The sequence below is a fragment of the Xenopus laevis genome, chromosome 3S (assembly GCF_017654675.1).
Source record: "Xenopus laevis strain J_2021 chromosome 3S, Xenopus_laevis_v10.1, whole genome shotgun sequence".
Classification (NCBI taxonomy): domain Eukaryota; kingdom Metazoa; phylum Chordata; class Amphibia; order Anura; family Pipidae; genus Xenopus; species Xenopus laevis.
The window spans coordinates 103,322,310-103,466,488 of NC_054376.1; the positions used below are offsets into that span (position 1 = coordinate 103,322,310).

Sequence of the window (144,179 nt, forward strand, 5' to 3'; positions counted from 1 at the left end):
CAGATGCTGGGTTTTTTTTTTCTTCAAAAAATTCTAAACAACTTTCCACTTTAGATTCCTTAAACAATGTTAATTATATAAAGCATTTTTCTAAAATATTTTTGCTATTGGAATCAGTATGTGCCTGGTCCTTTCAGCCAAGACTCCAGTTTTCACCATGCCTTGAATATATTTCACAAATCAGAGAACTTGAAAGGGATTGTGAAAAGACAAGTCTTGTCTGGAGCTGCGGAACTAGATGTTACTGGGCCCCACAGCAAATTCATTTTATCCAGAGGCTGTCCTCTTCTACCATATGTTGAAATTGCTTATTAACTTGGCCCTCATGGGGTCCCCTATACCTCCTGGGACCCTCTGCAGCCGCAGGGTCTGTTTGTCTGTAATTACGCCCCTGATCTGGATTCTTGTGTTTCATTTCAAGAGCCAGAATCAGCAGTGCAGCAAATAGAGAGGGACAGATAAAACTTTGGCATAGCAATGACATTTAAAAATTGTTTTAATACTGAACATTTTGAATTAAAGCATATTGGAAAGTTGCTTAGAATTACATTTTCTTTCATCATGATCCAACATTCCATTTTTTTTTTCATTATTTGGGTGGAGCTTCCCTTCAATAAATGGGTCATTGTTTGATTAATTCTAACTTTCTAAACAAAACAAAACGAGGAAACCCTAAAAGCTTTTATTTTTGTTATCCATTTCTCCAAACGCAGCCCAGGATTTTCTCCTATTTCAGAGGCCAGTACTGAATTAGTGGCACATCCATTCTGCACTCTGCCCTGGGAAACATACAGGTGTAACAGGTAGAATCTAGGCCAATGTCTACTTTCTGTCACAGCCGTGTGCACCTCCTCACCCATTGTGCCTAATTCTGAATGGAGCTCTGACTAAGTGCTAGGAACTGGTACAGGAAAAGAGAACTTGGCTCCAGTCCAGAATGGGACAGAAAAGCACCGATAAAGGCTGAAAAGTGGCTGATATGAAATAATAGCAGCTTTCAGAAAGTCGTTTTGACTTGAATTCTATATAAAAGTGGAACTCAATGAAATGACTAGGATACCGGGAGATTAAATGGCATGTTCCAAGGAACAAATGACTTAATCCGAAGCCAAACCGACCTCATATTTAACTTAACAAAAGCAAAAGGGGACTTCAGATGTAGTTCCAATACAACACCCACCACCCCATCACCAGTTTCTGAGAACACAACATTGTTTGATACCCTAACCATACTTTATAATAATAATAAGGAGCAATGCATGCTCCCCTAATACTGTGCGCTCATGTGGGAGCTCATGTACACATATAAACTACATTAATCATAGGATAAAAGTCATATGTGCAGGGAATGTGATCTCATTAATGCACAAAAGAAAAATAGTTTGCTAAAAGAGTGCAGTAATTGGGTAGAGAGGGGCAAACATTTGCAACATTTATCTTACTCTAAACCACTTCTTTTCACCTGACTCCCTGACCCAATCTCAACCCACTCCTGACTTCCTGTCCCAATTTCAACCCACTCCTGACTTCCTGTCCTAATCTCAACCCACTCCTGACTTCCTGTCCCAATCTCAACCCACTCCTGACTTCCTGTCCCAATTTCAACCCACTCCTGACTTCCTGTCCTAATCTCAACCCACTCCTGACTTCCTGTCCCAATCTCAACCCACTCCTGACTTCCTGTCCTAATCTCAACCCAATCCTGACTTCCTGTACCTATCTCAACCGAATCCTGACTTCACCTGCGGGTAGGTGGTTGGTGCCAATCCCTCACCATCATGGAGGGGACCTGAATTAAAGGGGTTGTTCACCATAAAATGAACTTTTAGTATGATGTAGAGAGTAACAGCCTGAGACAAGTTGGGTTTCATTTTTTATTATTTAATAAATAATTAAAATAATTAAAAAACTATAAAAAGAACAAATGAAGCCCAATTGAAAGTTGCTTAGAACTAGCCATTCTGTAACATCCTTAAAGTTAACTTAAAGGTGAACCACCCCTAGAAGTTTGACCCACTTCCTGCCCAACTCACTTTAAAGTGTCTATGACTCTCAGCTTGAAAATTATGATCATTGCGCTAAACCCACCAAACCTTTAGAAGGAACATTACTAAGGATTGACAGGATAATCTCTGGAAACCAATGAACGTGACTTCTAGGCAAAGTATATACGGTGATCAGCATGACACAAATAAGTGCTGATTGGTGATAAACCTGCAGTGCTATATGTCTCCACCCTGACAACTGTACTCTGCTGCCTAAATCTAAAAAGTCTGCATCAAATAAGCACAAACCCTGCCCCATAGCACAATCACATTAGGCTCTGAGGTTTTCTGCATAAGGCACTACAGATGCTAAACTGCCGTAGAATACAAACCCATGCCCAGTGAGTATTTAGTCATGGGCCATGACTTAGCACCCTGAGGGGTGCGAAACACGTAGGGTGGATGGAGATACAGCTATATTTTTAATTTTTCTACCAATAAAATAACTTTTTAACTGAATACCTCTGGTCCGTGGATCCGTTTGAGTGCCGGTCAGCTCCACTTTCCAATGTTCTGCTGTACCACTCCCTAAAGCTGGGGGTCTGGGGCTGGTGCACCCGGACCACTTTTACTATTTGGTGAGTGATTATATATCTAATTCTGGAGCACCTTGTCCTCTTTCTAACCTGTAGGTAACTAAACCTATAGAAAAACCCTATCAGCAGAAAAATGCACCGACCCAGGGTTATACCAGTGAGCACCATGGAGCGATCCTCTTCCAGTTTCTTCTTTCTTCAAATTTCCCGGGGCAGACGCATGCACAGTAGAAGGAAATAGCCGACTTTTTAGTTAAAGTTCGGCTTTTCACTCTAATGTGCATGCACAGCCGCAAGAAGAAAAAAGAAGCTGGAAGAGAAGCGATTTGTGGTGCTCGCTGGTATAACTCCGGGCTGGCCGGGGTTTCAGGTAAGTAAATACATCCATATAAAGTAAAAACAAAGGGTCAAAAAAAGCTTAACCCCATTTGCAAAGTTTTACTCCATTTTGGGTTATATTGCCCCTACATTACTGCTGTTTTTACTACACACACACATCTGTCTACAACATACAATGTTCTGAATAAACTTTATTTTAAAGGAAGAGGAAAGTCAGATCCATTTTTTCTGCTTGTGTTTTTTTCTCAATTTTTTGCATTTCTACAAAAATATCTGATCAGAAAAACAATTTTTAAGAAAAACTTCACCCAGTGAATCTGGCTATGCATTGATTTGAATAAGTGCTTGGAATATGAATAGGAGAGGCCTGAATAGAAAGATGAGTAATAAACAGTAGCAAATTTGTAGCCTTACAGAGAATTTGTTTTTTTTGGATGGGTTCAGGAGTCCCCATTTCAAAGCTTTAAAGAGTCAGAAGAAGAAGGAAAATAATATAAAAAGTATAAAAAGGGGGGAAAAAATGCTCCGACCAAATTCGCACAGGTTTTTTGGGCTTATTTATTAATACACTTTCCTGAAAATGTTGTTTGCGGGAAAAAATTTGTAAAAAATCCGATTGTCAAGATTTTTTTTTATGATTTTTCACCTGAAAACTTCGGGGTATTGCAAAAAACTTAGCGCATGTGAAAAAATCATTGTGACTTCTCCCGTTACGTTATATGTAACCTCGACAGGTCTGAGATGCCGGATTTTCAGATTCGGACTTTTCCATCCTCGGGGTTTAATAAATTCCGAAAAATATGTGAAGTTTTTTTAAAAGTCCGATTATATAAAAAGAAATCACACATTTTTTGTGAATTTTTGCATTCGGAGTTTAGTAAATAACCCCCTAAATGTTAACGTAAAGGTGAACCACCCCTTTAATAAACGTTTGGTGGTTTTTTTTGCCTAATTTCAGAACGCCAACACGCAGATAGATCAAACTTGATCTGGGCATTTGCCTCAAATGGCTCCCCATATTACTTTAGTTAAACAGACCAAGGAGCAGATTTATCAAGGGTCGAAATTCGAATTCAAAGAGCAACCGAAATTAGATCAAAGGTTTTTTTGGCTGAATAGGTCAGTTTTCAATCAAATAGGTCCGTTTTCGGTCAAATTCGAATCGTACGAATCGAAGTCATAGTGCATTCCATAAAAAACTTTGATTTTACAAAGTCCACCAATTGACCCCCTAGGAGGTCCCCCATAGGCTAAAACAGGTTTTAGATGGCGAATGGTTGAAGTTGAATTTTCAGTACATGATAAATTTCGAAAGGCGAATTTTCGCATTTATTTCAAATTCAAATCAAATTTGGACTATTCCGTAGTCAAAGTAAACAAAAATTAGCTTGAAATTCGAATTTTTTAAATTTGAATTTGAATTTTGACCTTTGATAAAAGGTCCGCAAGAGTTTTCTCCTTCTACTAATTTATTTAGGAAACTGCAATTCATTTTACTCTACCCAAAATACAGTATTTAAAAAATATGTTTCTGAAGATTCTCATTCGTATAGGTCATGGTATATCTGTAGATACGAGTCAAATCAATTCTGAATTGAGAAAGCCAGTTGGATGACTGGTGTAACGTCTTCAAGGAAAAAACACAGCAAGTCCAGTTGATTGGACTTATTTCTACAGATATTCAAAAATAATATTCAGTGCAACAAAGATAAGTTATTGCAAAGCTACAGAGGATAACTGAGGCTTATTGTTTTGCGACCCCCGAATTCAATGGCTTAGAGTAGAAATACAGATGAAATATAGAGATCAGGTTATTCTTAACTCTCTTTGATTTTCACCTAAAAGAGCAAAGGGAAAGTTAATGATAATAATTTAACTGCCACAATCACATTGAGACTGTCTCTGTTCCTGAGTTAAAACAAACACCATCCCTGTATTAAGTAAACCAGACGGTAAGAATTCAAGATTTTATTGTAAATAACCTCTGCACGGCTGTGGATCTGTCTCCGGCTTTGTCCATTGAATTTTTTTTTTTGTTCTTTTTAATTTCAATGTTTTCATTGGATGTATAAAGTCTTTCACTATAAGTTTCCCCCCTGCACAGCAGGGAATAGATTGTTTCTCTGTAACTTTGGTTCTTTGCCCAAGAAGTATATTCCTCACCTGTTCAGAAGGTCATGAATTCTGTTGCCTCCTTTAGAATCAGTGCTTGTGACGTCACTGAATGCAGCATATACTGGAGATTTGCACAGGACCAACAAGGAGCTATCAAGTAGAAGATCAGGAGCAATGGCTTCAAATAAAAGGCCGAGCAGTCAGGGCTTTGTCAGTCAGCACATTCAGCACAAACAAGGTCCCTCTCTACAACTATGGAAGCATTGGTCTACTTGCAAGGGATTCATCCATGTTGTCTAGCACTCTGCAACAGACAAGGCAACTGTGTTATCATCTGCTCCCTGGTTGACTTCTTTTTTTATTAAAGCCCATTTTTAGGGTTGATACCTGTCCAGACAGCCTGTTTTTTTGAAAGGCTGCCCGGGTCAAAACTGCCTGCCCCTTTTTCCAAATTAGGAAAACCGGGCAGGATTCCCTATGATTGACGCAACAATCGGCCAATCACCAATAGCCACGTCATAGCCCGTCCATGACATCATGGCCTGCCCCCGCAGCATTACAACCCCGCCTCCATTGCGCCACAGCCCATCCCCCTGCCCGGATTCAACCGGACCAAAAGGTGGCAATCCTACCCATTAGACATCGTCTGAGCACATTTCATAGTATCAGCCTAATTTTCTTGTAGCAAGAGTTGCTTTCTCTTATTTGGATGATATATTGATCTTCAAGGGGATATAAAACCAACATCGCAGTATACAATACATATACATACATTCTCACTGGTTGTAAAGATATTTGTAAATGCAATTGTAAATGAAACCAGTCTATGTCCCTCTCTGCACTGCTGGTTGTGTCTCTTGAAGCAATGTAGTTGAAGTCAGCTTTGCCTGCTTTTTTACAGGTTTGTTAGTTGGCTGGATTCTGCTACATTGTTTCAAGAGTCAGAACCAGCAAGGTAGAGAATAGAGATGGAAGGGGTCATTCATCACACACCACAATCGGCCATTTTGATTGCTCTTTGCATACTGTGCGGAGCCTTACCAGTAATGCAGTGAACTCCAACCAGTAGCCCTTGAGCAGTTGCTGTCCAACCCCTTGGATGTTGCTCTCAGTGGCCTCAAAGCTGGAGCTTATTTTTGAATTTCTGGCTTGGAGGCAAGTTTTGGTTGTATAAAAACTAAGTATAGTGCCAAATAGAGTCTCCTATAGGCTGCCAGTCCACATAGGGCTACAAAATGGCCAATCACAGCCATTATTTGGCACCACAAGGGATTTTGCATACTTGTGTTGCTCCCCAAAAAAGGTTGGAGACCCCTGCAGTAATGCCTCAGTGCTCATTTTTACTTTCGCCCCTTAATGCTCTAACATTTGTGTCCTGGAATATATAATCCAAAAATTGAGTATACAAGATTGAAGCACTGAAAGCAGAGATTAACTGCTCAAATAAGTGTTTATTTAACATGTTTCGAGTCTTTGGGGGCTTGACAGTTGACAAAGGGCCTCCAAAGGCTCGAAATATGTTGTGCGTTAAATAAACACTTTTTTGGAGCAGTTAATCTCTGCTTTCAGTCCCTCAATCTGTATACTTAACTATTGGATTATATATGCACCCTTAGGCGGAGATGTAATACAACAAAGTATCAACAATTTGCAAAGATATTGAGGATTTCCAGCTACTTTTTTTTGTGTCTTGGAATATATTACTTGACCCCTAGATAGATGCTCTCAATAGCAATTCCTTTTACAAATAACTTTATTAACTATTGCAAATGTCTAATTGATATTGAATAGTTGTTTAGAAATGTTCAGCCAGAATTATATTTATGCGTTTACATCCCCTTTAAATCTTATAACTATCTATGTGTGCTTCACAAATATCAAACACAAAGGTTTTTTTTTTGAGGTGGCCAAAGCCATTCCAACTCCCAGCTGAAAAGAAAATGAAAACATTTTCTCTTGATAATTTCTTACAATGGAACCCTAGAGGGAAATTCGTGCTCAATGAGAAATATTTTTAGGAAAACATTGGCAGCAATAATATTTTATACCTTTTAACCTGGCCATAAAGCAATTTTTTCATTTGGCAACTGAAGCAAAGTTGAAAATGTTCCTAGGGCTCATCAGAGAACCTGACATTCAGGGCCTAATCCCAATTAGATAAATACAGTGTCAAATTGCATGAAGGCCTTATAGGCGTATGATGGAAATAAATGGGAATTATCCTAGGCTGGAACATTGGGCCCAAGAGGAGATCCTCTGAGACTATGTCAAGCCAGTCCAAGCTGCCCCATGATATATAGTTTAATGTTTGTTGTAGATCAGACTGTTTGGTAGCCAGATATTGAGATTTAACAAACCATAAGATAAGAAATAGTTAGTACAGTTGCTTTTTAGGCTCTATGGGTACAGTCTAATGGAAGGCTTTGTTTTTGTGATGGAGCTACTCGTATTGGTGTGTATGAGAACCCAGGCATTTCACCAATAGGCACAGGGTAAATGGGGAGACAGAAGCAAATAACAGCACTTACCTGATCAAATGGGAACATCAAGGCCAAAGAATAAAGGCGAGAGAGAAGAACAAGAATAGAAAAAGGAACTGCAGAGGGAAGAGAATAGGACAGATAAGCACTGTGTGCCAGCTAAGAGTAAGGCTTAATATTCAGTTACATTACATACATATATTGTCTCACTCTATGCCAATAACATAATCTCATAATCTCTTATAAAATACTGTAAAACGAATATCCATGAAAGTTAGAATTGTTTCCTGGAGTATTTATATGCAGAAAATAAATGTATTTTACCAGCAGTTCCCCCCTTTCCCCCCCTTACATATATGCTGTGAAAATATTTCAAAATAACTTGTCATACTGCTGAACCAGAAATAGTTTTTTATTTTTTTTCAAAAAAAAATATTGTAAAACTTTTCAAAGTATCGGATAATTATCATTTCCAGCTCCAGGTCTGGGAGTCCGTTAATGGAATTGTAGCCCATTTCAATATTAAACATATAGCTATATTCCAAGGACCCAATATCCAGAAGAGTGCACTTTTTTAAAGCACATTATTTTTGGTTTACGGCAGCTCATAAATACAGGCTGGGCTAACTAAAGGGTGGTGCAGGCAGTCAGGTTGCTGTGTACACACATAGAGAAGAGTAAGGAGCAACACTTCTAAATTATTAGGACCTGGGGATAGCATTGCTTGAAAATGTAAATGGGCTACTGTTCTTTTAATTCAACTCAAAACTAAATATGAAAGAGAAAGGTGCGGGTAGAAACAGAAGAACAGAGAAGAAATGGCAAAGCAGAATAAAACTAAAGGAGGGAGAGGCAATTAAGAAAATTAAGACAAGTATATGGGGGCAAATACATGGTAGGAATTCTTTTGCAAAAAAAAGAGGAAATATGAGAGAATAAATATTGAAGTAGGAAGAAGAGTGGGAAGAGAAAGGAATAAAAAGGCAAGAAAATAAAAAAGGAGAAAATGCAGAAGGAGCAGAAAAGAACAGACTGTGATGGGACTATTGGATGGTGGAAAAGGAGATGAAACCCAGAGGAAGTGAACATCATGCATTGCATATTATAACCCCAAACCCTATTCCTGTCCTCCCCCTTCTCCAGGTGTTGTTTTTTTTTTCCAATCTCCCAATATCCCCCAGCAATGGAAGGTGGAAAAGTATTATTACATGATCCCATGCAGAGGTCCTGGACCTGTACAGTACATGCATCTGGTGAAAGGTTTGTAAGAAAAATGATATTCTGCTGCTGGACCTCATGGTCCCTCATCTCCATGTGTCTGTCCTGCCTACTGCCACCAATAATATCTGCCTCCCCATCTATGTGTCAATGACAACTAAATTGTATTTCATATATTGTGTCCCTATATGAAAGAAACCCCCACACAAGGTATATGTAGTGAGAGCAGCCAGTGAGTTGCAGCTTATGTTTCATCTTCTGAAAAGAAATGTCAAGTTCGGCCATGAAATCTCTATAACAAGCTTTTAACTCCACTTTAAATATGATAGATATCTTGCAGGAATAAAATGCATTAACTTTTTACAACAAACCTTTTCCTCTAGATCTTTAATCTGTCTCTTCTGAATATCAGTTTTATCCTCCAGATCCCGTATCCTCTGGAAATGAAAGGAAAATATACTTGTTGGACATGCAGGCTGCACTTTACATCTTCCTCAACATAAATCTCTCAGTCAGGCCAAATGAGAAGGGGAAGAAAATGGAAAAATGACAGAAGAGCAAGAACTGTTTAGCTCCAGAACATGAGGCACTGAAACAGGTAAATCCGTTGTATAGTTGCCAGTTTGGAACAGCTCTTGACAATCATACATTAAAGAAGTGAGTCTAAGTACTGCATCATATATAGGTAATGAGTGGCTACAGGGCCACCTTTAGGGAGGGACAGGGACTACTGACCAGGGCCCGGATGATTTGGGGAGTTAAGGGGGGCCCAGCCGTGCTGCACTTACTTGCATAGCTGGGCCCCTGCCATCGACTTCGGAAGGGAGGGCTGGGTGGAGTGTAGATGGCTGCTTCTTGATTTGTGCGCTCTGATTCAATATGAAGTGTAAATCCCAGTAAAGCCGCAAGGGGATTGAATGGGTGAAGTTTGAACCTCCCCTCTACTTTATCCAATCGCCATGCAGCTTTACCGGGACTTACACTTCATGACGAATCAGAATACAGGAAACTGAAGATACCGGCACCTGAACTCCCTGGCTAAGGTAAGTGCAGTTTTCTTCTTTTTTTTTAAGTTGTAGGGGCCCTGGCCACTAATGCTTTTTTTAATAACTTGTAGGGACCCTGCCCTGGCCAAATATTTTTTTTAATAACTTGTAGGGGCCCTGGCCACTAATGCTTTTTTTTTTTAATAACTTGAAGGGACCCTGGACAAATGTGTTTTCAAATGTGTTTTTTTAATAACCTGTAGGGGCCCTGGCCACCAACATTTTTTCTTAAACTTGTAGGCTGGCCACCAATTATTTTTTTTAATTTGAAGGAGGCCCTGACCATCAAAACATGTAGGGTGGCCCGGGGGAACCAAAGTTCTTTGTTTCAACTTGTAGTGGGGCACTTAATGTTTTAATGCTTGTGTGGCCTTCAAACTGATGGGTAAGGGAGGGGTGGCGAGGGGGGCCCAGAAAATTTTGCTGTGCGGGGCCCCGTGATTTTTGATGGCAGCCCTGAGTGGCTATGGTGAGGCCACCAATCATCTCCATTGTAAGGACCTCTGTGTGCTGAAAATTGTAGGTGTCTAGAAATACAGCACACTCTAAATTAAATATAAATTCCAATTTTGTGGCATTGATTTGTGTTTGGGCTTATACAAATATATTCTTTAGTAACATGCCAGTGATTCTTTGGGAATCACCCCCCACCCTTCTCATCAGCACAAAAACATTTCTTGGCAGTGAAAATATTATATTATAACACACAAGAGCCATGAATATCCTGTAAATGATATCCTTATAAAGAGTGCTTTGTGATTTAATCAGTTCCATAACCTGTAAAAAAATCGCTCCACCCATTAGCAAGAAAAATCCAAAATTATCATCTCCCATAGAGTGATGTTTAATCAAATAATTTAAATTTTAATAACATACAGAGAGAAGCACAAACAATAAGCAAAAAGCCTCCAGAGTTTTTAATCACTCTTAATTGTTGTGCAGGGTTCATTTTTCCTATATTAAAAACATGAGGCTATTATATAATAATAAGGTGGTCCTGGACATGAGGGGGCACATTTACTTTTGGTCGAATATCGAGGGTTAATTAACTCTCGATATTCAACTATCGAAGTTATATCCTTCGACTTCGAATATCGAAGTTGAAGGATTTAGCGCTATTCATTTGATCGAACGATCGAAGGAATAATCGTTTGATCGAATGATTTTCCTTCGATCAGAAATTGGCTAGAAAGCCTATAGGGACCTTCCCCATAGGCTAACATTGATGCTCGGTAGGTTTTAGGTGGCGAAGTAGGAGGTCGAAGTTTTTTTTAAAGAGACAGTACTTCGACTATCGAATGGTCGAATAGTCGAACGATTTTTAGTTTGAATCGTAGTTGAAGGTCGAAGTAGCCAATTAGATGGTGGAAGTAGCCAAATACAGTAAATACTTTGAAATTCTAAGTATTTTTTATTCTATTCCTTCACACGAGCTAATTAAATGTGCCCCGAGGTGTTTGACTGACCCTTCCCCCCATTTTATTTTTTTTCTCCTTTCATACCTAGAAACCTTCCTTCTGTATGCCTGTTTTTGTTCTCTGTTATTTTAATACATGTAGAGGCCCATTTACTAAGGGTCGAATATCGAGGGTTAATTAACCCTCGATATTCGACCATCAAAGTAAATTCCTTCGACTTCAAATATTGAAGTCGAAGGATTTACCGCAAATACTTCGATCGAACGATCGAAGGAAAAAGATCAAACGATAAAATCCTTCGAATCGAACGATTCGAAGGATTTTAATCAAACGATCGAACGATTTTCCTTCGATCAGAAAAAGCTTAGAAAGCTTATGGGGAAGGTCCCCATAGGCTAACATTGGTGCTCGGTAGGTTTTAAGTGGCGAAGTAGGTAGTCGAAGTTTTTTTTAAAGAGACAGTACTTCGACTATCGAATGGTCGAATAGTCAAGCGATTTTTAGTTGGAATCGAAGTCGTAGTCGAAGTAGCCTATTCGATGGTCAAAGTACCCAAATAAAAACTTCGAAATTCAACGTTTTTTTACTTCGAATCCTTCACTCGAGCTTAGTAAATGTGCCCCGTTGTGTCTCGGAAATGTGTTTTTGCACATTTATTTTTCCGACATTATTGATTGACAGAATGTTAAATTTAACCACTATGGTGACCTTGCTTTCTACATTCTGTGTTTTCTTATGCATATTTGACGTTCATCAATAAAAGAGGTTTAAAAAATAAATAATTCAAATTTTAAAAAATGATTTCCCTTTTTCTCTATAATAATAAAACAGTACCTTGTACTTGATCCCAACTAAGATTTAATTAATCCTTATTGGAGGCAAAACAATCCTATTGGGTTTAATTAACATTTCAACGTTTGTTTTAGTAAACCTCAGGTATTAGCCATTTTGGCTATTTTGGATAAAAGGTCCCATACCTGAAATACCCAAGTTTCAGTGAGTCATGTGAACAATGGTATCACTGTGTAATATTCCTTACATGTAAGCAAATCAAAGCTCAGAAACCTTGCTAAAACAGACTAGTAAAACAAGAGTAGCTTATTGTTGCCACATAGTAACAGTCAGGACTCGGGCATTTGGAAACCTTGAAATCCTGTTTTAAGAACTTCTCCACAAGCAGACATCTTTACTTCAGGGTTAGAGTAACATCTTTACTATTCAGAGAAGTTTTAATGTAGATTCATTAGCGAGTTAGCCTTACCTGGTGGGCTTGGTGGAGTAGCTCCATTCTCTCCTGGAGGATTTGACCGTCAAACTCCCGGCTCTTCCTCAGCATCTGCCTCCGCAGTTTCTCTACTGCCATTCTGAGCTCATCTTGTTGCTTTTCATTTAACAGCTCCCCGAAATTGATCACTGTATCTTGCTGCAATGCATTGTACAAGGTGGCCTCCAGCTCTTGGATTCTCTGAGAGCAGCCCAAACAAGATAAGCTTGACTTCGTACATATAGTTCATTATATGATATATCTATATTATGACTAGTAGGCCAGTGTGGAAGAAAATCAACTATAGATCAGCTGACATCATTAATATTTTATTTATGTATACTCAAACACATACCATGTAGGCCTGGTCCAGGGCTTGCTTTCTGTAATCTAGCTCTTCCTCTAAGTAGCCTTTCAGCTTACAGAACTGCTCCTGGGATAATAAACAGAGTAGACAATTAGGCAACAGTAGGGTCTTTTACCATAAATAACAACCTTTCAACTTACTCTGGAAAAAGAGTTTTCCCAGTTTTCATCCAGCCCAGGACCTTCTACAATTTAATAATGTGGCTTCTTTGCAACATGTATGTGTGAGCCAAGGGCAGGACTACATGAGACACAACAAGAGCCTGCGCACAGAATTAAGGCTGGATGTTTGTTCTTGTTATCGAGTTTATAAATACTAAAAGAGCGCCCATCTGGGACTGTAATTACCATGTCACTCTCTAATTCCAGCATCTTCCGATGCAGAGCAGCTTCAGCTCCTTCTATCTGTTGGATCCACTGGGGGGGAAAAAAAACAATGAAGCATATGATTGATGTTCAGCCTCAGTAACAGTTATGATATTTTCAAAATGAAGCAAATATGATTGTCCCATTGGGTTGCTATCTTTGCTAAGAAGCACATGTATTCTTATTTTAAGGCCACTAGAGGCATTGAGAAATGCACAGTATTAGCAGGTTTAAAATCAACGTTGACCTGTGCAACATTGTTTGTCTAGGCAGCTATGCCTGATGAATAGAAAAAGAAAAGATAAATAGAAAATTAGAAATAGAAATAGAAAAGATAGGAAGTAAGTAAAAAAGTCAAGAGCAAGGCAGAGCACTTTATGAGCACTAAGCACAAAGGGGCAGATGTATCAAGGGTCAAATACAAATCAAGTACATTTGAATTCACACATTCACCAACTAAAACCTGCCGAGTTCATTTACAAGTCAATGGCAGAGGTCCGTTGAGTCATTTGTAGTGATGGGTGAAAAATTTGCGAAACGTCGGAAAATTAGCGAAACGGCGAAAAAAAAATGTCGCCAGCGAATTTTCCCAGTCGTTTCGTGAATTTATTTGCCGGCGGCAAATCGCGCAAATTCGCCCATCACTAGTCATATAGAGAGGTTAATAGCCTTCCTGACATTCTAGTTTTTTTTTAATTCGAATCTAATTTTCGGAACCATTCAATCGAATATTAGACATTCAAATTTTTTCTAAAATAGTATATTCGAATTAAAAACAAAAATCCCATGAATTCGAACTTTGATAAATGGGCCTCTAGGTGTTGCTGGTGGCTAATTGGAGTCCAAGGCCTGTGACATATTCAGGACAGTCCCCTTTTGACTTAACGTCAATATAGTAAGAGAAGTGATAAAGAAATGCTCTGTGTTTACAGAAGCAGATGTGGGACCAGATCCTCCACCCCAGAGCAACAGCCACTGGAGTCAATTAACTGGAATTAACAATAATCTGCTGTCACAATGTAGGCATTATTTTGGACATGGAAAAGTGGCCTGACGTGTTCATGTCTAAAAGGCAATTACTATTTTTTCTTCTTCATAAAAACACATTTGTAATGATAGTGCTAGAGAGGGATGTATATAATACACAGCAAGGAATAAGGAATAACCTGACTAATTTGTCTTATAGAATTTTATATATATATATATTTGTGTGTGTGTGTGTTTATTTATTTACCTTATAGTCATACATACAGGGCTTTGTATGTGTTTTCTATAGCCAAGAATGAATGGCCCAGTCCTTTTTAAAGGACATGTAAAGCCTACATTTACCTACCATGTATATAATTTAGGCATATCTTCCCCACCCAAGCCCCATCATTTGTACTGCATATACCCCCTTCATTTGCCAGCGCCATCACGTTTTCCTAAAACAAAGAGCAGCTTTCAACCAGCAGCCATTTTCCCTCTGACACATCATCAGTAACATTGAGACGTTCATGCTGCAAAGTTCATGAAATGCAGAATGGAGGTTTACACAGGCACAACATACTTTGATAAAAAATTCTGCTGGGGTTGAGCACTGTAATGGTTAAGCGGTGGAGAGGTTAGGAGAAAAAATAGGATCAGGCTGTTAGACTGGAGGTGTGTTTAGTAATCTGAGATGAGAAGAACTGAGCATGCTCATAAGTCAACAGCCAAAGTAAATTCTTGAGGGAGGAGGCTGAGTGGGTTAGAGGAGGAGAAGGAATTCTAAGTGATTAAAGGGATGCTGCAGCCTTACTGTTAACCTTTTAACGACCAGGGTAGCAGGTATCTAAAGATTTCAGAGAGGCTGTTCACTGATTACATTTTTGTGTGTGTGTGGGGGGTTACATGTCCTTTAAAGTCTTTGTTAAGCAGTGAGGGTTGGTCTGTGAGAGTACCAGATGATCTCCTGGTGGACTCCATGCCAAAGGCTGAGGGCCGGGTATGGATCACTGTGTACTGGCCCCTGAGCCTGAAGCACACTAATTATGCCACTGGCCACACCATAAAGCAATGATTTATGTGGGATATTAGCACGGAATTTATGATATATGATAACGAGATGCTAGAGTAGCTGCGATATATTTATAATGGTATTTTGCCAGCCTGGTGCTCTTCATAAAGTATTATTGAGGTTTCTTAGTAGTGTAATACAAGAATGTTAGTCAATGCAAAGTGGCAAAATTGGTTGTACACACATCTAACTAAATTGTTTCTGTTGTGAAATGTTTTTTTTTTTTGGATAAAAGTTTGTCAAATTTTACATTTTGCACTTCATTGTACCCAAAATATCAAATAATCCTTGACATTTTATCAAGGGTCAGCAAATTTAGCAACATATATATACAGAAGAGTATACCATTTTTTCATTTATTTACATTTCACATATTAACCTATAGTGATTTAAATAATAAAGCTATCCTATCTACTTTTATTTCACACTTACATAAAGGTTGTTATTCCCTATATGTCCACCAGATGGCACTATAGATGCAGATTAAATCTTTTCAATAAGCAACAAGGGAAGGCACTTACATACATTAGGGTCATTTGTTGCAGAATGCAGTGTGCAAAGTGCAAAAAAGGCCACAATGCTTTATTTTTAAAGGACAACTAAAGCCTAACTAAAGAAGTAGCTAGAAATGTTGTATATTAAGTTTTGGGCTTCTTTACCAGCCCAAGGCAACCACAACCCTTCAGCAGTAAAGATCTGTGTTTCCAAAGATGCCCTAGTAGCTCCCCATCTTCTTTTCTGCTGATTCACTGCACATGCTCTGTGCTGCTGTCACTTACTAAACTTAGGGACCGATGCACAAGATACTGCAAATATCATATAACTGCCACAATGTACGTCTGATTGGTAATTAATAAAGCTAATTACTACATGGCAGCACAGAAACCAGTGCAACTAGCATCAGCTTATATTTCAGACCAACCTAATTTTCTGCTTGATTATTTACGACGACCCCTAAGCTTAGCTTCTCAACAGCTGCTCAGAGCCCACTGAGCATGTGAGTGTCACAGACATTTTCCAAGATGGTGACCCCCTGTGACAAGTTTGAAGTCCTGGATCATTGCTGCTATTGACAGGCTGAAACTTTGTGTATAAAGTAGGTGTAAAGTAAAGTATATAAAATATGGCATTTTTACCCATATTTATTTTTAGGGTTTAATTCTTCTTTAAGCTTAAATTATGGCTCTCCTATATAATATCTTGTAGCTCACGACGAAAAGAGGATATATGTTGAATAATTTAGGCACGTGTCTATTGTTACTATTCACTGCTTCTGGATATCCTTTGCAATTCTTTCCTTTTGTCTCATGCTTGCATGTATGGAAACTGTATACAGTATAGTACAGTGCATTTTACAGTAAAGGAGAAGTAACCTCAACTGAACTGAAGTTCTCAGCCGTGAGTACTGCATGGATAGTTTCTGTCCAGTCTATCCTAGACGCATAAGTGAGTTGGAGCAGGTGTCATGTCTTTAGATCAATAGATAGCAGCGAAAGAAGGGGTTGGCAGAAGAAGTATGTGTCTAGGTAGGGGGGCCCTAGGCACGTACCTCTTCCACTTACCCCTATTCCTGACCCTTGTCCTCTCACTGCTGGCTCTTCTAGTAGCTCTCGCTGTCAATGAGGTCTCGCTGTCATTCATGCATGTGGGGGGCGAGGTGGCCAGCCAGGTTTGCGAGGATGCCTGGCTGGCTTGGCCCGGCCCTGATAAATAGCAAAGTGTTACCTTTTCAGCCAGGGACAGCACTGTGCTAGCTTGTATAATGGCAACTTGTTCTTCATTTCTTAGATTCTGCAGGAAAAAAAGAAAAGCAGACCAAGAATATAATTGATTATGGCTCTTTTATATTTTGCTTACACACATTAGGCCTTGTTTACTAACACAACATCACCTCTGAGTGCACAAATTAATTTTTTTACCCACAACGCAGAATTTCCCAATAAATCCAGCTCAGTAGCATGCGCCCACATAATAGCGTGTATGGCAATTTATTGCAGGTGCAAATGAATACCTGCATTCATGGATTGTTGTAGGTGTCATAGTCATTGTCTATGTGAGAATGGTGTCATGTCTGGCACATACATGCCTGTCATGTTAGAAATATTAGTGTGCCGTTCACTAGGTGCAAGTCAGTTGTGAGTAGGCACAACATGCCAAGAGAATATGTGAAGTAGCACCTTCTCTATTAATTTCAGGGTTCCGTTGCCTTGTAGTTTATACCTTGTACAGTTGCACACAATACATCAAAGCAGGCTGAACAACTGCATTGCTGCTAGGAACAACAAGCATAGATAGGCTAAACTGCCTGTTTTCAAAGGAATTTTTCTTTAGGCTAAACTGCCTGTTTTCAAAGGAATTTTTCTTTAGTTCTATGTAATAAGCAGAAATATTTTAATAACGAAACTTATTATAGGCCAAAAAAATGTCAAAATCCAGATCTGCTCACCCCGTTGTCACCCAGTATGTCCAGCTGTTTGATGAGGTCCGGAATGCTGATATCCTAGAAACACAGAAACACAGCCAGATTCAGCTTTACCTTTAATAGCTTGGTGTGGAGCCCATACACATAACCAAAGTGGACATTATTTATACTAGTGTGTTTGGCTTTTCTTGCTTATTCTTATCACATATTTATAGGTAGTGTTGCCACCCGGCCGGTATTTTACAGGCCTAGCCAGTAAAACACCAGCTAAGGCCGGGGCTGGTATTACAAATTTACCGGCAATGTAGCTGCCGGTAAATTTGTAATACACCTAAAAAAAGCCCGAGGCCTGCCCCCAGCCTGCTCCAAACTTACCTTTTTTCCTGGGCTTCTTCCCAAATTTGTGTGTTTGGCTCCTCCCCCTTTGATGTCACGACCCGGCCAGCCAATAGCGCATCACGGTCCCGCCCCCTTTATTGTCACAGCTCCGCCCTTTTAACCCCGCCCCTCCACCTGCCGGTAAAGATTATTTTAAAAGGTGGCAACCCTACTTATAGAGGGTTATTTATCAAAATCCGATTTTTTTATAATTAAAAAAGTCAGACCAAAGAAGAATCCATAATGTGACCTTATTTGTTATTAAAAAAGCATGATTTAATCTGATCGGGGCAAACCTGATAAAATCGAGTGAAAACCCGAATTGTATGGGTTTTTTTTTCCTGAATCGTATGACTTTTCCTGAAAAGCCAGAATTTTTAAGACTTATGTCCAAAAATTCCTAAATAGTCGGGCTAATTCCAGTGCAGATCACAGAAACTTCCAAATAGGATAGAGACCTCTCCCATTGACTTATATACAACCAAGGCAGGTCTGAGATGCCGGATTTTCGGATTCAGACTTTTTGCAGCATCGGACTTTAATAAATCCTGAAAAATTTTAGCTTTTTTTCCACATTTGGATTTTATAGTAAAATTTAAAAAAAACTTGAATTTTTCGAGTTTTTTACAATCGGACATAATAAATAACACCCATAAAGTAGGGTTTTTTAATTGTGCAGTTCTTTAGATCAGAGGTGGAGATGGTTACAGCTGAGGAATTGTGGGAGATGTTAAGGATGTGAGATGATTGTATTACAGAGTAGCACTCAGACATCAGAGGAGGAAGTGAATCAGACGGTAGGTAAGTGCGCTTTTTTTGTGCATTTTTATTGTGCAGAACTTAGGTAAATATTGATTAGCTTCCATCTAATATCCCTTTCACGGATCAATAGTAAGCAGTGATGGAGCCACAGCATGGCAATGGGTTTTTTTTCTTGTCCTTTATTAAACCCAGAGGTCGGCTTGCTTGTTAAATTAAAAAAAAAGAGTAAAGATCTCAATGGCTCATGCCTAGGAATTTTTTTGGTGGAAAAATTATAATAATAATAAGACTGCTAGTCTTTATCCAAAGTGCTCAGCAGCAGCTGCACAGAACAGCTATGCAAAATTCTCACATACACTGCATGTTCTATTGGGTAGCAGTGGTGTGACTAGTGTAACTAGTAACTGGGGCCAGGGGGTACCAAGACGTAAATCAATATTATCATTATCAGGGACCTGGTGCACTGTGCCTGTCTCAGTCATGGTGACTAACACATCTGTGCTACCCGCTCCAGCATTCCCAGTTATTTTGTTGGGCAGGTCCAGTCTATTTGGAATGATGGGAAAAGTAACATTTGTTATATTATTATATTTTAGAAGCTCAGTATATCGACCTGTTACTCCAAATGTGCTAATAAGGAACGCAGAAGAAAATGAATTCTTCAAATACCAAAGGTCTGAAAAGAAATTAAATAAGTTGTTCATACTGGGTTCCCTTATCCCCATCCCCATAAGCAGCAGTGATATTTACGCAATGGTCCATATAAAAACTCAATAAGCAAGAATTAACCAGCAGAATACCATAGATTACGCAGATAATAAAGTATCCCTTACCGTTCAAAGAAATGATACTGCAAGCCTATAAGGAGATTTGTAGCCACAGAAGATCAGGAGCCTTGTAATATGCTTATTAAGAACAGTAGGGGGTACATAATCTGTTCTATCTCTTACAAAATATTTGGTATAAATAGAAGTGTATTCTTAGCCAGTTATCTTAATAGAATTTGGAAAATGACGTTGTTTAGAACAGTTTTTTTGCATAAAAATACTATGGGGCAGATTTATCATGGGTCAAAGTGAAAATTCAAATTTTTCCAGGCCAAAACTGTCAAATTCAACTAGGGAATTGAGTTTTTTTAAAACTTCTAATTCAATTTTCCAGATTTATCATACACTGGCCCTTTAAGAATTCAAATTTGACTATTCGCCAACCTAAAACCTGCCGAATTGCTGTTTTAGTCAATGGAAGATGTCCTGGGATCAATTTGGAGTTTGCAGCCTTCTTGACATTCAAGGTTTTTTTCGGAGAAAAAACTCGAATCGAGTTTTTAAAACTCAAATTGAATTCGTTTCGAATTCGATTCGAGTTTTTGGGTTGATCCTATTCACTCGAGTTTTGAAAGTTCAGTTTTTTTTCATAAATTTCAATTGGTTGAATTGCGAGTTTATGGGAGTTTTTCATTAAAGGGATACTGTCATGGGAAAACAGTTTTTTTTCAAAAAAAAGGGGCAGCTGGAAAACTGACAATATGTCTAGCCCCATCAGATTTCAGATTTCAAAATTGCTCTTTTGAGAATTGGATTTCAGTGCAGAATTCTGCTGGAGCAGCACTATTAACTGATGTGTTTTGAAAAAAACATGTTTTCCCATGACAGTATCCCTTTAAATTTTTGAGATTTATCATACACTGGCCTTTTAAGAACTCGAATTCGACTATTCGTCACCTAAAACCTGCTGAATTGCTGTTTTAGTCAATGGAAGATGTCCTGGGATCAATTTGGAGTTTGCAGCCTTCCTGACATTCGAGGGGTTTTTTTCTGAGAAAAAAACTCAAATCGTGTTTGTAAGACTCGAATCAAATTCAATTCAAATTAATTTCGAGTTTTCGGGTTTATCCTATTCACCCGAGTTTTGAAAATGTATTTTTTTAAATACATTTCGATTGGTTGAATTTTGAATTCATGGGAGTTTATGGGAGTTTTTAAAAACTCACGTGAACTCTAAATTCGACCTTTGATAAATGTGCCTCTAATACAGAGTTTGGATAGAACGAGAAAACAAGCTTGACCATAGAAGGCTATGGCAGACATAATGCTGAAACAAACCAGTAGAGAGACAACCAATACCTCACCTGTGCCCCCTGTGACTGGTATAAATGGAGGATATTTATTATGTGAAAATGCACATTTGAGGCCAAAAACTGTTTGTAACAAGCATTAACAGGCAGTTTCCATTCATGTGAATAACAGATGACATGGAGGAGGCTGCAATACACCACAGGAGACATACTATGGGGCAGATTTACATAATTAACCCTCGATATTCGACTGCCGAATGTAAATCCTTCGACTTCGAATAATACATTTATCGCAATCAGTTTGATCGAACGATCGAAGGATTTTAATTCATCTATCGAATGATTTTTCTTCACCCAAAAAAAGCTTGCAAAGCCTATGGGGACCTTCCCCATAGGCTAACATTGAGGTTCGGTAGGTTTTAGGTGGCGAAGTAGGGGGGTCGAAGTTTTTTTTAAAGAGACAGTACTTCGACTATCGAATGGTCGAATATTCGAACGATTTTTACTTCGAATCGTTCGATTCGAAGTCTAAGTCGTAGTCGAAGGTCGAAGTAGCCAATTCGATGGTCGAAGTAGCCAAAAAAAATTCGAAGTATTTTTATTCTATTCCTTCACTCGAGCAAAGTAAATGTGCCCCTTTGTGTTGCTTTATGCAGGCAACCAGTAAATGCTACCTGATGATTGGTTGCTATGGGTGACAAGACCTTCAGCAAACTCTGCTAAAGCACAAATATGGCAGCCCCCTCATAGAGGAACATACGGGTAAGAAAGGTAATGTAAAAGCATCAGGCAAATACTTTTATGGCAAAATTATAAATAGTATTCAAAGACAATGTTGTGATAGATAATAAAAAAGGTTATTTTCTGATGTCAGTGGGGCTCATTTATCAACACTGGGCAAATTTGCCCATGGGCAGTAACCTATAGCAACCAATCAGTGAGTGGCTTTCTTCAGCCAGCTGCAGGTAGAACAAAATTAAACAATTTGCCATGTTACTGCCCACGGGCAAATTTGCCAGTATCTCAGACTTTTATTGAACAAAGTCTATCAATAGTACAGTGTAACTTCGTTTTCAAGTATTCCGTTTCAAATGTTCAGATATGAATTTATATCTCAGTACTGACTTCTCTACAATATCCCCAATACCACTGTATTCTTGTTCCATATTACTGAAACTCCACTCTTCGTTGAAGCCTCTCATCCTAGGCTCTGGAATTACTTCTTCCCTCTTTCCTATAGGCCACAGGTACCATATATATTTACTCTCTGTTGGTTACCTGATCTTGTCTGTCGCTTGGTGCAAAATAATATATATATATATATATCATTTATGTGCCCCTGAATTTTCAAGTGATCTGGTAACCCTTATAGAAGCCCGCCCACTATCACTACCCAGGGAAACATCCATCCTGAACGTAGGATCCATTGTCCTCCTACTCTCTAGGGTTCTAAACATTTGGGGTGTACATTTTATACAGGTATGTCATTTAAATGCACCCCTATACCTATACAAAGGTTGAGCCCTACACACCATTGAGCTTTAATGTCTGTTATCCAGGTACTGTGTAACATTCCATGTTCAGACACGTACCTTTACTCCTTCTTTCATACAATAGATCTGCAATGCACTGACTCCATCGGCGAATGGGTGGATCTGGAGATTAAATGGTGGGGATCTTCTTTCTCTTTCCTTGAAGGAGGATACAAGAATATAGTAGAAGAAATCATTCCTGTTGTTAATGTATATTTGGTACATGCCATAATCTATGAAAACAAATAAATCAGCACAGTGATAAATGATTGAATACAGGGCTCACTGTGGGTCGGCTGTTGAAAGACTTAAATGCATTGCTCTTATCTGTTACACTCCATAGTGAGCTTCGCCATAGAAAGTCCTGGTTCCAACTAGACACTTAGCAGGTCAGATGCATTTTGGAAGAATTGTTCATTAATTCCTGCTTATTTATTCATACAATGCTGCGATCCAATGCAACAATCTGGTAGATTTATGACCCTAACTGGTTTTATTCAGTAAACCCCAGAACAGGATCTGCAGAAAGGTCTACTGTACAGGAATAATGGAACAATGGGATACAACATTTCTGCTGAGTTGTTTATAATAAATAAATGATGTGTTCAAGCTAAGCTTCCAGTACTTTCAATCAGTCATACTGCATCCTTATAGATTAGAAGAATGGCATTTCTATAACTAAAAGTCACATGGCTGAAAGGGCAATAGGTGTGCATGTACTGGACTGTGATATAATGTATTTATATTGTATATCCTCCTGAATCTGAAAACTGATTTACAGGAGCAATGTCCGTTGTGGCATTTCAGTTGTGGCATTTCCTTGGGGAAAATAAGGTCTTTATGGCAGAAGACCAAAAATGCATGAAGCCATGTGTGATAAACCTGCCAATGATTCTGCAGCAAGTATGAACAAACTACATACTAAAATACACGTTTTACATTGTACTTCCTTGTATAACTAAATAGATAAATTGCCATGTAATTTCTGTCATATCCATCAGCTACATTGTATTTAATTGTATTCTTTCTTCTGTGAACTTCTCGTCAAAGTCTCAAACCTGAAGCAAAAGCTGCTTCCCATATAACACCCAGTCGGCATCCTCATAACCTTCCTCTCATGCCAACGGGACTATTTGATCCTCCTTTTAATTCTCACATCAATTGCCCTTTTGGCAGAGTTATTCCCTCCTCCTGATAAACTCAGATGTCAGTCAGCTGTTTCCAGTGTTGGACTGGCCCACCAGGATACCAGGAAAACTCCCGGTGGGCCCAGGTGTCAGCGGGCCTCTTGCTTCTAAACATTTGGCCTATTTCATGGTCATTCTCTATTTCTTTATGGGGCAAAAATGCTTAATAATTGAAGAACATAGTAAGTAGATAAAAAAAGAATAGGAGAATAAAGAGGCTGAGTAATGAGAGGAGGAATAATAGTTTGGAAGGTGGGCCCGTTGTATAAGATTTTCTGATGGACCCCTGACATCCCAGTCTAACACTGGCTATTTGTACCAGCCAGATGATATTCTTATCTGACTTCTATTTTACAGCTGATTCCCCTATGGCAGCCTTATTGGCATCTAGGTTCCCTTTCCACTCCGACTCACGGATGTTTCTCAGCTTTCTTCTTTTTTCACACTGAATCAAACTAATCTCCTTTGTTCTATTTATGTCCAATGAAACCCTATGGGGCAAATTCACTAAGATCCAAAGTTGCGCCAACTACAGCTTCGCCGCACTTCACCAGGCGTACTTTCGCCAGCACTACGCAAATTCACTAAAATGCGAAGTTGCGCTCAGGGAGGCCAACGGTAGCGAAGTTGCGCTACCGTTACTTCATCAGGCAAAGTGAAGTTACGCTAGCGATGCCTAATTTGCATACGGAGCGAAGTTAAAATATAATGGACAGATATGCTGCAGCAACTACATTACACTACACAAGCCCAGGAAACCTTTAAGAAAATAAAATAAAGGTGTTCTATTGCCCTACACATGTGCCCACTGTATCGTTGAGTTGCCATATGTTAGGAAATGTAGGGGAGAAAGGAGGGTACCCCCAAAAAATTTTACGCTATTTTTCATACTATCACCCTTAAAAAAGTAAAAGACGCCAGCGTTTTTTGGGACTTAGAAAAAATTTCAACTATTTTTATCTATTGTACTGAACTTCGCCTGGTCTGACCTGGCAAAGTAAAGTCTGGCGCAAGAGGTAACGTACCGTAAAATGCACAAGTTAGTAGGGATGCACCGAATCCAGGATCCGGTTCGGGATTCTGGCAGGATTCTGCCTTTTTGAGCAGGATTCGTATTCGGCCAAATCCTTCTTCCTGGCCGAACGGAATCCGAATCCTAAATTGCATATGCAAATTAGGGACGGGGAGGGAAACCACGTGACTTTTTGTCACAAAACAAGGAACTAAAAAATGTTTTCCCCTTCCCACCCCTAATTAGCATATGCAAATTCGGATTCGGTTCGGTATTCGGCCGAATCTTTCGTGAAGGATTCGGGGGTTCGGCCAAATCCAAAATAGTGGATTCAGTGCATCCCTACAAGTTAGTGAATTAGTGTAGTTACATCCCTTCGCCATAGCGCAACTTCCCTGGCGTAAGGGTGCGAAGTAGAGCTAGTGTAGGTCCACTTCGCTAGCACCCGTTAGTAAATTGGCGAAGTAATGAAATGACGTCACGCTGACGAATTTGCGCTAGCGTTAGCCGATTCACGCTTTAATAAGTTTGCCCCTATGCAGGGTAATATTCATATATGTAATTTATAACAACATTGCTGCAGACAGGCATATAAACAGGTTAATACCCATAGGTTAGAGACTCTCTAGATAATGTAAACATTAAACAAAGCCAATAGGCTAGTTCTGCTTCCAATAAGGATTAATTATAACTTAGTTTGGATCATGGACAAGGTACTGTTTATTATTACAGAGAAAAGGGAAATTTTTATTATTTAAATAAATGGAGTCTATGGGAAATGGCCTTCCAATAATTCTGAGATAATTGATCCCATATCTGTTTGGTACGGAGATTCGTACGATCAAATCTTTGCATCTATGGACAGCATCAGACTATGCACCAATGGGCATCTGGATGCTTCAGAGTCAGGTACTACATTCTTTCTGCAACTGCAGGTACGGGAGCCGTTATCCGGAAAATCATTGTCCAGGAAGTTTCGGATTACAGAAAGGCCGTCTCCCATAGACTCCATTATAATAAATTAATCCAAAATTTTGAAAATGATTTCCTTTATCTGTATAGTAATAAAACAGCCCCTTGTACTTGATCCAAATTAAGATATAATTAATCCTTATTGGAGGCAAAACCAGCCTATTCAGTGTATTTAATGTTACATGATTTTCTAGTAGATTTAGGGCAGGACAACGCAACTGGAGCCGACACGTCGCAATGCGACTAAACGCATGCGACGTGTCGGATGTTTTAAAGAAAACGGAAGTGAAGGAGAAATTGCAGGTAACAACTAACTACTTGTCGAATGCGTTTAGTCGCACTGCAACGTTTCGGCTCCAATCGCGTCGGCAAGTCCTGCCCATAAGGTATGAAGATCCAAATTATGGAAAGATCCATTATCTGGAAAACCCCAGGTCCCAAGCATTCTGGATAACAGGTCCCATACCTGTACCATCCACCCAAAGTCTGTTCAGATTCTGTGAATAAATGTCTATGTATTATGTGCTCAAGTCGTGACTGCTGCATAAAGGACTGCCCTACAACAGAACATGGGTTAAAATGGGTAAGATATAAGAAATCCTGATACAAATACAAATGCTGTTGCCACACCAACAGTTAGATCTCAGGATTTAAAATATAGTATATTGATGGCTTGATAAATAGTTATGAATCTTTCATCTGTCGTTCCATATGGGAACATTGTGTATTTACCTCACGGCAAAATAATTCTTATTGAATACAAAGTACTCACATTTTATATTTATATTATAAAAGAAAAATGAGGAATTATTTGCTACACTATCAAAATTGAATAACTGGCCAGGTCACAGTTATGTTATGGTGGGACATTTCCTGTAATGCTAGTCCAATGCAGCAGCCAGCATGAGTCAGATGCTGACATCAGAACCTTCTCTAAATGGAAATGTCAATGGTTTCTACAAGTCAATCGGGTCTAGTCCATTTCCGACATATTTATATTATACATGGCAGTTCCACATAGAGGTCCTGTTTCCTGGAGTCTAATTATAGCTGAATGCAGTATTTCTCTCATGAAGCATTTCATCGAATCCTTCTTCTAAAGTAGGCCACACAAGCCGATTTTTCAGGTTATCTAAACAAATAGCCTGCAGGCTGAACACTTGGATATAGGCCATACGCATGGATAGCCATATTGCAAATGTTAATAATAAGCAACCACTGGAAAATATTGGCATTTTAAAGTGATCACAATCCATTCTGTCAAAACTGTCTCCCTAGTAGTCCATATATATATATATATATATATATATATATATATATATATATATATATATATATATTTATATACAGCTGTTGTCCAGCAAATAATACAGGCGGCAGTAGACTTCTGCAACAAAATGAATGAGCTGGAAGTGAAATGCTTGTTTAGTGATATCATTATAGGAAAATGGTCACACACTTATTCCAACAATTTAACTGACCATAAAAGCTAGAGGTCCATAAACCTTTATCCATAGGGTCAATGGGGCACTGATTTTGGGGAGCCCACTGAATTTATTGCAGGTCATTGCCACCACGAAAACTTCACTACTGTTTTTCTGCTTGTGCAAGTGTAAGGTGGCCATACACGGGCCGATAAAAGCTGCCGATAGACGGCAGCTTATTGGCCCGTGTATGGGGCCCCCCGACGGGCTTCACCGATCGAGATCTGGCCGAAAGTCGGGCAGATCTCGATCGGATGGGACAAAATATCCCTTAGGATCGCGGCCGCATCTATTCGTTGATGTGGTCCCGCAATCCGACCGCCCGTTAGGCATCGTTAGTATCCGATCGTTGGGCCCTAGGGCCCACGATCGGATCAGCCCAATATTGCCCACCTCAAGGTGGGCATATTGGAGGGAGATCCGCTCATTTGGCGACATTGCCAAACGAGCGGATCTCTCAGTGTATGGGCACCTTAAGGCTATGCTTTCAATCTATCCACTGATATAACTGGCATTTATGGAGTTACTGGAGTGCTTATTGGACTTTTGTAGTGAGTTTATGGGCATGTGTAAAGTTAATGGAGTGCTTATTGCACTTTTTTCAGTGATCTTACTGGCTTGTCTGGGATTGATGTATTGTGTATTCCTCATTATTACAGTGAATATACTGGCAAAGCTGGGGTTAATATACTGAATATTTATTTTCTGTAGCAATTGTGCTAACACTTCTGAGGTAATTATGCTGATTATTTATTTTCCGTAGTAGTTATACTGTCACGCCTGGTGTTAATATGCACATTATCCACTTTACTTAGGGATTAAATTGGCACATCTGAGGTTAATATTCTCATTATTCATTTTGTATAGTAATTAAACTGCTTTATTTGGGTTGTATTGGTAGTAAAATGGGTGTTGTATTTATGGGTGTGCCCAAAAGTTGGGGGCCTTAAAAAAATGTTGCAGCGCTGTGCGAGGTTGATTGGTGGGGCGTACCAAGTGCCTCTTTGCCCAGGGCTCATGAAGGCCTAAAAACGACCCTGTCCATGAATAAGTAAGTCTTCTGCCAGGTCACAGTAGCCTGACTCTAGTCCTAACGACCCCCCCCCTTCCCCCCATAAAATCAGATTCTACCTTATCCTAAAAATAGAGGTCACCCACTGTGGGAACCATAGATCTAGTGCCACCTTCAAGGTGCAAGGAGTAGCTCTAGATGCAAGTACCTTTAATGTATAGTGATGAATTACCCAATGACTGTGACAAAAGTTGCACAACCACAACAGCACTAAATAATGATAATTAATAATCATAAAGGTTTTAATAATCAATCATGATAAATATTTCATTACGAAATCTTACTTCTAGCTCGAGGTTTCGAAACTCCAGTAACTCATTTTGATCTCTTGAATCCTGCAGTTCCTGCTGCAGCCGGTTGTTTTCTGACTCCAGTCTATCGATCTAAAAATGAATTATTGCAGATAATATAGAAAAAATGGATGCAATCAAGTAAGTTAAGTCACTGCCTTTTTTAATAACTTCAATGGCCTCTCCCCTGATGAAGGAAAGGCTTGTTGAATTCACTGCACAAGTCTGTGGCTTAATAAATAAACTGCCATTCCTATTTTTTTGTACTTTGCCCATTGAACCATCCAGTTACCCAACTCCATGCACTACAGTGTCTTAAAAAAAAAAAGGGAGAACTCTGCATGATTTTTGTAAACTTTTTAAGATGTTAAAACTAAATTTGTAGAAATAAGTCCAATCAACTGGACTTGCTGGGGCACATTTATCTACACTGGGCAAATTTGCCCATGGGCAGTTACCTATAGCAACCAATCAGGGATTAGCTTTTTGAAGCCAGCTGCCAGTAGAACATTGAATGCAGCAATTTGATTGGTTGCCATAGGTTACTGCCCATGGGCAAATTTTTTTCCTTGCAGACGTTTCACCAGTCATCCAAATCAGAATTGAGAAAGCCAGTTGGATGACTGGTGAAAACGTCTTCAAGCAAGAAACACAGCAAGTCCAGTTGATTTAACTTATTCCTACAGATATACCATGACCTGGATGAATGAGAATCTTCATAAACATGTTACCCCTTTGGGTAAAGGGAATTTCTTCATTAAATCAGTCTATACAATGTAATAGAACGTGTCTGGTCATGTCATGTAACTGCCAACAAACTGATGCTGCAGCTTTTTACAGTGGTCTACATAAAGAATCTTCTGCTGATCTCTGTGGTAGCAAAACTGCATAGGTATATCAGGTAAAGTCACAGTATACAGTATATATGTACAGGAGAATGCTGCTCACCTCTGTCTGTAATATACATTCAAGATAAAAACATATTTTATGTTGAGTGAACGTACCCTGTCCAAAAGCTCCTGGTTGCGTTTAATGAAGAGCTGCTTCTCGTCTACCCAGTGTGAGTCCTGTTGGACCAAAGAATTATGTTCTGTAATATGTCATATACCATATCTGTATATAGTATATACTGTATATATACTGCTTTTCTTATTTCAGTGTTGCCATGTGAATCGCTGACATGCATGTTAAAGCTTAAATAAAAAAAGTAGGCTAGAAATGTTGTATATTAAAATTTAGGCTTCTGTACCAGTCCAAGGCAACCACAACGCTTTAGCAGTAAAGATCTGTGTCTCCAAAGATGCCCCAGTAGCTCCCCATCTTCTTTTCTGCTGATTAACTGCACATGCTCTGTGCTGCTGTCACTTACTGAGCTTAGGGACCCACTTACAATATACTGTACACATAGAATAGAAATGTCACAATATAAGGCTGATTAGTAATTAATACAGATAATTACTACATGGCAGCACAGAAACCAGTGCAATTAGCATCATAATTTAATAATCAGCCCTGTAGCATCAGCTTATATTACAGGCCAACCTCATTTTCTGCTGGATAATTAGTGACGACCCCTAAGCTTAGCTTCTCAACAGCTGATCAGAGCCCACTGAGCACCAAGATGGTGACCCCCTGTGACAAGTTTGAAGTCCTGGATCATTTCTGCTGTTGAGAAGCTGAAGCTTTAGGCTGGTGCAATAAATTCAGTATATAAAATATGACACTGAAAGCCATATTCATTTCTAGGCTTTAGTTCTCCTGTAAAGGTAAGTTGCATGCCTTCAAGGGCTAAGAAACCTTGGTTAAAGAAAACAAGAAAATATAAGAAAAACATGTTTTATAGTAGGAACTGGTACTCTTAAGTAGATATCTATAAGAAGATCCATGCATTGCCAAGGCTAAAGCTTGGAGAGTGTTTGTGGTAACCATGACATGAAAATACAGCTAAAAAATAATAATAAAAAACTGTTTTTTAAGAAGGAATGTGTCAAATTCTCCAGATGTGAACTTTCCAAAGACAAGCCCATATGAATAATAATAATAATGAATAATAATATGTTCTATTTATTTTACAGCTTCTGCTTTTTTTCACTTCTTGAAGATCTGAAGCTTGCATGGAGATGCATCATTAATCATTAGTTAATTAAACGTTGCGTTTGAGCCTTTTTAGGCCATATCATACAAAAGTAGTGATTCCCAACTTGTGGCTTATGATTAACATGTTACTCACTAACCCCTTGGATGTTGCTCCCAGTGGACTCAAAGCAGATACTTATTTTTGAATTCCAGATTTAGAGGCAACCTTTCATTGCATTAAAACCAGGTATACAGCCAAACAGAGCCTCCTGTATGCTGCCGGCCCACAGGGGCTACCAAATAGCCAAGCACAACACTTGTTTTTCATCCCCAGGCTTGTGTTGCTCCCCAACTCTTTTTACATTTGAATGTGGCTCACGGTTAAAAAAAAGTTTGGGAACCCCTGTACAAAAACTTTTTCTTAATAAATGTATCCACTTAGAAGACCCAGCTGTAAAGCTCAGTTGAATAAACTATTTCAGCAGATGAAATTTACCAACCTGTCCCTTCTGTGCCAGTGTTTTTTCCAGGTCTTCAACTTTTGCTTTGTAGCGCAGAACTTCTGTTTGCATCTGCTCCTGTGCCTATGAAATACATAGAACCCATTTATTACCTCTTCAGTTCCATACAGCAAGTGACACTTGTTATAAAGAATATGTCCAAATCTGTAACTTAAGTTGCTTGGCCTAAAATTTTAACAAAATTGTTCTCTTCTGAGGAGCACAAAGTTTCTATCGTTTTGTAATTGAGAAGTGTAGTTGAAAGTGGACAACAAGCAAAAGTATCTCTCGCCGAATTCATCTGCTCGGGCGAACCGATTCCTAATTTGCATATGCAAATTAGGGACGGGGAGGGGAGTGAAGAAAATGTTTTCCCCTTCCCATCCTATGCATATGGAATGGATTTGGTTCGGTATTCGGCTAAATCTTTCGTGAAGGATTCAGGGTTCGGTCGAATTCAAAATAGTGGATTCGGTGCATCCCTAGATATTAGTTCTTATTTCTATTAGCTGCCTTCCAACTGATATGTGAAGTTTTTTGCAGTGTGTAAAAATGTGGCTAGTTAGCAATCAGCCAACAAGCCACGTTCTTTTTAGCTCAGATCTAGTTATCTATAAACTGAATTATAGCTCAAAAATTCTAAATATTGTCATTTGTGACCCAAAAGAAGCTGTATAATATTTGGGTTTCAGCAGTGGTAAGCATCTTCCATTTTTATTTTGAGTAATTAAATAGAGAAATTGATGAATTTTGAAATCATTTCCCTGCAATGGGTTATTACCCCAGAAAATAATTCCTCCCTCAGTTCCTCCATGGAGTTTGTGTCTCAAAGAAATGTGAATGGGAAATTCAACATGGTTGAATATTTAACTTGTAGTTGGGGTTGTACTGGACAGTATAGAGCTAAATCTGAATATCATGATATTTACCTTGGCTTCTCTCTCAACGTCTGTAAAGCTTCCCGTGTGTTCTTGCAGTAATGCATATGCCCTCTGCAGTGCCTGGTACTCCTTTGTTAACTGGCGAAATCGCAGCTCTGATTCTTCAGCTGCAAGGTTCTTTAAATTGATAGATTAAAACAATCACTTCTACATATGATTTCACTGTACCTTTCAATGAAAATCCAACACAGGAAAATATCAGTTGCAAAAACAACATTTTCTATTTGGGCCAAAGAAAAATTCTGAAGGCACTCGCATGCTCAGTGAGCTCTGAGCAGCTGTTGAGAAGCTTAGGGGTCATCTCAAATTTACAAATGATGTTGGCCTGTAATATAAGATGATCTACAAGGCTGATTATTCAATTCTGATGCTATTTGCACTGGTTTCTGAGCTGAGTAATTAACTGTATTAAGTACTAATCAGCCTTATATTGTGACATTTCTATTCTGTATATACAGAATATCGAGTCGGTCCCTAAGCTCGGTAAATGACAGCATCACAGAACTTAAAAGAAGATGGGGAGCTACTGGGGCATCTTTGGAGACACAGATCTTCCCTGCTAAAGGGCTGTGGTTGTGTTGGGCTGGAACAAAAAACATAATGTACAACAATTCTAGCCGACTTCTTTAGTTAAGCTATAGTTCTCCTTTAAGGAGCCAAAATATATAAAGTTATATGGATGGCTCATGGAGAAGTCTATAGTATAGATTTTTTCCCAAAGACAGGAGAACTTGGATACAATTAAGAAATATGCACAACATGAAGAAGGTGTGATGGAAATGATCATGTTTGCTATATACTTGTGTCTACACTTTTATGGTGTGTTTATAGGCCAATTTTTATAGAAAAACCTCAGAGGCCTCAGTGGTGGAGGTGGACCTTTCATCATTTAAAATATTCTTTCTGTATGGGGGGTAATATTTTTGGATGCCCTGGTGAGCTCCAATAATGTATTAGCTGTATGTGTGATCTCGGTACTTGCCAAAATTCTGCTTCTTGACTATTATGCGTAATATAGATATTTGTCAATGCACATAACAATGGCTGAAGCTAATCTATAACTGCCTTTTTATTATCTGTGTGAAAAGTATTAATTTCCTGGCATAATAGTAGCTAAATAAGTCCAGAATGCAGTGCAGAAAATCCATCAAAACCCTTAGGTTACATGCAAGGATATCGTTCTTACTTCATCTAAGTCATCATCTGGTGTTGCAGGTGTTCGATCTGTTCGATATGAAGCAACAGAGGAGGTTTCTGAATCCATAGAATCATCATCATAGCCAAACACTGTATCAACTAGGTGCCTCTGTAAAAGCAGTAAAACCTATTTGGTGTATAGGTAGAGAGAACTCATTCTGCTACTGTTCAGCAATGAGCAATACCCTCCATACCAAAGATACTTGATTGCACCTGTATTTCAGCCATTTATTTAACCCAAGGAAGCAAGGAGCCCCATTATTGCTGATGTAAAACAAGAGCACTGAAGAGCTGGGATCAACCTTTCTTGGATCCAACATTATTATGGATTTATTCAGAATTCTGAGTTTTGCTGGCACAACATATTAACTTCCTGCTCCACAACACTAAATCTTCCTGAATAGTGCCAATCTTATTTTAATAACCTGGCTTGCTTTAGCAGCTGAGTTCACTATTCCTACAAAGCCTTTCAACATCCACCACAGTCAATAATCACTGAGATGCCTCTTCATCCCAATATTTCCATCAGCCAGCATTCCTCCTTTTAAAGTGAATCAGTTAATAGTGCTACTCCAGCAGAATTCTGCACTGAAATCCATTTCTCAAAAGAGCAAACAGATTTTTTTATATTCAATTTTGAAATCTGACATGGGGCTAGACATATTGTCAATTTCCCAGCTGCCCCTGGTCATGTGACTTGTGTCTGCACTTTAGGAGAGAAACACTTTCTGGCAGGCTGCTGTTTTTCCTTCTCAATGTAACTGAATGTGTCTCAGTGAGACATGGGTTTTTACTATTGAGTGTTGTTCTTAGATCTACCAGGCAGCTGTTATCTTGTGTTAGGGAGCTGCTATCTGGTTACCTTCCCATTGTTCTTTTGTTTGGCTGCTGGGGGGGAAAGGGAGGGGGTGATATCACTCCAACTTGCAGTACAGCAGTAAAGAGTGATTGAAGTTTATCAGAGCACAAGTCACATGACTTGGGGCAGCTGGGAAATTGAAAAAATGTCTAGCCCCATGTCAGATTTTAAAATTGAATATAAAAAAATTTGTTTGCTCTTTTGAGAAATGGATTTCAGTGCAGAATTCTGCTGGAGCAGCACTATTAACTGATTCATTTTGAAAAAAATTTTTTTTCCCATGACAGTATCCCTTTAATTTCTTTCTTCTTTTGCTAACATTCATCAAGGATCTCTTAGACATGGACACATAATACACTACAGACTAACATAGTTGTGAAAACAGAATGGAAAACAGAACGGAAAAGGGCTCAATAACTTCTTACTGTAACCCTGCAAACACCATTGTTTTTAGGTTCTCAAACACTTACCTTTATAGGTTTGGAACTTCTTTTATGTCTCTTCCGTCGGATAAGCTTTTCCCTGTCCTATGACATAGAAATGTGTGGATTAATTTAGAATAAAAGAACACAATGACAATCACAGTTGCAACCAATTACCATTCATTATTTGGCTGGAAGTTAGAAAATAAAAAGTATGATCTGATTGGTAGATTTGTAGACAGATGGTTCAACCTACAGTATGTGAATAAATTAGCCTTCTGATTGAAATTATATATAAAATATCAGAAAAACTGAAAGTATACCTTCAGCAATTGGCAACCCAAAATAACCAAAAATATCTATAAGAAACCCAATAATATACTGTTAGACGTCACCCAAGATTTAGTGCATTTTTTAGGTAATGATCATTAATTCAATAAATTGTTGTCACAGTGAGATGATGTAAAATTATCTGCAGAGGTATAACCATGGAGAGAGTACAACTAAAGAACCAGAAGTGTTGGGGTCGGGGGGGGGTCTGGAGGGAGTTGGGGGGGTCAGCAGCAACTGCGCGTCCAATTTGGGGGCGCCGGAGTCCAATTCGGTGTGCCTGTGTTAATTGCGGGCTAGGCTCGGTGACCCAGTTCGAGACTGTCCGTGGCCTGGTTCTGGGCCCCGGCCCGGTGGTTGGGGACCCCTGCTTTAAATTATATAACAAAATTTTACTCTTGGGCCCACTGACTCCTGTTCATACAAGTTTGCTGCTTTTTTTACTTACATTTGAAAATTGCTGACCTTTTATCAAGGTGGAGGGAATGAACAAACATGTTAAAGCTCAAAATGGTGCCAAACTTACTCGTGTCAAATCATCAATTATATTCTGCTGCTCGATCACTTGTAACTTCAAAAACTCAATTTCTTGCTCCTCCTCTGCCTGGTCGAGATCATTCAAAGACCTCAGCTTCTTCAGTGGTGGATGAGATGTGATCTTCTCTCGCTAGACATAAAATATAAATATATTAGAAAAAAAATTCATGTCTGTTAACTGAAGTCATTTAGACAGCAAATGTAAGGCTATTAATATTGTATGCCGTTTGAGGTGTAAATAAGGGACATGGGTAAAGAAATATATAGAATTGCTGTAAATTGCCATGTGTTTTGGAGCTCGGCTGGACCTATGACGACTGTCATAAGAAAATGCACCAGTGACCGTTTCTGAGCAATAATCAGCAGTACAATTCAAAGTGAATGTCTCCTGCACCCAGAGCTATAAAATGTCTGTGAGACTTGAAAATATCTTGTTGTGATTGTGGATCAACACCAAAAACATACAGGCAGGTTAATACCTAATGAAACTGAACATATAGGGGCAAATTCGCTAAAGTGCGAAGCGCCCAACGCCAGCGTGACGTCATTTCGTTACTTCGCCGATTTACTAACGGGTGCTGGCGTAAATTCGCTAGCAAAGTGGACCTACTCTAGCGCTACTTCACACCCTTACACCAGGCGAAGTTGCGCTATGGCGATGGGACGTAACTACGCTAATTCACTTGCGCATTTTACTGAACGTTACCTCTTGCGCCAGACTTGCCTTCGCCACCTCAGATCAGGTGAAGTGCAATAGAGTAGATCAGGATTGCTTCAAAAAAAGTTGACATATTTTCTATGTCGCAAAAAACGCTGGCGTCTTTTCCTTTTTTAAGGGTGATGGGCTGAAAAAGATCATAAATTTTTTTGGGGTTACCCTCCTTCCCCCCCTACATTTGCAAACATATGGCACATAAACTATACAGTGGGCACATGTATAGGGCAATATAACAACTCTATTTTATATTATGAACCTTTCCCAGGCTTGTGTAGTGTAATGTATTTGTTGCTACATATATGTCCATTGTACTTTAACTTGGCGCCGTATGCAAATTAGGCATCGCTAGCGTAACTTCGCTTTCCTTGACGAATTAACGATAGGGCAACTTCACTACCGATCACCTCCCTGATCGCAACTTTGGATTTTAGTGAATTAGCGGTGCCCTGGCGAAACTTCGCCTGGCGAAGTGCGGTGAAGCCTGCGCTAGCGCAACTCCGCTGGTTAGTGAATTTGCCTAATAGTGGGTGCATTTTGGGATATGTGAAGCTTCATTTGCTTTGTTGTATCCATACAAATGCACTTCAACAAGACAAATCTTAGGTACTTGCCATCTCTGCATTTTCCCTTGTGATAGTTTTCAGCTTCTCCTCCATACGCTGTAAAGACTGCATTAACTCATCGTTTCGTTTAGTGAGGCACTTGTTCTTCTCCAGAAGAGGTTTGCATTGCTTTTCTGCTTCCCTGACTCTTCTTAGCTGTAAAGTTAAAAACATGATTGCTTACAGAGCTGCTGAGCAAATAGGGAAGGTTGGGTTCACCACGTAAAACATTATTAAAAAGTAAGGGTACAATAATATGAAAGTCAGTGATAGATTGGCCAGATTAGGGCCAATTTTTTAAATTACTTACAGTTTGTGTATAATACAAGTATGGGATCTGGATCAGAATGCTCATGACCTGGGGTTTTCCGGATAACAGATCTTTCCTAGATTCTAGTCTACTAGAAAATCATTAAATAAACTCATTAGGCTGGGTTTGCCTCAAATAAGGATTGATTATACAGTATCTTCATTTGGATCAAGTACAAGGTACTGTTTTATTATTACATAGAAAAAGGAAATCATTTTGAAAAATTTGGATTATTTGGATAAAAAGAAGTCTATGGGAGACGACTTTCCTGTAATAAGGATTTTCTGGATAACAGGTTTCTAGATAATGGATTCCATACCTGTATTCATTTGGAAACAATTTAAGTTTGCAGTGTTGGTATGTATGATATATATGTGCGTGAACTTGCACAGTTGGTCTTATAGATCAGGGGTCCCCAACCGCCAGGCTGTGGCCCAGTACCGGGCCGCGGACAGTCTTCAACTGGGCTATTGAGCCTAGGGGACTATTAATGCGGTGCGTCCGATTTGGATGCTTGCGCGCTGAATTGGATGCCGGCACTCCAGAATTGGATGCTGACCCCTCCCGACCACCTCCTGACTCCCCTGGCCCCCTCCCCCAGTCCACCGATCCCCGAGCCAAAAAAGGTTGGGGACCCCTGTTGATGGAAAATGAAAGGTATATGGGGGGTTGAATGGGGAAATGGTAATCTTCATACAGCTGCTGGTAGGGCACAAGAGAATTGCAGTCCATAAAAAAAGAAAGGGACTATGGCTGTATATTATTGTCATATCAATTTATTAATGCAAAGTTTTGGTTTATAGCAATATGCTTGAGAAATGATACCCCCATATATGTCATTGTGGGATGTTATAGAGAGTTGTGTAATCATGTGGAGCAGCAAGACTTTCACTTGTCTGCAATTGCACTAGAGGCTTATGTCATGATAATAATTAGACAAGCCTATATTTACTTGGTATATCTGTCCATCGAGGGAGTATACAGTAAAGAAAAAAAAAACGACAATTTTTTTAATGCAGCTTTAATACAGCGTAGAAAAGATCAAGGCATGGACATATCACATTCATCATCTATCAAGTCGAATCCAATTTCCGAAGATCTAGTTCTGTTAATAGGTTCTGCATTTCTGAATTTCTAATGGTATGAGGAATATTACCAGCTCATTTCTCTCATCCACCAGTAAAGTATTCCTGTCTTCCAGTTTTCTTATGGTAGCGTTCAGCTCCGCCATCCTTTTCTGGTTTCTTCTTAAGTCCTAGAGGCAAACATTTCTGTATTATTATTTAGCACAACAGTCTAATGACACATCTGAAAACTCTACTGAAATTGAAGGGCAGATTTTCTAAAGGGCACTAAAATGCACTCTGTAGGTCCCATGCATTTACTGCTGCGTCTAGGGCAATGGCTCCTGCGATTTGTACTCTGCACCTTGTGCCAAATATCAGCACAAGGCAGCCATAAAATTTAGGGTTAGGGTCCCTACCATCTAATAACACACAAGCTAGGAGACATCCAAGGGACATCTATGTACAGGCCTATATTTCTGCCAGCCACAGCTCAACTTTTGCGCAAGCGACTCATCTTCATACTCTCCTGTGCTCCCTGTGTTCTGCTGGGTAAGAGATAACACATACCGGCATTATTTTATTTCCCCGTCTCCTTTCTCCCTCTGTAAGATGAGCAATACAAGGTACAAAATGACAGATGCTGCAGGTGAAGGTTTCCCTACTTAGGGGGTTATTTATCAAAGTCCAAATTTATCTCAATATTTTCTGCTACAAACTCCGATCAAATCCGCTCTGGTTTTTTACGCTTATTTATTATTAAATTTTCCCGAAAATTTGATTTGAGGGAAAAAAATCAGATTTTCACAATTTTTTCGGATTTTTTTTATCAGATTTTCACGATTTTTAAGTAAATTTTACCCGAAAACTTTGGGGTATTGCACGAAACCCAGCGCACATAAAAAAATCATTGGGACTTCTCCCATTGACTTATATGCAATGTCGACAGGTCTGAGATGCCGGATTTTCAGATTCGGACTTTTCTATCCTCGGGGTTCAATAAATTCCGTAAAAGGGGGTTATTTACTAAACTCTGAATGCAAAAATCTTGAAAAATTTGTGTTTTTTCCCCATAAAATTGGACTTTTAAAAAATCAAGAATTTTTCATGATTTTTGCATTCGGAGTTTAGTAAATAACCCCCTTAGTGTGTAAATGAAATTATTGCGCAGGATTCAGTCGGACTCTTGTACCCTAAGTTTGCCAGATCAACTGAATATTTAGGGACATTTCTAACACATGGACTGATTATGTAGTGATTGTATTTAAATTAAAGGCAATCGTTGCCTCCCTGCTAGGTGCAAATTATTATTTTAAGATGAGTTGGTGACATTATAGTTCATTAGGGGAAGTAAGGACCCATTTATTAATAAGATGAAGTGTGCTGCTGTTATGAAAATGTATGTTTTACTATTGAAAAATCCCTGGTTCATTTAAAGGGCAACTAATGCCAAACCAACTAATGGCGAGTACAGTTTTCTTAAATAATTCTGCTGAGGGAAGCAGCTGAAGAACCCTGGGATTTAAAGGGTAAGAAAAGCTGTTAAATCCAAGTTGAACTCGCCAGTCTTTTAATGGTAAATATTTATTGCCGATTTGGCATAACCATTTTATATTCCTTACTTCTGTGCAAACAATACTGACTTGTACAGCAAGAAAAATAGATGAAATTCAGTTACCGGGCTGCCACAGTGCTCAGAGCCATCCCCTGCTCTCCCTGGGATCTCCCTTTTAGGGCTCCCTACGTTGCACTCTGCCTCCTTTACTAGAAATAGCTGCTCATCCAAAGCATCTTTCTGTAGCTGGAGCTTCTGCACAAAGCCGGTCTGGGTTTCTAGTTCTTTTTCTAAAGCGAAGATTATCCTGTCTTTTGCTTTTATTTCATCCATCTGAAGCACAATATTAAAGAAAAAAAGGTTATATTAGTGTTATTTTATAAAGACCTTTATAATATTTACTTTATTATTAATAATACTTTACAAAGCAATAATTCACTCATCAAATCCACATACTGGTGCCAGACTTGTGCTGCTTTGCAGCAATGCAAAAACCTTGACATATTTATTATATTGTTAATAATGGCACTGAACAGTGCAATTCTGGAACTATAACCTGGAGTTATGTGATAGATATATATATATATATATATATATATATATATATATATATATATATATATATATATATATATATATAAATAATCCTTCTAAAATGCCCCATTGGTGCAAAACATTGCTTTTGTCAATCTATTGCGACTTTTGACAAGTGACTTTATAGGATATTGTTTGAGCGGCATTTAAATTCTACTACATTACAGCCTGCTCCAGCCACTTGCATGGGGTTTATATACACGCAGACAGAAAGTTTATTAATTTTACATATTTAACAATTCCCTTTCCATAAGAATAAAATTGTATTTTACCAGTCTTCTGATGTCCTTTTCACTATCCCATTTAATCTTGGCAATGGCCTCTTGATGGGACTGATGTTCGCTCCGCAGATCCCCAGCTTTAATTTTGTCTGCCTGTATCATGTTATTAAGGGCCTCGTCCACTTGCTTCTTGGCTGACTTCAGCTCAATGATTTCCTGTAAGAGCTTGAGGCGCTCAGAGTCAAAAACCTTCCTGGCCTCCTCCCGCGCCTCAGTGCTCAGTGCTGTCCTTATTTTGTCACTGCTGCCATCCCTCAAGGCATTGACAGTTGACTTGAGACGCAAAATCTCTGCCTCTTTTAGTTTGGCCATTCTTGACAGTTCCTGCTCGTGTTGTTTGATTAGGTTTTCCCTCACTGCCTGAAGCTCCTTCATCTTCTCCTCGTGAAGCTTTGACTTCAGTTCGGTAACCGTAACAGTGTGTCTGTGCTGCTCCTGCTCCTTGATGCGTTTGCTTTCCTGGTTCTTCTCCCGCTCCAGTTTACTCACCTGTTCATTGGAGAATGCACAAGGGTTAAGATAAAAGTGAATTATGTATTTAACTAGCATTATTATCATGCATATTATTAAGTTTGTTTTTAATACATTTTGCATAAAAGAAAACAATACTAAAATACTAAATTGTGCAGAACTATAGGTTCCATGCAGGATGTTGCCAGAGTGATTTGTCTGAGTTGGGAAACTGGGCAGCAAACTGGAAAATGAGGTTCAATGTTGATAAATGCAAGGTTATGCACTTTGGCAGAAATAATATAAATGCAAGTTATACACTAAATGGCAGTGTGTTGGGAGTTTCCTTAAATGAAAAGGATCTAGGGGTCTTTATAGATAACAACTTGTCTAATTCTGGGCAGTGTCATTCTGTGGCCACTAAAGCAAATAAAGTTCTGCCTTGTATAAAAAAGGGATGAAAACATAATTATGCCTCTTTATAGGTCCCTGGTGAGGCCTCATCTGGAGTATGCAGTGCAGTTTTGGACTCCAGTCCTTAAGAGGGATATAAATGTGCTGGAGAGAGTGCAGAGACTAAGTGCAACTAAATTGGTTAGAGGGATGGAAGACTTAAATTATGAGGGTAGACTGTCAAGGTTGGGGTTGTTTTCTCCGGAAAAAAGGCCCTTGGGAGGGGACAAGATTACACTTTACAAGTACATTAGACGACATTATAGACAAATAGCAGGGGACCTTTTTACCCATAAAGTGGATCAGCGTACCAGAGGCCACCCCTTTAGACTAGAAGAAAAGAACTTTCATTTGAAGCAACGTAGGGGGTTCTTCACAGTCAGGACAGTGAGGTTGTGGAATGCACTGCCAGGTGATGTTGTGATGCTGATTCAGTTAATGCCTTTAAGAGCGGCTTGGATGATTTTTTGGACAAACAGAATATCAAAGGCTATTGTGATACTAAACTCTATAGTTAGTATAGATATGAGTATATAGAATTTATGTGAAAGTAGGGAGGGGTGTGTGTATGGATGCTGGGTTTTCATTTGGAGGGGTTGAACTTGATGGACTTTGTCTTTTTACAACCCGATTTAACTATGTAACTGTAAAAAGATAGACAGTTAAATAAAAAGTGTCAGTGGCACTTCATCCCTAGTCATTTTGTCTACAATCTGTTGGTGCTGATGTACTTTAGTCCTCCTTCTTGTCTGGCAGCCTCCCTAAGTATACAGCCTTCATTCTGGTCTGGGAATAGGCCACGGATACTGTTTACATTGTCACTCCTATACCCATTGCAATACAAAAACTGAACACACCACCAGCAAGCAGATCATCATTGTTACTATGGTATTACTATATTACTATGCTACTGATCCTCCCCTACAAAATACCATTAACTGGGGTGCTCTAAAATATATAATGTATGGGAGGAAATCTCAGTGGCGCGCAACACTTTTTGTTTAAAGAGTTGTCAAGTATCAGCTTTCCATTATAAAATGTCAGTAACATGGCGAGATTCATAATAACGGCTCTGGCATTTAATCACACTAACCCATGTTGAGGTCTAGGTACACAATTCCTATGAATGGCAACACCAGTTATAGAGAGCTCTGTGGCATTTGCTTGTGTTGTCAGAATCTAGCCTGAGCCTCTGAAAAGTTCATTATATTTGCCTTCTGTTATAGGTGACACAATGACAGGTGACAGGACATCAGTTTACATAATGTAACATGAAGCTTTCAATTCCATAGCCGCGAGAGACATAACCTGGCTGCACCATGGTTCTAAACTCTAAAACTTTTTGCTGCCCTATATTAGTGGTCATGCATAAATACTTTAGAGCATTTGATTGCCAATGCCATTGCCTACAATAAACAGCAAGAGAAAATGAGCTATTGGACAGGCATATCATGTTTCTCTGAAAACTGCAGTTTTAAAGGAGAAGGAAAGGTTAAAACTAAGTAAGCCTTATCAGAAAGGTCCACCAGTAAACCCTGGTGCTGCTTTGAGTCCTCTGTCAAAACAAACACAGCATTTCTTTCCTTCTATTGTGTACTCATGGGCTTCTGTATCAGACTTCCTGTTTTCAGCTTAATCCTCCTTGCCCCGGGCGTGAGCATGCTCAGTTTGCTCCTCTTCCCCCCCCCCTTCTCGTAATCTGAGCCCAGAGCTATAAGTGAGCAGGGAGAGACTCAGGCAGGAAGTGATGTCACACCAAGCTAATATGGCAGCTGCTTACCTAAACAAAGAGAGCTTCTACAGCTTTTTACTCAGGTATGGTAAAACATTTTACAGAATAAATATAAGCTGGAAGCTGCAGGGACACACCTAGGGACTGCTGGGGACCCCACAGGTATAGGGGGGCCAGTGAAGCACTGACTGATAAGCAGTTTCAATATATGTTTATATAAATGTTTTATACTCAAAGTTTAGGGGATACTAAAATGATTTTGCTGTGGAGTTTAATAATGTCAAGTTATATCAATGGTGAATTGTTCCAATCAATTATAGAGAGACTCCAACATATCAATATATCTGTGCCTCTACTACTGTTGTTTTGGACTCAAGACCCCTTATCATTCCAGCCTTTTGTTCCTAAAAAAAAAGCATAGACTCTCCATATTAGCAGATGTATAACTGACATTACCCTTCATATTGTCCCAGCCATTTACCTGCCCCACAAGGGTTCAGTGATTTAGGATTTTCTACCTTCTCCATCATGTCTCTTAACAGCTCCCATTCCCTTCAGGAGTGAATATGAAATCTTATTTCTATTTGGAAAAGGAAAGTTGCAGGATGGACATTGTGCTTTGTTCTTGTGCTGTCTGGGATATTTTTGGATGCCGACTGGAAATTGCTGATCTGACCCTGAAATTCTTTTCTTACCTTAGACTTTTCCTGGTGCAGCTCAATTTGAATGTCTGTCAGTTTCGCCCTGAGGTCTTCATTAGCAGCTTGAAGGGCAAGTATAAGAGCTTCTGGCTTTTCAGCCTTGCTTCGGCCTTTTTTAGACATGATTGCTGCCTACTTTGTGTTGGTCCACCCCTACGTTTTCAGTTAGGAGCAGCCATGCCCAGTGGATGTTGGGGCACCACTCAGATTATGATGCAGGGAAGCAGCACCCTGTGCACTCCTGGAAGCCCTGAAACAATAACAAAAAACAGTTTTAATATGTTATTATGTCACTGTACAGATAGCTTTGGTGTGATAAAAATAATCATTAAGCTGCTCCTGGATTAAATATATCAGATTTACCTTTTATATAAAAATGTTGCCATTATACCCATTGATTGTGTCAAAAGGCCAGCATGCAGATTCTTAGAACTATATATCCTATTCTATAGATCCGTGAATTTCAAACTGTGGCGAGAACTGGCTTCCTATGGACGCTCCAAATGTTGTGCTTTGTTTGCTTGTGTTTATGCGATAGGGTATTGTAACACGAGTGGTGTGTAAGTAACATTAACATTATATGTTGTACCTTTGTTGCACATATGCTAAGATCTCTAAGATGGGAGCTGTAGTTCATCTTCAGTGTTGTTCCAGAGTTGTGATTGGGACTGGTAACATAGTAAGTTAGGTTGAAAAAAGACACACGTCCATCAATTCAACCTTTTAACTCTATTTTAACCTGCCTAACTGCCAGTTGATCCAGAGGAAGGCAAAAAGCCTCTCCAATTTGACTCAAAAATTCCTTCCTGACTCCAAAATGGCAATCGGACTAGTCCCTGGATCAACTTGTACTATGAGCTATCTTCCCTCACTTGCTAAAAAGCCATCCAACCCCTTCTTAAAGCTATCTAATGTATCAATCTGTACAACGGATTCAGGGAGAGAATTCCACATCTTCACAGCTCCCACTGTAAAAAACCCCTTCCGAATATTTAGGCGGAAGCTCTTTTCTTCTAATCGGAATGGGTGACCTTGTGTCAGCTGGAAAGACCTACTGGTAAATAAAACATCAGAGAGATTATTATATGATCCCCTTATATATTTATACCTAATTATCACCCCTTAAGCGCCACTTCTCCAGCGTGAACATCCCCAATTTGGCCAGTCTTTCCTGATAGCTTTCCATACCTTTTACCAGCTTAGTTGCCCTTCTCTGTCCCCTCTCTAATTCAGTCATGTTCTGTATTCTCTAAATGAACTGCAGCTCTCCTCAAAGATGGGGGTTGTGGTTCATTTTTGTGTTGTTACATATTTTATACAGGAGAAGGAGACAGGGCTAGTAATAATAAAGCACTAATTGACAGAGGTGTATTTTCAACTGGCAGTTAGGCAGGTTATACATAGACTTAAAAGGTTAAACTTGATGGACGTGTGTCTTTTTTTTCAACCTAATTTACTATGTTACAATGTATCTCTTTTCTTTACTAATGCTGCTGCCACTCTAAATTGTGTAAATAGTTTTATCACATTGGTTTCCCATAACAAATACTTCACTGGCATTTTGAATACTTGAAAGAGTGGCTATACTGAAGCAGCCGAATGTGTGAGTGTCTCAGAACTAACATGACACAGAGCTTGAGTGTATTTAGGAATATACCCCAGGTCCATGCAGAGAGTACTTTCGTTTAAGTGACAGTTTAACAGGGCTATTAAAAAGGAGTACCTTTTATTAAGGGTTGTCAATATGATCTTTCTCCTCATTATTTGAACATTTTGAAGATTTACAAATATCTAGTGAAAGCTGAATGCCCTTCTACCTGATAAAGAGACTTTGTTGACTTACCTGTGAGTTCAACCGTCCACATCCATTGTCTTCAATTTTCCTGTCCATATCTGTTGTAAGAGTAAATATACCATTCATTAATATCGCAATGATTTCACAGCAGTAACAATTTCTGAGTTGACCCATTAATCCTCTTTTTGTTGTGAGCCTGTTGGCCCTTAATTCTGTACCTGGCAACTAATTAAATGCCATTGTTGCATAATAATGATCAAGTTGATTAAATGTATCCAGGTTAGAATACTGGAGAACAATTACTGTATTGATTGTGTGTTAATCAGTAACGAAACAAGCACATAAGGAGCCCCTTGAGGAAAACTCGGTCTGATATTGGGGTCAGAGACACTGAGATGCTGGTCATTAGTTGCTTACCCATTAGTTCCTATGTAGGAATAACAGACACTATATTCATAAGAGTAGGCTTGTCAAAGCAACTATGGCTTTTTACTTGCAAATTATGTTTGTAAGCAGTGGTGTGTAGCAATAGAAATACCAAACCAGTGGCTGCTAGATGGCCAAGGAGTGCAGAAGCCCTGCAGAGGGCCAGATAAAGTCCAATATCAATATTCCATATATTATGTTATTTTAATGTCCAGTACTGTTTATTATATTTGAAATAGGTTTGAAATAGATACTAGGCACTAGAGGATAAATTAACTAAGCGGTGAAAATTCGCCAATGACGGCTTCGCAGCCATCACAACACTTCGGCAGGCAAAAATTCACTCAGACAACGCTAATTTACTAAAATGCAAAGTTGCGTCCAGGGTGTCGAACGCTGGCAAATTTACTTCTGCAATCAAAGCGAAGATGCGCTAGCATTCAATTATGCCTAGCGCAACTTCGTTAGAGGTCTAATTTGCATATGGCGGGAAATTATAAAGTTGAATGGACGTATATGTTGCAGCAAATACATTACATTACACAGGGAACCTTAATAAATTATATAGAGTTGTTATAATGCCCTACACATAAGCCCACTGTATAGTTAATGTTCCATATGTTAGAAAATGTATGGGGGAACCCAGTTACCCAAAAAAATTTTAAGGACTTTTGCAGGCTATCACTCTCAAAAAAGGAAAAGACACCAGCGTTTTTTGGATCAATAATGCAGTTGGTTGTGGAACAAACCCAAGGCAGCAAGTTGACTGCAATACTCTTTATTGGGAGGTAGAGTAACACAACATGTTTCGGCAGAGCCCTTTGTCAGTGTTTTTTGGGACTTAGAAACTTTTTCCACTAAAAATATGATGTAAGTAACAGAAGAATGAGGAAGATCTATGCATTCCAATGCACTTTGCCTGGTCTGAGCTGGTGAAGGCAAGTCTGACGAAACAGGTAACGTTCAGTAAAATCCACATCTTAGTGAATTTGCAGAGTAACGTCCATTCACCAGAGTGAAAATTTGCCTGGTGATAGCGTGCAAATGACGGCTAGCGCCTGTCTCTTTCGCTAGCGAAGTTAAGTCTGCGCCAGTTAGTAAATCGGCAAAGTGCCTGAAAGTGGTAACGCTGGTGAATCGTCGCCAGCGTTACTCACTTCGCCCTTTAGTAAATCTGCCCCTAGGACTTCATAAAAAGTCTTGCCATGCTAACTGGTCATTGGCCCATTAAGAATATGATCCAAAACCAGAAAGAAGATGGGCGAGCATCCTATACCTAATCCTATACTATAATAGAATCTTGACAGCGCTATATAAATAAATGATGATGATGATGACGATAATAGAAAGGTGGACCGTTTCCCATGAAACCCCTTGTACTATCACCCAGAATCGCTCTGACACAGCCCCTATACAGGATTAAAGAGTTAATAAAATGCTTCTTTGTGGTGCACTCCAGCTCAACCAGCACCAGGCAGAGTCAAACTGCATTCATGATTGAAGAAGAAATGTTAACAATGCTTATTCATTTCGACTGAGAGGAATCTTTTTGTTTCCAGAGAGGCTGTCACTGAACTGTCAAGAAGCCCCTCCAGTAAATTATGAAATACAGGGAGATTATAAAGAAGCCTCCTTATCTGTATAAAGAGGCAAATTATATACTAGACCCACAAAAAATGCTTTTGTGCTGCTGAGTTAAAGGAAGAATCCCAGTTTATTATTAGTAATAATTACAAATTTCACTTGCTTAAAGGTGTTGTTTACCTTTAAATTAACTTTTCGGATGATGTAGCGAGCAATATTCTGAGACAATTTGCAATTGGTTTTCATTTTTTATTATTTGTGGTTTTTGAGTCATTCAGCTATTAATTTAGCTTCTCTCCAGTTTGTCATTTAAACATTGTGGTTGCACTGATTTGATTAAGAGACTGGAATATGAATAGGAGAGGGACTGAATAGAAAGATGAGTAATAAAAAGTAGCAATAATAATAAATGTGTAGCCTTACAGAGCATTTGTTTTTAGATGGGGTCAGTGACCCCCATTTAAAAGCTGGAAAGGGTCAGAAGAAAAGGCAAATAACTAAAAAAGTAAAACATATAAATAATGAAGACCAATTGCAAAATTGCTAATAATTGGACATTCTATAACTTACTAAAATTTACCTCAAAGGTGAACCACCCCTTTAAGCAATTTGGTAACTAGGGTCCAAATTACCCTAGCAACCATGCATTAATTTGAATAAGAGACTGGAATATGATTAGGAGAGGCCTGAATAGAAAGATCAGTAATAATAAGTAGCCTTACAGAGCATTTGTTTTTTTAGAGGGGAGTCAGCGACACCCATTTGAAAGCTGCAAAGAGTCAGAAGAAAAAGGCAAATAACTATAAAATTATAAATAATAAATAATGAAAACCAATTGAAAAGTTGCTTAGAATTGGCCGTTCTATAACATAAAAATTACCTTATTTACCCTTTATTTACTAAATTCCAAATGCAGAAATCCCGAAAAACTGATTTAATTAAATCCCGAGGATGGAAAAGTCTGAATTAGAAAATCCGGCATCTCAGACCCGTCGAGGTTGCATATAAGTCAATGGGAGAAGTTCCATTGATTTTTAGGGTTTTGTGCAATACCCTGGAGTTTTTGGGCACAAAAACCTAAGAAATATGAGTTTTTGGGTGAAAAAGCCAAAAGAATTTTGAAATTCGGATTTTTCCCCGCAAAGCAAATTTTCAGGAAAATGTAATAATAAATAAGCGTAAAAAAACCCGAGTGGATTTGATCGGAGTTTGTAGCAGAAAATGTTAAGATAAAATCGGACTTTGATAAAGATGAATGTTGATAGATACGGGTGAGACATTTCAAAAGGTGTGTTTTTGTTCTTTTTTTCCATAATAAAATGCAAATGTGTCCCTGACTAGATTTGAGTCTGATATTTGTGGCAGCAATTTTTGCATCTAGCAGTTAATTTGGGCAGAAAAAAGACAATTGTCCATTATGTTCAACCCTTCTGGGGATTCCTCATGACCCACATAAGGGGGGAAAAACCTTGCCAACTGTACATTAACATATACTGTATATATACTGTACATTTGAAACAAACACATATGTATATATATATATATATATATATATATATATATATATATATATATATATATCTACACACACATGCAAATACGCAAATGTACTGTATATCACATACATTCATTTACATTCTAGCGTTATACTAAACTTTTGTAGCTGAAGCTTAAAGGGATACTGTCATGGGGAAAAATTTTTTTTTCAAAATGAATCAGTTAATAGTGCTGCTGCAGCAGAATTCTGCACTGAAATCCATTTCTCAAAAGAGCAAACAGATTTATTTATATTCAATTTTGAAATCTGACATGGGGCTAGACATATTGTCAATTTCCCAGCTGCCCCAAGTCATGTGACATTTTGAAAAAAAAAAATTTCCCATGACATTATCCCTTTAAGATCTGCATATCGGGGAAATATCTGCTTCGCCGCATACCAGTGATCTATAAAGAGGCAAAATTATTCTTTTATCTATGTCGCTGCCCTTTTGTATTACTTTATTAGCTGTAGGCTTGCAAAGTCTGATACTATCAGGTTTGAAGCAGGAAAGACTGAGTTTGGAGGTCTTAATGCCGGTAAAACTGAACTAGGATGGTCATGGTAAGAGAAGGACCCAGGCTCATAGGACAGGTAAGCAGCTGCAACTTGAATAGGCAGACTGGTAACAGTGAATGGGAAACAGAGACTGTGATTTGCGACTAATAATACAGTTTGCAACTGCCATCCTTCTTAATTTTACAGATAGATAAGCATTTAACACAATATTTGCACGAAATAACTTTGAATAGAGAAACACTACAGAGGAGTATTAAACTTCAATAGCAACTATGTCAGAGATATTTGACTGTTAGGTAAGTAATAGTTGCATATTATTAATATGCAGAGACTCTTGCTTTGTCTTACAAAGACAGTGTAAAAATTGAATGAATCATTTAGCATAATATCAGGGGCAGGCTGGGTCATAGACGTATTCTAAGCACACCAATTAGCAATAACCTTTTAAATGGATGTATATTAAATCTTGAATTTATATCTCTGTCTTCCATAGAGTAGTTCTACACTCCCCTCGTTAGCAAATCAATGAATAATCTGGGTTTTTACCGTAGTTCCCCCGGGATCATTAAGCATTGTTTAAGAGGAATTTTACCTCTTAAAGCCCCTTAAAAGCCAGATTGCTACTACTTTGCCTACTGGCCAGCCTTGGGGGCAGATTTACTAAAGGACGAAGTGAGTAACGCTGGCGACGATTACCAATTTCAGGCACTTTGCCAATTTACTAACGGGCGCATGTGTAACTTCGCTAGTGAAAGAGACAGACGATAGCAATCATTCGCACTCTATCGCAAGTTGAATTTTCACTCTGGTGAATGGAAATCACTACGCAAATTCACCAAGATGCAGATTTTATTGAATGTTACCTCTTTCGCCAGACTTGCCTTCGCCAGACCAGGCGAAGTGCAATAGAGTGCATAGATCTTCCTCAATCTTCGGTAAAAAGTTTAAAAGTCCCAAAAAACGCTGGTGTCTTTTCCTTTTTTGAGAGTGATAGCCTGCAAAAGTCCTTAAAAAATTTTTTTGGGTAACTGGGTTCCCCCATACATTTTCTAACATATGGAACATAAACTATACAGTGAGCTCATGTGTAGGGCATTATAATAACTTTATTTTATTAAGGTTCCCTGGACTTGTGTAATGTATTTGCTGCAACATATACGTCCATTCAACTTTAAATTTTCCCGCCGTATGCAAATTAGTGAAGACCTCTAATGAAGTTACGATAGGCATAATTGAATGCTAGTGCATCTTCGCCTTGATTGCCGAAGTAACACTAGCGAAAATTCGCCAGTGTTCGGCGCCCTGGACAAAACTCCAGTATATTAGCGTTGTCTGAGCGAATTTTCAACCTGGCGAAGTGTTGCAATGGGTGCGAAGCTGTCGCTGGCGAATTTTCACCGCTTAGTAAATTTATCCCTTGGTATCTTATGAAGAAACACCATAGCATTAAACATATCGACAAACTGTTATTTATAGTAGAAAGGAAAACAAACACAGTGTTGATTTTTTTTATCTATAGGCTCCTACTCTGTGAATTGAATGATACCTATTGTTATTGTTATTATTACATGTTTTTAAAAAATGCCAGCATGTTCCACAATGCTGTACAATAAATGGGTGTACACATTAAACATAGGATACATCTTCCACCCCCCCCAAAGATATTTTGCGCCAGACCCCTCAAGTTTTTCTTTGAGGGGGGCGGGCGCCAATCTCTTATTATGCTCTCTGGGTTTCCATATAACAGATCCTATACGGTATAGGCTATACCTGTACCAGCAGTCCTATCATATTAATGATCCAGGCCTAATGAGTGATCTCCTGGCCATCTTGGGAGCTGTAAATGGCACCGCTAATGTTCAGTATTGCCCAGGCAGCTGCTGAAAAGCTAAGCTTAGGGGTTGTTGGAAATAATCAGGTAGAAAATTAGATTTTTCTGTTATAGAATTTGATTGTAAAAAGCTGCTTCCTAAGCTACGTGTAATGTGAATCTGAATTCATTACTAATGTCTTGTATTGTGACTATTGATATTTCTTTTTTTTTAATAAATATAATTATATTTTAGTCTGTCCGTTAGCTCAGGCAGACCAGAGAGCATGTAATGTAAGTGCTACTTGGGCACAAGGGAAGAGGGCACTGATGGCATTAGGCTAAAGTTATAAAGACAATAATGTTCCCTTTACTGTAATTTGGAATTCTAATATAAAGTCACCCAGGAGTTCCATGTCAGTATAAAAGCTTGAGGCTGCACAAAACGTTCTAATCTATTAAAGCAAGAGGTACAATATAAAGGTCATTTATTACAACAAGTGCTTTGTGCAAAGTGCAAATTTGGACAAAAAAACTATACAAAATAAATAATGAAGACCAATTGATAAGTGGCTTAGAACTGGCAATTCTATAACACACTAAGGGGCAGATTCACTAACTTCGAGTGAAGGATTCGAAGTAAAAAAACTTCGAATTTCGAGTAGTTTTTTGTGCTACTCGACTATCGAATTGGCGTAAATTCGCCTGAGTAGAATGATTCGAATAGATCGAGCGCAAAAACGCTGCGACTATTCGCCATTCGATAGTCGAAGTACTGAATCGAGCGCAAAAACGCTGCGACTATTCGCCCATTCGATAGTCGAAGTACTGTCTCTTTTAAAAATACTTCACTGCCTACTTCGCCACCTAAAACCTACCGAATTGCTTTAAAAGCCTATGGGAAAGTCCCATAGGCTTGTTTTCCAAGTTTTTGATAGAATAAAAAGGCATTCGATCGAATGAAAATCCTTCGATCGAATATTCGATCGAGCGCCTATTCGCCTGGCGAATATTCGTCAATTCGACTATTCGCCAGAACGTAAATTCGCCCGAATTGCCTATTCGATTCTATTCCCCAGTCGATTTTCGAGGGATTTAACCCTTGATGAATTTGCCCCTGTAAGTTAACTTAAAAGTCCCAATAAAAAAGAGTAATATAAATATCACAGAGATGTATTATATGTGCTGCAATATTTACAACCAATGTTCGTGCCGAGAAATCAAACTACTTGTTTTTAAAAACAAATTATTGCTCTCTGAGCATTTCAGATTCCCTTGTGTCAGCTCCATTTCTCAGCGTGTGGCACCTAAAGTAGATTGTGTGTGTAAATGTCTTTGGTTTAATTAACAAAATGTTTCTTCCCCGATCCATTCTGGCAATAGATCACAAATAAAATGCAAGCCATTCAAATTGACAAACAGGAAAAAGATTATCCGTTTAAGCTCGCATCTGCCCAGATACATTGCACCAATATAATTGAGCATTATTTTATTATACATGTAAAGTGATACGACAATAATCACCTATAAAAAATAAAGGCCAAAATAAACATTAGTGCTTTGTGATATACAGTAATAAAAGGCCCAATAAAGTAGAACCTTAGGGCCTTGTTTATCAAAATCCCAATTTGTCGGAAGAATTTTTATAAAAAAAAAGTCAGACCAAACCAGAATCCACGATTTGATCTTATTTATTATTAAAAAGCACAATTTAATTGGGATCGTTGACAAACTCGATAAAATTGAGTTAGAGTCCTGCAGCGGGTTGGGTACCCGCGGGTTACCCGCAAAAAAAGTGGGCACCCTGCGGAATGAGGGGAGGATTTGCGGGTCTCATCTAAATTTCTTATCTTATGTTATATTGTCTATATATGACTCCTTTTAAAGTTTTACAAAAGTTGTTTCTGCCCGCCCACTTTTGGTGATGTCACTTCCGGTTTGCAGCACCATCACTTCCTGTTTGATGGAGGTCGGCGGGTTGCAGTTCTGGTCGCAGTCCGGGTCTTAGAAATTGGTTCCGCTCAGGACTCTGAATCGAGTAAAAATCAGAATTGTATGATTTTTTCTAACTTTTTTTCTGAATCGTTAGATTTTTTTCGGATTTCTGCCCAAAAAGTCCTAAATAGTCAGATTTCCGGGCTAATTCCAGGGCAGACCACAGAATAAGATAGGGACCTCTGCCAATGACTTTTATACAACCATGGCAGGTCTGAGATGCCGGATTTTAGATTTTGGACTTTTTCCATCCTCGTGGGATAATAATCTCGTAAAATTCGAGTTGTTTTTCCACTATTGTAAAAAAAAATACAAAATAAAAAACTAGCATTTTTCAGGTTTTTGACATTCGGACTTTAATAAATAACCCCCTTAGTCTAGACTAGAGTGAATTTTGGCATCAGGCTGTGATAGACAGCTTCGCTCAAGGTGAACTGGTTAATCACTGAGCAGATAGTACTGTAATGCATCAGCAGACAATGAAGCAGGCAAATATTTTAATTCCATTGGCTGTGGGGAGTCACATGCTTCCCTTTGATTATTTAGAATTTGATACCACTGCAGTAGACGGGTCTAGCTTTCTGCAATCACACACAAGCTTTTTCTTATTCTTGTACACAGCCTGACATTTCATAGCATAAGCCATTACTGTGCCAGCCTCGGGGAAGCATGGTGTTCATTCATGGCACTATTCACATGACATAAAGACATCCTTACATTTCCTTAAATATGAAATTGTAGTTTTATCTTGAGAAATGGTAAATATAAAAAAAAAAGGTTTACCTCGGGGTAAAAGATAAAAAGGGAATGTTGGACACAACACAAAAGGTTTGATTATACAGGTATGGAACCTGTTATCCGGAATGCTTGGGACCTGGGGTTTTCTGGATAAGTGGTCTGTCCATAATATGGATCTCCATATAGTTGCAAAAAAGGATCAGCACTACTCAGGTCTTTGGGGGTGATCATATGTATGGCCTCAACTCATATCCCCAGATGTTGGTACATCTCTTTTATTTCCTTACATATGTGATAAGAGGACCAGCAGTATGTGTACCCCCAGTATGTGTATTCCCAAAGATTAGGATTCAACTACAACTCCTAACACATGTAGTTACATAAAAACCCACAAATTCTACAAATACTATCAAGTGTCTATCACCCATGATATACTATACTAATCATTATCGTGTAATCACAATTTAACTGCTTTAATATTCATACCTAAATACTAATAAATTAAATCCAAATAGCATTATAATAAAAGTAAAAAAAATATTCAAAAATGTTCCAGGATAAAATGACTGTGATGATTAAAAAATCAAAAATAAAATAAACTTCCCAAGTCCAAAACCCACCCCATAGGCCATTAGGCATTCATCTTGCTAGAAAAACATTAACCCAGTGTTGCTGTGAATTGGAACTCCATATCTTAAGTCTACTACAAAGTTGTTTAAACATTAACTAAACCCAATAGGGTTGATTTGCCTCAAATAGGGATTAATTATACCTTTGTTTGAATCAAGTAATATATACAATTTATTATTACAGAGAATAATGAAATAATTTTTAAAATTTTAAATTTGAAGGCAATCTATGAGAGATAACGATCCTGTAATTCAAAGCTTTCTTTTAAACAGATTTCTGGATAATGGATCCCATACTGATATATATATATATATATATATATATATATATATATATATATATATATATATATATATATATATATATATATATATTTACAGTATATACAGTATATAGGTTGGATGCACAGTGATGCTATAATAAACATTTGGGGGCAAACTTACTTATGGTCGAATATCGAGGGTTAATTAACCCTCGATATTTGACTGTCGAAGTTAAATCCTTCGACTTCGAATATCGAAGTCAAAGGATTTACCGCAATTCGTTCGATCAAACGATTAAATCCTTAGATTTAATCCATCGATCAAATGATTTTTCTTCGACCAAGATAGCAAAGCCTATGGGGACCTTCCCTATAGGCTAACATTGACTTCTGTAGGTTTTAGGTGGCGAACTAGGGGGTCGAAGTTTTTTTTTAGAGACAGTACTTCAACTATCGAATGGTCGAATAGTCGGAACGATTTTTAGTTTGAATCGTTTGATTCGAAGGTCGAAGTAGCCCATTCGATAGTCAAGTAGCCAAAAAAAAAAACTTTAGAAATTCGAAGTTTTTTGTTATTCCATTCCTTCACTCTAGCTTAGTAAATGGCCCCCTTGGTGATTTACAGAGTGCTGGTCCCTCTTGAACAGTTAGGTTTAGTGTATTAGGGTTAGGGTATTAGGGTTTTGGTTAGGGTTATGGGTATTAGGGTTAGGGTTAGCCTTTTTCAAAGTGTTGAATCACCATACAGTGCCCACTCAAATACTGTGCTGTGGCGGGAAATGTGCAATTTAAAACTGTAATATTAAAAAATCTCATGTGTCAATACATAATTCGTGTATAAAAACAATTCTTCGTACCACCTCGATTCACATTCCCTACCAATTTAACTTTTTTTATAATGCCATTACATCGTTCTATGTCATTCCGATGGCTCGCCAAGTATATAAAAAATAAACAATACAATCGATCGCTTCAAAGTACACTCTGTCAATTAATAATCAAATACTTCCTAAAAAGCGACTTGTAGGATCACACTTGTTACATTCTATCACTTCAAAACATACTGCCTCTGACTTAGCAATAAATATAAATATATATATATATATATATCTATATATATATATATATATATATATATCTATATATATATATATATATATATATCTATATATATATATCTAGATATAGATATATATATATATATATATATACGTTAAGCAGCAAAGATGACAGCACTCCAAGGAAAAATCAGCAGGACAATTTTTCTGATGCAAAAAATAATGGTTTATTGGTTCCAACGTTTCAACGTTCGTCAGGGAATTTATATTTATATATCTTTGATTGTTATATTTGGATTGGGTGGGCAATGTTAATGACAATACATCAGTATTAAATAGGATAATTAAATAATAAGTACAGGAATGGGACAAGTTATCTGGAAACCCATTTTCAAGAAAGCTCAGAATTACAGAAAGGCCATTTCCCATAGACCCCATTTTATCAAAATAAACCAAATTTTGAAAAATTATTTCCTTTTTCTCTGTAATAATAAAACAGTACCTTGTACTTGATTCAAACTATCGAACTAACTATTGAAGGCTAAACCAGCCTATTGAGTTTGATTAAAGGCTCATTTATCAAATGTCAAATTTCGAATTCATGTGAATTTTTTTTAATTCGAATATACTCACAAATCGATTGGGAGGTTATTTAAGAAAAAATGTAAAGGTCTAATATTCGATCGAATGGTTCTGACCCTGAAAATTCGATTCGTATTTGATTTGTATTCGATTCATACGAATTGAGTTTTTCTCCCAAGAAAAAATCCAATGTCAGGAAATCTATTAACATCTCCAAATGGCTCAAAGGACCTCTGCTGTTGACTTGTAAATTAACTCGGCAGGTTTTAGGTGGCGAATATTCAAATTAGGACTGTTTCCATGGTCGAGTTGTGATACATCGAATTTACATTTGAATAGGGGGATTACAATTCGAATGTGTGAATTTTAAAACTTGAAAATTCTAATTTACTATCCAACCCTTGAAAAGTCTGCCCCTTAATGTTTACATGATTTTCAAGCAAGAAAAGATCCATTATCTGGATCAGTTATCTAAAATCCCAGGTCCTGAGCATTCTGGATAACAGGTCCCATAAATGTACGACGTTTCAAAATGGTCAGCTGTTTGGATACACACAGGTGATTTGTTGCTATTGGTTACTAGACTTCTGTAGTCTTTAGAAACTGCTTCAAATAGTCTTAGTATTTTAAAATCATATTACTAAAGGAATAGCTATGAGGTAAAGGCACTATGGCTAATTTACTGCAATAAACCATAGCTGCCAGTCTTTCTGCACCCTGGCCTGGAACAAACATTATTGTGAGCTCTATGGGACAGGGTCACAATGGGGTTTGTAGGGGATGCAGCTTACAATGGCATTATACAGCTGCAGTAGATACTTCAAAGATATAGGAATAGTGATGGGCGAATTTATTTGCCAGGCAACAAATAAATTCACAAAATTGCAGAGAAAATTCACCGGTGTCAAACTGTTTTAAAGGTGCCCATTGACTTTAATGCATGTCAAATTGTCAAAAATTCTCAAATTTTTCGCCATTTTGCAAATTTCGCTGGAAGTTTGTGAATTTTTCGGCGAAGCGAAAGGGGAGAAATTTGGCCATCACTATATAGGAACAAGAAGCCTGCAACTGCTATACCTCTATGGTGGACTGATACAGAGTTTCCCTTGCAGGTATTCTAGTCTTTATGGTCACATGAAAAGAAGGGGCTTTGTTATCTAACTCATTTGAATTTTTACTACTTTAAAAAGAAATGTTTGGGTTTGAGTATCATAACATGATCCTACAATTCCATCTTTAAAAACTGGAACCACACTCACAGCATTTTAGTAGGACGATGCCCCTTCATGGCTTCTGAGTGCAATAACAGGATAGTTGAGGAGGGGGATACAAAATAATTGAATTACACTTTAAAGGAATATACTATACGCCCCGAAAAATGTAGATCTCTATAAAAAATATATTGCATAAAACAGCATGTGTAAGCAACATGTGTAAAACCCTGCTTCATGTAAATAAACCATTTTCATAATAATATACTTTTTTTTAGTTGTATGTGCCATTGGGTAATCATAAATAGAAAACTGCCATTTTAAAAAATAAGGGCCGCCCCCTGGGACAAACCAAACAAACCATACATGAGCCAATTAACAGACAGAGTTGTGTCTTTTGCTTCCACACTTCTTCCTGTTACAGTTAGGGCTGGAGTATTTCTGGTCAGGTGATCTCTGAGGCAGCACACAGACCATCACGAAATGGTAGTTCAAGGCAAGAGATGTAAAAGGTCAATATTTACTTAAATATATATTCCATATGTAATAAAAGGCACTAAGTTTGCCCAGGAGCAGTAACCCATAGCAACCAATCAGATCTTTGCTTTTAAACAGGTAACCAGTAAATGCTGCCTGCTGATTGGTTGCTATGGGTTACTGCTCCTGGGCAAACTTAGTGCCTTTTATTACATAACCACCTTAGACAACCAACGTTGAACCAACGTTGATATTTTTTGAAACATGGGCTACAATTTCTATTGTGGTCGATGTAAAAACATTTTTAACATCTACCTACATGACCTTGACTTGGCGGTTCAAATTTTTTCTGAGTATTTTCATTAAAAAAAAGTCCCACCAAACTAGAATCCATGATTGGACCTTATTTGTTATTAAAAACAATCACTATTTAATCGGATAGGGGACAGACATGAAAAAAAAATGAGAGAAAATCAGAATCATTCGATTATAACAGTGCTTTACAAATAAAGTTATACCTACCTGTTACTCCTGCCACTTTTGTTGCAATAAAATCTGTTTTGCTCTAAAGTACTTGCCATTCTATGTTGCCAGTTCAGTTTCCTTTTGGTTCTCACTAACCCTTAAAGGAACACTAACAGAAAAAAATGAAAGTGCTTTAAAGTAATGAAAATGTCATATACTGTTGCCCTGCACTGGTAAAACTGATTGCGGTTTGCTTCAGAAATACTGCTAGTTTATATGTAGCAATGGCGGAAAATGAAAAAAGGCTATATGGCACAGATTAAATAGTGGATAACAGATCACACCATTATGTTCTACAGAGCTCATCTGCTGTGTAACCTGAGTCTTTTCTCAGTTGAATGTCTCCCCCCATTGCTACACAGGAGCTTATTTATATAAACAATAGTAGTGTTTCTGAAGCAAACACAGCAGTTTTACCAGTGCAGGACAACACTGCATTATATTTGTATTACTTTAAAACAATTTGATATGTTCATGTTACTGTTCCTTTAAAGGCTCGTGCTGGTTCATAGAGGTCCCAGGTTTCTGAAACACATTTCACTTACTCACAGTTATATATCTTATACCATTAAGTTATTCTTATCTGTGTTGTATGGGGAATCCAAAGGTATTTAAGCAGTTCAATCTATTTTTCTATTTAAAAACCTTTCCTGGCTGTCAGAAAAGCACATTTATCAGTGCTAATGCCTGTGTCAGTATGTCATATGCCCTATAGAGTGATGTGTACAGTGCTACACAGCAGCAGCTTAAACAGTTTAAAACAGTTCAAACACTATCACCTTTCCTAATCATTGCTTCTCAATGGAAGTAACATGCTGGGAGAAAGCAGTTGCCAATTATTTTAAAACTAGGGGCTGGAGGTACATTTTACACTTTAATAAAGTGCAAAATTCAAAAGTGTTAGTAACAGTTATCTGTACAACTGCATTCGATAAACCAGTCCTTAAAGGAGAACTAAGCCCTAAAAATGAATATGGCTAAAAATACCATATTTTATATACTCAACTTATTGCACCAGCCTAAAGTTTCAACTTGTCAATAGCAGCAATGATCCAGGACTTCAAACTTGTCACAGGGGGTCACCATCTTGGAAAGTGTCTGTGACACTCACATGCTCAGTGGGCTCTGGGCAGCTGTTGAGAAGCTGAGCTTAGGGGTCGCATATTGTGAGTGGGTCCCTAAGCTCAGTAAGTGACAGCAGCACAGAGCATGTGCAGTGAATCGGCAGAAAAGAAGACGGGGAGCTACTGGGGCATCTTTGGAGACACAGATCTTCTCTGCTAAAGGGCTGTGGTTGCCTTGGGCTGGTATCGAAGCACAAAAAATAATGTACAACATTTCTAGCTACTTCTTTAATTAGACTTTAGTTCTCCTTTAAGCAGCTGTATTAGTAATGTTACTTTTAGAGACAAAATTACAGTCACCTGTACACAAAATATATAACCCCATTTTGGGAAAAAGACTAGGCACCAAACTGAGATCTTACAAGGCTGTATATATATATATATATATATCACAGAAGAAGATGGTTAGAAAGAAGACTAGTTCTTTTCACTGCAGCAGTGAAACAGCGTTGTTGGTAGATATAGTATGCCTTTGAAAGCATATAAATCCAGAAATAATGACTAGATGGATGGCTAACATAACAGGCTAATTATATAAAGATGATTATGGAGACCTTCTGGATCTGTACATGCAGGGGGGGGTGGAGAGGGGGGGTTGCATTGCAGCATTTTTCCGGGTCCTCTTTGTGTAGCAGCTTCTTAATGTAACTGCAGAGCAGAATGTTAATGAGAAAGTTAACATGGCTGGTCGGAAAACGTAATAAAGCTGCCACTGCAGATGGAAGGCAAAGGACTCCTCTAGGGACCCGGAATGTAGCACTACAGTCGATGTATCTGAGAAATGTATCACTGATCTGCATATAGAATTTGTGGAACATCAACATGTTTTGCTCTCCTTGTACTATTTTACACATCGGGGGTTATTTATCAAGGTCCAAATATCCGAACCTCGAATAATTTGTCGTTTTCAGCGCAAAAAGAAAAAACTTCAAGATTTATTTAAGTCCGATGGTCTAAAAACTCAGAATCCGAAACCCCGGCATCTAAAAGCTCTCGAGGTCCTGTATAAGTCAATGGGGAAGGTCCCAGTGTCTGCGCTGATGTCTGTACCGATATCCAAACAATTCTGCCATTTGGGGAAAGCTCTGAAGTTTGCCCAACCCTATTTTTTCGACCCTATTCGTCCATTCGGAAATTCGGAGTTGCTCGAAGTTTGATATTAGAAATACTGAGATAAATTCGGACCTTGATAAATAACCCCCTATATCTTCAATGCATGACATTTGTGTGTGGCAATGCCAAGGGTGACCTGAGTCAGGCTTAAGGCAAGTCCCTGTATTAAGTGTAAAATCTCTCAGTGCGACTTGAAAATCCAAAATGATTTTTTGTAAATGTTATTGCAATTGAAAGCTGGATTTGTTTTCCCCTTCCTGTTCTCTGGTTCTCACTCAAATAATGTAGCAGCATTTACTGGTCACCTGTATAAAACTATGTGCCTTTTATTACATATGAGACAAAGAGGTGTGTTTTAATTTCATATAGGTGTGTCTACACATATGGACATCTGCCTTGAACCACTTAGGGGCATATTTGTTAAGCCTCAAATTTTTCTGATTTATTATGCTCCAAAGCTGCTAAAAATTCAAATCTGAAAATACTCCTGTTGAAGTCAAGTAAAAGTCAAATGCAGATATTCCTTTTACAATTGGAATATGTTTTTTCTTCAAGATTTTCAAGGGTTTTGGCCTGTTTGACACTGGTTTTTGTTCGAAATCTCTAAAAATTCAAGTTTTTTGGGGCAACAATTTGAAAACAATTGCACAATTCGAATTGTCACTCAATTTGGTCAAGACTCTTCCTGCATATACAATTTTCATTTGGATTTTATAGTAAATTAAGCCAAATCGTGTATGGGAGTTAGGTCAAATTTTTATTTTTAAAGTAATAAGAAAAATAAGAGTTTTAATAAATACCCCCATAGTGTGCAAACACTAATGTGACATTAGCTCTAACAGCACACTTACACCCAACCAAGTCTAATGCTGGCCAATACAAAAGTATCTACCGTATGGGCATTTTGCTAACACAATTTCACACTGATTACAAATGTCCCATGTAAACTTCCCAGGCAGTAGTTTGAATTACAGAATCAAAAAAATAAAGACAAATTAAAAAAAAAAATAAGAAAAAAAATATAAAGGCCAGTTAATATGTTGCTTTAAACAGGACACTCTATAACATACTAAAAGTTAACTTAAAGCTGACCTAGAGATTAGGTTGCAAAACTGACTCCCAAACTATCCTTTGGTAATATCTAAAAAGAAACATTAATAAACAATGGAAGAACAACACCAAGGGGCCAATTCATTAACTTCGAATTTCGAAGTGTTTTTTTGGCTACTTCGACCATCGAATGGGCTACTTCGACCTTCGACTACGACATTGACTTCGAATCGAAGGATTCAAACTAAAAATCGTTCGACTATTCGACCATTCGATGTCGAAGTACTGTCTCTTTAAGAAAAATTTTTTACCCCCTAGTTCGCCACCTAAAAGCTACCGAACTCAATGTTAGCCTATGGGGAAGGTCTCTATAGGCTTGGCTAAGTTTTTTTGGTCGAAGGATAATCCTTCGATCGTTGGATTAAAATCCTTCAAAGTATTTGCGCAAAATCCTTCGACTTTGATATTTGAAGTCGAAGGATTTTCATTCCCAGTCGAATATCGAGGGGAATATCGAATTCTAATTTGCATATGCAAATAAGGGGTAGGGAGGGAAATCACTTGATGTTTTGTCACAAAACAAGGAAGTAAAAAATGTTTTCCCTTCCCACCCCTAATTTGCATATGCAAATTAGGATTCGGATTCGGTTCGCTATTCGGCTGAATCTTTCGCCAAGGATTCGGCCGATCCAAAATACTGGATTCGGTGCATCCCTATTTACAAGTCTAACAGCAAGATGCAAAGTGCAAACAACTGTCAGAAAGCACAATGTTTTTGTTCTGTGCACCTTCTGTCCTGCTACAGTATTTATGTTAACGTTCATAAAAGCTACAATCTTTGGACTTGCAAAATGGAGAGCAGTGGATTGTGCCCATTTATGTGTGCATCTTGTATGCTTGTTTGTGTCTATAAATAAATAAAGGATAATTTCACCTAAACTTTTCTGCAGGGGGAATGTATTTATAATGGCACTTAAAACAGAATTACTGGTGTTGTACTTGCATCTCTCTGTGGTGGGAATAGGAAAGCCATTTGACTGAATCTAGTCTGGATTTTAGTCTGAGTTTTAAAAACTTTACAAAAAGTGGTAATAGCTAGAAAACAACAACACTGCCTAAAGTGGAGTTAAGTGAAGTTAGCGCCCCCAAAACATCAGTAAGTTACCCCATTCTACCAAGATATATTGTCATTGCTCATTAATTAGGGTCTTATTGGGCCCTAACTACTCCTGGCCCCCTGCAACCACAGAGTCTACTTCCTCTGTTTTTACACCCTGATCAAAAGTATGTAATATGTAAGTAAGCACAAGAGCACTGAACACTCCTATCAGCATGCTGCAGTAACAATGACAATATTGCTTTTGAATTCATAGGTGCACACAACCAACAGGCAACACCAGCACCACAACAATCATTCTTGAAAACCACTGTAGACCAATAACAAGTTAAAAAAAACTTTCTCTGTTAGTAGCAAGGCCTTAGGAGCCAGGCAACTTAAGCAGAACTGTCTGGCACATCCTGAAAGCTCAGAGAGCCCTAATACTAGAGGGCAAACATCATGCTGGCACAAACCATAGATATTAGGCTTCCCAGTGCTGATTGTTTGTTGTTAAATAACAATGCCGAGCATGCACAGGTGACTAGTAGAAATAAATAATAATTGCTAGGGGCCTTCATAATTGAGATCATGGTGATGCAGTATTAAGTTCTCATTTTCCATCACTACTGGCAGAAGCTGAGATCGAAATGTGTAACAGAAGCTACTGATATATGGGCATGGATATGTTATGGTTACGGCTGATCTCGGAACAGCTCTTCATCAGAACTTTATCAGCTTTTTTTCAAATGTAAAAGATTCACCCTACAACAGCCATGCTGCCATCTCACGCTGATATTAAAGTGGTGGTTTGGTCGGATAACAAGATAATGTATATTTATGCGCCTGTGCCAGAAGTGTCAGGCAGTTTTTACTGAAGTCAAGGGTACATAACGAGAGTAATATTGACACATCCTACCTCATCTGGTCTCAACCTAAACAAAACATTTTTGTCACTTTATGGTAGCTGGTGGCCAAAGTTCAATGTGGCAGAACAATGGGCAAATCTGGCCGTGTTGCCTGTCAATGACTATAATGGAAATCTTCATGACTGTTGGTACAGGCACATTTCAGCCCCAAGATGCTCAAGGCTAGTTATAAGAGAATTGGGGCAATGTCAAATAGATTTTATAAATACTCCAGCAAGCCCAGCTTTCTAACTTCTTCTATACAGGAAAGTACACAAACACAGCTAGGGGCAGATTCACATATCGTTGAATATCGAGGGTTAATTAACCCTCGATATTCGACCTTCCCCATAGGCTAACATTGCACCTCGGTAGGTTTTAGGTGGCGAAGTAGGGGGTCGAAGTTTTTACTTCGACTATCGAATGGTCGAATATTCGAACGATTTTTAGTTCGAATTGTTTGATACGAAGTCGAAGTAGTAGTCGAAAGTCGAAGTAGCCAATTCGATGGTCGAAGTAGCCAAAAAAAAACATTTGAATTTCGACGTTTTTTTATTCTATTCCTTCACTCGAACTAAGTGAATGTGCCCCCTAGTGTTCAAGAAGAACTACAATAAACAATGGAGTGAGTGAATGGCTTTTATTCATATCTTTTCATGATATGAGATAAGGTAGGGCCCCTGACCAAATTTTGGGCATCCCTTTAAAAGTTGTAAAACCACTGCATTATAATCAATGACATGGGACATGGCTAGATTTAGAGGGTTTTTTTGCCAGCAGAAAAGTGCTAGAGGAGAAAACATTTTAGGATCTGTTAATGGGAAGTTTATATAGTATATATACTTGGAAATGGTGAATTTATTTCTCTTCATATAATACCATTTTGTTTCGCTGAGTTGGTTTATGCTTTCTTAAGGGAATCTGGAGTAAGTAGAAAAGGTCTATAGCTGTAAGCGCTTTATAAGGCTACATTTGGATCCAATTGCTACTGCTTGATATACAATGGTTTAAAGCCCAGGCACTTTATAGTGAATCAATCTATACAATGTAGCATAATAAGGTAGGACAGATTCATTTTTCTCATTGCCACTAGCAATTTAATGCATGAAAGTACAGACATACGGGTGAGTAGAAGACAGTATCTAACTGTGCACTTGGGCCTAGTTTTTCAATATAGAGCTCCACGGTTCAGTGCAGTACATCATTTTACTTAAATACTGGCTTCTGTGTGTAACAAAGCTTCTTACAAAGGGCTAATTAGGTGCAAAGTTCTTCTAAGTTAATGAATAGTATCTTTCAATAAATATGTATTATTCATTTTTTTATATGTCCTTCTATATTGTTAATCAACAAATAAGTTACAGTGACTCAGCGCCAAAGGAGACTCTGTTCTAAGTTACAGCAGTTCTTATATTCATTTTATTTTTGCAACAAAAACGGTGAGTACATTATGACTGTTTGTATTATAGAGGGGACAGAACCTTCTTTTAATGATTACTTGCATTTTTACTGTTTATGAGCACAGACTGTTATGCTCTTAGATAAAGCGTTTTCCATGGACAATATTTGCAAATGTGACCTCAAGATGAGCTCAGAAGGCCTCTAGTACCTGATACTAGAACATACTCTACAAACTAAAGTCCTAGTTCAGTTGTGTCTTAAATTGTTATGGCACATAACTGATGTGCCAGTTCCCACAAACAAGTCTTTGATTTCACTCCTCATTTAATTTCTGGATCTGGTTTCTGGGTGATCCCCTGCACCTTGAGCAATGCAGGGTGCTGCCATGTGGTCACATGATCCCCTGTAGCACACCAATCCTGGAATTTACATGATCTTACTTAAAGGCAGATGAACTATATGGCATGTGTCGGATCTATTACCTGGAATGCTAGGAAGATGCCATTTTCTAGAAAAGCTACAACATTCCTTATGGCTATTAAAAATCACATTATTTTGCTATCTAAATGCTGTCTTCGTTATTATCTAGTACAAGGCCTGTTATTAAAGGGCCTATTGGAGCCTGCTGGTCTGTAATGGCTTTCTAGATAACAGATTCCATGTCAAATAACCCACAAATCATTATTATTCCAGGGCCTCAGCTGTCGTCCATTGAAATACACATACACACTTAGAAGGGCATTTGCAGTATTAATATTAGCAGAAAAGGATCCATATACTGTAATTGTATTGATTTGCTTAACATCTGGCACACTTGGAGAGAAAGGGCCTAAGCAAAAACACAGGGAAGCCTATTTATCAAAGGTTGAATTCATGTGATTTTCTTTTAATTCGAATATACTCACAATTCGACTGGGAGATTATTTAATAAAAAAATTGAATGTCTAATATTCGATCAAATGGTTCCGACCCAAAAATTTGAACCGTATTTGATTCGTATTCGATTCGTACGAATCGAGTTTTTCTCCAGAAAAAAAAACGTGAATGTAAGGAAGGCTATTAACATCTCCAAATGGCTCAATGGAACTCTGTCATTGACTTGTACATGAACTCGGCAGGTTTTAGTTGGCAAATATTCGAATTAGGACTGTTTCCATGGTCAAGGTGTGATACTGTAAGGGGGTTATTTATTGAGCTCTGAATACCAGAAATCTGACAAATTTTGATTTTTCGGACCTAAAAAAAATCTGAATTTTTTGGGATTTAATAAAGTCAGATGGTATGAAAACTCAGAATCCGAAAACCCTGCATCTCAAAGCTCTCAGGGTCCTGTATAAGTCAATGGGGAAAACTTCTGGGTTTTTACAGAAAGGCAGATAACTTCAGAATTTTCAGGCAAAGGTCCAAGTTTACCCAACCTATTTTTTTGAATGATAAATAAGGTCCATTTGGGAAATCAGAGTTACTCCGATTTTTATATTAGAAATACTGAGATAAATTTGGAGCTTGATAAATAACCCCCATAATCTCACAGTCAAATTTACATTCAAAAAGGGGTATTAAAATTAGAATGTGTGAATTTTGAAACTTGATAAATCTGCCCCTCAGTGTAAGAATGCCTGTTAATGCTTTTAACCCTGCTGCTATGTGCCTGTGCTGGGTCTAACCCTGCTTTTTCACTGGAGCCTCTGAGTTGAGGGTGAATGCACTGTTGGTCTTGCTGCTCGGTCGCTGGCAGTTTTTCTCTTTCTTGATATATATATATATATATATAGAGTTAGCATATAATTTAATTGTGTTTGTTTTTGTTCATTTAAGCCTTTAATGAACAAGATGATTTATTTATGTTAGAACCATACAATGAAATAATGCCAATCTTATATTGAAACCATCAGAATAATCTGAACTACAGGAAAAATATTCGAATTAGGACTGTTTCCATGGTCAAGGTGTGATACTGTAAGGGGGTTATTTATTGAGCTCTGAATACCAGAAATCTGACAAATTTGGATTTTTCGGACCTAAAAAAAATCTGAATTTTTTGGGATTTAATAAAGTCAGATGGTATGAAAACAAAATAAAGTCAGAATCCGAAAACCCTGCATCTCAAAGCTCTCGGGTCCTGTATAAGTCAATGGGGAAGGTCCCAGTGTCTGCGTTGCTGTCAGTACCGATGATTTCGGGATTTTGGTACTGACAGCAGGCCTGTATTATAGAATTATAGAATCTAGGCCTGTATTATAGAATGAGTGACCTTGCCAGATTTTCCTGCCCATTAATCACATATGTTCTTCCCAACTTGCTGTCATATATATATATATTTCTGGATTTGCCTGGCTTAGGCTTCACAAGGCAACTGCTGGATGGATGTGATAATTCGGATGTGTGACTGAACCAGGAGCACAGGGAGGAATTTGAATGGGAAGGATTTACATTGGCGGTTTGGGATTTCATGCCAGTTGCTCTGTTTGGTTCTGATTTTACTACTTAGCAGCTGACGTGCCAAATGCGACATTGAAGTCGTTCCCAGCACAGCACGAAGTGGGGTGGCTGAATCAAACAAAATGTAAAGTAATTAATACTGTATAACATAAAAATATTTGCCTTTAGAGTCCCCAAATGCCATGGATATTTATGAAATCCTGGACCACTACATACTGCTTTTTGCTTGGCTAAGTCGCTAATGAATATCAGGGAAGATTCTGAGATGCTGTAGTGCAGGTAATGTTTGTGCTTTTGGATCTATCCAGAGACAAATTAAATGGCATAATTCTTTCTTCAAGCTATAACCCAGCAGTACTAATATGGATCTCTTATCGTTTCCTTTAGGAATATGAATTATCATTAAGAATTTTTAAACCTATTTAGTGGCAATCCTACTGGAAGAATAACCTTTAACCAAGGAAAATAACTTGCCCTTTTATTTCCTTGCCACATGAGTGACCTCAAAGTCCTAATTTACATTAATTACAACGTGACATGCATAATCCTGAATAATAACACTGAAAACATTTACAGGAATTTGAAGCGGATCCCATTCTCAAATAATTATTTTTCTTTAATACAATTACACAAGCAGCCTCAGGGAATAAATGTTAAAGGGCACCTATCACAGCCAAAATCAAATACATATGAACAATCTGACCAGTACAAGCTAAACACGTTTAATCAAACTACATATATAGTTTTTTGAAAAAACTGCAGGTTTTAAAAAAAAATCCCTTACTTTGTCAATTGGGTTATTTGACTGAGGGAGGCCATACTGAGACTATAACAGACACTCTAATATGCAAATTTCAGGAGCATGCTCAGATTGCTTTGAGTATTCTACCCAGAATGCCTTGTTTAAGTAAACTCCTCCACTAGAAGTATCATGAGATTTCCCTATCTTGTCCCCTGCTGGTAAAATCATTATGCAAATGAAGGGCACACAGTAACTTCCAGCAGGTGGCAGCACTACTGTACAGCAGCTAACACACAGGTTTGGCTGATTTGAAAATAGCTTAGAAGGGTTGATAAGCAAGCAAGGAATTTCAACTGAGCATGTGTGAGATTTCAGAGCTACAGTTGGCTGGGAAGATATAGGTAGGAGGAGCCAGTGAAATCCAAGATGCCTGCCTCAGCTAGAACTGCAGGGGAGATAGGGCAGATCTTGCAGAAGGAATAGTGAGCTGATCATTTACATTATACAAACAATTCTAACTGTTTTAAAAATCGGATTTCTTGAACTTTCACATAGTGTATTTACTTAGGAAATGATTTTGGTTCTGAAAATGGTCAAAGACGTGGCAGTCCAGCAACAAAGTGATAGTGGGAGCACTTATTGGTACACAGCCACGCTTCTGCGTGCTGCAACGCCCAGACCGCTATCCCAAACGGCAATCCAGGGCAAAATCAATGTATAGGAACGGAGCACCGCAGAGCCAGAATAATATGCTTAACGCGTTTGGTGACTCACTGCCACTTCATCAGAAGCTTCTGATGAAGTGGCAGTGAGTCACCAAACGCGTTAAGCGGGCAGCCCCACAGGAGAGATGCTGCTGTCATTTTTAATGGATTTATAATAAATTTTGACTTTTTTAACATATTATTCTGGCTCTGCGGTGCTCCGTTTCTCTACACTGATTTTGCCAAAGACGTGGCAGTCTAGCTTTCAATTCATGGTGGTATAGTCCGTCAAAGTAGGCACAGATTCCTGCCCTTTAAATATTGTTCTGCAAAGTGTACTTTGTGTAGTGTCATCTGGTACTTTTACTGCAAAGTCAGAATCATTACAAATTATTTGTATAGAACAAAATAAAATCTCAGTTATCAGTAAATTCTTACTGAAAGCAATAGAAGTGGGCAATTTAATTGGTACATCTACTCCTGCAAGCTGATGAAGCTAGGTTGAAGTGTTTGGAGCAAATAAGAGTTGTGCATCAGGGTACAATATGAAAGTTAGACCAGGCTTTGCTCCATTTTCTTGCACTTTATCCCATTTTTAGTAAAAGAGCCCAAATATCTTTTGGTAATGTCCAATTGGAGGGCAAACTGATTTGATTTTAACTGGACTATAAATGAGAACCTTAAGAAGAAAATCCTCCCCAGCCGCCACTGAGACTTAAAGCTTAGATCCAGCAGCACCGCCTGGGGGGGAGAGCGTGAGGGGGGGTACATGGCCCAGGTGACTTTTTGAAGAGATGTCATGCGCGAATTTTCACTCGATTTTTTCATGTTGTTCTCAGATCCGATTAAATCATGCTTTTTTAAATTATAAGTAAGGTCCAATCATGGATTCTAGTTTGGTCGGACATTATTTCTTGAAATAATCAGAAAAATTCTGATTTTGATAAATAAGGCCTTAAAGGAATTGTTCAGTATGCAAATTAAAACTGGGTAAATAGACAGGTTGTGCAAAATAAAAAATGTTTCTAATAAAGTTAGTTAGCCAAAAATATAATGTCAAGAGTCAAGCGTCAAGAGTGAGTTTATTGTCATTTCATCCATAAACCTTTGTACAGTACACAGTGAAATGAAACAACGTTCCTCTAGGACAATGGTGCTACACACAACATAGATGTAACGGACAACAGACAGAAAGTGCAAGTGCAAAAATATGCAACTCCTGCAAGACAGGACAGCATAGTGCAGGGACAGGACAAGACAGTGCACACTCAGCAGATGTAATATGTTAAAGGGATACTGTCATGGGAAAAAACATTTTTTTCAAAATGAATCAGTTAATAGTGCTGCTCCAGCAGAATTCTGCACTGAAATCCATTTCTCAAAAGAGCAAACAGATTTTTTTATATTCAATTTTGAAATCTGACATGGGGCTAGACATTTTGTCAATTTCCCAGCTGCCCCTGGTCATGTGACTTGTGCCTGCACTTTAGGAGAGAAATGCTTTATGGCAGGTTGCTGTTTTTCCTTCTTAATGTAACTGAATGTGTCTCAGTGGGACATGGGTTTTTACTATTGAGTGCTGTTCTTAGATGTACCAGGCAGCTGTAATCTTGTGTTAGGGAGCTGCTATCTGGTTACTTTCCCATTGTTCTTTTGTTTGGTTGCTGGGGGGGGGAAAGGGAGGGGGTGATATCACTCCAACTTGCAGTACAGCAGTAAAGAGTGATTGAAGTTTATCAGAGCACAAGTCACATGACTTGGGGCAGCTGGGAAATTGACAAAATGTCTAGCCCCATGTCAGATTTCAAAATTGAATATAAAAAAATCTGTTAGCTCTTTTGAGAAATGGATTTCAGTGCAGAATTCTGCTAGAGCAGCACTATTAACTGATTCAGTTTGAAAAAAATGTTTTTCCCCATGACAGTATCCCTTTAAGTAAATAATGTTAAACGTCAGACATGATGGGTGTATCATTGTGATATGATAGTAGTAAGAACATGATAAAGAACATGACAAAGTGCAGATGTGCTCATAGAGAACAATTGTATCCAATGGCTATTTTGTATCCCTGAGTATTCAGGAGCCTTATGGCTTGGGGGAAGAAACTGTTACACAGTCTGGTAGTGAGGGGCCCTAATGCTTCGGTACCTTTTTCCAGATGGCAGGAGTGTGAACAGTAAGTGTGAGGGGTGTGTTGGATCAGCCACAATGCTGGTGGCTTTACAGATGCAGCGAGTGGTTTAAATGTCTGTGATGGAAGGGAGAGAGACACCTATGATCTTCTCTGCTGTCTTTACTATCCTCTGTAGGGTCTTGCGCTCCATGAGTGCAGTTCCCAGCCCAGACAGTGATACAGCTGCTCAGGATGTTCTGGATAATGTAAGGGCTGGAGTGACTGGATGTGTAACATATTAGCCAGAACTATTTAGTCTCTTGGTTTCCAATGATTGGTTACCAGGAAGTAACCAATCAGTGACTTGATGGGGGGGGTACATGGGATCAATTACAAACTAACTGAACAGTTATGTCCCATGTCGCCCCCCTTAAAGTCGCTGACTAACTCAGAGTTAGAGAGCTGATAAGCAGGAAGTAGTGTTCTGTCTGTTAGACATCCAGTCACTCCAGCCTTTATACATTATATTTTTGCCTAACTAACTATATTAGAAATATATTTTATTTTGCACAGCCTATTTACCCAGTTTATAGTAATGATTGATCTATGACTGAGCCATTCCTAAGACCGAGGAGTTTCATGACCATATAAAAACACGAAGCCGAAGGCCCCAGATTGCAACTGGGGGGTACTTTATTTATTATAATACACAAGGTTCAGTGAGTCATGTGACAGAAATTACATCACAACTCACCGTTTATAACCGATGACATCAGAACTCACTGTTTATAAGGATATAATTTACAAGATATGTAGATCATGGCTTTTGTGTATATATATATATATATATATATATCTATATCTATATATATTACTGTGATTGTTTTTAAATGGACAAACAAGTGCACCATCTTCTACATTGTCATCCTTGCTGTATACTGTAACTGACGGGTTGTCATCGCTACTTGTAAGCACCCGTGAGATACAGATTATGGGCACAGCAGTAAATCCAGAGCCTAGTGTTTTGCCATTTTTTCATATTAATCATCATCATAATATGTAACACAGTGATCTGAATAGCAATGTCCAAATGCCCCCATTAAGATAATGAGACACATTTAGGAATGTTAATTCCTGAAGAGCATATATATTCAAAAATAATTTTGATTATCAGTGACACTCCAGATGCACAGTGCTACCCCCTCCTCTGAAATCCTCCAGAGAGCCATACTCCCCTTTAGGGCTATTCCACACGGGGAGATAGCCTTGCGTTTGCGGTCGCGGCGACAAAGCGCCGCGCCAGTCGCCGCGACCGGCGCAGGCGACAGTTTTGTATGGGCGCCTATGTAAAAACGCCTGTGCTAACCACACGAGGCGATTGCGCTTTTCAACAGTCGCCTGAAAATGCCTCGCCAGGCTTTTTCAGGCGACTGTTGAAAAGCGCATCGCCTCGTGTGGTTAGCACAGGCGTTTTTACATAGGCGCCCATACAAAACTGTCGCCTGCGCCGGTCGCGGCGACTGGTGCGGCGCTTTGTCGCCGCGACCGCAAACGCAGGGCTATCTCCCCGTGTGGACTAGCCCTTACAGTTTCAATTACCATGGTAACAATTAGGCCGTTATCTAAGCAAGCCCCCAAGCATTCATAGTAATCCTCATTTCCCTGGGGTTTAAATGGATCAGGTAACACTGGCCTTATTCTGAAGGTTCCCTTTAGCTTTGTAGCTTTGTACAGAAGCAGTCAGCAAGAGGAACAATGAAAGTAGGGATGCACTGAATCCACTATTTGGGATTCGGCCGAATCCCCGAATCCTTCGTGAAAGATTTGGCCGAAGACCGAAAAGGAAAAAGTGGAAAAAGAATGTTTTACTTCATTATTTTGAGACAAAAAGTCACGTGATTTCCCTTCCTACACCTAATTTACATATGCAAATTAGGATTTGGATTCGGTTCTCCACACAAAAGGATTCGGCCGAATCCGAATGCTGCTGAAAAAGGCTGAATCCCGAACCTAATCCTGGATTCGGTGCATCCCCAATAAATATAGCCCTATATCTACATGTGCAGAAGCATCACAGAGTGGAGGTGAGGCTGAGTGGTCAAGCTGCTTCTCGGACTGCGGATAAACAGCCTGGACTGACTGTGGCCTCAGGTTGCGAGTGGGAAAGCTGTATTCACTATTCAGTGGGGTGGTCTGAGCTAGAACATAGGCTAGACAGGGTGTATAACATTACAAGGGAATAATAATAATTACATGTAAGGGATGGTTTGGTAGAAACAGAACAAATTAAATATACAGAACAGCGAGATCTCAACTACTAACTACAACCACTTGCAGTATGCTGATTGTCTAAGGTGCCTGTAGTTAAAACAATTTACAACACCACAAATCAGTTAATTGGACAATCGTTAATCCACACTCTCTAACCCTCATACAAACTTTGGCCTGTACTATAGAACCAGAACCTAAACCTGAATGTCCCATCTCAGCCTGTCCGTTAAAGTTTCTAATGCTAATGGACTACTGATGCACAAATATGGCAGCCCCCTCATACAGGAAACTCGAGGATCAGATAGGTAATGAAAAGGTATCGGGTCAATGATTTTAATGCAAAATGATTAATAGCATGCAAAGACAATGTTATGATAGATGTAAAAACAAGTTTAATTTCTGGTATCCGTATCCCTTCTTAATTTCTACCAGCAAATATTCCATAATGTGCAGTCTTGTTTCTTGTGGCATTAAGACAGACATCATAATAAGTCTATAAGTCCAAATTGTAGTCCCATTACTTTAATTCTAGCCAATGTAAGGCCTGTGACACCCTTTAAACATTATATACGTGCGGTGCAAGGCACAAAATCAAAAAACAGGTGCAAGCTGACATGTTTTTGTACATTTTGACCTTGCCCTGCATTGCACTTAGCACCCTCAGACAGGGTCGGACTGGACCGGCGGAACACCAGGAAAAAACACGGCAGGCCCCCGGCTCTTGTGGGCCCCACCTGCCCAGATCCGCACCCTGCACGTCTGTGGCTTTTCCTGCCGTGCGATTGACACCTCACGTGGCAGCGCCTGCTACCTTAAAAATAACAGGAAATTCAACTTTACTTGTGCGAGAGAGTGCAATAGCGCTCTCCGCACTAGTGTTCCTGCCTTCCCCTCCCGATAGGTAAGCCAGTGGGGGGGCGGTATAAAACTCCTTCAGAATCGGCATTGCATATGCGCAGGGCAGCACATTGGTGTGAAGCAGGCAAACAGGCCTGAGGGGGGCCCTGAGGCAGCAGACTGGTGGGCCCCAGGCTCCCCAGTCCGACCCTGCCCTCAGAAAAGATCTTTGCTGCCCAGAATAAAGCACATGTATGTGTGGGTGACGCAAAAAGTACTGCTAAAGGAACAGTAACATCAAAAAATTCAATCGTTTAAAAGTAATACAAATATAATGCAGTGTTGCACTGCACTGGTAAAACTGCTGTGTTTGCTTCAGAAACACTACTATTGTTTATATAAATAGCAATGGGGTCAGCTACTCAACGGAGAAAAGGCTCAGGTTACACAGCAGATAAGCTCCGTAGAACATAATGGTGTTATCTGTTATCCACTATTTAACCTGTGCCATATAGTCTTTTTTCAATTTCCAACATTGCTAAGCAGCAGGTTATGGTGTTTCTGAAGCAAACAGATCAGTTTTACCAGTGCAGGGCAACATTAAATGACATTTTCATTACTTTCAACGCTTTCATTTTTTGGTGTTACTTTTAACTACTACTGTTAACGAAGTCCAGTTTTGTCACTTATGCCCTGTTTGCATTTTGTGATACAAAAAGGGGCAGAGCCGCACCACAAAAGGGGCGGGGCCACACCACGCAAGGGCAAGATGAGGAAGAAAAGATAAGTTTCCAACGGAAAGCAAGGGCTTTTGTTAAGGGTATTACAAATTACCGGCATCTACATTGCCGGTAAATCTGAAATACCGGCCCCGGCAGGTGTTTTACCGGTAAAATACCGGCTGGGTGGCAACCCTAGTCCTGTGCTCCTCCATGGGAAGAAACTGGGGTTTAGTATTCCCACAGGAAACACTGGCCTAGTGGAGGGAGAGATGCTTTTCACTGGAGACACTGGGGGTCTCATCTGTCTCCAACCTGGAGTGTGTGTTTATGCGTGTATTTTAAGGGGTTGTTCACCTTCCAAACACTTTTTTCAGTTGAGTTGTTTTCAGATTTTTCACCATAAACAAAGGGGCAAAAATTCGCCAGCGTGACATCATTTCGGTACTGGCGTAACTTCACTAGCGAAGGAGATAGACTCTAGTGGTACTTCCCACTGTAACGTCTGGCGAACGTGCGCTCTGGCAAATGGACGTAACTACGCAAATTCACTAAGATGCGGATTTTACTGAACGTTACCTCTTGCACCAGACTTGCCTTCACCACCTCAGACCAGGCGAAGTGCAATAGATTAGATAGGAGTTCCTAAAAAAATAGTCAGAAAATAACGCTTGCATATTATCCTTTTTAAGGGTGATAGGCTGAAAAAGAGAGTAAAATTTTTTTGGGGTAACCCACTTCCCCCCTACATTTCCTAACATATGGCACATAAACTATACACTAGGCTCATGTGTAGGGCAATATAACAACTTTATTTTATTTTATTAAGGTTTCCCAGGCTTGTGTAATGTAATGTATTTGCTGCAACATATACATCCATCAACTTTAACTTCCCACTGTACTCAGATTAGGCAACTCTAGCAAAACTTCGCTTCGCTTGGCGCAGTTATGCTAGCGCAACTTCGCCAGCGTTCGGCACCCTGGACGCAACTTCGGATTTTAATGAATTAGCGTTGTCCTGGCGAATCTATGCCATGCCTGGCAAAGTGTTGCGCTGTGAGCGAAGCCGTCGCTGGAGGTTAGTGAATTTGCCACAAAGACTTTTTTCAATTACTTTCCATCTTTTATTTTTCCCCCAAAATTTAAGTTTAAAGGATAAGTAAACCTTTAAAATAAGTGAATGTAAAATTGATGAGTGTGCTATTCTAAGCACTTTTCTAATTTACATTCATTATTTATTTATTTTTAATTCCAAGATATTAAAGGATACATGTACTGTTAATATGAAATAATTTTGTTACAACAGCTCCACCTGCTGGTCATTTTCCCCACCAGTCTAACTACCAAGTAGTCAAGGAAGTTGTCAGGAGAAAGAAAGAGGCTGCTCTGATGTTCTTCTGCTTAGGAAAGATTTGAGAAAGGTTTCTATTTTTTTTCATAAGCAGAAGAACATCCGAGCAGCCTCTTTCTTCCGCCTGACAACTTCCTTGACTACTTGGTGGTCAGACTGGTGGGAAAATGGCACTGTTGTAACAAAATTCATTCAAATTAATTACAGTACATGTATCCTTTAATGTCTTGTAATTAAAGAAAAATATACAGTATAAAAACCCTTATTTGTGAGCCAAGTAAGAACCATAGCAGTCATAACACCCACCTGACATCACCCCATTTAATTTAAGACCTATGGCAGGTACTGCTCAAAGGGTTGCTGTTTAAAATGAAAGCAATGGGACAGATTCAATCCAGTGAGAAAAAGTTCTCATGGTTTATCACGTGAAAAGTCAAGGACAAAATTCAATTCAAGGAGAAAAAAATTTTTTTTTCCCACAGACTCCAATAGAGTTTTCATGTGATAAACAGTGAGAATTTCTGAATTAAATTGCATCTCAAATTGAATCTCATCCATGAGTTTATTTGTCAAAAACCTTTTTCTTGCTGAATTCAATCTGGCCCAATATCAAGTGGGAAAATATGTATCTGGTTAACATGACGGCTCAACAGTACAATAACACTAATTTCTAGCCAAATTCTGTTTTGATTAGATTTAGACATGCACCTAATCAACAATTTAGTTGATTTGGCCAAATACCAACCCTAATTTCCAGTTTCAGCAATATTCCCCCAAATATAGAATCATGTGGGGAAAATGTTTCACTTTTAGTTGTCTAGTTCATGAAGTCACATTGCTTTTAGGGTTCATTTTCAGCTCAGCTCATTTTCAGCTCAGCTCAATTCAATTGTTTCAGAATCTTGCAAAAAGTGCTGGAAATCGGCCATATTCCTAAACTCCATCCTTGAATTGGTGAATCTCTAGTTAAGTTGGTAATACTCTGGCAATATAAAACCAAATAGGGGTAAACGTAGTAAAGCCTTCCATAAAGTTAACTACAACGTATATTAATGAGAAAATTCCCATTGTTGTAACAAGGCATAATGCATTTTTAAAAATACTGATACCACCTCTATGCTGACAACTCTCAAATCTTTCCTCTACTAATCTTAACCCAAAGTGTCTGTTCTTGCTGGTCCACTATCTCTACATGGATGCCCTAATACTACCTTAAATGAAATGGCCTCTGGGGTGGAAGGAGTAGAAATCTGGCCCTGCTGCCATGTCAATCCAGTTTCTGCACTGGCTTCCTCTAACTTTAGAATAACATTCAAACTAATGTTGAAAGTAGATCATAATTCTGCTCCACTCAGAGTTCTGCTGAACTCATCTTCTGGTACTGACCAAACCTCTTGATACGCTCCGCCACTTACTCCTCGACTCTACATTTATTACCTCCTCACATACTTGAATTGAAGACTTTGGGGTAAATTTAGTGGTGAAAATTTGCCAGCGACGACTTTGCACCTATCGCAACACTTTGCCAGGCGAAAATTCGATGGGACAACGCTTGTTTACTACAATGAAGTTTCGCTATTGTTACTTCGGCAATGTGAGAAAATCAAAGCAAAAATGTGCTAGCGTTCAATTCTGCCTTGTGCAAATTCATTAGAGGTCTTGTGCTCAGGCTAATTTGCATATGGGGGGAAATTTAAAGTTGAATGGACCTCTTTCTGTTACATGTTGCATCTAATACATTACATTGACACTGATAACTAGACATGTCCAGGGAACCTTCATAAATTCAATAGAGTTGTTATAATGCCCTACTCATGAGCCCACTTTAAAATAATGTTCCATATGTTAGAAAATGTATGGGGCAAACCGGTTACACCAAAAAAAAAATTTCAGCACTTCTGCAGCCTATCACCCTGAAAAAAGGGTTCTATGTTCTATTATAAGTTCTATGCACTCCATTCCAATTCGTCTGGTCTGAGCTGGCAAAGTCTGGCAAAAGTAAAATCCGTATTTTATTGGATTTGCAGAGTAACGTCCATTCGCAGAGTGAAAAGTCGTTTGGCGATAAAGTGCGAATCCCTGCTAGCGTCTATCTCCTTCACTAGCGGAGTGACGCCTGCGCCCGTTAGTAAATCGGCGAAATCCCTGCTGGCGGTAATGCTGGCAAATCATCACCAGCATTAGTCACTTCAAACTTTAGTAAATCTTCACCTTTATTGGGACCGAAACCCTTCTCTGGAATTCGCTCCCACGTTGTCTGACTTTATCCGAATCTTTCTGCCCTCAAAAATTTCTTTAGCAAAGATTATTTTCGTATGGCTTAGCATAGCTTCAGTGTGCACTATATGCTGCTAAATGATATGCACAGTGCTACGCAATATGTTGGCGCTATATAAATACATGTTAATAATAAAATAATATGCTTAATGGAATTTACCACTTTACCAACTCCTAATCTTTCCCATCTCCACACCCAATGTCTTCCTTTATGATTGCACACTCATTTGATTAATGCCTGGTTATATTTTGGATGAGTTATTGGTTGTTTTTATATGTTAATCTGTATGTTGAATGTTTACATCAATTTATTAAACAATGCCAGGCATGGTTTTGGAATCGATTCAGTATCTGTTGAAAGTGTAAGTATTTAGGCTATTCAAATATTATGGATTACAAATCTAGAATGCAGTGTATATTAAATGGCAGTTATAGATATATAGTGTAACTAAAATGTATACTTGCTATTTACCAGATTGGGTACATCAGATTAGAAACTAAGGAGTGCATTAACTATGTTAACTTGGCAAGGCAATTTGACAAATGTTGATGAGATACATTTAAATGGATAAAGACTGCTATATATAACTGACAAATCTGACAATTTTAATGTTAAGTGACAGACTCCAGTTTCTCCATAAGGAAGCAAATCTGTCTGCTGATTTCATTCAAATGAACTATCCAATGTAATATCTGGCATATACTTAGGTAAGGGAAAGATGGTGGCAAAACAAGAGCCCATGCTTGTACAGTCTGTCATGAGCAGCCTTCCCAGAACAAAGAATAATCATTAAAAAAAACAATATCCAGTCATGGTTTTACAGCATGAGCTCAAGGAAATATATGGTTATAGCAGAATAATGAATAGATTTTTGAAAACTGGCCTGACAAGCACAAACACACTGGAATTACTGGAATAAAGCACAAATATTGGATTGCATGGGCCTCTAGCTCATCCACTATACACTGTAGTAGCAAAGGTAATCTAGTGGGTAAAATGGTGCAGAGCAGATATCCATGTGTTTGTCACCAAGATACATGGATGAATAAGATACCAAGACAGATCCAACCTAGACTCAATGCTTGGCAATGCTGAAATGTATAACTATAACAATTCAAAAGCGATATTCATATTATATCTCCTAGCAAGGGCACACCAAAGACAACAGGCACATACAAAACAGGGTATATTATTGTTAGAGAGTTGAAAGCAGTGCTGCGTCCGGGACATGCCTGCTGCATGGCATTAAACAGTTTACTACACAGACACACAGATCTCTATACAAGACACTTCCGTATCACATTGTTACAATTTCATCATGTTATCAGCTGTATCATGGCTATGCAAAATAATACTGAGACAAGCTATTATCATTCTCATCGATGTTACAAATAACATGTCTTCTTATATCCTGATATCTCGTTTTTTACAATAGCAAATAATAATATGCTTTCAAGGCAGAGATGTAGAGAGATTTTCCCTTATAAAATATTTACAGCCCTTGCAGCCATTTCTCAGTAGAGACGTCTGAACGGACATGTCCTCTTCTGTCACATTCGTTTAAAGAATAAGGGTAAACACCGGACATGCACTCTAACAGATTCATCTCATGTGCAATAAATGAATTCCAGTCTCTCAAAGGAAAAATGTGTACAGCAGAGGGATGTCAATTAAACACAATATGTAATCAAATCAAGCAGTTCATATGCACCTAGTAATGAACCAACACCCTTTTATAATGATTATCACTGTATAATGACTGTCTGCCTTGGGAAGGGCAAGGGGAATAGGATACTGTATTCTTACCATGTTGAGGTCTGGCAAGGATATAAGCTGAGCAATGTGAATCCTGTGTCCATCTTGCTGCTCCCTTTATAAGCCACACATCAGCAGCTGGGCTTGTGATGATGCTGAGGATGGCTAGATAGCAGGGAGCAAAGCAGCTGCCCCTCCCTCCTCCTCCAGTACTGGCAGACACAAAGTCAGCTAATGGAGCCTGGAACTGCAGTCTCCCTCCCTCAATGGTTTCTATGGAAACTGGGCTGCCATCAACATGTAGGATTGCTCTGTAGGGGATCGACTAGGGAGCCCTTGGTCCCTTAAAGGAACATAAAGTCATTTATAAGAATCATGGTTCTTTGAAGGAACAATTGAAAGGAACTATCATGAGTGGATAAGCAATAGCAGCTGTTGCAGGAGGATTCTGGAATTTGTAGTTCGCAATATCTGGTGTCCTCACTCGGGCCTATGGTTTCCTGAACAGGAAGTGAGCCTTGTACAAGACATCTGCTGCCACCTTGCTTCCAGAAAGCACAACAAAAGCATTTGTCTTAGTCCTCATAACGTATTGAAACACACGGCAATGGTACCGTTAGAAATGGAGACAGGAGACACTTTCTAAAGGGAAGTTTGTTCTAATACATCTTTAAAGGGCATGTAAAGGCAAAAAAATAAAATCCTTTGTTTACTTTCTTTAATGAAAAAGAAACCTATCTCCAATATATTTTAATTAAAAAATGTGTACCGTTTTTATAAGAAAACAAAATTCTCCCTTCATTTACTGCTGTGGATAGGAATTGTCCCTAAATGCTCTGCAGGGAAACAATCATACTTATGAACAGCAGGGGGAGCCCCCGCCTTACTCCCGCCTTACTTCCGAGCCGTGCAGAACTCAACCAGCTTTGTTTGTTTCCCTGCAGAACAGTCAGGGACTGTGTAGAGATTTGTATTGGAATTTATTTTCATATCCCCTTTACTGTTTATAACTTCAGCTGCAGGGACAAAGATCATGCAGCCAGATTTAAACAGATGAACTGGGATTCTATTTGGAGGATTATTTTGCAACAGCCACTGGTTCTACAGAGTTAGAGAAAGTTTGTATTAAACTATACAAAAACGACAAAATCCACATTAGATTACATGACAACACAGGACCCAGTGCAGTTTGCTGTATCGGCTTCTGGCAAATATTATTTACTTGTTTTGATCATTTAAGATGATCCCTAAGCAGCCCAGATCACACTGAGCAAGTGCAAAGTCTTGGTCTTGCAAAGATTACTTTTGTATATCTCTGCATAGCTTCAGTGTGCACAAAATGGTGACCCCCTGTTGCCAACTTTGAAAGCATAAATCATTTGTTTTATTAGGCTTCTGGTGCAGTAAGTTCATGTTTATGTGTAGTATACAAAATACAGCATTTCTAGCCTTATTCTATTTTAGACTTTACTTCCCCTTTAAAGGACCATACATACATGTATATAAGCTAGGGTTGCTATCTGACCAGTATTATACAAGCCTGGCTGTTTCAAATGTTGCTCAGTGTCAATAGGAGAAAGAAAAAGATAAAAATACAGGAAGGCCGGTATTTATTTTTTTCAGAAAAGGTGGCAATCCAGATATAAGAAGCAATTTTCTAAGTTTTGAGGACTAGACATAAAACAAAACACAAGTGCCAAAAAAACTGCAACATAACTCTCGAATAGTAGCTTATTTAAGAAAGAAACACAACCGCATTTATTTTCCCAGAAAAAAGTCACATGCCAGCGAGAATCACATTGTTGTTAATGAACTGGAAAAATAAATATATATTTAAAGCAAACAATTCCCATTGACTCCTATGGAACCTCCTCAGCTTTTACTTGTTTTATTCTTTAATAAATGCAGACTATTCAAGTTTCCAAAGAATATTCTCCAGTATATTCACATTTTTTCACCGTGTTTTTTTCTTGAATCATGAAAAAATCGCAAACTCCAATCTTGATTAAATGGGCCCATGAGTATATTTTCTGCACATTTTTTGTTTGATTTTTTTTCCCACCCCATTTTTTTTTATCACACCACTTGCACCCTTTGTTTTCTTACAACAGGAATGGTTGGGGTAGGGTGCTCGATGAGACCCTGGAGAGTAGATTAGGATTACTAGAGGAAATTGGAATGTGGCTGCATTTTTGTGCTGATTCTATAGCATTGTTTTGTAAGACAAAAATATTAAATTGTCTGTTTTTATTAACAGAAAATGTTTTTGTTTTTTTTTCACTGTACTTTAGTAGGTTTTGTTCCCTCTGCTAGAGTCCTGCAGCGGGTCGGGTACCCGCAAAAACCTGCAATACCTTGCGGGTTGTGGGTAGAAAACCCGGGTGCGTGTATAGACGCGGGTCGGCAGTTCTGCGGGTCGGAGATTTTTTTTCTCCTTTTGTTCTGATCACGTCTGCTTCCAATGATATCACTTCCGGGTTACAATGACAGCACTTCCTGATTCTTGATGGTCAGCGGGTTGCGGATAAGGTACTTGCGGGTCGAGTAGGATAGCGGGTCCAAGCAGGTAAGAATGCGGGTTGCGGGTCCGGGTTGCGGATTGCAGGTATGGGTTGGGTCAAAAAATCAGGGCCGGAACTAGGGGTAGGCAGAGTAGGCACGTGCCTACCCTCTGTCGCCTACCCCGTGTCCTGTCACGTCTCTCCCTGACTGCCGCTGGTATCTTTCACGTAAATACGCTTCTGCGCATGCACGCAAGCCACTTTGCGCCATCGAGCGCGCACTGAGCTGGCGCCGTGTCCCGCCAGGTTGCCTAGGGCGCATGCCCGGTTGGCCTAGCTCTGCAAAAAATGGACCCATGCAGGGCTCTTCCCTCTGCTGCTTGTTACATATATTTCTCAACAGCTAGAGAGAAGTTTAAGTAACAAATGTATCACACACACACATACAGACAGAGGCGCTAAGTGTGTATACTACTGCCAGATGCTGTAACTCCTATGTTTATTGCCTGAAGAAGCGGGTCTGAGCCCGTGAAACGCGTTGCACTGATTGGAGTTTGTTAATAAATTTTGACTGCTTAATTACAGTCGTTTTGTGTCTGCTTGGAGGAGGTAAGTCCACTACTGCCTCCTCTGATTACCAAGTTTTGGTTTTTAAACTCGTTTATATCCTTTTATTCTTTTGGCACCTCTGTTCTTTTTATACAATACTAAATCCACCCTGGGTGGAGGGTTGATACCCTTTTTCTATCTACAGAGAGCGACTTCTTAATCCTGAGTGGGGTCAGGACAATCTCCCCACCTGCCTTTACAGTGGTTGCCTATTGGGTTTGTGAGTATATGTTATCTACTCTTATTTCATTATCCCTTACCAATACATACTACACTATTGGGGCTCTTGGTGTTCCTTTTGTTTACTGCAATTGATAAAGGGGTTGTTCATCTTTAATTTAACTTTTAGTATGATGTAGTAGTGATATTTTGAGACAATTTGCAGTTTGTGATTTTTAAGTTATTTAGCTTTTTATTCAGACACAGGATTTCAAGATCAATTCTCACAGCACCAGTGAACAAAAGAGGCCTGGGAGTACCCTTGTTCCAAAAATATTATGAGGTCGCCCACCTTCACCAACTTTTAGATTTTTGAACATTGGAACCCCAGAACCAAATGAGGCCAAACTGAAAATATGCTCTTCACAGACAGCCACCTAAATTCAATAACATGGTTCACCGGCAAGCTACCACATTTTACAAAGGGGCTAAGTTTTACTTGCAACGTATTCGCTGCTTTCAAAGTAAAACTCTCAAAGAACTCAATTGGTTCATTATACATTTTACCTTTGTAAAATGTATAATGAAGCAATTGAATTCTTAATGAATCAGATGTAAGTTGAGTGTAGGACTGGCCATATTGGGGATGACTTTGACGTATTTTGCCACCTTAAATATATTGCAATATATGGACAAACAATCCCGGTTTTGTTTAAAGGGGAAGGTATTTTTAGTAGCTGAAGGCACAAAATGTTTTAATGTCCTTAATATATTGATAATGGGTTGAGTGCAGTGGACCTCTTATATTTGTCTATGTGAATTTTGTGGTCACAACCTCATTGCACCCCTGCTTAAAGGAGAAGGAAAGCCCCAGGGCGCAAAACCCCTCCCCCCCTCCCCTGTGTTGCCCCCCCTCCCTCCTCCCCCCTGGCCTACCTGTCCCCCTGGGCAAATGCCCCTAACTTGTTACTCACCCCTCTGCGCAGGTCCTGTCCACGGAGTTCACAGTCGCCATCTTCTCCCACGCGCGTCTTCTTCCTGCTCTGACCGGCGTCTTCTGTCGCATGCGCAGTAGGAACAGGTACCGGTACAGCTCTATTGCGCATGCGCCGAATGTCACGAAGTGAAATCGGAAAACTTCGTGACATTCGGCGCATGCGCAGTAGAGCTGTACCGGTACCTGTTCCTACTGTGCATGCGCCAGAAGACGCCGGTCAGAGCAGGAAGAAGACGCGCGTGGGAGAAGATGGCGACTGTGAACTCCGTGGACAGGACCTGCGCAGAGGGGTGAGTAACAAGTTAGGGGCATTTGCCCAGGGGGACAGGTAGGCCAGGGGGGAGGAGGGAGGGGGGTCAACACAGGGGAGGGGGGAGGGGTTTTGCGCCCTGGGGCTTTCCTTCACCTTTAATGGTTTTAAAAATAAGTGGTGAGCACAACTTTCCCGTGTTTGTTACAGGCTCTAAACTATTACAATTTTGCAACATTTAGTTGATACATTTCTTATTGTTGTACCTGCTGAGTAGAATCTCTGGATTTCATTACCGACAGCCGTTAGAATTGATACAATAGTTATGAATACTCCATAGATGCTTCTGAGAAATGTATCAAAATTGTAACAGTTTAGAGTCTGCACCTGAATTACTGAGCTGCCAGACTCAAACACCAGAGACACAAACATTCAACTTTAAACTTAGATTTTGGAAAAACAGTAAAAAAATTTATAATGGAAAGTAATTGAAAAAAGTCTTTATTTCTGGGAAACAATGTGAAAACAACAGAAAAAAGTGTTTGGAAGGTGAACAGCCCCTTTAAGGGCAGGACTACACGGCCGATTCCGCCGAGATCCGACGCGCTGCACAAAATCGCAGGCGTCACATCGGATGCGACGGAAATAAGGTAAGTAATTCAATTGTCGCATCGTGTCACATCGTTGATGCAACACGACTGTCGGATGCAGATGCTGCACGCTGCGTCTGCATCCAACAATCGTGTCGCGTCGCATCAACAATGCGGCACGATCCGACACTGCCATTACTTACCTTGTTTCCGTCGCATCCAACGTGACGCCTGCGATTTTGCGCAGAGCGGCGGATCGCGGTGGAATCGGCCGTGTAGTCCTGCCCTAAGGGATTTACCTCAGAAGGGTTTGATATCCCAAATATTTGAAATCCTCACTAAACCTCTGGAAGGCTCCCTACATCCACATCCTTACATAGCAAAATGGATTAACAAAATGCAGAGAATACTCACCATAGAGGATGGATCACAGATATGGAACAATGCTAAAGAAATTGGTAACATGCACTAGACAAAAGGAACATCTCCAAAATCATGATGTTTTGGTATAAAATGCCAGACAATCTATCAGAGTAACCTTTGGCATCCCTCTGCCAGTCCCTTCTTTCACTCTTATTCTCCCTCAAGTTTATTTCCTCAAATTGTTCTTTTTCTTAATTTGTACAATGCAGTAGTACAAAGAGAGAAGCTGGGTCGGGTACTAGGCTCTAAACTGGCATAGTGGCACCACAGCTCTCTCCTATCCTCATTCCAACACTGCCTATAAACACTATGTAAATATTGATTACCTGATGCCTTTCTGATTGTTGCAAACCCTATCTTTGCTGTCTTTCTAATTAAATCTAAGTTACAAAAAAATGTACAGTATAGGAGTGTAATGGAAGCTGAAGTTACTCACCTCCAAGATGGCCACGGTGTCCAAGATGGCGGCGTCCAAGATGGCGACTCCTTGCTTCCCCATGGTGATCCTGCCGGTCGCAGCATGATGACGTCAGCTTCTCCTTGCCCGCCGATTGGTCGCCGGCGACGGAATGGTCGCCGGCGTCAGAACGTGCGCCAGCGTCTTGACGCCGGCATCAGCGGCATGACGTCATTGCGCCCAAACTTTGGCGCCAATTCTGCCTATTTAAACCCCTTGGACGTTACAGATCTTGCCCAAGTATAGGTTTATCTTCGTGAATTCCTGGGTGTGATATTATTGCCTGATTTCCTGTGTACCTACCTTGCCTGTTATTCGGATTGACCCTTTGCTGCCTGGACTGAACCTTTTGCCTGAACCACGACTATTCTCTTGCCTGATCCTTCTGTACTACGAACTCGGTGACTACCTGCCTCCTCCTTGGTCCGCACTCCTACTGAGCCCTCGGGCCCTTACATTATACTTGGGCCATGGACCCATCTGAGGAGGCCTCGGCTCAACCAGATTTCGGAAGAGCTTTTCGTGGGATAGCCTCACGCATGGAGGCCTATGAGGCTAGGCAGACTCATTTTGGCCAAGCCCTTGAGGCCATTCTGGATAAATTGTCTGCTCTCTCTCCTACTGTTCAGGTTCCTGCCACTGCTTCGGCCACTATTCCAGTAGCACCGCTTCATGTCTCCGAACCTCGCATTCCTGCACCTCCGCTCTTCAGTGGTGATTCTGAGGCCTGTAGAGGGTTCATCAATCAATGTGAGATCCAGTTCACTCTGCTACCCCATCAATATGTGTCTGAACGTGCCAAGGTGGGATACATCATTACCCGCTTGACTGGTAAAGCCTTGGAATGGGCATCCCCGTTGTGGGAGAAAGAGGATCCCCTAATTGATGACTCCAAGGCCTTTATCCGTGATCTGCGTACCGTATTTGATGCTCCCGGCCGGGCAGCGTCAGCCTCCTCCCGCCTGTTCCAAATTCGTCAGGGAACACGTTCGGTGCCTGAATATGCTATTGAATTCCGCACACTGGTTGCTGAGACCAACTGGAACAACGACAGTTATCATGCTGCCTTCTACAATGGGTTGTCCATGCGCCTCAAAGATGATTTGGTCTCACTAGAATTACCTACACGCTGGGAAGACCTTGTGGCCTTGGCAGTCAAGGTGGATACCCGTCAAAGGGAACACCAGGTTGTTAAAGAACGAGTGAGAAAGTTTCAACCTCCCCTGGCTCCTCGCTTCCAGAGACCGGTTCTTCCCAGTACTGCTTCATCTTCCTCCTCGGCTCCGGTTCCTTCTCCCTCTATGATTGATGAGCCTATGCAGATTGGTCGTGCCCGTCTTTCCGAACAGGAAAAATTGCGGAGAAGGGCTGCTGGACTCTGCTTATATTGTGGGGGCAAATCCCACTTTGCCCATGAGTGTCCTGTGAAGTCGGGAAACGCCAATGCCTAGGTAAGTTTGGGGAAACTTACCTGGGCGGAATTGATCATCTTCCCCAATCCTCAGCTCATCGTTTTCTCATCAAGACCATTTCTACGCAAGCCTTCCTTGACTCCGGCGCAGCTGGAAACTTCTTGGACAAAGCCTTTGCAGAAAGTCATTCTATCCCTCTTCAAAGCCTGGCTGTACCACTCCGAGTCCTTGCCATTGATGACCGGCCCCTTTCTTCTGCCTTCATCTTCAAGTCTTCACTGGAGTTATCTTTCAAAGTGGGCACCTTGCATACTGAGAGACTTTCGTTTTTGATTATTGATTGCCCATCGACTCCAGTAGTCCTAGGACTTCCTTGGTTGCGTATCCATAATCCTGTCATTGACTGGTCTGCAACTCAAATCTCTCACTGGAGCTTCTTCTGCCAACGGAATTGCCTTCCAGCTCAGTCCCTTGTCAAGGTATCTTCTGTTGTTCCAAATTCTGCTATTCCTTCTGCCTATCAAGATTTCTCTGATGTCTTCAACAAGAAGTCTGCTGAAACCCTACCTCCTCATCGGTCTTATGATTGCCCTATTGAGCTTCTCCCTGGTACTTTGCCTCCTCGTGGACGCACTTACCCGCTCTCACCATCTGAAACTGCAGCGATGAAAGAGTACATCCAGGAAAATCTCCAGAGAGGCTTCATTCGTCCGTCTTCTTCTCCTGCTGGGGCTGGGTTCTTCTTCGTTGAAAAGAAAGATGGCAGCTTACGTCCTTGCATCGATTATCGCGGATTGAACAAGATTACTGTAAAAACCGATACCCTCTACCCCTCATCTCCGAATTGTTTGATCAGCTCAAAGGTGCCAGCATTTTTACCAAACTAGATCTTCGTGGGGCCTATAATCTCATCCGGATCAGAGAAGGAGATGAATGGAAAACCGCATTTAATACTCGGGATGGGCATTACGAGTATCTCGTGATGCCCTTTGGACTTTGTAACGCTCCTGCGGTTTTTCAAGAGCTAGTTAATGATGTCTTTCGGGACTTACTTGGCCTGAGTGTGGTCGTGTACTTGGACGACATTCTTATTTTTTCTTCAAATCTCACCGAACATCGGATCCAGGTGCGGGAAGTCTTATCTCGTCTGAGGAAAAATAATCTTTTCGCCAAGCTGGAAAAGTGCTCCTTCGAAGTCTCCTCTATTCCCTTTCTGGGGTACATTATCTCCCAGCAAGGCTTCAAGATGGATCCAGCTAAAGTTTCGGCGATCCAAGATTGGCCCCTCCCCACCAGCACTAAAGCTATTCAGAGGTTTATTGGTTTTGCCAATTACTACAGACAGTTCATCAAGGGTTTTTCGTCCAAGATTTCTCCTATCTTGTCCCTCATCCAGAAAGGTGGAAGGCCTCAATGTTGGACTCCTCAAGCTTTAGAAGCTTTCAGGATCCTCAAAGATTCTTTTTCTTCGGCTCCAATTCTTCGACACCCTGATCCTCTTCTACCATTCTTCATTGAGGTGGATGCCTCTGATGTCGGGGCTGGAGCTGTATTATCCCAAAGATCTTCTAATGACGGGAAATTACATCCTTGTGCGTTCTTTTCTAAAAAGTTTTCTTCTCCTGAGCAGAACTATGACGTGGGAAATCGTGAGCTGTTGGCTGTCAAACTTGCGCTTGAAGAGTGGAGACATCTATTGGAAGGTTCTTCTGTGCCTGTGTCAATCTTTACTGATCACAAAAACCTTGAATACATCCAGTCTCTTAAACGTCTCAATCCCAGGCAAGCGAGATGGGCACTCTTCTTCTCAAAATTCAACTTCATTATCACGTTTCGTCCAGGCTCCAGAAACAAGAAAGCAGACGCTCTTTCTAGAAGCTTCATTCCCAAAGATACTAGTTCCGAAGACCCTGAACCCGTTGTGCCTCCTGTCAAAATGATTGCTGCCTTATTTCCCACCATGGCCTCCCAGTTGTTATCCGCTCAGTCTTCTGCTCCTGCTGATACTCCTTTGGGGGTCGCATTTGTCCCTCCAGACCTTCGTCACTCCATCCTTGCTCAGTCCCATAATTCCAGGCAGGCCGGCCATCCTGGAATTAAGAAGACTACTGAACTTCTATCTCGCCTGGTGTGGTGGCCTTCTCTTCGGAAGGACGTCAAAGACTTTGTTTCTTCTTGTTCCATTTGTGCTGCTTCCAAGTCTGGGCACTCTCCTCCTAAGGGTTTGCTTCTGCCTTTACCCATTCCCTCCCGTCCCTGGACTCATTTGGTGATGGATTTCATTGTGGATTTACCTGTCTCCCTCGGTCATACAGTCATCTGGGTCGTGATTGATAGATTCAGCAAGATGGCTCATTTCATTCCTCTGCGCAAGCTGCCTTCTGCTCAGGAACTTTCGAAGTTATTTATTCAACATATCTTTCGCCTCCATGGATTCCCAGCTGAAGTGGTGTCCGACAGAGGTTCTCAATTCGTTTCCAAATTTTGGAGATCCTTATGTAAAGCACTTCATATCTCTCTCCAGTTTTCCTCTGCCTACCTCCCTCAATCCAATGGAGCGGCAGAGAGAGTCAACCACGCGTTAGAACAATTTCTTTGTTGCCATGTGTCTTTGTGCCAGGACGACTGGGCAGATCTTCTTCCTTGGGCAGAATTTGCTCACAATAATGCTATGCACGCCTCTTCAGAGAAATCTCCATTCTTTTGTGTCTATGGGCTGAATCCTCTAGCATTTCCTCAAGATCTTCTTCTTACTGACGTTCCTGCTGCCAATGATCAAGCCGCCACCAAGGCCAATTTGGAAAAGAGTTCTCTTTCTCAGAAGAAATTTGCTGACAGGAAAAGAATTTCGTCTCCTCTTTATAATCTCGGGGACAGAGTCTGGCTTTCTACTCGAAACATTCGTCTCAGAGTTCCTACTCCCAAGCTCGGCCCCATATTCATCTGTCCTTTTCCTATTATTGAGATTGTTAATCCTGTGGCAGTTCGTCTTCAACTTCCTCCTGAGATGCGGGTTCCTAATGTCTTCCATGTGTCCCTCCTCAAGCCTGCAACAAATTCTTCTTCTTCTTCCTCTCCTACTCCTGTTCTTGTTGATGGGCACCAAGAGTTTGAAGTCAAGAGAATTCTGGACTCACGGATTTCTAGGGGCATGTTACAATATTTAATTGAGTGGAAGGGGTTTGGTCCTGAGGAGTGCTCCTGGGTGAAAAATTCGGACGTCCATGCTCCTCTTCTTATCTGAAGATTCCACAAACAATTTCCTTCCAGTCCCAGTCTTGGTGGTCCTGAGGCCCCCCTAAGGAAGGGGGTACTGTAATGGAAGCTGAAGTTACTCACTTCCAAGATGGCCACGGCGTCCAAGATGGCGACTCCTTGCTTCCCCATGGTGATCCTGCCGGTCGCAGCATGATGACGTCAGCTTCTCCTTGCCCGCCGATTGGTCAGAACGTGCGTCAGCGTCCTGACGCCAGTGTCTTGACGCCGGCGTCAGCGTCATGACGTCATTGCGCCCAAACTTTGGTGCCAATTCTGCCTATTTAAACCCCTTGGACGTTACAGATCTTGCCCAAGTATAGGTTTATCTTCGTGAATTCCTGGGTGTGATATTATTGCCTGATTTCCTGTGTACCTACCTTGCCTGTTATTCGGATTGACCCTTTGCTGCCTGGACTGAACCTTTTGCCTGAACCACGACTATTCTCTTGCCTGATCCTTCTGTACTATGAACTCGGTGACTACCTGCCTCCTCCTTGGTCCGCACTCCTACTGAGCCCTCGGGCCCTTACATTGAGCAACTAAAATTGCTCTGCTGAGCTTAATTTCTGAGTTTCATTAGTCAATATTTATAGATGATGCAATATTTGCTGACACTTCACAGATGCTGCTAAAAAATGTATTGACTAATGCAGCATATTGCAACAGATAGTCTGTCTGTCTGAAACAAAAAGAGAGAACGTGTTGCTTGCTCTACTCTGCCCCTGGGTTCCTTTGTATCCTCTCACAATTTCTTAGCAAGTTAAATTCATTACATAAGATGGTGGTTTGAATCAGACCCATATTATCCAAATTCTTTACAGGCATTGAGTTGGTCCATATAAAATGGTCTCTGACTATCCAGAACTCCCAGGGAATAATGAGGACCCCTTAGGAAATTAGGTCTCTTGACCTGTACTTGCAAAAATGCTTACTACTATGGGCTCCGCACTTTTATAGTTCTATGACTATTTCAATATCTTTGACAAATTGCTAGTTTTCCTCAGTTTTAAGGGGCAAACTGAGGACCCTGCCCTGTTTTCATTTTAGAGGCCTTTATTACACAGGTATTTACGGTAAGCAACCACTCTACCCCAATTTGAGGTAGTTTCTGTTGCAAACTACTCTTTTGACTGGCATATAGTAAATGGCTAAACAGTTTACCAGACATTACTGAGGAGGAGTGGGGTCAGGTGACAGGTAGGGTTTATTACTACCTACACTTGATCAAAGATAAACTTATTCGGGTTTAAATGGTTACACCAGTTCTTACACCTGTACGAATGAAATCGATTGGGCACAGCAACCCTGAGATAAAATGTCATAGATGTGTTACAAAAGGAGCAAACGTTCTTCTTATGACTTGATACTGTCTGCTAGTTAAATTTCGGTCAGAGGTCACTGCTCTCCTAGTGAAGAACTTGGCTTTTCTGAATGCATTAACACCCCACATATTTATACTTGGGGTGTAGAAGAACGTATTCCCACAATCATGCAAGGGTCAGATACAAAACATTCCACAATGCCAAGTAAATGCCTGGCAATGACATGAATGGGTTCCATGCCTCCTACAGTACAAAACCAGATAATGGTTACCCAAATCATAACCCTAATTAAGTTGGTTTTGGGAAGGTTTGAAACCGTGTGTATGCTGCCAATGCTCCCCCCATCTGTCCTCACCAGAAGCAGGAAAGAGGTATATTATATATAAATATTGCATTGTAATGCAGAACAACATTGGCAGGAGGGGCCCTTGAGATTTCAGTCTCAATATTGCCAGGAGACCCCAGTCTGAAGCTGATTTTGGGTCATGTGGTATACTGTACACCAACCATGTCTGAGGAAGGGGTATGCCCCCGAAACGTTACATCATATGACTAAATAAACGTGCAGGGGATTTCCCCGCTACACTAGCCTTGTGTGTTTGGCAATATTCTTCCTTGATACAATTGGGAGAGGTGCCGACCCCTCCAGCCAACACTAGGCAATTATCGACAGGAGAGAATCTATGGGAAATAGGGATTGCTTTGCTATACTGTACACCAACCCCATGGATGTTGTTCCCAGTGGCCTCCAAACAAATGAGGTTTTGTTTGCATAAAAACCAAAGTTCACTGCCAGAAAGACCCTCCAGTTGGCTGGCAGCAGTGATGAACGCATTCTTTTCCCAGAGTTTTGCCTTGAAAATGATGCCCATATAATTCAATAGGTGAAAAAGACTTCAATGTATTTTGGCAAATTTTCCCCATTTTGCTAATTTTTGGCGAAGCAAAACGGGGCAGATTCGCCATTCAACAGCTGCCAGTCCACATAGGGGCACAGTAGTCAACCACAGTTAATAATTGGCACCCCCAGGAACTTTTTACATGTTTGTGTTGCTCTCCAACTTTTTATAACATTTGTGGCTGACGGATGAAAAAGTTACGCCACTGAAGTATAACCTGAGACTGCTGGGGACCCAGGTGGAATGGCACTGCCTGATAAGTACTATCACTTGACTTATTACCAAAGCTACTTCATGATGCAAACATGCCTGAAATAATGAATAACGTAGGTATTCACACTGGTAATAGCTGGCAGGCACACTACTTTTTTTTTTTTCCACTTGTCAACTTGGGCTTTGAGAAGGAGTCAGTGGAGCTCAATGAACCAGGTATCCCCTCTCGCCACATTGACTTAAAGGGGGTTGTTCACCTTTGAGTTAACTTTTAGTATGATGTAGAGCAGGGATCCCCAACTTTTTTTACTCGCGAGCCACATTCAAATGTAAAAAGAGTTGGGGAGCAACATAAACATGAAAAAGTCTCTTGGGCTGCTAAATAAGCGCTGTGACTGGCTGTTTTGTTAGCCCCTATGTGGACTGGCGGCCTACAGGAGGCACTATACTTAGGGGCATATTTATCAAGGGTCGAATTTAAAAAACTTCAAAATTTGAATTCAATAAGACCAACCGAAATTAAGTCAAAGTTTTTTTTGGCCAAATAGGTCCATTTTCGATCGAATAGTTCAATTTTTAGCCGAATTCGGATCGTACTAATCTAATTAATAGTGCATTCGATCGAATTCGATTTCCAAGTTTTTCCCAAAAAAAAACTTTGAATTTTTAAAGTCTACCAATTGACTCCAAATATGGTCTAGGAGGTACCCCATAGGCTAAAACAGCAATTCGGCAGGTTTTAGATAGCGAATGGTTGAATTCAAATTTTTAAAGACACAGTACATGATAAATGTCGAAATTTTTTGCAAATTCGAATCGAATTTGGACCATTCCCTAGTCGAAGTACAGATAAATCTGCCCCTAAATTTTTATGCAATTAAAACTTGCTTCCAAGCTTGGAATTCAAAAATAATCACCTGCTTTGAGGACACTAGGAGCAACTTTCAAGGGGTTGGAGAGTGTGGTGATCACGGATGTAGAGAGTGATATTTTGAGACAATTAGCAATTTTAATTTTTTGGTTTTTGAGTTATTTAGCTTTTTGTTCATAATCTCTCCAGTCTGCAGTCAGTAACGTAACTAGAGCAGGGTGGGCCCTGGCGCGGGACGTGCAGCCGGGCCCCCCTCCATACGCCCAGAATTCCGCCAGAGTCAGTGGCGCGCGAGCTGCCGGGGGGGCCCTGAGGGGTGCGGGCCCTGGCCCAATCGCACCCCCGCTCCCCCGGTAGTTACGCCACTGTCTGCAGTAGGTAAAAAATCACTGGCACTCAAAAGGGCAGGTGCAAGCAGGGACAAGCCCTTGCGTTTATTCACAGAAAAAGCCTGTCTGTCTGACTGTCTGCAGTGTCAGCAATGTGGTTGCTAGGGTTCAAGTTACCCTAGCAACCATTAATAAGGGAGGGTTGGAACAGAAAGATGAGTAATAAAAAGTAGCAGTAACAATAAATTTTTACTTTTACGGAGCATTTGTTATTTGATGGGGTCAGTGACCCCCCCCTTTTGAAAGCTAGAAAGAGTCAGGAGAAGAAGGCAAAAATTTCATAAATTATAAAAAAATAAATAATGAAGACCATACCTCCCAAGTGTCCCTTTTTCAGAGGGACAGTCCCTCTTTTGACAGCTCAACCCGCAGTCCCTCATTTGTACTGGAAAGTCCCTCTTTTCTCTGCACTGAACAGCCAGAAAAAGAAACAAAGTTTCTCACTTAATTGGCTTTTAGCAGAGAGCCCAGAACAGGTAACAGGTGCAAATAAGATACTTTGTAACAATTTTGAGACACAAAAACACAGTTTAGATAAGGAGAAATATTTTCAAACTTTCATAACCTGCCAAATTTTGTAAAACAAACATGGTAATTAGGGGGTGTGTCCACAGAAAGGGGTGTGGTCCAAAAAATGCTGCCCTACGTGTGAAAAAAATTTTTTGTCCCTCTTTTTACTTCCAAAATGTTGTGAAGACCAATTGAAAGGTTGCTTAGATGTGACCATTCCATTTTATAACACACTAAAACTTAACCTAAAGGTGATCCACCCAAACTGTGTCAATGGCCGGGCGTTATGCATAACAATTCGACCCTGTCGGCAATTAAACAGCCCCTTCCATTTCTCACAACATTCCCGTTCTAATGTAATTTTGCTTATATCATCACCAAAACAGAGACAGCAGTCTCCAGAAATCAACGCGACGTTACGTTACTACGCATCCTCTGACGTAATCTCGTAGATGCACATGTCTCTCGCGAGATCTCTCTGTTCGACTAATGCGAGCGGAAGTTGCTCGTATTTCTCTTTTCCGGCGGCCATAGTAGACTGAGCGGCTGGGTAAGGCGATATCGGGGTTTGAGAAACGTAAAATCCGCTGCCATCTGTCCTCTGGGTGCTTGTTGTGTTCTTGTTCCGTGCGCCGGTAGCTTCAATGGAATACTGACTGGCCTGAGAGGCGCGTATGGCTGGGATTTAATGCTCTTTACTGGAGAGGTTGGACTGACATCTGAGCCTCCATCTCCCGTGTGTGTATACGCCGGGGCCTCTAATTGCCATTACTGTGTTTCCCTGGCTGCAGCTGTAGCGCCTGGAATACAATTCACTGTCCTATAAATATACTTTCTACTGTTCTAAACCTGAAGTGGGGTGGCTAGTGATAGCCAGGGATCAGCTGACTGCTCTTGGAATTCCCAGGGTGTACATTATTACAATCTTGAAAACGAGAATATCAAAGTTATTAGGAAAGAGTGACCTGAAATAATGAGCTGTTGTCCCATTGCTTTAGTGCACCAGGAGGGCAGCCAGTCCCTTACTTCTAGTCTAACACTTATGGCCTTGGAAATGGGTATCTGTAACATTTGCACCATTTACAAAGTAACAGTGTTCTGTAAATCTCAGAGATGCACATAGGCACTATTTTCCTGGATCAATAACTTTTTGATGTGTGGTTAAACCTGTGATTTCATTTCTGGTTGTTCTGTCAGATGGTGGGTTAGTATGGGTGAACTTATCTCTACTGGAAGGCTTTATATTGTTTTGTGGGTGCCCAGCTTGTTAGTAGTAGGTAAGTGCAGGATTTACCTTATGGCAGGGCCGGAACTAGGTCACAATCATGGGGGGGGGGGGCACACTTAAGTCGTTTTTTTTTTGTTTTTTTTTTTAAACACTGGTTTGCTTGGCCTTTAATAGTTTTTCAATCTTATATACTGCCTGTTCCAACCCCCTCTTGCATGTGATTTGTACTGCAAGCAGAAGCACTCCCCGCCTCCCTCTTGGCAGCTACTGGTACATATTTGTGGGCAATATCTTGGTTGCTGCTTGTATAGGTAAACAGATGATATGGGGCAATATGATGGATTTCTGGCTGCTGCTGGCACAGATACAAATTAGGGCAATATGATGGGTTTTTTTGGCTGCCTCTGGCATCGGTACAGATTGGGGTTAACAATATGATGGATGTTTTGGTTTATGTTGGCACAGGTACAGATTGGGGTCAATCTGAGGGATCTACTGCAGTTGGCGCAGGTACAAACAAGGGCAATTTGATAGGTGCCGGCACAGGTACATGGGGCAATATGAATGCTAAGGTGGGGCAGGTGAACAGATTGAAGCTCTTGCTTAGGGTGCCAAAAAACCTTGGCCCGGGCCTTATGGCCAGTATTGGCAACTGAAAATATTGTTTAATCAGAATGGTTTAAGCCTGGTGGCAGCATGGGATGTCCTAGGGCAGGATCCCCAACCTTTAGAACCCATGAGCAGAATTCAGAAGTAAAAGGAGTTAGGGAACAACACTAGCATGAAAAATGTTCTTGGGGTGCCAAATAAGTGCTGTGATTGCCCATTTGGTAGCCCCTGTGTGGATTGTCAACATACATTGAGGCTTTGTTTGGCAGTACATCTGTTTTTTATGCAACCCAAACTAGGAATTCAAAAATAAGCATGAGGCCACTAGGAGCAACAACCAAGGGGTTGGAGAGCAACATGTTGCTCACAAGCTAATGGTTGGGGATCACTGCCCTAGGGACTGGAAATATGTAGATTCTGGCAAATGCCAGAGGAGCTGCAGTAAGATGCCATAGACAGTTACTATTTAGTGGGGTGGTGAGGGGCTGGCTGTTCTGTGTACTAGAAATGGCAGTGGCTATAGATATATATATATCTATATATATCTATATCTATATATATATATTGGTGTGAAAAACTATTTGCCCCCTTCCTGATTTCTTATTCTTTTGCATGTTTGTCACACTTAAATGTTTATCCTCATCAAAAACCGTTAACTATTAGTCAAAGATAACATAATTGAACACAAAATGCAGTTTTTAAATGAAGGTTTACGTTAAGGGAGAAAAAAAACTCCAAATCTACATGGGCCTGTGTGAAAAAGTGATTGCCCCCCTTGTTAAAAAATAACTTAACTGTGGTTTATCACACCTGAGTTCAATTTCAAAGGTTATAAAGCCATTTCTAAAGCTTTGGGACTCCAGCGAACCACAGTGAAGAGACATTATCCACAAATGTCAAAAACATGGAACAGTGGTGAACCTTCCCAGGAGTGGCCGGCCGACCAAAATTACCCCAAGAGCGCAGAGACAACTCATCCGAGAGGCCACAAAAGACCCCAGGACAACATCTAAAGAACTGCAGGCCTCACTTGCCTCAATTAAGGTCAGTGTTCACGACTCCATCATAAGAAAGAGACTGGGCAAAAACAACCTGCATGGCAGATTTCCAAGGCGCAAACCACTTTTAAGCAAAAAGAACATTAAGGCTCGTCTCAATTTTGCTAAAAAACATCTCAATGATTGGCAAGACTTTTGGGAAAATACCTTGTGGACCGACGAGACAAAAGTTGAACTTTTTGGAAGGTGCGCGTCCCGTTACATCTGGCGTAAAAGTAACACAGCATTTCAGAAAAAGAGCATCGTACCAACAGTAAAATATGGTGGTGGTAGTGTGATGGTCTGGGGTTGTTTTGCTGCTTCAGGACCTGGAAGACTTGCTGTGATAGATGGAACCATGAATTCTACTGTCTACCAAAAAATCCTGAAGGAGAATGTCCGGCCATCTGTTCGTCAACTCAAGCTGAAACGATCTTGGGTGCTGCAGCAGGACAATGACCCAAAACACACCAGCAAATCCACCTCTGAATGGCTGAAGAAAAACAAAATGAAGACTTTGGAGTGGCCTAGTCAAAGTCCTGACCTGAATCCTATTGAGATGTTGTGGCATGACCTTAAAAAGGCGGTTCATGCTAGAAAACCCTCAAAGCTGAATTACAACAATTCTGCAAAGATGAGTGGGCCAAAATTCCTCCAGAGCGCTGTAAAAGACTCGCTGCAAGTTATCGCAAACGCTTGATTGCAGTTATTTCTGCTAAGGGTGGCCCAACCAGTTATTAGGTTCAGGGGGCAATTACTTTTTCACACAGGTTTGGATTTCTTTTCTCCCTAAATAATAAAAACCCTCATTTAAAAACTGCATTTTGTGTTTACTTGTGTTATCTTTGACTAATCTTTGATTAATAGTTAAATGTGTTTGATGATCAGAAACATTTTGTGTGACAAACATGCAAAAGAATAAGAAATCAGGAAGGGGGCAAATAGTTTTTCACACCACTGTGTGTGTATATATATATCTATATCTGTGGATCTATGGATTTATCCTGAAATGCACCCAGGACTTCAACGACGCGAGTGATGGCTTTGTGCACTGTACTTGTGCATATATATATATTATGTGTACACTACATATCAATTATGGGTTGCTGGGGAAATAGTCAGCAGTACCAAGAGGACTGCAAATATTTTTATAGTTTCTTCTCTTTAATAAATGTTGTGTTTTGAGGCATTTTAGGCAAGTGCTAGTGGCATAGATGCCTGATCCCACTTCAGTTGCCAGTGATTTTAAACATGTTGGGCATTTTTCCAATCGATATTCATGAGTTGAAAAAAATAAGTATACTCCCTTAATGCCTGTTACTTTTTTCTCCCCTTCTTAGTAACCATGAAGTTCAGTCGGTTTGTCACCTCAGACCGCAGCAAGAACCGCAAGAGGCACTTCAATGCCCCCTCTCATGTGCGCAGAAAGATCATGTCCTCTCCCCTCTCTAAGGAGCTAAGGCAGAAATACAGCGTCCGCTCAATGCCCATCCGCAAAGATGATGAAGTGCAGGTAAGAACCTGTGGATTTCATTTATGGTTGTTTGATTTGTTGTAAGCTTTTTTTGTGTGTGTCTGGAAAGAGATAAATACTCTTCAGCATTAAAGAGAATATACTGAGGTGTAGGTCATAATTAAGCCGTGGTCTTAGAGACATGACTCTCTGACTCAGAGACTTGGCCTACATAAATGTGTACTGTGCATAATTAAATTAATTAATACTATGGTTCTACGTAACACATGAGCATAGTTTGTTCTTTCTTACTCCGTATTAAAATGCTTTTACGATAGCGAATCATGAACAGCTTTCTATTCTGAATAAAGTCTGAATAAACATTAGTAGAACACCAATATATTATGCAGCTCTGTACAATAAATTGGTCTATATATTGAATATACAGCTTACCAATAACCTATACTAGAGGCAGAGCGTGCTCTGCCCAAAGGAGCTTACAATCTAAAGTGTTGATTAGAAAAGGGATTTTCCTCTTCTAGTACAGTTTCAGCTCTGTAGGGTGAGAAAAGTAATGTTCTGCTAAGGTGCTATGCAGAGCAACACCCTCGTCTGAACTTTTCTCCTTACTCTAAGGCAAGTTAATACAACTGAACAGCAGATGGCGCTGCTTGATACTAGCAACGTATAAACTGCTAATATATTGACAACTAGAAAGATATAAAGTGCTTAGAAGTAATTTTTCTACAGGTTTTTGTTTCTTTAGTCCTCATTTGTGGGTGGTTTGTTTTTTGTTTTTTTGTATTGCATTCTTTGGGCATTGTGTAGCAAAGCCTGCCTTTTAAATTCTCTATTTGTAGACAACTGTATTTACATCTCTTCAATTCTTATAGCATAGATGATCCACCTCCCTTCTGAGACTTTCCCTTTATACCTGTGTATGGAGGACTGTTAACTGGGGGGCAGATTAATTCTTCTGGATTGGAGCGGTGTTTTGTCCAGTGACTCTGCACCTCATGAGCAGAAGAAATAAGGATTTTGTTTGCTTTCTGTGTTTTATGTGTCAAAACTCTAAATACATAATAGCCTATCCTTGCTTCTAGGTGGTTCGTGGACATTACAAAGGCCAGCAGATTGGCAAAGTAGTCCAAGTGTACAGAAAGAAGTACGTCATCTACATTGAACGCGTGCAGCGTGAGAAGGCAAATGGCACTACAGTTCATGTCGGAATCCACCCCAGCAAGGTATGTTCATTTATAGTGGGACATTAAGATGTTAACACTTTATAGAAACCAGACTTCAAAGGAGAAATCTGTGTGGTTCATTATTAATGTTTAGTACGTTCTAGATGAGCCTATTCTTTTCAGTTGGTTCTATTTTTTTTAAAAAAAAATTTAATTATTCGCCTCACTCAGAATGTTGTCAGTGTCACTAACTCGGCCAAACTACAGCGTTTTTCATTTCAGGGCTGGGCAGTAGAACAAATTCAAAAACCATCTGAAATTAAGATACATTGTATGTTTTTGTTTTGTATAAACCATGCTAAGTTTAGGGTATGGTGCTATTTTAAAAAATTAATTTTTTTTGGCACCTTTTGAGGTTTTGATTTGGACTACTTTTACTTTAGTAGTTTGGTAACATTGAACTGCACACAGAATTTTGTTGGAATAGACACAGATTACATTCTCTTTAGATGATCTGAGCATTAATGGAACTCTTGGCTACTATGTTAGGCACCCAGTAGTGAATTCAGTCACTACGTATTTCTCCCATTTTACCTTTTGTATTTCCAGGTGTTTTTCATGCTTGTGCAGTAGAGTACAACTAATACATTTTATTCTACTGCCCAAGCCGGTGATTTGGTAAGATGTCTGTGCATTGTTTTGCTTTTTTTTTCCCCCTCTGGGTGAATACATTTTTTCCCTAAATAGTGTACTGGCCAGGGCAAAAAACTGACATTTTATTTACTTGGTTTTTGCTCCTCCCCCCAATGTTTGGTTGTTCCCCCCTCTAGCTCATGATATGATATGCAAGTACAGGAAAGTATGATGCTTGCCAGTCATTTAGTCATGGTTTCAAGATTATCTTGGACAGCAAATATATATTTGCCCCAAATCTCAACCTAACTGACCTGGGTTTTTAGTTGTATGTAGGGGATAAACTCAGTTTGGTAGGTAACAACTGTTTTAAAGAAGTTGTTCACTTGACTTCACTTTTAGTATGATGTAGAGAGTGATATTCTGAGACTATTTGCAATTGGTTGTCATTTTTTATCATTTAAGGTTTTTGAGTTTAGCTTTTTATTCTTCAGCTCTTCCGTTTGCATTTTAAGCTATCTGGTTGCAGGTGTCCAAATTACCCTAGCAACCATGCATTGATTTGAATAAGAGACTGGAATATGAATAGGACAGGACCTGCATAGAAAGATGAGTAATAAAAAGTAGCAATAACAATACATTTGGAGCCTTAGAGCATTTGCTTTTTAAAAGGGGTCAGCGACGCCCATTTGAATGCTGCAAGGAGAAGGCAAATAATGATAAAGCTATAAATAATGAAAAGCAATTGAAAAGTTGCATAAAATTGGCCATTCTATAACATACTAAAAGTTACCTTTAAAGGTGAACCACCCTTTAAAGTGTCTGTATGAAGGGACATGCTGGTTGAATAATAAGCTTGCAATACAGATACAGGTATGGGTCCTGTTATTCAGAATGCTCAGGACCTGGGGCTTTTTGGATAATGGATCTTTCCGTAATTTGGATCTTCATACCCTAAGACTACTAGTAAATCATGTAAACCTTAAATAAACCCAATATGCTGGTTCTGCTTCCAATAAGGATTAATTATATCTTAGTTTGGGTCAAGTACAAGGCACTGTTTGGTTATTACTGACAAAAAGGAATCATTTTTAAACATTTGGATTATTTGGATAAAATGAAGCTTTCTGGATAACTGGTTTCTGGATAACAGAATACATTGTGCTTTGGATTAAAAATTAGATATGCAGGTTTAAGTATTTAAAAAAAAAAAAAAAAAAGTGGTTAGTTGTTAGACATTTAGCACCTTTGGTTCTTTACAACTGGATGATCAATCCTGCAGCTCGGGTGTGTGATTGCTCCTTCATTTGTAATTGGCCTATGGCAGGATTACACACCCCAGTCTAGAATGAGTGAAACAACTGTGAAAGAACCCTTAGCTGTTAGAAACAGTGCAGGACCACGCACACCCTATGGAAGATAAGAGACGCCTGGTGCACAAGGGTAGAGGCTCGGCCACCTCACAACAGGATACAAATCAGCAACATCCAATGGCACACAGGACTACAGGAATTCTTCCAAAAATTCTTTATTTACGGATTGCAAGTGCAACGTTTCGGGGATTTCTTTCCCCGAAACGTTGCACTTGCAATCCGTAAATAAAGAATTTTTGGAAGAATTCCTCTAGAACCCTTAGCTGTGTCAGTGTCACTTTTCTGTTACGTATCAGTGGACTGGAGGAGCCTTTGGCTACAAACACTTTGTGTCGCAAATCTTAACAAATATCGGCACCTATCTATGTATCTTTATATGAACGCTTTTTTTCCTGTAATATGGCTGAGGATTTAAATCCCAGAATCACATCGAAAAAAACATGACCCTTTTAAGGGCACCTCTTGCTAAAACATATTATCCCCAGCTAAAGCTGTGAGTGTTTGAGCCAATAGAGCATGCACTCCGGTTGGTGGTAAACGTTTTTTTTTTTGTTTTTGTTATGTTTTTTTTAAATTGTCCAGAGTCTTTAAACATATGAAGGTTAAAAAATTTCCAGCAACATCCTGGCTGGGACCTTTATAAACCTCAATGCAAGTGCTGTAAAAATGTCTTGAGTGAAAAGTGTTTTCTGCCTGTTTTCTTTTTAATAAAAACAGAAAAATATTTTGCAATTATAAAACACTTAAGGGATTTATTTTTGAACTTATAAATATAGCCCCTCCCCAGTGCACACGCTAGCACTGTGAACATGGTAATTTGTTGGAGCTCTGTATAAATAATCCACTTCTCTAAGCTGCAGTGTTAGGCTTTGTAATAAGGAGCAACTCATTAGGGTGCTTTTCCGTGGGCGGTTTGTGTAACTACATATCACACAGCAAACTACGACCTACAGAACTAGGAAGGTAGAAAGTAAGTGTGGCTTTAATTTCTCTAGGGTAAGAAATAATTATTTCTTAAAACAATAAGCAAAAAGTATGTTCAGCACCATCCCTAATTGACTTCATCTTAAGATGGTGTACTCCTCTAACGCCTGCTCCTGTTCTGTGTTATAAAATGGTTCTTTTCAAATGATTTTAAGCTCTTTCTACACAGTGAAATGTTTGAGAAATGTGGTTAACATTTTGGTTTGCCTTTATGTGGCCCCTTGGGCTAGACCTGGTGTGGTCCATAGACAGGCTGCGTGTAAGTGTTAAGGACCACTCCCCCTTTTGAGCTTAAAGGAACAGTAACACCAAAAAAATGAGTTTTAAATGAATGACAATACAAGGTAGTGTTGCCCTGCACTGGTAAAACTAATGTTGGCTTTAGAAACACAAATATCATTTATATAAACGAGCTGCTGTGTAGCTATGTGGGCAGCCATACAAGGACAGGATAGACAGTAGATAAGATACATTCTGCAGAAACCCTGCTATCTGCTGTGTAACCTGAGCCTTTTCTCCTTTTGCCATCTTGAATGGCTGCCCCCATTGCTACACAGCAGCTCATTTATATAAACTATAGTAGTGTTTCTGAAGCAAACACACCGTTTTACCAGTGCAGTGCAACACTACATTATATTTCTATTACTTTGAAACACTTATTTTTTTTAAGTGTTACTGTTCCTTTAAGGGCTATGTGCTTATGTGCCAGTGTATCTATGCTGGGGGAAAAATGTCTGCTTCCTTCTGCCCCGACACCAGTGTTTCGCTGACAGACGTCTATTGCATTTTTGCACCAAAATTCACACCATCTGTGCCGTTTAGTTCCTGTTGGGCATCACATTTTTGCAGAGTAAGTGTTAAGGCAAATTCTCTACATTTTTGGTGCATCCCAGTACAATACAAATTCTTCTTTTACACTAAGCAACGGACTACATATTTTTGTAAAAAATTTAAAAAGAAGCTATGCCCCTGAAAAACACCTAATGAAATTAATTGCTGCAGCAGCACTTCGATCGTTGATTTAAACTTTTATTTGTGCAAAAAACACAGCCGTGTTTTTTGCACAAATAAAAGTTTAAATCAACGATTGGAGTGCTACTGCAGCAATTAATTTTGTGTGGATTTAACCTCTGCAGAGAGGATTACAGCGTGAACCCGATGCTCCAAACAGCAGATCACTGTGTCTGGCACTTTATTTTGACTTTTCTTGAAATACACCTACACACTAACGACTCCAAAAACCATTTTCACATATAGGTCTACTCTCCCAAATCACTGATCCGATCGCAGGAAGGTCAGAACCAAAAGCAATAATAGGCGGAATACCCAGCGAAGTGGGTATCTGAGACTCTTCAGGGATTCCTCCCTGCAGTTTCCAGTAAAGTACCAGAGGAAATAAGTCCGGATATGTCAGGATATCTAGTCATCAAAGAAATTGCAGTAACACGGAGATCATAAAGAGAATCAATGGGCAAAATACAGAACAGAGGAGCAAAGAGCATCAAATACTGATCTAATAACTGCACGAATAGCGTTTACACAAACTGGATGGCCACAGCATCGCTTTATAAATATCCTCCTGCAAACTTGCTTCTCATTTACTTTAATGACAAACCAATGTCATGTGGTAGAGATATCTTAATGGTGGGCAGTTATATTGCTTAAAGTTTTGATCTCTGTGCCAGCAAAGCAGCAAGCTTCCAATTCATGTGAATAGTAACTGGTTCTCTGCATGGGACGGTGTTATGCAATGTTTCTCCATGAGATGACTCTGGTGCTGAATTAGTAGTTGGAACTGAGTGACAAATGCTGATGCTCAGTGTTTTGCAACTGTATCTTGTTTGGTGGGAAAAAAAACTCCGTACAATACTGGCTTCTCATCTGGGTGTGCCAAATGTTTAAACACAAACTAAGCACTCCTTTTTTTTAATGTCTAGGGTAAATTATGGACCAAACGCTTTCCTTATAAATGGCATCTTTTAAAGGAGAATTCAACCTGTAATAAAAATAAAAAAACCTCCCCCCTACCCTGGGTAGACCCTCCTCCCCCCGGGCAAATGCCCCTAATTATTTACTCACCCCTCTGTGCAGATTCTGGCCTCGGAGTTCACGGCAGCTACCTTCTTTCTTCAGTCTTTTTTGGGAGATTCGGCGCATGTGCAGTTTGGGAGTCTTTCCGGCCCCGAACTACTGCACATGCGCCAAAAGTCACAAAAATTTCCGATTTTTTTTTTTTTTTTGTAATTTTGTGACTTTCGGCGCATGTGCAGTTGTTCGGAACTGGAAATTTACTCCAACTGCACATGTGCCTAAAATGCTGTCAAGACCCGAAGCTTACCGGAGAAGACGTTGGCTGCCGTGAACTCCGAGGCCAGAATCTGCTGTAGTGGTAACCTCATTTTGGGTATATTACTTGTAGCCCAGACTTTACTGATGCATGGTCTATTTGTAGTGAAGTTATAGCAGTAAGGTTGGCTACTGTGATCTGCGGGTCACCTGATGTCTTTTTGTGTACCCCCTGTTTCTGCCTCAAACTTTACTTTATTATATGTTCTTTCCCACAGGTGGTGATCACAAGACTAAAGCTTGACAAAGATCGCAAGAAGATCTTGGAACGCAAGGCCAAGTCTCGCCAAGTTGGCAAAGAGAAGGGCAAATACAAGGAAGAAACCATAGAAAAGATGCAAGAGTAATATGTCAATAAATATACAGTTGGTTTCTACAATATGATGTGTGTTTATTTATGGAATGCATGTTTAACCAGGGTTTGTGTAGTCAGTGAAATTGGTTACCCTGTCAAAGCTAAACCAGTAAAGCCATTTAACACTGCCTTCAACAAACTCAAGCATTCACTGGGATGTTCCACCAATTTATACATGATATGCATGGACTCTATACACTTGGTTAACCAGTCAGAAAGGGTACCTATCTGTCAAATCTACAAGTAGCCTATATTTGTCATCTTAAGAGCTAAGGGACCTGACCAAATTTTGGACCTCAAATCGGACTAAAGTCTGAAAGTCACTGCTGTAGTGTATAGTGTTTTCATTGCTGCTGTGCAAGGGTTCATTAATAAAAAACAACAAATCAATTTAATAACAGAGATCAAATACAAAAAATAGGAATTACAAAAAATACATACACATAAAATGAAAACAAATTCCTACTAATGATTTTGTACGGAAAGCATTTCAAAGGAAATATCCTACCATGCATCATTGAGAGCAAGTAAACAAATCGTAGGAAGGTGTGGGGGGGAGACAAAAAAGATTCATATTCAGAAAATGATACCCTATTATTATAGAGCCCTCATTATTCAACCAATAGCTCAATTCTCCAAAAATTTTAATTGCGCTCTCATTTCAAAAGTAGATTTAAAATCAAAATTAGCTTAAAACATATTTTGGCATGGAGTCTCCTTATCAACTATTCCCATTAGACAAACCTCAGGGGCCAACCTTACAGGAACTTATTTTACCTCCAATATATATTGAATAACCTCCTTCCAATATACTTGCTCTGGATTACATCCCCAGACTAAATGAAAAATGATCAGCACTATTAGCATTGCACCTGGGACATATATCCTCCCTTGATTTATACATCTTGGCTAAAACATAAGGTGAATAATACTGATGAATACATTTAAAATGTAGCAACTTGTCTCTGAAATCCATCCCTTATACACAGATCTTGTAGTAGCCTCCCAAGCACCTTACCTTTGTGTGCAATTAAGACAGTATTCTTTTAAAATGTTGCACATGGGAGGGTATATCCATCACAAATCGCATGCTCGGAGCATACCAAAATCTTTGCAGGGGGGTTTGATTCACAGTTGGTAAACTTAATCTCCAATCTATCAGATCTTGAACTGTCACCACTCCCCTGGCAAGCCAACATGCAGAGTCCAGATTTATAAAGTGTCTAAAATGCAACCTTCCCCGTACTGGCGAATTAAGAGAAAAGGGCTAAAAAGTTTAGATACATTAACACATTAAGTAGTGTAGTCTCTACTATTAAGGCAAAGACTGTACTCGTGGCAGTTTCTTATAAGGAATTGTTTAGTGTATTTCTGGAATCGAACATCCAAAGTGGCCATAGATGCACCGATAATATTGTAAGAAACAAATTTTCTTACAATATTCTGTACGTGTATGGTGCGAGACGAGCCAACCAATATCGGCAAAAGACTCGTCAATCGGGCTGGCCAGAAAATTTGGCACCTGAGCATCAGCCATTGTTTGTGTTGAATTGTCAGATACAGGTAGAATTCTATTGTTACTACCTGTTTATATGACTATTCAGCTCTATATGTGTGTATTGAATCAAATTATCTTTCCTGGAAAGATAGTAATTGTAAAGTCTATGGCCACCTTTACTTAGTACCTAAAGACCTGGGGTCTCTAGCCTCAGCATGAAACCAGGAGTGCACATAGGAAAGTTGTGAAGCATTATAGTCTCCTATCTGGGAGACCCAGGCCACCTTCATTAACTCCGGCCACCAAAGTTTTATATGAAAGCCTCTGCTGAGATCCAGCCCAAATAAAACTGGTTGCTTTCTGGATCTATTGAACCAGCCGAATGTGACCTTTTGTGGTGCATTTATCAAAATATGAAAACTTTTGTAGATAAATAATTTTATACAAATTCACATGGCCACAAATCAATAAGGGAGGCTTCTTCCAACCTAAGAGGGTTAAAATTATCCTCCACAAACTGATGTGGCTTTGCAGGAACTATCACTAAGTAAGTAAACTGGTCCACCCACTGCAGAGGTGCTACAGTATTGCCATAAGGATCCTCCACAGGGTCAATTGCCATTATTATAGATTCCCCCAATTAATTTTCAGACCTGAAAGAAGCCAATATTATTTACTATTTGCATGGCCTCTTCAAATGAATGATCCGTGTCTCCCAGAAAATATTGTCTGCATAAAAAAAAATTCTTTCCTGCAACGACTGAATACAAAAACCAGCAAAACCCTTAGCCATCTTTATTTCCTTGGCCAAATGTACTATTGCTAAAGCAAATAATAAAGGGGAAAGAGGGTACCCCTGTCTGGTACCCATTCCAAATTAAAACGCCCAGATAACTATTATTCCACTGTTACTATAGGCACCATCTTTATAGCAGTACCTTTTGGGGGATGGTATACTTAGGGTTGCGACCTTTTAAAAAAAAAATTTTACCGGCCATGGTGGGGGCGGAAAAGAAAGGGGCGGGGCGTGACACATAAAGGGCTGGAGCCGATGAGGGGCGCCACAAAAGGGCGGAGCCATGTGGAGTAGCGTCACAAAAGGGGCGGGTCATGTGGAGTAGCGTCACAAAAGGGGCGGGGCCACCACCCGAAGCCAATAAAAATTTAAGTTTTCATCGGCGGGCAGGGGATTTTGTAAATGGTATTACAAATTACCGGCAGCTACATTGCCGGTAAATTTGTAATACCGGCCCCGGCAGGTGTTTTACCGGCTAGGCCGGTAAAATACCGGCCGGGTGGCAACCCTAGGTATACTATATCCCCTTTTACACAACCGTTGCAGTGTCTGCATGATAGACAAGGAAAGGTACCATTTTTGACATTACATAATGTCCCTTGACGGGTTATTTTTCTTGGCCCTACATCCAGGGCCGCCTTTAGAAATCACCGGGCCCCGTATAGCAAAATTTCTGGGGGCCCTGGCCCCGCCCACACCAGATCCCGCCCCCACACCACATTAAAAAGTCCACACAGACACCAGCACTAAAAACATATATTATGTTAGTATAAATATTATTTACTATTTGCATGGCCTCTTCAAATGAATGATCCGTGTCTCCCAGAAAATATTGTCTGCATAAAAAAAAATTCTTTCCTGCAACGACTGAATACAAAAACCAGCAAAACCCTTAGCCATCTTTATTTCCTTGGCCAAATGTACTATTGCTAAAGCAAATAATAAAGGGGAAAGAGGGTACCCCTGTCTGGTACCCATTCCAAATTAAAACGCCCAGATAACTATTATTCCACTGTTACTATAGGCACCATCTTTATAGCAGTACCTTTTGGGGGATGGTATACTTAGGGTTGCGACCTTTTAAAAAAAAAATTTTACCGGCCATGGTGGGGGCGGAAAAGAAAGGGGCGGGGCGTGACACATAAAGGGCTGGAGCCGATGAGGGGCGCCACAAAAGGGCGGAGCCATGTGGAGTAGCGTCACAAAAGGGGCGGGTCATGTGGAGTAGCGTCACAAAAGGGGCGGGGCCACCACCCGAAGCCAATAAAAATTTAAGTTTTCATCGGCGGGCAGGGGATTTTGTAAATGGTATTACAAATTACCGGCAGCTACATTGCCGGTAAATTTGTAATACCGGCCCCGGCAGGTGTTTTACCGGCTAGGCCGGTAAAATACCGGCCGGGTGGCAACCCTAGGTATACTATATCCCCTTTTACACAACCGTTGCAGTGTCTGCATGATAGACAAGGAAAGGTACCATTTTTGACATTACATAATGTCCCTTGACGGGTTATTTTTCTTGGCCCTACATCCAGGGCCGCCATCAGAAATCACCGGGCCCCGTATAGCAAAATTTCTGGGGGCCCTGGCCCCGCCCACACCAGATCCCGCCCCCACACCACATTAAAAAGTCCACACAGACACCAGCGCTAAAAACATCATCTTTCTATTCAGGTCCTCCCTTATTCATATTCCAGTCTCTTATTTAAATCAGTGCATGGTTGCTAGGGGAATTTAGACCCTGGCAACCAGATTACAGAAATGGCAAACGGGAGAGCTGCTGAATAAAAAGCTAAATAAGTCAAAAAACCACAAAAAATAAAAACCCAATTACAAATTGTCTCCCTCTCTACATCATGTATGGGTATGGTTCTATTAGAAAAATTTAACTTTTTTTTTTTAACTGATAGAATAAGCAAAGCAACATGATCACTAGAAAGATCTGCCAAGTAATAAGTACAACAGACATACTAGGATAGAATGGCAGCAACACTAGGCTGGTGCTAAAATAATTACACAAATACAGGCTGGAAAGAGAGGCTTCCAGTGCCAATGTTACAATACCTGACTCTTGCTCAGTCTGGAGTTGCAGGGTTAAACGCTTTTGCTCCTCCCTCCCTCCTTCTCTCCACGCCCACATCAGCCTCAGCCTGTCAGCAGCAGCTGCTTCTCTAATTTAGGGGACTCTCACTATATTAAATTGTAATTAGTATTGACTGAGCTAAAAAGCACTGAAGTGATATTAGCTTCTCATTTTAGGCTGCTATAATAATAATAATCATCATAGAGTATTTCCAAGTCTACCCTCAGGCAGCTGCTCTCAATTCTAGGAAGAGCACAGATCAGAAACAAAAGAATTGGAAACTTTTGCACGTCACGTGATGAGCTGTTGGCTTCTTCACGTCACGGAAGTGGGCGAGGTTTAGTCAGCCGTCACCTGATGGCTGAACTGTCACGTGATTTGCTGGCAGAACTTTAGTTGGGATCGAGTTGAGTTGACGTTAGTAGTAGTGCTGCCTGGCTGAGCAATCATGGCGTACTGGGGTCTGACTGTGCCTATCATCGTCATGACTGTATTCTGGGGTTTGATCGGCGCTGTGGTGCCGTGGTTTATTCCGAAGGGACCAAACAGAGGGTGAGTGTTGCTTAAGGGTAACTAAGACTACATCTATAACTTTAGCTTGTTATATTCCCTCTTTACATTTGTAGCCCTCCTACGCTTACATTCGTAGTTCCAATACGACAGGGATTACAAGTGACACTTGTTTTAAGCAGGGCTAGTGGGCTGCACCGATAATAGAAGAGGAGTCGATGGCGGAGCTCTCCCCACTCCTTCCTCTCTCCCTCGTCCTAGTGGGCTGCAGTTGATACGCCGAGGATCCTGTACTTCCTTAAATGCTAATACTTCAGCTTTACTGCAGTGCAGCCGCGCAAGGATGGGCTGGGAGATTGCAACGAACACCATTGATTTAAAGGGGTGCTTCACCTTTAAGTTGAATTTGAGTATTTTTTTTTAGAATGTTTAGTTCCTAGCCACTTTACAATTGGTCTTTATTATTTATATTTTATAGTGTTTGAGTTAATTGCCCTTTACTTCTCACTTTTTTTTTTTCCAGCTTTCAAATGGGGGTCACTGACCCCATCTAAAAACAAATGCTCTGTAAGCCTACAAAGTCACTTTTATTGCTACTTTTTATTACTCATCTTTCTATTCAGGCCCTCTCCTGTTCATATTCCAGTCTCTTATTCATATTAATGCATGGTTTCTACGATAATTTTAAGGGATGCGCCAAATCCACTATTTTGGATTTGGCCAAACCCCTGAATCTTTCGCAAGAGATTCGGCCAATACCGAATCCAAAAACATTTTTTACTTTCATGTTTTGTGACAAAAAGTCAAGCGATTTCCCTCCCTGCCCTAATTTGCATATGCAAATTTGAATTCAGTTCGGCCGGGCAGAAGGATTCAGCAGAAAATCCGAATCCTGCTGAAAAAAAGCCAAATCCTGAATTTGGTGCATCCCTAACAATTTGGGCCATAGCAACCAGATTGCAAACTGGAGAGCTGCTGAAAAAAAGCTAGGGATGCACCAAATCCACTATTTTGGATTTGGCCGAACACCTGAATCCTTTGCATAATATTTGGCCGAATACCGAATTGAGTCCTAATTTGCATATGCAAATTAGGGGTAGGAAGGGGAAAAAATTTTACTTCCTTGTTTTATGACAAAGTCACGTGATTTCCTTCCCCGCCCCTAATTTGCATATGCAAATTAGGATTCCGTTCGGCCGGGCAGAAGGATTCGGCCGATCGAAATCCTGCTGAAAAAGGCAGAATCCCGAACCGAATCCTGGATTCGGTGCATCCCTGTAAAATCTAAATAACTCAAAAACCACAAATAATAAAAAAATGAAAACCAATCCCAAATTGTCTACATCATACTAAAAGTTAATTTAAAGGCGAACAACCCCTCTAAAGATATCAAGGGATTCTAAACCCAAACAGAAACAGAAACTGAACGTAAACTTGCTGGTTTTTTCGTTGCAATTCTCTTCTGTTTTAAATGGTTTCTGAGCTATCATCAGTTTTACACTGTTTTATGCAGGCTTTCAGCTCAACAGCTCAGAATGTTGGTGAACAAAGGGTTAACTGGCAGTGCAGCACAGCTGTATAAAACTACTAAAAATTCAAAAGTACTCTATTTACCCTATTAAATATGAATGTTACCCATATCTTCAGTATTGTGTACTAGCCTGACTAGTTGATTGCAAGTTTGCTCCATGCTATATGTATGTATGTCCAGAATGTCCTGTTTTCTTTATAACTCAAAATGTGTATTTTATTATCTACCCCTGAGTAAAAATATTATATTTCTCTTGTAACTGCATTTACAATTAGATTTAACCTTTACTGTGCCTGAGGCAGTCGGATAACTTCTGCTTGTTGTGCTTTTAGTCACTGATCTTACTAATGGCCATCTCGTTTACAATTCCCTGAAGGCAAAGGAATGGCTATCAAGTTCCTCTCAGTGGCATTATTCTTTAATCTGTTATCCAAAGCAATCATTTTCCCCTGGAATTTAGGGGCAAATTCACTAAGCGCCGAACGCTAGCGTTAGTTCGCTAGCGTTTGTCATTTTCGTTACTGCGCAAATTCACTAACGAACGCTGGCGTAGTTTCGCTAGTGTTACTTCGCACCCTTACGCCTGGCGAAGTTTCGCTATCGACGTAACTACGCAAATTCACTAACGCGCGCAGTGTACTGAACGCTACCTTTTACGCTAGACTTCCTTCGCCACCTCAGACCTGGCGAAGCGCAATAGAGTAGATAGGGATTGTTTCAAAAAAAGGCAAAATTTTTTCTAAGTCCCAAAACACGCTGGCGTGTTTTCTACATTATGGGTGATAGGCTGAAAAAGATGGAAAAATTTTTTGGGGCTCCCCTCCTTCCCCCCTACATTTCCTGACTCATGGCAACTTACCTAGACAGTGGGCACATGTGTAGGGCAAATTAAAATTTTTATTTGATGAGTTGAAGGTTTTCTAGGCATTTGTAGTGCTGATACGTATTCCTCCATTGAAATTTGAATTTGCCGCCCTATGCAAATTAGCCTTCGCTAGCGTAACTTCGCTTTACTTAGCGAATCAACGCTAGCGCAACTTCGCAACCTTACGCTACCCCTGTGCGCAACTTCGGATTTTAGTGAATTTGCAAAGCTACGCCTGGCGAAGTATGGCGAAGTTTCGCCTGGCGAAACTACGATTGTTAGTGAATTTACCCCTTAGAGTTTAAAAAATATAACTACAAAAGTAGCTGTCTTGTTGTCGGTGGTGCAAGTGTGTTTTGAGGGTCATTTAACTGATGGGCATACTTTTTCCATTGTCTCTGCAATGGAAGGCCAGATAGAAAGACAGATCTTACGGTGTTACTTTTGTGCCATTTAGAGCTTTCTGTTATGTTTCTGGATTCGCTTTACAGTTAAAAGTGCAAAATGTTAAAGGAACAGTAACACCAAAAAAAAGTGCTTTAAAGTAATGAAAATATCGTGTAGTGGTAAAACCAATGTGTTTGCTTCAGAAACACTACTATAGTTCATATAAACAAGCTGCTGTGTAGCAATGGTGGAAATTGAAAAACGTCTATATGGCACAGGCTAAATAGGGGATAACAGAAACATTATGTTCTACAGAACTTATCTGCTGTGTAACTTGAGCCTTTCCTCCGTTGAATGGCTGCCCCCATTGCTACACAGCAGCTTATTTATATAAATAATTTTTATAAAGTTTCTGAAACAAACAACAGCATTTTTACTAGTGCAGGGCAACACTACATTATATTTTTATTACTTTAAAACGCTTTTATTTTTCGATGTTACTGTTTCTTTAAGTCAGTCATTGATGCAGCATATGTTTTTTTTTTTTTTTTATGTTTGTATACTGCATTGTACATCAAGTATAAATGTACCAAAGAATATACTATAATACTGTATAGTATTGTGTAGGAAAAAAGATGAGCTAGCAGCAGAAAACATTGTGTTGTAGTGACTGGCCACCGTAGTTGTCTCTAAATGTTCTCTCTTCCCTTTCAGGGTCATCAATACCATGTTGGTTACGTGCTCAGTATGCTGCTATCTGTTGTGAGTACAAACAAGCTTATTGTCAGCCTACCCTGACTTTTCCACACATCTTGTATTTACAGGCAGATGACTATCAAGCAGGGATTTTTAACTATACACACCAAGAGAAAACAAAGTATTTCCATTAGACTTCAGACAGACTTCCTGCATGTGACTTGCCACATCAGCCTATACTGGAAACTAAATTAGACAGAGCCAGATTCGTTCACTGCCATGTACACAATGGGGAAAAAACACAATCATCTGTTAGGACTTTATAATAATAAAAAACTGCATTTGGATAATGGATTATTTTTTTTAAAAAAGTTCAAATACAGGTATGGGACCTGTTACCCAGAATGCTCAGGACCTGGGTTTTTCTGGATACGGGGTCTTTCTGTAAATTGGATCTACCATAATTGTCTACCATTAATAATAATAATTGAAACAGTTAGATTGTCTTGACTCCAGTAAGGATTTATTTAATCTTGGTTGGAATAAACTATAAGGTAGTGTTTTATGAAGTTTGAATTATTATCATCATTAAAATGGACACTTTGGGAGATGGTCATCCTATGATTCTGAACTTTCTGCATAACAGCCTTCTAGATCACAGATCCTTCACCTGTAAATGAATATATTTCTAGCATAACTTTATATATTTTATTTCATGTTGAAAAAAATGTGCGTATAGGTGAATACTGTTTTTTTAAAGTATTGATTATAGGAGACTGTGCTTTGCTTAAAGGGGATCTAAAGGTGGCCATACACAGAGAGATCCGCTCGTATGGCGATGTCGCCAAACGAGCGGATCTCCCCGATATGCCCACCTTGAGGTGGGCAATATTGGGCTGATCCGATCGTGGGCCCTAGGGCCCAACGATCGGATCCTAACGCATGGGAAACGGGGGTCGGATCGCGCGACCGCATCAACGAACAGATGCGGCTGCGTTCCGACGGGATTTTTCGTCCCATCCGATCGATGTCTGTCGGCAGCTTTTATCGGCCCGTGTATGGCCACCTTAAACCAGATCCTAAAAAAATTAAGTAAACTGATTCAAAGTGGTCCAATTTTATATTTTTAATGACTTCTAAAATATTAACAGTTTTAGGCAATTTGAAGTAGGGTTTCATCTCAACCGCTCTGTTTGAAGGCCACATATCAGCGACTCTAACTGCTTATGCACTTCCTGGGTTCAGTTTAGGATGTTGAGCCAAAAGCTTGCCATTAGTAGTTTAAAATATCTTAGTAAGTTTACAATTCATTATTATTAATCAGTCCACTGCAGGTTGACCAATGAAAGATTTGAATTGCTTGCCATAGATTTTTGTCCAGGTGCAAATTTGCCCAGGGTTTATAAATGATCCCTAGTGTCTCTCCCTTTCTGCATTGCTGGCTCTGACTATGAAACAAGTAGCAAGTCACCTGTCTCCCAGGCATGACTCAATTTCTTGTTGACTTTGTCAGTTGGTTTCTGCAACATTCCATCTCAGAACACAAGGGTTTACTGAAACAAGAATGACCTAGACAAAGTCGTTTACACTTAACTTTTTAAAGAGCTGACCGATGAAAGACTAGTATTAGCAGTTTAAAACTAAAACCGCTAATATTTCAGAAACAACTCTAAATAAGTTTACATCAATTGTAATTTTTTTGGATGTAGATATTATTTAAAGGACACACAAAGCCTAATTCACTGGGTGTTTTGAAATGTTCGACAAACACTAGTGAATTAAATGGCTTAGTTCTGGAGGGGTGCAAATTTTTAGGGAAAAATTACACTGTCCTAGGGAACCTTCTAAAAGAAACACCACATTTTACTCTGTTGCACATGCAAATGTCTAAATCTGAGATACCCCCCTGGAAGGGATGGGTAAGATGGTGGAATGGCACTTCTTTAGTAATGTCTGTGGCCTTTATTTCAAAAAGAACTGGACCAGCGTAAAAACTGAGCGATTGAATTCACCCTAGTTAATAATTTGGCCTTCGGATGCATCTAATGAAAGTGTTCCTGACGTAGTTTAGAAAGCAAAGGGATCTAGAACCCTTAAAGTCTGATTACCTACTACATGTTCTAAAAATGGCATTGACTTAACCTTAACTAATTTTTTTTGTATAAGGAATAGAACCAAAGTGTGAAGGTGAGGTCAACGAAGCAGTTAGTATTTCAACATTATCTTTCTACACAGTGCTCTATTCACGTTTGCTTTAACCTAACTGAAATGTTCGGGAAATGCCTGTCTCATTCTGTTTCTCAAAAGGCCTTGTGTTTATGGGTAAACACTGTTGTCCTTTATTTATCACAGGCTATTTAATGGTTATTTGGTGTACACATACTTAGTTATGGTGTAAATAGAACAGCACCTCGGTTCTCTGTGATGAGCCCAACAAGTATGGCAAGAAGACTTTTAATGATAATACAACCATTTTATTTAGAAAATACAGTTATTCCATAAGGTTTTGAGACTTAAAGGGAAAATAACACTTTCCTACTCCTGGTACTGTAGTGCAACCCAAACAAGTGCCCTCAGGAACATCATATGACCACTCTTGTATTCTTTACATCAGGGGTGTCCAACCTTTTGGCTTCCCTGGGCCACATTGGAAAAAGAAAAATTGTCTGGGGCCACACATGAAATATACAAACACTTTTTTGATTTGTATAAGTAAAGAAAATACACAGAAAAGAACTACAATACCAGTTGGATAACCAGATGGAGCTACGTAATACAAATGTATTTTCTGACTTTGTCATGCCTGTGCTGGAGAAGTTTTTGTGCAGGGGACTAAAGCTCTGAGGTTTTTGATTGAATTTTGGTGAGAATTAGGTGCAACCATAGCAGGGGTGGGACAGCTTCCTAAGCTTTCGCTAAGAGGACTTGCAAATCTGCAGCTCTGTTGCAACTCTTTTGTCCAAAAGGTTCTTTCTAGGGTATTGCAGATATACTTTAGTTTGCTTTCTTTATTGTATTATCCTCTGGTTGTGTAAATCTGGGTTTGGGGAAGTGTTCAGGGTGACTAATGGGTCTGACACACAGTTACCACACAGGTCAGACGCTGCTCTCTAGTTATAACTGCAATTCATTGCTTTTATTCAGGCAGGCCATAGGCTTAAAGGCACATTGAAATACTGCTATACATAATTCCTTTGTGTTATAAAGGAATTGTTCAGTGTAGAAATAAAAACTGGGTAAATAGATAGGCTGTGCAAAATAAAAAATGTTTCTAATATAGTTAGTTAGCCAAAAATGTAATGTATAAAGGCTGGAGTGACTGGATGTGTAACATAATAGCCAGAACACTGTTTCCTTCTTTTCAGCTTTCATGGTTTACACTGACTGGTTACCCTGGTTACCAGGCAGTAACCAATCAGTAACCAATCAGAGACTGGGGGGGGCACATGGGTCATATCTGTTGCTTTTGAATCTGAGCTGAATGCTGAGGATAAATTGCAAACTCACTGAACAGATATGTCCCATGTGGCCCCCCTTCAAGTCGCTGACTAGCTCAGAGTTATAGAGCTGCAAAGTAGGAAGTAGTGTTCTGGCTATTATGTTACACATCCGGTCACTCCAGCCTTTATACATTACATTTTTGGCTAACTAACTATATTAGAAACATTATTTATTTTGCACAGCCTATCTATTTACACAGTTTTTATTTTTAAACAGAACTGTTAAAATGACCTTGAAAATCCTGTTTTGTTTTTCTGCAATGCTGTTTCTGCTTCTTCTGTTTCTGATTATGAAAGCATTCTTTCCTTTTTTCCATACAAAACTCCCCAGTGCTGCTTGTTGCCTCTCTTAGCTTATTCTAACAGGCTAATGCTTGAGAAACAGAGGCCTACGTTTTCCCGTACCCTGAGAATGTGGGTTTTTCCTTTATGCACAGAATTGCCTGTAAGCTGCATTTTGTATCCAGCTTCCCGCCTCTTATTAAAGGCATGCTCCTCCTCATCCTTGATGATCCCAGTGTTTTTCCATTCATTTTGGTTTAATTACAATTTTGATCGAATCCCTTACCCCAGAGCTGCCGCTGCGGCTTATTAATATTCTTCCACATGTTATTTTGTAAATGAAGATGTTTCCTCAATTTAGTTCTGTAGCCAGTGCTGTCAAATAACCAGCCTAAGGGCAACTGTAAATTCTGACTAACTCTTATGGCACCAAGTGATTCTGCTTATTACATGGGCTGATAAAAGATCAAATGCTTGTGCCTTGGTCTCTTTACACCTTGTCTGCTTGTTCACCTCTAATACATGAAGTATTTTTTTTTAATTTAGTCCTTAGCCCAGCAGCTCATTACTGTTGTGTTACCCTGAAGGGGCCTGTTATAAGTCCAGGGTTTCTGTGGCAGTATTATATAACCTTATTCGTGCCAGCAGTTCTGCAGTCTTCATCTTGTTTTTTTTTTTTTTGCCTTTGAAACTCTGCAATGCTACAAACAAGAGGGTGGAAAAAAGTGCTGTGTGCAAACCTCCTGGGAAATCTCTTCTTTTTGTTAGTCTTCCACCCCCTGACATCTTGTTTATGCATGTATATGTCTGTCTATATACACAAATTTGTTTTGTGCCAACAGTCTCGGCAGCACTTTACAGCTGACCGTGTCACGCAAGAGAAATGCATGATATATTCACTTAATATTCCATTTTAGGGATCAAAGGTCTGTGCCTATTTGGGAGTATATATATATAGCACAGGTTGGGGAGCTAGGGTTACTGGTAGGGGCCAGCTTTGTTCACAGCAAAGATTACTCCAGAAGTACAGAAGCCAGCTGAATCACATAGACTGTGGTGCTGAATTTGTATTGTTTTCAAAGTGGTAGGGATGCACCGAATCCAGGATTCGGATAAGGTTGAATCCTTCTGTGCGGCCGAACCAAATCCGAATTTTCATATGCAAATTAGGGACGGGGAGGGAAGTCGCGTGACTTTGTCACAAAACAAGGATGTAAAAAATGTTTTCCCCTTCCCACCGGATTTGGTATTCAGCCAAATCTTTCGCGAAGGATTCGGGGGTAAGGCCCAATCCAAAATAGTGGATTCGGTGCATCCCTACAGAATGGGTTTTAAAGAGAACTGATACGTAGGACTGTCTGAGCCGTGCTTTGTAATATGCACGGACTAGAGCTAATGTGCACACCTTTTTGTAAACCAGCCTTGTTCAGTACTGCCCTGCATTAACAGACAAGAACCATTCACAGTTCTCTGGGCAGACCAAAAATTTAATTTGCCACTTTGGAGGGGTGTGAATTATAACCCTGATCTAGGAAAGAGCAAGTCAAGGCCTTGAAGGGCCGTCATTTATACTACATAAAGCCATTGTACTGCAGCTCTGGACAGTTCACACTCTGGTACACACATCGCTCAGACATTTTGTTCAGGTCTGGAAATTTCCACTGTTTGGAAGCTTGGAAAACTTGATTCACAAAGTCAAACAGAGGCATAGAATTCACACTATCCCCTCCATAACTACCTAAATCTATAGAAATTCTTAACGGAAAACACAAAGCCAACGCCATATACAGGTATAGCATCTCTTGTCAAAGGCCACCATACAGAAAGGCAATCTCCAATAGAGTTAATTTTGAGCCAATTTAAATTTATTTAGCTATATTTCATTTGTCTAATAATGTAACCGTACCTTGTGCTTGAGCCTAACTAAGCTGCATCAATCAATATTGGTGGGAAAACAACCCTGTTGGGTTTATTTAATGTTTAATACAATTCTTTTTAGTAGACTTAAGTTATGGTGCTCCATATTATCTAATTACCCCCATATCTGGAAAACCCCAGGTCCCAAGAATTCTGTATAGTCCGCAGGTCCGGACTGGGAGTCAAAATAGGCCCTGGCATTCCAAATAAACAGAGGCCTAAATAGTCCTCCACAAGCCCAATAAATAGTGACTGTCTATGGGACTTTACAGCAGCCCCTCTGGCATTTGCCAGAACCCACAGATTTCCAGTCCAGGCCTGTTAGTCCATCACATACCTGTGTAGAAAATTGTATTTTGGGAATATTGGCTAACCTTTTTAATAGCATGTATAGCATATTATTCTCTTCACCTTTATATTTATAAGTGGGAGGTGCCATACTGCATGCTTTATCGGAGATAAATAGGTAAATGCTCATAAGTGAGGAATGGCTTTAGCAGTGTATCAATACTAGGGTCTGCTAACACTGATTGCCAGTTCCCATTTGTGTATAAATGTTTAATATGAAGAAAAGCAATATAATACACACGTAAACTATACCCTTGTGCTCTGTCATCTATTGAAAGACAATTCTTTTATTAATATAGTTGTTAAGAGGAATTCCAGTGACATCTAGGCTTTCTTGTGCCGCCCATTTATACATGCGTATAATGCTTTTGTTGGCTTGTCTTTGCCTTGCAGTTGGCTAATTGCTATCCTGGCCCAGCTCAATCCCCTGTTTGGACCGCAGTTGTCTTCTGACACTATTTACTACCTGAAAAACCACTGGCCTTGACTTAATACTGCATTCTTCTGCATGGAGTCTTCCAGGTAAACTTGCAAAAAACACTACAAAATAAAAAGATACAGCAGTGCTTTGTTTTTATATGCATTCGCGAATATTCATAGTTAATAGGATCACTTAGGATTCTGACTCTGGTTGATTTATTTTTGTTGTTTTGTTTTTCAGGGGAGTGTTCGAAAGATTTGTCTTAAATCTGCTCGCTGAATACCAGACTTTGCCTTAATCTTTGTATAATGGGATAATTCTCCTGGCATTGTACATTCCTTCCATAAAGATGCAGTATTGTCCCTCTTTGTACTGAGCTCTGTTAAATATCTACATTTTCTATGATGAGGAGGTCACTTTAGGCTTCTGACAGTCACCTCATTAAATTATTTAAGATTGCAAAAATGGTTCCCTTATCTCATGGTTTATTTGTGTGAACTTCTAGGTTTTTTTCGTTTTTGTAGAATATATGAGAATTACATCATATTGTGCTAAAAATCTACTTTTTCCTTCTCTCCAGCACTGAAATGGTCTCTGAAAACAGAACATCCTATTTATTTATCTTGAATTATGATTCTAGTTTTTTTTTTTTTGTTTTTTTTTTTTTTCTTCTTGCACACAATTGTCTGTTAAGTACATTCCGTTCTGACTGTTCTTTATTGCCATTTCAGTTCTCAGCGTGCCTTTGATTCCATGGATGAAAATGTTTTGTTCATATGAGAATAAAAGTGATTCAATGTTAAACAGAACACTGTTTTCTGCAGAATGATGCCAAATCAAATGTTGAAAATACTAATTGTAATAACGGAAGTTGATGTTGAATTTTTATTTATCGTATCTGAGGTCCCACATTTGTTCAAGCACCTTTTGGCTCATAACTAAGATAATAAATATATTATCATAACCCTCACTCTGTTTTAGGGTGCTTAGAGTATCCAGAACAGCAAATTAACCCCAAATTTTATGCTGAAAATCTTTTAGGCTGGCCACCCTGCTCGGAGGTTAGCCAAACTGGGAACCTCTGACCCATTTTATTGATATCCTCAAGCCAATAGGAAAATAGGTTTGCTAGATCACTTAAAATTTCAGGGACACATCTAGAAAATCCAGCTATACGAGTTGCACAGTTTGCAATTTAAATGCAATCAGTTTGGTAATTTGTGCCCCCTGGATTTCAGGGTGCAAGCACACGCAGCTGATTTTGGTGCGAGAATGCAAACTGTCAAGTTTCTTTGCTGAAAACCACCTTGTGTGCCTGATTCTCAGCCTGCATATTAAAGTGGACCTGTCACCTACACATAAAAAGCTGCATAATGAAAGTCCTTTGCAATTTAAATATGAAACCCCAAAAATTCCTTTCATTGAAACATCCATACCTGTTATAAAGGTGTTTAAATATCTAAACTGTCAATCAAATATTACCTGCCCAGCCTCTATGCCCGTGGCATAGAGGAGGGGCAGTCAATTACTTTCACTTTCCATTCAGCACTTCCTAGATGTCACTGCTCTCCTCACATTCCCCCTTCCCTTCTCAGGCTCTATAATTGTGTAGGGCACTGCACATGGACATTAGGTCCCCCATTCTGGTGCATACACAAGATTTTGGGGTGATACACAATTTCCCTTAATAACCGTGTCCACAAAATGGCTGCTGCCTGCTTGCTGTGATTGTATAATTCCAAGACAGAAGGAAACAAAATTTAAATAATAAATACAGTGTAAGTAAAGTTTATTTTGCTCAACTAACATGATAGAAAAGAATTTGAAATTATTTCTTAGGGTGACAGGTCCCCTTTAAAGCAGGCCAATTTTTTCTACCCCATTTGGCATTAGCCTAAGTAATGACAGTTGCTTACATTGGGGAAGAGAAAGCAATGAGTGAATAAACAATCATTATTATTATTACGAAAAAATAAAAGGAAACATAAACGTTTCTTTGCGCCTCTAAATTATACTACGAAAAAATAAAAGGAAACATAAACGTTTCTTTGCGCCTCTAAATTATACTAAGAAATAATGGAAAAATATGATTTGCAGGGCTTTTTTTCCAGAGAAATACAATGGTAATCCCATGTTTAAATGTGTTTTTTAAATAATTCTAAGAAAACTTTCCACCATTTTACCAACACAGGCCATGATTTGGTCATGGTTGCATCCAATCATTTGAATAAATACAAAGAAGAAGATCAGCATGGCTCCATTTGCTTAGGTATAGGAAAGTATACTCTTAAAATTTAATATTTCTCTGGATTTCAGTAAAAATGTTGTATTTCTGTGATAGTCAAAGTATGCCCCTAAGCCGGTGAAGCACAGGTGCCCAAAATTGGTATTTATGGGGGACAGTTCTGGCTTTAATCAGTGTGCATGCCCTGCCTGTCCTCATTTCTTGATTAATGTTAGTCCTAATGGCTGCCACTAGGTTAATGGTATGCAAACAAATAACAAAGTATTGTGGTATGCACAGTAGTGCTTAAAGCAACATCTATCCTCACTATTTACCTGCTACTAGTCTTTGTATTTACAAAATAAAGGAGGGGTCACCGACCCAGTTGTAGAGGGAAAACTGGCTACCTTAACTGCAAATCCAGTGTAAGCTATAATTACTAAACTATTGTATATGGGAGAAGTGAGTCTTTTTTTTTTTCTTAATGTTGTTTTTGTTTTGCAAAACATAATCATCACCTTTAAGGATGTACAATTCTCTCATCCACATAATTTTACCCCATACTAAACTATATATGCAATCTCTAATATTAAAGTCAAACCTTGTGTAAAGAAATAATTATCCTAAAAACAGAAACTTTACATAACTAAGTAGATTCGGTATTTTTCTTCTTGTAAACTCTCAGAAATGAGCGATCGACATTCTTTTGCGCTTGTTTAATTTTATTTCACTCATCTAGAGAAAAAAGCACTTTTAAGGTAAATATACCACAGTTGTGCCACCCTTCTTACAGCATTTAAATTCTTGAAAAGTTCAAACTGGTATGTTGCCAGAATTCTGCTGGGTTTAATAACAGGCCATCTAGAGAGAGAGAGAGAGAGAGAGGGAGCGCACAGTTTGTAAAGTAACCAGTCACAATTAGCCATTTGCTGTTATGGCTACAATAGAACATTTTAGCCAGTATCACCACAATTAATTGATAGTCTTATACTGAGAGAATCAACCATGATTGTTAATTGTGCATTTATTATTTCACTGTCATGAGAAATATCATATGGAGGCAGCGGAGTGCAAGAAGAACTGCTAGTATGCAGCCTTTCAGACTGACCCATCCAAAAGCATTATTATTGCTGGTCTGCTCAAATGTGAATAAGCTATATCAAACAATTATTGTTAATTGGTTTTCTAATTATAAGCATTTAACAGTCACCACCAGTTTCACAGAACTGTACAATAGAATGTGAGCATATATGAAATCTATATACAAATACAGACATACAGTATAAGAGGTGATGAGGCCCCTTTATATTATCAGCAGTGTATTGTAGGGTGAGGGGCTGAGGGGGCCAACTAATGTGTGTGTGTGTGTGTGTTTTCTTTTTTTTTTTTTTTTTTTTTTTTTGCTCTAGGTCTGCCAATGCCTGGTTTAGGGGCACCTTAAGGGTCTGGCCACACGAGCAGATTCAGGAAGATCCCCCAGCGACAAATCTCCTCTTCTTCGGGGCAACAATCTCCCCGAACTGCCCTCCGCCGGGTAAAATTAAAATCGCATGCAGCAATGCACACACAGCGTTTTGTTTTCTGAAGTTGCCTCATGAGGAAACTTGGGTGATTTCGGAAAACGAAGCGCCGCGTGTGCATTGCCGCAGGTGATTTTCATTTTTGTCGCTGGGGCAACTAATCTCCCCGAATCTACTCGTGTGGCCAGACCCTAAAAGGCTTTTTCTTAATCTGCAGATAAGGTCTTTCAAAATGCATTCATTTTACAGACTGTCTGCTTCGTGTTTTGGCTTGAAGTGGACCTTCTTCAAACACCATGAAAAAATGCCTCCCATAGTAAATCCTTGATCTTTCCAGTTTCCTGTTAACCTACATATAATTAAACATCTAGCGGTTATTTGCTTTCTGGCTTCTGCCTGGAGCATCATTTCTGTTTTTAATTCTGCTAACACTGAACAGCACCTTCTGTACTAAACATTTATTATGCTAGGAAACCATTTGGAACGAAAATCTGTTTCGATTCACAGGAATAAGGATGCAAAGAGTGTAACTAGGGTAGAGCCTGAATTTTAATCTTTCAAATATTTTTCATATCATAAAATGTACGCACCATAAAAACCGTACTATTTTTCTTGTATTATTAGAATGCATAGGTTTACATGCATAGGCCATACACCTTAACTTCCCATTGTCTGACGATATTGCGAGATGAATGGATCTCTTCCAAATCTGGAGGCCAATGATTGGTGAGGAACTCGTCAATGTGCAGATGTAGCCCTTGCCCAACAGATCATAGAGATGAATCAAACAGCTCTAGGCAGTAATTATAACTGCAATGTGTTCTTTATTAGCAGTGTATGCACACTATGGGGCAGATTTATTAAGATTCGAATGTTACATTCAAGTTTTCACTTTTTTTTCTCACAAATTCGAATTTTAAATCGCCAACTTGAATAAGGGCTCTTACAGACGAGCGTTTGAAGCTGCGTTCTGTTTTTATGTGTTCAGCCACAGGGGATTGCAGGTGTAGACACATTCAGTTTTTTTTTCAATGGGGCTGTACTCTCACAGGAGCATGTAGGCGCCAAACGCAGGTTGAGACGCAACATGCTGCATTTTTCCTGCTTTCGGCACCTACATGCGCCTGTGTGAGTACAGCGTTATTGAAAAAAACTGAATGCGTCTACTCCTGCGCTCCCCTGCGGCTGAACGCAGAAAAACAGAACGCAGAGGAGCGCAGCTTCAAACGCTCGTCTGTAAACCCTTACAATGTGAGATTTATCACATTGCGTCAACCTGCGTTCGGCGCCTACACGCGCCTGTGTGAGTACAGCCCCATTGGAAAAAATGTAATGCGTCTATTCCCCTGCGGCTTAACGCAGAAAAACAAATGCAGGGGAGCGCAGCTACAACTGCTCGTGAGTAAGAGCCCTAATTGCCTTCCTGACATTCGATTATATTTTGATTCAAATTTTCTGGTCGTTCGTATTCGATTGAATATTAGACGTTCGAGTTTTTTCATAAATAACCTCCCATTCAAGTTGTGAGTACATTCAAATTCACATAACTTAGAAATTCTACCTTTGATAAATCTGCCCCTAGTTGTTTCGGGCAGAGCCCTTTATCAACACTTGACTAAAACACGTAGTGTGCCTACACTGCTAATAAAGAACACATTGCAGTTATAATTACTACCTGAAGCTGTTTGATTCACCTCATTTTGGAATGTGATTACTATACGTCAAGGTGCTACACAGACACCTGAATCTACAGCCATATGGACATAAGCTAGTTGTGCCTGAATCATGATCTCTATGTCATTCAATTTTTACATTCGTCCAATAGCTATCTGGGTAATTTTCAGCCGAATATTGGGCTGGACATCAGAAGGTCCCCATACATAAACTACAAACTCAATCTGGAAAGGCCAATTGGGCAGCTTTTAGCAGCCTGTGTATGGCAACATTAATGCATTCTTACTTACTGTATGAAGATGGCTCAGCTGTGAGTGTTTTTCATTTTCAGTTTTTATAAGCAAGTTGCTTATACACTGTAGGGGTCATTTACTAAGTGCAAGACAGAGTGCAAAAACAATACATGAACTTTGCACCCTGTCTAGCACATAGACCATTGCTGCAGACAGACCGGTGTTCCCCTAAACAACGCAACTATGTGTTTGGCAGTGCTGTATTCATGAGGAGCGGGTTGCGCGAGGCATATAGGAGCCCCCCCTCCTTCTAGTCCCCTAACTTACATGTCAATCAGATGCAGTCTGGGAGGGCTGTCTGCCAAAGGGCCCTGTACTTACCACTTAACCTATGACAGGGCTTCTCTTGCACCTTACATCTGATTTTTTATCCTGGGCAAGGTCTTGTGCCTGGTGTGTCAGTAAATTACCCCTTATATATTTTATAACGTGTTATAAAGTGATTTGTATTAAGAACATCTAAATATTTATCTTGAACACTTGAAGTTCAATATAAAATAAATCTTTAATATGTGAAGATCTTGGACACGTGAAGTTTCTTCTTGTGTCTATTTTGTCTATAACACCTTCTTTTCAGTAACAGAACAACTAAACAGCAGTATGTTCTCCCTCCTGCTATTTGATTAGTGCAATAATCATACAACCAAACTTTCACAATAACTTCTATACTATAACTGCAAAATAAATCAGTAAGCAGCATTGTGATTGGTGGATATTCATGTCTCTTTCTCTTTTTGGCCACTTACTTTATAGAACTAGGGAACACAGTGGGGTCATTTTATAGTGGGTTACTTAGCCTAAACCAATATAGTTATTTACTTATGAAATTGCCATGAATTCTGTCTAGTCTTCTTTACATCTAAGCAATGTTGAGTAGTTCTCCAATCTCTAATGACCAGGCAAGTCAAGCTTTACTGAAGTAGTTCTCTTTAATAAACACTTAGGGGCACATTTACTAAGGGTCGAATTTCGAAGTGCTAAAACTTCGACAATCGAATTGAAACATTTTTTCCAATTTTTTTGGATTAAATTTAGCAGTTTTCGATCTAATTCAAAACGTTCGATCGAACGTAGAAATCGGTCGAATTGAACAATTTTCAAAAAAAAAAATTCTACTTCTAAAAACGTAGCCAAATATTAGCTATGGGTTCTAGGGGGTCCCCATAGGCTAACATAGCAATTTCGGCAGGTTTAAGGTGGCGAAGTGTCGAATCTGAAGTTTTTTAAAGAGACTTCGATTTTCGAATGGTCGAATATTCAAAGTTTTTTCAATTCATATCAAATTTTGGCCTATTCGATGGTTGAAGTACCCAAAAATTACTTAGAAATTCGAAGTTTTTGAATTCGAAAAATTCACTTCGGATTCACTTCAACCCTTAGTAAATGTGCCCCTTGCTGTTTATTTTTCATATGTGTGAGATACCTTATCTCATATAGCCAGTCAAGCTGGGTTTCAACACTTCAGGTTTCATTTCTGTTATGAGGCATCTACTGACTGAGTGCTGAAAAGGAGTTTCTATCTATAAAATTGGTGGGTTGGAGGACAAAAGTTCTGGTTATGGAACTGGCTGTTGAGGCAGAGACAGAAAATCCTAATAGCAACAATTCCCCCTTCATTCAGTTGCAATTGGTGCAAGCCAACAACTTTAATGTGTCATTCAAATGTATGGTGACCTTAATATAAAGGATTACTCAGTTAATATCCCTTTCAAGCTAACAGTTTATCTTGTCACATGTTCAGTAAATTTTATATAATGTAATAAAACAGCTGCAGTGACTTGGTCTGCTTTCAAATGCCTGGTTTCCATTTCAAGTTACCTCACTGGCTGTAAATGTTTAGAGATAGACTGTACATTTGGGTTGCTTCAGTTAGCACAGCCTACTTATTGGAAATCCTTGGGAAAAAAATACATTCCAGAAAAAAAAGACAATGATAAATGGAGAATTGAAACATGCAGGCACTGTAAGGTCAGCATCAGAAAAAGGCATACCAAGCAAACAAACAGGAAAAAAAAACCTCACAAAGCTTTCTTTGTTGAATCAAAAAAGGATCTAATCAGAAGCAATGCTGGCATAAGAATGAACTTCCTCAATGTTGTGAAAGGAAAATTCCCTCATGTGGGCCAAGATTCAGGCTCTTGGTCACCCAGCTGCAATGACCGATTTTTAACCGAATTATCTTTTTGTGTAAGGGCTCTTACTGATGAGCGGTTGTAGCTGCGCTCCCCTGCGTTACGTCTTTTCTGCATTCAGCTGCAAGGGAGCGCAGGAATAGGCGCGTTACATTTTTTCCAATGAGGCTGTACTCACACAGGCGCGTGTAGTCGCGAACGCAGGTTGAGACGCAACATGCTGCATTTTTCCTGCGTTTGGTGCCTACACGCACCTGTGTGAGTGCAGCCCCATTGGAAAAAATGTAATGCGCCTATTCCTGCGCTCCCCTGCGGCTGAACGCAGAAAAACGGAACGTAGGGGAGCGCAGCTACAACCCCTCGTCAGTAAGAGCCCTTACAGAAGAGCTACATATTTACTTGCTATGCTTAAATTTGCAAACCTCCCAGCTACTTTTGGCCTTCAACTCCCAGCACCCCTAAAAGCTAAGGGTATATAGAGATAACTTCAGTTGTACAAACCTTTGTCAAGCCATTGCTCAAAAAAGCGCTATGGATAGTGCCAAATGTGCACTCTAATACAGGTGTAGGCAGTATACATGCTTTTTTAACATTAGGTCAGCGAATGGGGTGTGTGCTGAGCATACTTGTTGCATATAGTTTAATTAGGAAATAAATGTGTTTTTGATATTTCCTGCACCTATCTGAAGCCAAGCAAAAGTCCCATTGTTGAAAAAAAAAAACACATGCTCAAGAGGTTACAATTTGCCAAAAAACACATTGACTGGCCTATAGAGAAATGGTGCAATATTTTGTAGACTGATGAATGTAAGTTTGTCAGACGACCCCCAAACACTGAATTCAAGCTACAATACACTGTGAAGACAGTGAAGCATGGCGGTGCAAGCATTATAATATAGGGATATTTCTCATACTATGGTAGTCATTCAATTTCAGCTGTTTCCGTGACTTTGGGTCTTTTCACAGCTATGGCTGTTCGGGCCAGGAGAGGCGGCACGGCTTTGGTACTGTCAAGGGGGGCTCAGCTATTTAGAAAAGTGCAGCTCAGCTGGGCCCACCTTCAGGCCATGGCTTGGTACAGGAGTACCCCCTATGCCCCCCTGATGGCAGCCCTGGGCCTATTTATTGCATACCTGGGATTGTGCAGTTAGCTGTTTTATGATGTTTAAAATGTATATGTTGTATTGCTTATACCTCCTATTTTTCTCATGTGTGATGTCGGTTCCTACCATCATCCTTTTGTGTTCCTGTCTTCAATTAGTGAGGAGCTACTCATAGGTTTGAAAGGGAAATAATCTTTTTGACCTGCAGCACTTGTACATCCACTCCAACGTTTGTACATTTGCTCCAAATAAAGCACCTTGTGGATTCCAAGTGTCTGGTGAGTTCAGCTTTCTGGCAAAGATTGCCCATTGCAGTGGTTGTTTCAGCTCCATAGAGGCCAGGCAGGGAGGTCTTATGGGTAAATCAACCAATATGACAGAAATTGGAGTCAGAATAGGCATCATGGAACAGTTTTAATACATCAAAATACTTGAAGTGGTCATTTTACTTTATACCAAACAGCAAATGTCCAACAAGACAACAACCCCAAACTCACCAGTAAATGAGCAACATCTTGGCTCCAGGCCAACAAGATTGATGTTATGGAGTGACCAGCCCAATCCCCAGACCTTAAACTAATAGGAAACTTGTGGGGTGACATCAAAAATGCTGTTTTTTAGGCAAAAGCAATAAATGCAGAAGAATTGTGGAATGTAACAGGTGCCAGAAATTGGTCGACTCCATACAACACAGATGTGCAGAAGTTTTTAGAAACACTAATTATACAACTAAATATTAGTTCAGTGATTCAAAGGAAAGCTAAATCTTGAAACATTTTTAAGTTTATACGTGAATCTTTGAGTTTGTATAGAAGAATGCAGACATTGCTATTTTTTTGAACAGAGTAATATTCCATTTTATTCACTTTTTGCAAAGGAATAACACAAATCTGATAAATGTTTAGATTTGGAATAAATTATGTAGTGTTCCCAATGCATTTGCGTGTATGGAAATAAAAGCTATTATAAGGATTTTAAGCTTTATTCACATACACTGCTATTATTCCGAACACAACTGTATGAGTCGGGAAGTAGACTGTGGCTTTAATTTCAATTTTAGGTTTTGCCCTGTTAAGTGCAAGAAATATCAAAATATATACATATTTCCTAATTGAAATAATAGGCAGAACGTACATTCAATACAAGCCTTATCTATTTGCTCATTTGCATTATTACGATGAACACAAGGTTCCTATGGCCCCAGTGGAAGACCTTTGGACTCCACAAAGTGAAACATTCAGGATGAATGTAGAATTGGGAATGTAAAATTCAGTTTAGCAAATTAATGTGATTAGGAGCCATGGACCACAAATCAGTTGCAAACTCACCATTCTTTATGCTGAATCGTTCGTATGGCCAGGAGTCACATAATGGCACTAAATTCAAGGGCCAAATGATGATGAGAATTGTTGTATCCCAAACAATATCCTTATACATTTACTACAACAAGTGGTAAACTTTAATTAATATTAGATTATTTAATGACATTTTACACACATGAAAAACTCTGAATTCACAATAATTAAATTACCAAGGGATTACATTTTCTCTTTTAGTAATGGGTTTAATATAGTAGAAAATCCAGCATGTAATTGAATTTCTATGCTAACCCTCAACGATATTCTAATGTTTTTCATTGCTGTAAAAAGTTTTGCTGCTATGAAATGTGATCTTTTATGGAAACGTAATTGCTCAGAGTAATGTTCCTAATTGATCAGCACAGACTTGCTCTTGTTTCAACAGTACCCAGAGGCATATCTTTTGGAGGACAGGGTCAGGCTGCCTGATGACATGACAGGCACATTGAGAAGCGTTTCTTACCTCAAGCCAAAGATGACATTGCTTCCCTTCAAACACAAAATCAATTACATAATTATGTGCCAAATTACAAAACACTGCTAGAGTTAAACAGGAGTTTAAGACCTACCCCGTGGAAAGGCATGAATACAATTGTCATTGTAAGTGTTGCTGCAAAGGATTTCGGCTTTCAAACAGGATCAGTGTAGAATGCCTGGGGTATCATAGGCCTCAGAATCAAGCCAGAAGGAGACCTGAGTGAGATATTGACATAGCAAGGGCTAGTATTCTGTGGTAAGCTTAGTATCGCAAGATAGGATAGCAAGAACATACAAGGAGTTCCCTTGGAGCGAGTGTGTCTGGCTATCACCAGAGTAAGGACCTAAGCTTGGGTACAGGTAGGAGACCAGCTGTGTCTGCATGTGAGTATGTCTACCACTGGGAATTCTTGCTGTTGTCCAATATACATATTGTATGGTTAAGAAATGCCGGTACCTTTGAAATTTCAAGTGGGCAACTTACTTACATTGTCACAACCCATATTGAGTGCTGGGGCTATATGTACTGCCTAACTGCAGACTTTTCTACACAAAGAAGCCTTTCTGAAGAAAGAAGTTTGGAGTTTTTAAAATGCAACTCTAACTCACTCTGATTTTATTCTAGCTCAGCTTGGACCTAAAGATGCAGCTCTGCAACATTTTTTCAATGTATTTTCAACAGAACAGGATACAAATTATATACAGTTGCTATTTCAACTTAAATCAATACCGACAACTGTTATTTTGGGATGGGTTTACACAAAGAGATATACTATGTGTGTTTGCATTTATCAGTATTTCTCCCATTCATTTCATTACATTTATTTGCTAGGAAAATGTTACTGTTTATGCCTACCTGTGTCAGGAAAGGCACAGCAATAGATGTCATTAGAATGTTCAGAAACTAGCCACTTTATTATTTTGAAACACCACTGATTGGTATCCCTGTGTTTATATATATATGTGTTTGATCCTTTTTTTAACCCAAACTATAGGTAGAGGTCTGACGAAGTCAGGTAAAAGAAGTTAACAATATTGTTTAAGAAAAAAGAAACCCCACCAAATAGTTAATGCTATATCTATACCAAGTAAATCTTGTTATTATTTTGCTATGCTACACCCCATGATGGCTCATTTTGAAAGCTGAAGGTAACAAGGGCTAGTTCTAAAGGAATGGTATAGCCCCTTGTTCACCATGAGTGCAATGAATAGGGATTGTGCTGAACATATTTTTTGCCTATTGTTTTAATCAGGGGAAATCAATTGTCTTTGTTATTTCTTGAGCTAAACAGGGAAAACTGGAAAAATGAACTATTCCATGTTTGGATCTTGTAAAGCATATAATTAAGGTGGCCATACACGGGCCTATAAAAGCTGCTGACAGACCGAGTCAGCAGCCCTCCAACGGGCTCCCCCAATCTATATCTGGCTGAGTTGGGCAGATGTCGATCGGCAGGGGTAAAAATCCTGTCGGATCGCGGACCAATCTGCTCGTTGATGTGGTATCTGCATGCGCAGAATTGTGCGAGCGTAAAGCACGCGCAGAAACCGCGCGAGTGCGTGTGCGCAGAAAATACGCATCCGCAGAAAATATGAATGCGTAAAAAGTGCGGCCACAGCTTCTGAACATAGCGGTCCGAGCTAGGGGAAGGCATCAGAAGAGGTACGTGCCTGGCGCCCCTGTGGCTTTGCGCCCTAGGCAAGTGCCTCTTCTGCCTACCCCTAGTTCCGGTCCTGCAGGGCCGCCATCAGGGGCCACAGGTAGGGTTGCCATCTGGCCGGTATTTTACTGGCCTGGCCGGTAAAAATGATGGCTGATCCCAACGTTATTAATAGGGAAAAAATATAAATATATAGGAAGGCCGGTATTTTTTTCCAGAAAAGGTGGCAACCCTAGGCACAGGGGGTACTCCTGTACCGGGCCCGCTTTCGGGTCTTTTCGCTGCTTTCGGGACTTCAGCTGTTCGGCACCTCGACTGTTCGAGACGGAAGAGGCGGCACGGCTTCGGCGCGGTCAAGGGGGGCCCGGCTATTTTCCGGGCCCCCATTGACCACACCGAAGCCGAACAGCTGAAGTCCCGAAAGCGGCGAAAAGATCCGAAGTCCCGAAAACAGCCGCAATTGAAGTCCTGAAGCTGTGAAAAGACCCAAAGTCATGAAAGGAGGGGAAGTTGAAGTCCTGAAGCCACGAGTTCAATTCTACTGAACACCAATTTTTTTTTTTTTTTAAATTCCCTGGCCACCAATGTATTATTTTAATACTCTATAGGCCCCTGCCACCAATGTTTTTTTTAAAAAATATTCTCTGGGGCACCAATTTTTTTTTGTAAAACTTGTAAGGGGCGCCCTAGCGCCAATGTTTTTTTTAAAATATTCTCTGGGGCACCATTTTTTTTTTACTTGTAAGGGGGGCCCAATGTTTTTTTTAAAAAAACTTCTATGGGGGCCCTGGTGCCACAGTCTTTTTAACTTACAATGGGGCCCTGACCATCAATAGCTTTTTATAACTTGTGTGTGTATTACCTTTTTTAGCGCTGTGTGGTGTTTTAACTGTGGGGTGGAGTGGGGCGAAAATGTTGTTGTACAGGGCCCTGTGATTTCTAATGGGGGCCCTGGGGCCTATGGTAAGAAAATTTATTTTTCATATTTGTTTAAATTGACCTGTGGCCCTCAACATGCATTTAAAGAGGGTCGCGGAGAGGAGGGGCCCCAACATCATCATTTATATTGCACCAGCAAGTTACCCAGAATCATTCCAATCATCTGTAAACCGGGCTGTCCATTTATTACATGTTATTTTTCATATAGCATGTTGCAGGATAGATTAAGTTAAAATGATAACATCATATAAATAAATGTGTGGCAGGCTGGGGGCTATTAAAATCCTTTGCAGGGCACATTTGGCCCACAGGCCTCCAGACAGCCCTGATCTAGAGACATGATTTAGGAAATAAGTCAAATAAAAATATGGTCAGAGGCTTTACAATAGCTCATAAGCTAAAAGAGATCAGGGAATGGGGAAGGAGTGGCTCATATAAAGTCCAAAGTGACTATTCATTGGTTATTACTTATGCAATGTTCTTTAAGCATCCCCCCTACCAGAACCTTATTCATTCATGTAGTAAAACAAAGTGTAGCGCTTTAGTTCTCGCAGGATTGGTCCTCAAGGTGGGCTCGCCTTTACAAGTGGGCGGGGCTTATCTTTAGCGCGACACGCCAAGCGCGGCTTCTGAGCTTTGTGGCTTTACCCTCCTGTTCTCGAACAACTCCCAGTGACCCTTGCGTGGAGCGAGTACTAGAGCCAAGCGATAGGAGGAAGCAGGGCCAATGTTTGGCATAGTGATTACATGTTGTTGTGCAGCTGCAGCGCTCCGCATATTGAAAGCAGGTCCTTTATATAATCAGCTGGTGGGCGGGGCGGATACGTCACTGACTGTCTCTCAGTCCCGCAGGTTATGTTGAGGAATAGCGGTAACCGAGTGCTGCAAAGTTTAACCAGAAACCCAGAGCCCACATATATAACATGAAACATTCTGTTATGAAAGAAATCCATCCCTCCTCCTTATTTCCACCCCTGCCAGCATTCTTCTAATTGGATGCTCTCGGAGACCAGGCTAGCCCAATTGGTCCAACGCTAGTCACGTGGGAGGGGGGAGTCACGCGCTTTCCGGGAACCAGTCAGGAAGGAAATAAACAAAACAAACCAGAAAGCATGGAGTCTGTGCAGGGTTGTGGCCGTCAGCAGCAGGGAGGGTGAGAAACCCCTAGGGGAAAAGAAGACCTCTAGCAACCGCGGAAGTGTTAATTCTCTGCTGTCAGGTAAGGAGAGGTGCCATGAGAGGGGTTCCAGGGAAGGGGGTGTGCCAGGTAAGAGGGGTGAGTGAAAGGGGGTGTGGCAAGTAAGAGGGGCTCCAGGGAAGGGGTGTGCCAGGTAAGAGGGGTGAGTGGAAGGGGTGTAGCAAGTAAGAAGGGGGTGTGCCAGGTAAGAGGGGTGAGTGGAAGGGGGTGTGGCAAGTAAGAGTGGTGAGTGGAAGGGGGTGTGCCAGGTAAGAGGGGTGAGTGGAAGGGGGTGTGCCAGGTAAGAGGGGTGAGTGGAAGGGTGTGTGCCAGGTAAGAGGGGTGAGTGGAAGGGGGTGTGCCAGGTAAGAGGGGTGAGTGGAAGGGTGTGTGCCAGGTAAGAGGGGTGAGTGGAAGGGGGTGTGGCAAGTAAGAGGGGTGAGTGGAAGGGGGTGTGACAAGTAAGAGGGGCTCCAGGGAAGGGGTGTGCCAGGTATGAGGGGTGAGTGGACGGGTGTGCCAGGTAAGAGGGGTGAGTGGAAGGGGGTGTGCCAAGTAAGAGGGGCTCCAGGGAAGGGGTTACATAGTTACATAGTTAAATTGGGTTGAAAAAAGACAAAGTCCATCAAGTTCAACCCCTCCAAATGAAAACCCAGCATCCATACACACACCCCTCTCTACTTTTAATTAAATTCTATATACCCATACCTATACTAACTATAGAGCTTAGTATTACCTGGGTGTGTCAGATAAGAGGGGTGAGTGGACGGGGTGTGCCAGGTAAGAGGGGAGAGTGGAAGGGGGTGTGCCAGGTAAGAGGGGTGAGTGGAAGGGGGTGTGCCAAGTAAGAGGGGTGAGTGGAAGGGGGTGTGACAAGTAAGAGGGGCTCCAAGGAAGGGGGTGTGCCAGGGAAGGGGGGTGAGTGGAAGTGGGTGTGACAAGTAAGAGGGGCTCCAGGGAAGGGGATGTGTCAGGTAAGAGGGGTGAGTGGAAGGGGGTGTGCCAGGTAAGAGGGGTGAGTGGAAGGGGGTGTGACAAGTAAGAGGGGCTCCAGGGAAGGGGGTGTGCCAGGTAAGAGGGGTGAGTGGAAGGGGGTGTGCCAAGTAAGACAATTAGGGCAAGTGGAAGTAGATCTCCAGTTCAGAGGGGTAAGTGGTTGTGACAAGTATGTGTGATAGTAGAAGGGTTGTGAGAAGGGGGAGGGTGAAGTGAACGGGGTGTGTAAGGCAAGATAATAGGACGAGTTTTAGGGTGAGTGCCAAGCAGAGATAGTGAAAATGTAAGGGTGCAAGATAGGCTGTATAGGGGGTAGGGTGGTGGCAGGGGTGCAGTGTAGAAGTGAGGAAAGTAAAAGGAGTGTGCAGGGTAAGAGAATGCTAAATTAACAGGAGGGGGTAGATAGGGTGAAACTGAGGGTTACATGGTATGGTGAATCTAATGAGTAAGGGGCAGGTGTGCCAGCAGGTAGTGGGAGTAACTGGAAGGAGGGCATGGTGGATTATAGGGATGAATGAAAGGGACGTGGGGCAGATAGCAGGGGTGACAGGAAGGACATTGATTATACATAGGGAGTCTATAGGAATTTGGTGTGCCAGGAACGGTGCAGGAGATACAGATGCTCATCATTGGAGCAATGGTGGCCTCACAAGATCCCAATTGCAATGGAAAAATACTACGTTCTCTAAATCCGATGCCTCATAAGGCTAAACTGATCAGCATCTTTTCAGCCTATCAATCTCTATACACGATCCGTATATAGGTATATAGGGAATAGCAGCGATTAAGCGTTCAGCGCTGCGGCTGATTTGTGCGTCCAGTGCAGGGAGTGACAGTTGCTTGGGGGAAAGCTTTCTATGGGGGCGTTGTGGTGGATATGGGAAATACATCTCCAAGCTCCCCGCCCCTTTGTTTTTCTTTCTCTCTTTCCCCATGCATCGATTTACTGAGATCCCTTCTTTGTCGTATGAAGTAGCAGCAGATAGGGCAGGGTCAGCCAAGCATACAAGCGCCCTGACAGCTACATCTGCATTCATCTGCTTAACCAGTAGATCCAGCCAGTGTATATACACATATATACTCATGTCTAGAGAGAAACTTCTAGATTACTATATCAAAAAAGGGTCAGCGACCCCCCTCCCAGAGCTGCTTCAGAAGGTGAAAAATGACACTTTACACTTCAATATTAGAAAAACGGTCACGCATAGAAAATGTAAAGTCATTGGAAAAAGTCATTAATTCTGGTGATCTTTCAGAAAACAACTAGTTGTTTGAAAGTGAACCACGACTTTAATATGCTTATAAGAACGAGTATAATGCAACACAGGCGGCTGATACATTGTTGTTGATTCTGTAGGACATGTTATTATGCGTTGAGTCATTAGCAGGTATAACAAATAACAAGAGAAATCCTTGTGTGGATAAAGCATAACTTTGTATTTCTCACTTTGAAAATGAAAGCTTCCCTGATAAGTTTATTATGGTAAGGCAACTGGTGGGCTGGCCTCGTGAGTCATGCCAATGTTGTCTATGCTGCAGCTTTTCACCCACACACCATGTGCCCATATCCTATCAGACTGCTGCCAGACCCATCAAATCACTGTAGACATAAATAGGTGCTATGGTTAGAAATTCACATTCAAGTCAACGCGCCAAATATCACTCAGGGTGCCATAGGGTTGCCACATCACCCCCAATAAAACCGAACACATATGGAATCCACAGCTTCATGGCTAAACTGCAATTCATTTAAATGCATGCTGCAGACTGAACGGATTTATGTGCAGCCATGAATCATGCATCTAAATTAATTGCTATTTAGCCATGCAGGCTGTGGATTCCATATGTGTACGGTTTTAAAGGGATGAGGTGGCAACACTAAGGTACCATGATCTGGCAAATCTAGTTGGAGCAGTCATGCTGCAGCACTCTGTAGATTGTGTTCAACTGGGTTGTGTTTGCTGGACTTGCAGATCAATGGATAGGTGTGACTTCAGGCAGCCTGAACAAATGATTTGCTGAAGTTTCCTGCCGCTGCACAGAATATAATCTGGTTATTCCTCACGAGCAGCTGGCAACATTACTTTGTATCATTCTATTCTTTCTCGTTTGGCGAATGTCACTTATTCTTGACTTTATTGTGTCTTTACCATAACTTGATATTACTGGGCCCCACAGCAAATTGTTCTTGGGGCCCCAAAATGTTTAGAGGTTGACCTGCTTTGTCAATATTTTTTGAAATTGTATATTAATGAGGGCCTCATGGGGCCCCTATAACTCCTGCCCGCCCTGCAACGGCAGGGTCTGCTTCCTCTGTAGTTATGTCCCTGCACTTTACCCCTTAACATATTATCTATTGAAGCTTGTTATCGGTTTAGAAGGAACCAGACTGTGTTAATCAGTTACTAAATATCACCACTCTAATAATTGTGTGTTCCTGGTGCAGGGTTGTCAAGTCTGTGGCCCAGCACCAGTGGGTGAAAACCTTTCATTTTCTGGGAGTGATGGGAATTGTAAAGTTTTGGCAAATGCAATCTCGTTTTGAATATATATACATATATATATGTAACTACAGAGGAAGCAGACCCTGCGGCTGCTGGGTGGCCCAGGATACGGAAAGCATTTTAGGACATCCTCGGGATATCGCTCTCCTGCATGGGATCTCCTTAGGTAGAGGTATGCAGCATTGCCTGCTTTTTCTCGCACCCATCCTAAAAGGCTGCACTCACACCTCTGTCCTGGGTCCTCCCTACTCAGCCTTCAGCTCTTCCTCCTCAGCCCTCCCTCCTCGGTCCTCAGTACAAATGCTCTCTGTCCTCAGCCCTTCTTCCTCAGCCATCAGCCTAGCTTAGGAACTGAGGTCTGAGGCGGGAGGGTTGAGGACCAAGGAGGGAGGCCTGAGGATTGAGCCAGGAGGGGGGAGATTGCAATAGGATATGTGGACAGCACGAAGGTGTAATTGCAGCCTCTTTGGATCAGTGAGTAAAACAAGAGGTGAATCTGCATACTTCTTCGTTAGTAGAGCGTATGCAGGAGCGTGTGTTCTCCTGATGATGTCCTAAAATGCGTTCCGTACCGGGAGGTATAGGGGCCCCATCAGGCCCTAATTAATGTACAATATCAATGTATATTTGTAAAACTGGTCAACCTCTAGACATTTTGGGGGCCCGAAAATTAATTTGCTGTGGGGTCCAGTAATATCTAGTTACACCACTGTCTTTGCACCACCTCCCCAAACAAGAAAGGCTTCATCACATCATAGACAAATAGCAGGGGACCTTTTTACCCATAAAGTGGATCACCGTACCAGAGGCCACCCCTTTAGACTAGAAGAAAAGAACTTTCATTTGAAGCAACGTAGGGGGTTCTTCACAGTCAGGACAGTGAGGTTGTGGAATGCACTGCCGGGTGATGTTGTGATGCTGATTCAGTTAATGCCTTTAAGAATGGCTTGGATGATTTTTTGGACAGACATAATATCAAAGGCTATTGTGATACTAAGCTCTATAGTTAGTATAGGTATGGGTATATAGAATTTTATTAAAAGTAGAGAGGGGTGTGTGTATGGATGCTGGGTTTTCATTTGGATGGACTTTGTCTTTTTTCAACCCTATGTAACTATCACCACCCTAATATTTTCCTCTCTATATCATCAGCTTCAGTCCCCACTATTTAGTTGCATTTCCGATGCCGCACATGGGAAATATCTCCCCTTTACACCCAGCCAAGGGCTTGTTTATAGGAGGCAGGGGCGTGTCTCTGGCTGGAGGGATCTCCTGTACTGTGCATGTGAGGGGGTTGTGCTCACATGGGGGAGGAGCCTGCCTATGTCTTACATAAGCGTCCTTCTCTCTGTTTACTCAAGATCAAGGATTTTCCGGCTGGGGCTTTTTATTGATTCATTAATAATATGTGGCAGGATACATTGGTAGTTAGGCACGTACAGGGCACTTTGGGAGTTGTAGCTAAGCAACAACTGGAGCAGCGTAATTGGACAGTGTGTGTAGGGAAAGCCAAGTGTGTTTATTGATAAGGCGAAATGGAAGGCAGGTGCGACTAATGAACGGTATTTTCTCTTTCACCCCGTCCCGTGCTCTGAATGGCTGCCTGGGGAATGTTTACATGTCCGCTCTCACTGCAGCTTAGCAGGGGGAAGGCGGGAGCAACTCGTTGAGTGGCACTTCCTTTTACCAGTTAGGAAGAGGCTTGCTGCTCAGCCGACCAATAGATGATCGCGCTGCGCCATGGCAGGGTTTCTGTGCACTCGGGGAAAGCTATGTTGATTCGGGCCGTTCGTCAGTCAGGTGTTTGTATACAGAGCTGTTTATTTTGTGCACTTCCTGTCATGGGAACTTGTACAACAATTATTCCACGTACAGATTCATAGCGTCCCACGGTCCCACCCCCGTCAATATCACGTTGACTCACCGAGGGAGAGTGTGTTGTTTGAGAGATCGTATATCATTTAATGCTACATTGCCACCCTCACTAGGGTCTTGCTTTAAGGATCACATGCCCATGACATGGACACTATTCATGTTTACTGCGGCCCAGTGTTGTAACTAGATATTACAGCCCCCACAGCAAATTATATTTCAGGCCCCCCAAAATGTCTAGAAGTTGTCCCATACCGCCCAACATTTTGGAAATAAAAAGAGGGACAAAAAGTTGCTGTGTGTAGCGTGACAAATTCTTTGGACCACGCCCATTTTTGTGGCCACACCCCCTAATTATCATGTTCATTTTACAAAATTTGTCAGCGTATGAAAGTTTGAGCATATTTCTGTGTTTTTTTCAGTTATTACAGTTTTGCTAATGAAGGTGAATTGCCCTTTAAGGCAGGGGCACATGGGCAGATTCGACAATCTCCCCGAAATGCCTTCCGCCTGCTAAAATGAAAAATCGCCTGCTAAAATTAAAAATTTCCTCCTGAGGCAACTTCGGGCGACATCAGAAATCGAAGTGCCGCGATTTTTCATTTTAGCAGGTGTTTTCTCATTATAGCATGCGGAAGGTGGGGGGAAGGCAGTTCAGGCAGTCGCCCCGAAGAAGAGGCAATTAGTCACCAGGCGACTAAATCTCCCCGAATCGGCCCGTGTACCCCTGCACTTAAAGGGTTGGTTCACCTTTAAGGTAACTTTTAGTATGTTGTAAAATGGACAATTCTTCGCAACTTTTCGATTGCTTTTAATTTATTTATTTTTTATAGTTCTATAGTGATTTGCCCTTTTCTTCTGACTCTTTCCAGCTTTCAAATGGGCGTCGCTGACCCCTTCTATAAAGCAAATGTTCTGTAAGGATACAAATTGTATTGTTATTGCTACTTTTTATTCCTCATAGCCCCTCTCCTATTCATATTCCAGTCTCTTATTCAAATCAATGTAGGGTTGCTAGGTTAATTTGGATCCTAGCAAACAAGATGGCTGAAATTACAAACTGGAGCGCTGCTGAATAAAAAGCTAAATAACTCAAAAAGCCCAACTAATAGAGAATGAAAAACAATTGCAAATTGTCTCAGTGTATCACTCTCTACATCATACTAAAAGTTATTTCAAAGGTGAACCAACCCTTTAAGATGTAAGTCTAACTTTTCCCAAGGGACCTGTTATCTTCTATCGTTACAATTACTTATTTGCTTATCTCGAAATTGTTACAAAATTATCTTATCTGCTGCTCTGGCTGTTCTGGGCTCTCTTCCAAAAGCCAATTAATTTAGAAACTTTGTTTCTTTTTCTGGCTGTTCAGTGCAGAGAAAAACTGGACTTTCCAGTACAAACGAGGGACTGTGGGTTGAGCTGTCAAAAGAGGGACTGTCCCTCTAAAAATGGGACAGTTGGGAGGTATGTTGACCTGGTTAACAAGGTTTATTGAAATTGTACATGAATTAGGGCCTCTTGAAGTATGGCATTTCCTTCTGGGTTTGTGTAGGTTTTTTCTTTTACTATCCTGAGGATGCTAATTGTCTGGTGCAATTAAATATGTGGATGCATGCGGTACATGGTGTTGCATTTCAGGGAGTTTTAGCATCTCTAAAAAGACAGGAACTGATCTATTAATATATAATTATAAAGTCTCCAGTGACAAGCCTTTGCTCCCCATACAAAAAAAAAAATCTCCCCCTCCTCTCCTGACAGTCTGGCTTGATTGTTTTTTCACTGTAAACCCATATAGAGTAAAATGTGTCTTTAAGCAAAGCGTTGTGATGTTGCTATAACTTTGTTGACAACATCTAGAAGAAAAAATACTATTCTCTATGAGGCTTGCTTGGGTTACAGGATCACTAAACTGTATTAAAACACAAGACCGAGGCTGAATCATTTAAACGCAGCGAATTTTAGTGGTGTCTCATCTACCTCCCAGAGTCTCCAGCAGGAACATTTGTAGAGTACTAAAAAGGATGATCCCCTTTTAACTTTTAGTGTGTTTATTAATGGACCTATTCTAAGTAAAATGTCAATATAGCCATCAACTGGGAATATCTGATTGTTGGGGATGACTGACTTCAAATAGTTAGAGATTGATGGTGATGGCTCAGTTTTAATATTATTTGTAATTGCTGTTTTTTCTGTTCAAACCCTCTTCTCCCAATCTTCCCAAACTACCACTTGGTTGCTAGGATAGTAATAGAAATCAGATGGCACACACTCTTGCAATTGTGCCAAATCATTATTGTGGTTTATTGAGATCTCCACACAAAGTTTCGGACTTGAGTGCACTTGAGAAAGGAGGTTGCGTTGTGTGGAGATCTCAATAAACCACAATAATGATATAACACAATTGCCAGACTGGGTGCCATCTGATACCTACTATAGTTCATGGATTGTTGACTTTTTGACGCAGCAGAGTTTCCAGATAGAGCACCACATTGAATTGCATCCAGAATCTTGGATTTTTCACATTGCTAGGATAGTAGGCCTAGCAACCAGATCAGGTCC

At 40.0% G+C, this 144,179-nt stretch overlaps 4 protein-coding genes across 7 annotated transcripts in view; 3 read left to right on the forward strand and 1 right to left on the reverse strand.

Moving 5' to 3' along the window:
- Positions 1 to 4,873: 4,873 nt before the first annotated feature.
- On the reverse strand, positions 4,874 to 81,142 carry jakmip2.S (janus kinase and microtubule interacting protein 2 S homeolog). 2 transcript variants are annotated; one of them, XM_018256129.2, is made up of 23 exons: positions 80,846 to 81,142; positions 45,585 to 45,634; positions 43,736 to 43,991; positions 40,397 to 40,894; positions 39,654 to 39,863; positions 38,068 to 38,166; positions 36,611 to 36,757; positions 35,271 to 35,411; positions 34,463 to 34,519; positions 33,123 to 33,242; positions 31,925 to 32,053; positions 30,996 to 31,079; positions 29,424 to 29,486; positions 28,414 to 28,512; positions 22,463 to 22,561; positions 17,678 to 17,731; positions 16,957 to 17,022; positions 13,176 to 13,244; positions 12,817 to 12,894; positions 12,459 to 12,662; positions 9,105 to 9,170; positions 7,564 to 7,631; positions 4,874 to 5,339 (listed from the first exon to the last, which is right to left on the reverse strand). In XM_018256129.2, exons 3-22 carry the CDS (start codon positions 43,862 to 43,864, stop codon positions 7,581 to 7,583), a joined length of 2,463 nt encoding a protein of 820 aa, XP_018111618.1. In that variant the 5' UTR covers positions 43,865 to 43,991; positions 45,585 to 45,634; positions 80,846 to 81,142; the 3' UTR covers positions 4,874 to 5,339; positions 7,564 to 7,580. The 2 variants fall into 2 exon arrangements, with proteins under 2 accessions (XP_018111618.1, XP_041444644.1); XM_041588710.1 differs by lacking the exon at positions 7,564 to 7,631.
- A 14,927-nt stretch (positions 81,143 to 96,069) lies between these two features.
- rpl26.S (ribosomal protein L26 S homeolog) lies at positions 96,070 to 106,880 on the forward strand. Its single transcript, XM_018256130.2, has 4 exons — positions 96,070 to 96,204; positions 99,869 to 100,041; positions 101,085 to 101,225; positions 106,720 to 106,880. Exons 2-4 carry the CDS (start codon positions 99,874 to 99,876, stop codon positions 106,846 to 106,848), a joined length of 438 nt encoding a protein of 145 aa, XP_018111619.1. The 5' UTR covers positions 96,070 to 96,204; positions 99,869 to 99,873; the 3' UTR covers positions 106,849 to 106,880.
- Positions 106,881 to 111,584: 4,704 nt separating this feature from the next.
- atp6v0e1.S (ATPase, H+ transporting, lysosomal 9kDa, V0 subunit e1 S homeolog) lies at positions 111,585 to 122,494 on the forward strand. Its single transcript, XM_018254206.2, has 4 exons — positions 111,585 to 111,785; positions 115,241 to 115,288; positions 121,663 to 121,791; positions 121,931 to 122,494. Exons 1-3 carry the CDS (start codon positions 111,682 to 111,684, stop codon positions 121,754 to 121,756), a joined length of 246 nt encoding a protein of 81 aa, XP_018109695.1. The 5' UTR covers positions 111,585 to 111,681; the 3' UTR covers positions 121,757 to 121,791; positions 121,931 to 122,494.
- A 13,202-nt stretch (positions 122,495 to 135,696) lies between these two features.
- The window catches only part of crebrf.S (CREB3 regulatory factor S homeolog), a 23,258-nt gene continuing 14,775 nt past the window's right edge, over positions 135,697 to 144,179 (forward strand). Inside the window, exon 1 of one of the 3 annotated variants that reach the window (XM_018256132.2) lies at positions 135,697 to 136,290. The gene's annotated coding sequence lies outside the window, so the exon portion shown is untranslated. Of the gene's footprint in view, positions 136,291 to 141,050; positions 141,295 to 141,321; positions 141,549 to 144,179 lie in introns of those variants that run through there. The other 2 variants (XM_018256135.2, XM_018256134.2) reach the window with 2 other exon arrangements.

Excerpts from the sequence above, each read along its gene's own strand:
- jakmip2.S (XM_018256129.2), bottom strand. The coding sequence starts at position 43,864 with ATGTCTAAAAAAGGCCGAAGCAAGGCTGAAAAGCCAGAAGCTCTTATA. Across the intron at positions 36,758-38,067 it reads TGGATGAGAGAAATGAGCTG|CTAAGAAGAGTCAGGGAAGC; the intron begins GTAATATTCCTC and ends TTAACTTTACAG. Across the intron at positions 31,080-31,924 it reads ACGTTGAGAGAGAAGCCAAG|GCACAGGAGCAGATGCAAAC; the intron begins GTAAATATCATG and ends TGTATTTCATAG.
- rpl26.S (XM_018256130.2), top strand. The coding sequence starts at position 99,874 with ATGAAGTTCAGTCGGTTTGTCACCTCAGACCGCAGCAAGAACCGCAAG. Across the intron at positions 100,042-101,084 it reads GCAAAGATGATGAAGTGCAG|GTGGTTCGTGGACATTACAA; the intron begins GTAAGAACCTGT and ends CCTTGCTTCTAG. Across the intron at positions 101,226-106,719 it reads TCGGAATCCACCCCAGCAAG|GTGGTGATCACAAGACTAAA; the intron begins GTATGTTCATTT and ends TCTTTCCCACAG.
- atp6v0e1.S (XM_018254206.2), top strand. The coding sequence starts at position 111,682 with ATGGCGTACTGGGGTCTGACTGTGCCTATCATCGTCATGACTGTATTC. Across the intron at positions 111,786-115,240 it reads CCGAAGGGACCAAACAGAGG|GGTCATCAATACCATGTTGG; the intron begins GTGAGTGTTGCT and ends CTTCCCTTTCAG. Across the intron at positions 115,289-121,662 it reads TCAGTATGCTGCTATCTGTT|TTGGCTAATTGCTATCCTGG; the intron begins GTGAGTACAAAC and ends TTTGCCTTGCAG.